Source organism: Salvia miltiorrhiza, chromosome 3 (genome assembly GCF_028751815.1).
Source record: "Salvia miltiorrhiza cultivar Shanhuang (shh) chromosome 3, IMPLAD_Smil_shh, whole genome shotgun sequence".
In the NCBI taxonomy this organism is placed as follows: domain Eukaryota; kingdom Viridiplantae; phylum Streptophyta; class Magnoliopsida; order Lamiales; family Lamiaceae; genus Salvia; species Salvia miltiorrhiza.
The window spans coordinates 7,179,213-7,313,396 of NC_080389.1; the positions used below are offsets into that span (position 1 = coordinate 7,179,213).

The window sequence follows — 134,184 nt, forward strand, 5'->3', positions numbered from 1 at the left end:
GAAGGGCCAACCATTGATTTGGAGTTATCATCATAGCCCCCATTTTTACTCTTATCTGCCACAAAGTCAAGACAAGAGAGGGTGAGAGAAATATTAAGCATATTTAACTCAATCTCAAACCACAGAGATCAACCCAAAAGGAAATCACCATTTCTCAAACCCAAAGGGTTATCATTGAAGACACAACAAAACTCAAACAACAAGAAAGCAACAACACACAAGACACAAACTTCAGAGACACACAATGCAAGAGGCAGACACACAAAAGACCAGAGCAAGACACCACACTCAAACACAACATGCAAGAAAAGAAAAAACAAGAAAGAGACAAGCAGCCACAGAGGCTGAACTTGCCACACAAAGGAGCACACAAGATCATCCAGGACCAATGTTTAAGGTCCCTTTGCAAGATTCCAGCTTTGCAACTGGTAGACACTTAGTGCCCATATCTGCAGGATTGAATTCAGAGGGAATCTTGTTCAGAATCACATCACCCTTTTCCACAACATCTCTGATAAAGTGATACCTAACATCGATGTGTTTTGTTCTATCATGGAAGACAGGATTTTTGCACAACTGTATAGTAGATTGACTATCAGAGAAGAGCACAGGTTTATCATCAACAAACTTAATTTCAGAGAGCACACCACTTAACCATATAGCCTCCTTTACAGCTTCAGTAGCTGCAATGTACTCAGATTCAGTAGTAGATAAGGCCACAATGCCTTGTAACTGAGACTTCCAACTTATGCATGCATCACATAAAGTAAACACATAAGAAGTAGTAGACTTCATATTGTCCCTATCATTAGCATAATTAGAATCCACATAACCAACACATTTAACACCATTTCCTGACTTAGAGAAGAGCAGACCATGATCCATAGTAGATTTCAGATATCTAAAGAGCTATTTCATAGCTTCCCAGTGAGGAAGTCCAGGATTTGACATGTATCTACTCAAACAAGAAACAACATAAGCAATATCAGACCTAGTGCTAATCATCAGGTACATAACAGAGCCTATAGCATTGGCATAAGGAATATTTCTCATTTCTTCAAGATCAGATTCAGAAGTGGGGCATTGTTTCTTACTTAACTCAAAATGGGATCCAAGGGGCACATTGACAGGATTGCAATTAACCATGTTGAATTTAAGAAGAACTTGCTTCACATAATCAGATTGATGCAGTAAAAGAGTACAGTTCTCCCTGTTTCTTTCTATGCTCATGCCTAGGATTTTCTTGGCATCCCCTAAGTCTTTCATATCAAACATATCACATAGACATTTCTGAACATGTTGTATGGTTTTCAAACAAGGACTAAGTATGAGCATATCATCAACATATAAAAGCAGGAACACAGTAGACTCACCACTCAAATGATACAAGCAATGATCAAAGCTGCTCCTAACAAAGTTCAAACTTTTCATGCATTGGTCAAACTTCAAATTCCATTGTCTAGAAGACTGTTTTAAACCATACAAGGACTTTTTAAGGAGACACACTGTTCGCTATTATTTTCGCTACGCCGCAAGTGCACGGTGTAGTTGCAATATAGGGAAGCAAGGTCGTATTCCACAAGGATTGGTGAATTTAAACTTCTAAATATTATTAATAAGTTGTTTTCAATCTATTTAGACAAACCAAAGATGAAGAGATATTGAGAACTAAAACAAAGCTAAATAAAGCAAGTAAAGTAAATAACAATAACATAAACTTAATTAATAAATTGGGGAATGACTTGAAGGAAAGTTATCCTAGGGACTAGATTTCGATGGATAGTAATGAATTTCAATCTAAAGCAATATTAATCTTGATATGGCCTACTTATCTAGGGCGATCTCCCTACTAGTTCTAGCCCCCTCCCGGACGACTAAAACAATAGATTACGGGTCATAATTGCCGTCCCCGGTCAATTTCTAACCTATAACTCCCAATAGCACAAAAGATCAACAAGCCCTCACCCAACTCTCAACCTCCCGGTTTATTGAGATGATATGTTTCAAGCTCCTAATCTATTGTAATTATCCTCTCCCGATTCAAATCACAAATTAGAAATGCACAAAAGGTGGCCAACCAATCATACAAGAGATAAATCTAGGGCTTGAAAAGATAACAATAAGCACAATCAAGATATATATTAAACAAAGAAATCAATCCATTACAAATCCATCTAATCTAATCCCTAAGATAAGGGATTTTAGCCAAGCATATTCATAATAAAAACAAATCCCAAGTCATAAGAAAATATAAATAAAGATATAGAGAGATAGAGATTCATAGACAAATCCTATAATCTTGATTTTCAATCATGTAGTCTTGATGAGCTCATTTCCAAGTCTTCCCCTTCTTTCTTTGATTTTGGTGTTGTTCTTGTGTGTGGAAGAGAGAAAAAATGGTAGAGAATGGAGGCTAGGGTTTGGAATTGGAGTGTTGGGGAAGATGAAATTGGGTGTGAATGGTGAATGATATGAAAAGAGGGGGAAAAATGGGTATTTGGGGGCTGAAATCGCGTCTGGGCCCCACCAAAAACATCAATTCCGTGTTTCACCCGCGGTCACGGCCGTGACCGCGGCGTAGGACCGTGGGGGAGCTTTTGGAGAGGGCCCGCGGTCGGGCCCGCGGCCGCGGCCCGAACCGCGGGTTCCGTCTGGCGTTCTGGACGATTTTGGAGCAGAGGCCCGCGGTCAGGCCCGTGACCGCGGCCCGGACCGCGGGGTACTGGGCTCTGTGCGCAGTCCGCTTGTTTTGCTCCGTTCTCCGTCGTCCGGACTCGGATTTGGTCGCCGTTTACGTTCACGGATTCCTCTCGAGACGTACTTCAATATCATATCTTCAAAATCCTCCAATTAATCCTTGATTTTTCCTGAAAATCACTCCAAAACTACACCAAGGAATCAAATCTTCATAAAACTCAACATTAGGGTACAAACACGCATTGACAAGCAAAATATGAAGGGAAATGACAACAAATCATGTGGAATTGAGGTACGGAAATCATGTTTGTCAACCCCCCAAACTTAAAGCGTTGTTTGTCCCTAAACAACAAAGAGAAGAGAAATAAAAGAAAACAAACATGTGAGAATGAATTGGTGTCATTTCAAGGGCTTCAAATTTTTCAAAAGTGTGTCACAAGTAGAAATGCATTTCAAGAAATCACAAATGTCAATGAGTTCAACATTAGAGACTTCCAAGCTTGAATCCTCACAAAGGTGGATGTTTCAATGATGCACTCAACTCTCAAGTGTTTAGATTGGACGTGTTTGCACTCAAATTGAAATAATGTATGTAATCTACCATAAGCTTGCCATTTATCCTAACTCTCTATACTTCAATGTGTTATAAATAATTATCAACAAGGGCTTTTCTCTAGGTTGCAATGAGGGCTCTTTGGTGAGGTGAGGTGTTTATAGGTAAATGACTCATATCCCACAATCTAACAATCACAATGAACAAGTCAAATTCACCATTTCTCTTTTCTAATCAATCAAAAACCAATATCCCCACATTTCTTCTTTTCACCCTTAGTGATACTTATCATGATATGATTCAAAAGGCAAATCACTCCCCTTTATGCTCTTTTATTCACATTCATTTTCATTTTTTTTTCTTTTTTTTTCTTTTTCTTTTTAAGCTCATAGGGGACTAGTGATTTTCACTCAATCAAAGCTTGATAAGCAATTTCAATCATTTCCCAAACATTTTCATCAAAGTAACCACTAACAATCTAAGTTCTACCCATCATTGGTTAATTCAAAGAAATGCTACAAGGCACAAAGAGGGTAAACTAGGATCATATGAGAATTTGGACACAATTTAAGTCAAGTGGCTAACAAGGATGGCCTTAAATCACTTCAATATTAACAACACATCTACTTTTATTTTCAAGAGAGGACTCATGGCAAGTTCTAGAGATCAACACACATGCTCAAATGATTTACACTCAAGAACAAAATGAGATTGTAAATGTATGACAATCAAAGGCTCAATTCTCACAAGCTCATTTCTTTTTCAAGTTCTTGGAGGTACAACATTTAGCTCATTGTCACAAGTTCAAACTCTACATGCAAAATCAACAAGTGACACACAACAATTTTTTTCAAAAACAACAATCATATCATAAGCCCAACACACATTTCATCCAACTCATGTTTTTCAACAATCAAACTCAAACTCAAGAGACATGAAAAAGCTCAAGAAAAGAGACAAAATCTCATTATTCGAAAACTAAACTAACTAAATAAATAAACAACGGATAAACGAGATAAGTAACCCATCTTCACCCTCCCCCCAAACTTATTTCACACAAAGGAGAAATAAGTTTGGATGAAGGAGAAAATGGTTACTTGTCTCGTACTCACAAACGAGGTGGAGGCTTAGGCGGTGGCCATTTCTCATCAAATTTGCATCTTCCATCCACCGCGACCCAAAAATATGGTGGCTTTGCAATTCTTGAGAGATCCCGGACGTCATGGTAATCTCGTTCACCATCTAGAGTACCACCACACTCAAACAATTCCTTATTAGATAAATCAAAATAAAAATCAAAAGATGAAGATAAATAAAAGTGAAAGAAGCAAGGCTTCATAGAATCGCCCGTGTCGAGGTAAGGATCGACAAAATTTTTGACTTTGCATTCTTTAAAGCTTGTGAAATCTTCATCTTTTTGGAATTGTAGAGGTTGTGTCGGAAAAGTTGGGCTCTCGACTTCAAGGGGTTTGGAGAATTGATCCTCATCTTCTCCATACTCTTCTTCAACTTCTTGAGGCTCTTCACTTAGCATTGGCATTGGTTCCTCATACAAGGTTCCATTCCGTAGGCTAATCACCATGCATAAATCATCAATTCGTTTTTGGTTTTCCATAGTGGTAGCCAAAGACCTCCTTTGCTCATCTAGCATAACCTCCGATTTTGCTAGACTTTTTTCTATCCAAGCTTGCGTAGCTATGAAGCATTGTAGGAGATCGTCTTTCAAATTCGATTTCTCCTCTTGATAGTATCGATTCCCCCCTTGGAAGCCTTCTTGAGTTGAATAAGAATTTTCATAATTCCAACTATTGAGATGGTTCTCATACTCCAATGATGATTGCCACTCCATGGCATTGCACCCCATGTCATAAAAGTCACCATATGAAGGAGTTGGTTGGAACACTCCTTGGAGAGACGGTTGCCCATAATTTCTTTTGGCTTCTAAAACACGCAACTTAAGTTGCATCATCGCCAATTGTAGTTGGAGTTCCTCAACCAACTCATTCCTTCCATCATCCATTTAATTTTTTTGGTGCCGCTTCTTCGGTTATGCGGCAATTTTCTCTAACAAAAGTAAATAAACATATAAATAAACTAATATATAAAAAAATCTAAATTAGACAAAAGCAACTTTTCATAATATCAAAAGTAAAAACTCAACCAATCCCCGGCAACGGCGCCAAAAACTTGTTCGCTAATATTTTCACCACGCCGCAAGTATACGGGTAGTTGTAATATATGGAAGCAAGGTCGTATCCCACAAGGATTAGTAGTTCAATCTAGTGATTATCCTAATTCATTTTACTAGGCTATTTAGACTAAACGATGGAGTGATTGGTTTGATTATCTAACTAAATACTTAACAAGTGCAAAGACAAATGAAAACAAGTAAGCAACGTGGACTAATGTAATGATTAAAACGATTTAGGGACTAGGCATCAATGGTTAAGCAAAGGACTTCAATTATAGCTCAATACTAATCTTGACGATCCTAATTATCTAGAGTGATCTCCCAACTAGTTCTAGCCCCCTCCCGGACGACTAGAACGGTAGATTACGGGTCATAGTTGCCGTCCCCGGTCAACTTCTAACCTATAACTCCTAAAAGCACACAAAGATCGACATACTCTCACCCAACTCTCAACCTCCCGGTTATCGAATCGATATGTTTCAAACACCTTATCTATTGCAAATATCCTCTCCCGATTCAAAGTGCAAATTAGAAATGCATAGAATGTGGCCAACAAACCATACAAGAATAAAGCAAGGGTTTGAAAAGATAAAGTGCAAAGGAACAAACAAGATTTATATTGAGCACAAATAATCAATCCATTACAATAATCATCTAGCCTAATCCCCAAATCAAAGAGAAATTTAGCCTATCATGTTCAACAATAACATACCCAATGAAAAGAGAAACATAAATGAAAGAGAGAGAAAAGAATAATCAAATCCTATTTAGAAGCTTGCTTCAATCCTCTCTCCTCTTCAATGCCTTCTTCAAATGGGTAGGAATGAGTATTAATGGAGCTAGGGTTGTGAATGGAAGATTGGGAGTGAAGGGTTGGTGTGTAATGAATGTTGGAGAAGATGAGTAATGAAGAATGAGAGAAAAAGGGGGAAAAATGGGGTTTTAGAGTCAAATTTCGCGTCTGGGCCCACCAAAGGGCGGATCCCCGCCTTATCCCCGCGGTCGCGGCACGGACCGCGGTTGGGAACGTGGCTGGAAAGGGAGGAGGCCGCGGTCGGGGACCGCGGCCGCGGCTCGGACCGCGGGCGATGTTTAAAAACGTTCTGTACTCGGGACGCAGGAGGCCGCGGTCGGACCCGCGGCCGCGGTAGGGACCGCGGTTCAAGCTTCTTCAGCCACGGCCGGCTGCCGCGGCCGTGGGGTCCTGCGCAGCTGGCTTCCTCGGCTCCGTTCTCCCTCGTCCGAGCTCTGATTCCGGCGCCGTTCGCGCTCACGGATTCCTCTCGAGACGTACTTCACTCTTATGCTCCCACAAGTCTCCAATCAACTCTTGATTTTCCCTGAAAATATTCAAAAACTATACCAAGCAATCAAGATTTCATAAAACTCAAAATTGGGATACAAACACATATTAGCAATCAATTTATGGGGGAAAATGACAACAATTCATGCAATATTGAGGTACGAAATCCATGTTTGTCACACACATGATCAGGAAAGTTTTTATCAACAAAACCCTCAGGCTGTTTCATATAGACATCATTTTCAAGTTCACCATGCAAGAAGGCAGTAGTGACATCCATTTGTTTCAATTCCCAGTTGAAATGAGCACAGAGAGCAAGCATGATGCGCACAGTAGTAAATTTCACAACAGGAGCAAATATTTCATTATAGTCAATGCCCTCTTTTTGTGTAAAGCCTTTGGCAACAAGTCTAGCTTTGTATCTAACATGGTCCACCTCATTTTTAATCTTAAACAACCATTTGCATTCAACAATAGAGCAATCAGCAGGTTTAGGAACCAAAATCCAAGTATTGTTGTCATGCAAAGAGTTCATTTCAGATTCCATAGCAGTTAACCACTTATCAGATTCTTCTGAGTTAATAGCCTCAGAATAAGAACAAGGTTCAGTATGATCCACATTATTAAACACATTAAAAGCATACATAGACAGGTTATAGTCATCAAATCTTGCAGGCTGTCTCACATGTCTCCTTTCCCTATCTCTTGCAAGTAGGTAATTATCCAAATTTTCATTCAGATGCACTTCATTGTGGACAGGTTCAGGCACAACATGTTCATTCACAATAGGTTCAGGCTGAACAACAGGGTCAGGGACAGGAAGGGGTTCAGTGTTTGGTTGGGCTTCCACCTCAAAAGGAACCACATGAGTGAACATAAATTCATATCTAGTATGATCATAAGCATTCAAGTTCTCCACCTCACTTGGAGTTGCAGACTGTGAGGATTCAAGTAGACAAGGAAAGTTTAGTTCATTGAAAGACACATCTCTAATTATACATGTTTTAAAACCAGGGACAGACCTATCCCACAACCTATAGCCCTTGACACCCTCAGGATATCCAAGAAAGATACACTTCTTGGCTCTAGTTTGTAACTTCCCAACATTCTGATGAACATAGGCAGCACACCCAAATACTTTCAAATGATTCAAACACACAGGCTTATCATAGAAAACAGACTCAGGTAGTTTGCCAAGTAAGGGGACAGAGGGAGATCTGTTAATCAAATAAACAGCAGTCATAAGTGCTTCACCCCAAAAAGATTTGGAAAGACCAGATGCAACAAGTAAGCTCCTAACTCTCTCAAGGAGAGTCCTATTCATTCTTTCAACAACTCCATTCTGCTGTGGAGTGTAAGGGACTGACTTATGCCTAATGATGCCTAACTCAGAACACCAATTATCCATAGAATGATTGCAAAATTCAAGGCCATTATCAGTTATGATGCACTTAATCCTTTTTCTGGTTTGATTTTGAATTTCATTAGCCCATTTTGAAAGTTTTTCAAACACATCAGACTTGTTTTTCATGAGAAATACCCAAGTTTTTCTGGAAAAGTCATCAATAACAGATAAGAAATACATATTTCCACCATGGGTGGGCACCTTAGCAGGGCCCCAGACATCAGCATGCAAGTACTCAAGAATTTCAGTGCTAACATGCTTTCTTGGATAAGGAACAGATGCAGGGAATGCAGACTTATGATGTTTTCCCAAAATGCAAGGTTCACAAAAAGATATGTCAGAAATCTTATCATTTCCAAAAGAGCCAGCCCTTTTTAAAATCTCCATGCCTTTATTACTCATATGACCTAGTCTAGCATGCCAAAGTGCAGACTTATCCTCATGAACAACATTAGCAACATGTAAAGGCACAGACTCAGCATGTACAACATACAAGTTACCCTTCCTAAGTGCAGAGAAGTAAGGCACAGAATCCTTTTTGAATTGAAAGCTCAAGTGATCAACAGATCCAGTTATCATGTTATCAGCAACTTGAGATAAAGACAACAAACTGAACTTCAAGTTAGGAACAAATCTGACTTCAGTTAAAGTGAGAAGCTTTCCATTTTCAAACTTCAGACACACATCACCCTTCCCCATGATCTCACAGTTCTGCCCATCAGCTAAGGCCACATGTCCTGATTTAACAGGTTAAAGATTATGAAACATATGCTCAAAAGGAGTGACATGAAAAGTACAGCCAGAATCAATGAGCCATTCACTGGAACTCATGGTTTTTGAAATAGCATTTGAGTAACTGATGAACTGAAAGTCATAATCATGCATCATGTACACACAATCATCCTCATACACATTGTTGGCATTTTGATTAGACTCTTCAGGGACAAATTGCCTTTTCTTCTTAGGAAGTTTGCATCTATTTATAAAATGTCCAGGTTTCCCACAATTCCAGCATACTTTCCTAGGCTTTTGGTCATTGTTTTAGTTATAACTTTGACCCCTATTCTCACTTTTCTGGTTATCAAATCTTATGTCCTTAGGGTTTTCAAAGTTTTGACCCCTATTAAAGCTCTGGGGTTGATTCTTGTTGACATACAAGATCTCACCATGCATAGGTTTTGACTTTGCCAATTTAAGCTCACTTTCCTTAGACTTAAGCCCATTAATGATCATATCACAAGTGACCTTTGCACCACCATATTTCAAAGCAGATTTTACTTCAACAAAAGGCTCAGGTATGGAATTTAAAAGAATTTGGGGAGCATATTTTTCAATGGAGTCATCTCCAGCAAGCTTTAAATCATGGAGCAGTTTATTGAAATTTTCCATGTTGGTGTCAACATCTTTTGAAGAATCCATTTGAAAAGACATGAACTGATTTTGCAAAGACCAAGTTTACACTTCAGAGGATGCAGCATATATAGCATTCAAGTCATCCCACAGATCTTTAGCACAAGCATGGTGTGACACTTTTCTGACCACAGAACTACATAAATTCAGCAAGATGGTGGCTCTAGCATTGTCATTCATTTCATGCATCCTAGCATCAGTAACAGACTCATCAATTTTAGTGGTTATAGCCCTTTTGACATTTTCTTTTACCAAAATGCATTCAATATTGATTTTCCAGTCTTGAAAATCATCCCTGCCATAAATGGCACAACATGCATGTTATTCATGATTGATAAAGATGAGACAAGCAGGCAGACAAGCACAAAGGACAAGACCACAGAGAAGCACAAAGCAGGTCAGTACAGACCTGGGGAAGCCACTTAAGGTTACATAGCAGTGGAGAGCCCAGATCTCAGCACAGATTTTTCTGTGGAGCAAGGGTCACACTGGTCACCCTAGAGGTTCCAGATGACTTTTCTAAGTCAACACAACTCCACAGAAGACAACTTCAACAAGAGTTAACATAGAAAACTGTGACAACCCGCTCTTTTATTGGTATTTAATTCCAGTATTGCGTTTTAGTTATTTATCTGCCAGTAATGAAGCACTTTATGAATTCAGCTATGTTTCTGAATTACGTATTTTGGAGACAGAGCCACTACACTTGTAGTATGCATGTCTAATTACCTTCGCGTGTTTAAGACCGCGACGAGAATCTTTGAGTCAATGAATGATTGTTATGCAAGTTATAACGAACTTAGCAAAGTTGTGTTATTTAGATGGAGTTTAGTTCATGGTGTTACTAAGTCGTGAATTATTTCCGACTTTGAGACTAATTAAATCTACGGATTTAATTTAAGTATTAGAATGACGAACGAATTAAATCTACGAATTTAATTTAGCAAGTATCGATTTTAGCAGAAACGCAAAACATGTATTTCAAATACCGAGAGAGAGCAACATTGAAGGATTTTTAATTAGATAGATCACATCACCGCCCACGCCACCCTATCCGCCATCTGCCAACGCCACAAGTAAGGAAAGGAAAGAAAAAGGGGAAAGAAAGGGTGGATAAGGTGCTGCAGCAACAGCCATTGGCTGGGCAACCGAAAGGCCTCCCACGTCAAGACTGCAGCAACAGCTCTCCTCCCATTGGCTGGGCAGTCGAACGGTCTCACGTCAAGACTGCAGCAGCAGCTCTTCCCATTGGCTGGGCAATCGAAAGGCCTCACGCCATGCAGTACCAACCAATGCCCTCCCTTCGGCACTCAAGTGCACACCAGCCGAGCTCCCAGTATAAATTCACTCTTCAACCCTTGAGCCACCCCTTTCTCCTTCCAACACTTAGAATCTTCAGCAGCAACAGCAAGAAGTTTCTTCTCTCTCGACGCCTTGCTCACGAAGGGGAGTAGAGCGAGATTCTTGCTACCGCCTTGGAAAAGGTAAAAACTCGGCTTAATTTTTCCACCCTTCACCATATTTCTTCCACCTGTTTTCGGCCTAAGAACAGCAGCCAATTCATTTTCAGTTTGCACCTCGACGCTCGAAAAAGCGAGAGAGAAACCATCGTTCTTTACAAAACCAAAGCACGTGAGAAAACAAGGTAACCTTCGACCTTTGTTACTACTCCACTCGGCATGCATCACACTCACAAAAATCATGTTTTATGGGCTGTAAACGAATGAACAAAAAGAATGATAAGTCACGTTTTATGGAACCTACGACTTGAAACCTTGATGAACGACGAGAACCTTAGCTTTAAACGTAGACGAACGTGATTAATCACAGCATGCTCACATAGGTAGAGATTAAGGTCTGTATACGAGTGAGAATCGAGGCGAGATAAGAACAGAGAATTATGGTTTTGGAAACTGGAGTCCCCGTCGCTCTTCCTAGAGCGGAGGAATGGCCAGAGGAATGGCCAGAGCGGAGGAATGGCCAGTCCAGCGGGGACAAGGCCAGCGGGGACGAGTCCAGCAGGGACGAGGCCAGCGGGACCGAGTTGTCTCGCCAGAGGAATCGCCTCGCCAGAGGAATCATCTCGCCAGAGGAATCACCTCGACAGAGGAAATCACCTCGCCAGAGGAACCACCTCGCCAGAGGAACCGTTTCACCAGAGGAACCGTTCCTCGCCAGAGGAATCACTTTGCCAGAGGAACCACTTCGCCACAGAGCTGACTTAGAGGCCAGAGCTGACCTCCAGAGCAGAAAGCGAAGCAGAGAGAGAGAGAGAGAGAGAAGATAACACCCTAATGAGAACGAATCAATGTAGTTAATCACTTGACTTCATGGGATGGAACCTAGTTGGGTTAATTGTTTAATAAAAGGGAATATGAGCCATGCATAAATGCATTACGCATCCTCATTTATTTGAGAATTTCTTCGGACTAAGACCCTACGTCATTTCTTTTCCGAATCAAGGTTGAACGCAAGAGTCTAAGGCTTAGCCGTGAGTCACCACTACCAGGTGGGCTTTCTTACGTATAAACTAAAACCATATTATAGAATTGTTATGACTTTATGCTTATGTTTTTGAATGATATTGTCAATGCCTAAATGTTTTATGTTTTGTTAATTGCCTATCTGATGTTAATCGAATTCGGGTTCTGAGCAGTTGATAGCTATCCTGCCAGGGCTAGTGTACACCCTTGTGATCGTGAGTCATCTAGCGGGTTGGCCGATCATAGTGTCCGTAGAGGGAGGCCTACCTCTCGGCACGAGTTACTGATATGGTGATTAATGATGTTAAAATGCCTGCGCGGGATATTTATGAAAGAAATGATATTTTTGTAGTAAATACGAGTCTTTAAAGGAAAACCTTCGTATCTTACTACCGATGAAAGGCTTGACAATAAAATATTATGCATGTATGTATATTTCGGCAAGTGTCCACTAAGTACTCCCGTACTTAGCCCTGCATGTATTTTTAAATGTGCAGGTTGAGCTGTGATCGGGGATGTGGTGTGCAAGCGGAGCTTTTGTCAATCTAGGACGAGAACTTCAGAGCAGAGTATATGTCTTCATACATATACTCGAGTTGTTGCTTTCCGCTGCGAACACTGATTTTGCTAAGATGTTATGTCATTTGTCAAACAATATGTATTATTTTAACAATGTTCTCAAACTCATTGAGCACCCCTTTTTTTTTTGGATAATATTATGTACGGTCCCCTTGTGGCCTTCGTTAATATTTAGTTATTTCAAGTGTTACCCTCATACAAAGTCGAGTCATCAAGAAGTCAAGTATGCCCCTTTTCTAATCCCGCTCCTAAATTCCCTCCCCTAGTCGCGGGTTCCCCGAGTTTGCTATCCTTAGCAAGCGCGGCCGTGACAAAAACAAACAGAACTTCACAGATCAGCAGAAAGTACACGATTTGAACACACAAATCACACAGCCAATCTTGACAGACCCTTCCCTTAAAGCTATCCAGGATACTCGCACGAGGAGACTCCTTTAAAGGATAATCCAGACGAACTGGACCGTAGCAGTAAGGTCCGGACTTGGTTTGGAATACCAAGGGTCAGCCGGATTAAGCAAAGCGGAAGTACAAAGAGCACAGGAACGCAAGACACCAAAAAAGAAAAGAAAAGCAGCACCTTGAACTAAACCTAGGTCTAGGAGCTAGGGTTTCAGCCGATTTACCAGAGCCAAACTCTTCCAGGGGGAAGAGCTGGACTTACCCTTTTCCTTGCTCATCGGGAGCGAATCGGTGCAGCCAAAGGGCGGCGGGGTGGGTAAGATGTGTTCGGAGGGTGCCCTAGCTAGGTCACCGTGGCTCTGATACCACTGTTGGGTATCTTCGCCTAGCCAGGGTTCACCTCTTGATTCCCGAACCTCCTGTCTTCCCCACTCGTGCTCAAGCACCTTTAATCTTCTTCTTCTTCTTTTTCTTGGTCAGATCTTCACTTCTCTACTCTGCTCCTTTTTTTTTTTTTATTCTTCCACAGCTTCTCCTTCTTCTTACTATTCAGATCTGCACAAGGGAGAAAGAGAGCAAGTAAAAGTGATACGAATACAGGATAGAAGAGGAAAGTAAGAGAGAGTTTAGAGAGAGGGGAAAAGGTGTCCTCGGGACACAGTGGGGCTCAGATTTTCCCCTAGTACTCAGCAACCCCTCCGACAGTAGAATGATCAAGACCAAGAGATGGATAGAGGAGCAGCTTCTCAAATCTCAGCACAACAGAGCCACCAACAGCAGGAGCCAGAAAACAGAACTCCGATGCCTCAGATCTTCTTAGGTAACCACCAAACAGGGCTCCAGTGAACAGGAAAGCCCGGTGATACCACGACCCACACAGGGAATCCCGTACTATCAAAGAAAGGATTTCACACTTGAAAGGAATAGCAGAGCCTTTCTCACTTTGATAATTCGGTTATCCCCATATGAGAGAGCATCAGGGATATAAAGGAGAGCAGCAGAATAACGGGAGGGAGAATCGCCATTGAAGGCGATGGAGAAACCAAGGCAAAAGGGCGGTGGGAAGGTGGAGGAGGTGAGGAGTCGGAGAGAGAGAGAATTAGGGTAAGGGAAGTGGCGCAGAGTGAAGTGAGAGAGAGAGAGGGGCTGGGATGGGGTATATCAGAGAGGGATATGGGCTAGGGTTAGGAGTGGGCTCGGTTCTGGGCCCTAAAGTTGGCCCAGACAAAATAAAAGAAAATGAGTAAATGAGAAATGGGCCAACCTCACAGACATTATTAGAGATCCATATATTATAGCGTTAGAGAACTTGTTCATAACAAGAAACTTAATCTGCCGAAGAACTTGGTTTTGTTGTTTGATAAATTCTTCATGTTATTGTTGTCGCGGCCGCGCCCGCTAGGGATAGCGAGTTCGGGGAAATCACGACGAAGGGAGGGGATTTAGAAGCGGGAGTAGAAATGGGGCATATCTAACCTTGATGTCTCGACTTTGTATAAGTAAAACGTTCCAAAACAACATAAGACAATAATTTAACAACAACAGATATTGAAGGAGTTCAAGGGGACATATATTATTAACCCAAACGGGTACCTAAGGAGTTTGAAGACATAGCCAAACCATACATATTGTTTTGATAAACGACATGGTATCTAACATAAATCAGTGTATGCAGCGGAATAACAATAACTCGGGCATATGTATGAAGACATACACCCTGCTCTGATATACTCGTCCTAGCTCAACAAAAGCTCCGCTTGCACACCACATCCCCGATCACAGCTCAACCTGCACATTTAGAAATACATGCAGGGCTAAGTATGAAAGTACTTAGTGGACACATGCCGAAATATACATACATATATACATTATATTGTCAAGCCTTTTAACAGTAGTAAGATACGAGGGTTTTCCTGTAAAGACTCGTATTTACCAAAATATCATTTCTTTCATAAATAACCCGGGCAGGCATTTTAACATCATTAATCACCATATCAGTAACTCGTGCCGTGAGGTAGGCCTCCCTCTACGGACATTGTGATCGGCCAACCCGCTAGATGACTCACGATCACAAGGGTGTACACTAATTCCGAAGGGATTTGCGGTCCCATCCAGAATCCGAATTCGATTAGCATCAGATAGGTAATTAACAACAAAACATAAAGCATTTAGGCACTGACAATATCATTTCAAAATCTTGAGCATAAAAATTGTAACAATGCAAAAATATGGTTTTAGTTTATACGTAAGAAAGCCTCACCTGGTAATGTGACTCACGTCTAAGCCTTAAACTCTTTGCGTTCAACCTTAATTGAAAAGAATAACGCAAGGTCTTAGACCGTGGAAGAATTTAACATAAAAGGGGATGCATAATGTAATTATGCATGGCTCATATTCCTCTTCATTAGACTTAGGGAAACTAGTTCTTGTTATTAAAACAATTAAGCCAACTAGGTTTTGTTTCATGAATTCAAGTAATTACTAATGATTTACTCTCTTTAGGGGTGTTCTTAATTACTAATTTAATACTAAACTCTCTTCGTAAGTAAAGGAAAAGAAATGAAGCTCAAACACCCTAAGTTCTTCTCTCCATCTCGCGTCTGCTCTGCCTCGTTGTTCTCTTCTCTCTCTCGCGGTCCGTTCCGCTTCTCCGCCCTCGGCTCTGGAGGTCAGCCCTGGCTTCTCGGTCAGCTCTGGCTGAGATAGCTTGGCGGCGAAGTGATCCCTCGGGCGAGACCATTCCTCTGGTCTTGCATTTTTCTCCGCCCTGGTGCCCGTGATTTCTCTGCTCTGGCCGCCAGCGATTTCTCTGCTCTGGCGCCAGCGATTCCTCTGGCGCCTTGACTCCTCTGGCGCCTGGACTCCTCTGGAGCCTCGACTCTTCTGGCAACGCGATTTCTCTGGCGAAGCGAGTCCTTTGGCAACGCGATTTCTCTGGCGAAGCAAGTCCTCTGGCAACGCGATTTCTCTGGCGAAGCGAGTCCTCTGGCAACGCGATTTCTCTGGCGAAGCGAGTCCTCTGGCAACGCGATTTCTCTGGCGAAGCGAGTCCTCTGGCAACGCGATTTCTCTGGCGAAGCGAGTCCTCTGGCAACGCGATTTCTCTGGCGAAGCGAGTCCTCTGGCAACGCGATTTCTCTGGCGAGGCGAGTCCTCTGGCAACGCGATTTCTCTGGCGAAGCGAGTCCTCTGGCAACGCGATTTCTCTGGCGAAGCGAGTCCTCTGGCAACGCGATTTCTCTGGCGAAGCGAGTCCTCTGGCAACGCGATTTCTCTGGACTGGACGACTCGGTTCCGCTGGCCTCGTACCCACTGGACTTGTCCCCGCTGGACTTGTCCTCACTGGACTCATCCCCAGTGGACTTGTCCTTGCTGGACTCGTCCCCTCTGGACTTGTCCTTGCTTTACTCGTCCTCGCTGGACTCGTCCCCTCTGGACTTGTCCTCGCTGGTCTGGGAAAAGCGACGGGGACTCCAGTTTCCAAAACCAGAATTCTCCATCCTTATCTCGCCTCGACTCTCATTCATACACAGACCTTAATCTATTCCTATGTGATCATGCTGTGCTTGTTCAAGTTCATCTACGTTTAAAGCCTAAAGTTCTCGTCGTTTAATCAAAGTTTCAAGTCGTGGTTCTACCGGAAAGTGACCTATCATGCTCCTAGTGTTCGTGTTTTTCATGCTGAAAAGAGTAGTATTAGAGGTCGGGAGTTACCTGTTGTCGCGCGCTTTAGTCGGACAAGCACGATGGATCCTCGCTTCTTCGATCGCCGAGGTTCAGACTTTAAAGGTGCAGCGAAGATCTTGGTCTTCTCTTCTCCGTGGAAGGCGTCGAGAGAGTGATGGAGCTCTTGAAACTTGCTGCTGGATTTTTAAGAGTGCCGAAGGAATGAAAGGGTGGCACGAAGGGTTGAAGGGGAGTTTAAATAGGGGAGCTCGGCTGGTGTACTCGAGTGCCTAAGGGTGGCAGCTCTGGCTGGTATTGCGTGGCATAGGGGAGGCTCTTCAGTTGCTCGCCCAATGGAGGGGCTGCTGCTGCTCTGACGTTGCTGCTGCTGTTGCAGCGTGGATGTGGAGTGCGGCTCTTTGGCTGCTGCCCAATGGGAGGAGCTGCAGCTGGCGTGGAAAGAGAGGGGGGTGCTGCTGCTGTGCAGGGCAGCGCCGGCGTGGACTCGGCTGGTTGGGCAGCGCTGCTGCTGTGCAGGGCGTCGCTGGCGTGGACTTGGCTGGTTGGGCGGCGCTGGCGTGGAGTGAGGGGAGAGCTGCTTGTTGCAGCTTTGCGTGGGGAAAGGAGGGTAGCCTTTCGGCTGCTGCCCAATGGGAGGAGCTGCCATGGCTGCCGTCCTTATCCCTCTTTTCTCTCTCTCCCTTTTTCCTTCTCTTTCTAATCATTGTGTTGGTAGGATTGGGTGAGAGGGAAAAGTCTAATTAAAAACCCTTCAGGGTTGATTTTCTCAGTATTAGAAATACTGTTTTCGAAAGTCGATAATGCTAAATTAAATCCGTAGATTTAATTCGTTCGCTATTCTCAGACATAAATTAAATCCGTAGATTTAATTATCCTCAAAGTCGGAATTAATTCACGACTTGATCAACCATGTGCACTAGACTCCATCATGAAAGATAACACAACTTAGCTAAGTTGGTTAAAACTCAGATTAATAATAATTCATCACTCAAAGATTCTCATCGCGGTTTTAAACACGCGAAGTAAAATAAACAAGCATACTGATAGCTAAGTAACTTTGTCACAGAGATTCATAAATTCAGAAACATAATAGGAAACATAAAACTTTAATCACTAGCAGATAGGTAAATAAACACACAATACTGTAATCAAAATACTGATAAAAGAGTGGGTTACTACAATTGTTGAGCAGACTTTGGAATAAATTTAGTGGGCTATAAATTTCATAATATATATATATATATATATATATATTTATATATATATATATATATATATATATATATATACTTCGTTAATTTAATTTAGTTGTTAGAATTTAGATGAATATATATGGGTGTATATAGTCTATCTTAGCTACACAGATTTTATATACACATACCTCAAGTAATCATGATACACAAAGTAAATATATATATTAATAATTAAATATTGAAGCACAAAAAAAATCACATATAGTTATATATATAATAATTATTAGTATTATTTTACTTGTATGACACAATTTTAAAAAATACACCCAGGTAAAATTGACGGACCTAAACTAAATAATTATGCATTGAGTCGTCATATAATTTTATAGTGTATTTTAATATACTCCCTCCGTCCCAGCTTTTTGTATCCACTTTTAGTTGTAAATACAACTAAAAGTGGATACAAAAAGCTGGGACGAAGGGAGTAGTTCTTAATATACTTGTTCCTCGTCCTCTTCTTTAATCGAACAAGTCTTTGTGAAATAAATGCAATGTAAAGAGAAGAAAGCATTACAAAGTTAAACAATTATAAATTTATAGCGTTATTTGCATATTACTTGAAGATTTCATTATTTTTTTAATTGCAGAAATTATGTTGTCGATCGATTCAACTCAACCACTAAGAACTTGAGATACAAATCAAAGGTTCTCCTCAACACGATTGAAAGTTTTGCGAATTGGACATGAAATAGTTTGTGGAATTAACTTAAGTACAAGGGTGAAGAACTTGATACCGATGGACAACGAGGTGAGTCTTATACCATAATTTAAACTTACAAATATATTTCAAATGAATGTATACATTTATGAACTTTGCAGGGTGTCCAAATTGGAGCAACAATGTTCAATGGACATATAGATAATTTTGTCCTAAAATTTGAGGTGGATAAAACATATTTAATCACTAATGGAGAGGTTAGACAGGTTGATCGGCGATATCCTAGCATACATCCTGAAAAAGAATTGATTCTCAAAAAGTACACGTTTTGACCGAAACATTTGATAGTATTGATATGAAGATATAATACAATTTTGTTGAGTTCAAGGATATAGAATCAAAGTTCAACGCGATTAGCGTGGGCGTTTCTGAAACCCACCTTACCGGACATGGAAGATCTCCATACGACATTTCAAGTTGCGAATCCCCAGTTTAAGGTTATGTCGTATTTTGACTGGAAGAGAATGGCGATTCAATGTGAGGATTGATATTGTTTTTTTTTTTTTTTTTTTTTTTTTGCGGTTGATAGTTGTCGAAATAATATGATATTACACTATTCTCCTTAAATAGATTAAGAAATAGGGACATATTAGGCCGATCAAATTTTGTAGAACAAGACTCTTTTATAATAGGTATAGATATTTTTCTTATATAAATCTTAATTTACAATAATTAGTTTTGTTACATGTCATTTATCCACTAATACAATATAAACAGTACACAAATTAACAATAAAGTATCTAAACTGCATAGTTGGAAAAGGATCAAATATTCTATACATAAACTTTAATTAATTTATTATGTGACAAAATTAAATATATTTGCAAAGTCCAGAATATTAGAAAATTTAATTAAAATTGAACTTATAAATCATGAAAACATCTTACAATTTTTTTTTATCTTTTTGTTTCTAGCAAACATCTAATAAAAAATTAATATTATTTTTTCATTTTTTCTTATTCAATATTTTCCAATGAAAATTTAACCATCAAAATAATGCATAAAGTATACACAAACATTGGATTATAAAATGTTGGTATGAAACACCATCCACTATGAACCGTTCACTTCATTTTCACGTTGATGAATTTTATATTAGATTTAAAATCCAAGAAAATTGACATTTTTAATAAAACAAACACCAAAGACAATTATGAAAAATAAATTATTGTTATTTTTCTTAATGATCCGATCACGAAATAGACAGTTTATATATAAAACGAGTTTGCACAAATAGCGTGACTCGCATGTATAGTTGGCTTCTCATGCAAGTTTCTGTATTTAATTTGTATTCTACCAAAATTCTTTTCTCTCACATCCAAAAACAAAAATTAGAATTTGAAGATGGCAAAAAATATCGAGCTGATTTCTTCATCTATTGTTGGCGCCACTGCAACTGCTGCTTCAATCTCAAGATTAGAGCTTAATCGAAGCGATTTACAGTTACTCCAAAACTCTCCCATTCAAAGAGGCCTCATTTTCCACAGCTCTCACTTTCAATCCCAACAAAACCTAATCCAACACCTGAAAAACTCCCTCTCCCGCGCTCTCGACTTTTTCCCTCCCCTCGCCGGCCGCCTCGCCGCCACCCCGCACGGCGGCGACATGGCCAGCTTCTTCGTGGACTGCAACAACGCCGGAGCCGAGTTCACTCACGCAGTCGCCGCCTCCGTCACCGTCTCTGACCTCCTCGGGCCGAGCTACACGGAAATCGATTCTTCCTTGTTCCCGATCAACATCGGCCTCCATAATTACGAAGGAATTTCAAAGCCTCTGTTGGCGGTGCAAGTCACGGTGCTCGACGACGGCCTCTTCATCGGCTGCGCCGCCAACCACTCCATCGTGGACGGCGCTTCCTTCTGGCATTTCTTCAACTCCTGGTCGGAGATCTCCCGCGGTTCGGAATCGATTACGAAATCCCCAATTTTCGACCGCTGCAATGCCGCCGCCGCCGCCGTTGATAACAGACTCGTCCACATCCCTACATTAGAGAGAAACCTAATCATGGCTCCATCTCAATTGGTGCCGCATATTCCACTTCAGTAAAGAAAAATTAGGTGAATTGAAGGCTGAAGCCAATTCCGAAGTCGGCACTGACAAAATATCTACTCTGCAAGCACTCATGGCGCATCTATGGCGGTGCACGGTGCGCTCTCAAGCAACTAACAACGATCCAATCACTGGCCTTTTGGTAATCGCCATTGGCACAAGAGTGAAGATGTCGTCTTTGCCGGATGGATATTTTGGGAACGCGCTTGGTGCCGCTGCGTTGGCGATCAGCGAGGGCGAGCTATTGCAGAAAGGATTGGGCGCGGCCGCGCTTAGGATCAATGAGGTGATTTCTAAGAAAACTGACGAGGCGCTCGAACGCGACGCGAGGAAGAAGGTGGTATTTGGGGGGGTGGGAGTGAGCGCGGTGAGTGGGCCCCGTCTTATCATCTCAGGTTCTCACCGGTACGATGTCTACGGCTGTGATTTTGGATGGGGGAAACCGATCGCTGTGAGGACTACGAAGGATAGGAGATTTGATGGGTTGGTGGTGGTGTTGCCGGCGGCGGAAGGCGGCGGTATCGACCTTGAAGTTTGCTTGAAGGAGGAGACATTGCACGGAATGGACAAGTTCTTATATGTGCTCCATCAGTAAGGTGGAACAGATCAATTTAGATCTTCTAATGCAACTGTGACATGTAACTATTACTTTTGTTACATGTCATTCATCAAAGAATACAAAAAACACAAAAACTCATGTGCAACTGGTTTCCAGAATGATACTACTACATTTAGGAAATGACACTTGAACATTTTCGAATAACACTACTTCAACATACAAATGATACTTGTGTCATTTGTATGTTAAAGTAGTGTCATTCAGAAACTAGTTGCACGGTGCAATCGCTTGCACGAGAGAGTGCCTCTAGGAAAAATTGAATGTATATACACAAACTTTGCTCAAAATTCTAATTTCGCGTCAAAAATAAATTTAAAGCAAAGTTTATGTATTTACGTACAATTTTCCCATATAAATATTACACAAATTAAAGATGAAGGATCTGGATTGCATCTTTGGAGGATGAGTCAAATTGTTTCAAATTTTGAAAAGTATTAATTTAGAATCGGTCTTTTTTTAACTGTTTTAAATTTAACATATCGAACTGAAATCCAACAACTATGATGTATAAATCCATACACACATACTATTAAGAAAAGTTGGTGTAAAAATATGGACTAACAACCGTTTACGTCATTTTCACGTTGATATGATGAATTTCGATTTTATATTCAACTTCAACAAGTAACCCTGATATTGAAAAATTAAATATAATAAATATTATATTTATAGTATTTTATATTTATAGTCTCCGCGACACGACGTGTACGGGTGCGATTTTGGGTGGGGGAAGCCGATTGGTGTGAGGAGTGGGAAGATGCAAAAAATGGAGGGGTTGGTGATAGTTTTGCCGGCGGCGGAGGCAGGCGGTTTCGATGTAGAAGTTTGCTTGCCGGAGGAGACATTAGATGCAATGGACACTACTACAAAATTGAGTATACATGACACTGCATACATGACGCTTTTTATGAAAAAACGTCATGTATGAGCGCCATTTTCATTTATATGACGTTTTAAAACAAAACCGTCATGTATGCTGTGTCATGTATCGAATACATGACTGTCTGATGACACTTTTAAAAAAAACGTCATATATGAGCGTCGTTTATTCATAGTATACATGACATTTATTATTAAGTGTCATATATGTGCGTTCTTTTAAATGCTATACATGACACATAAGTTAACTGTCATGTATGTTACTATAAAAATCGTCATTAATTATATTATTCTTGACACAAGTTTTAAAACGTCAAGAAATTGCAAAAAATCGTCATAAAAAAAATCCTCAATTTTTTTTGAGTGACACTTAATTAAATTTCTTAAGCACTCCCATCCTAATTCATTCTTCCCTCCCACACTGCTCTCTCCCGTCAGAAATTTTGAACCCCCGCGCTCAACCCTAGCCAGTCCGTTCTCGCCGCCCAGCTGTCGTCTCGCTGCCTATGTGGCTAGATTCTTTCATCTCCTACTGCCCGCCGCTCTGAATAATCGAACCCGCCGCGCTCAAACCCTAGCAATTAGGTGAGAGGTGAGGCGGTACACGCCGCTCGAAGTTTCTCGAAGGAGGATGGGGCGCTCGTTGATGAAGATCGGGAGCGTCTCCGCCGTCGAGGAGAGGAGGAATGTCAGGGTGAAAGCAAAGAGCCCTAATCTCTTCTCCATCCCTGATTTGTCTAATCCAATGTTTATGTAGATTGTGCCCAGAATGATTCCCACTCCTAATGCTTGCAGCGTGTTGGTTACCAGTAATTGCTTCGTTCTATAAATTATTTTCCAGAATTGCAAGTATAAGAGTGTGATCTCATGGATTCGAGAGCTTCTGCATCTAGATCTCATCGTATCGCCGATTCTGATTTCAATCGGCGGCGGCGGAAGAGGTGGAGGTGGAGGTGGAGGTGGAGATTGGAGTTGGTTTAGTATTTCCATGGCGTATTCGAGGGGATTGAGCTGCGGGGGGACTGTGAAGCCGTTGGAGAGGAGGAAGTCTTCTAGGGTGGAGAGGGTGCTGTGGTGGACGACGCTGCAGTCATTGCTCCGCCGTTTGATGCTCTGATGTTTTTTGCTCTGTTCTAGGTATTGATGATTTAAAATCCTAATTTTGTTGCTTCCTGAAAATTTATGTTTGTGATAGTCTAGGGTTTCAATTTTATGCTATGATTTTATATAGCTACTTGTGAATTTCTGTTCTAGGATTTTTCTGCAATTGGATTTTATATTTTCGACTCAAAAAGCCAATCTTAGGACTAGTATTTTGCATTTATGTGTGACTTCAAATTTCCAGTACTGTGGTAGAACACAAATAGAAACTATTTCGTCTTGTCCTTCCACCATTACAACTTTCTAGCTCTGCTCTGCGGAGTTCTGCATTCTGCTTTGTGTTGTATGTTGTTATTCGGTATGACTCCAGTCTAGCCTCTGCTGGCACCACCGCGTTGGATCCATACATCAGAGTAAACGGTGCCTCTCCGGTTGCTGTTTTTGGGCTGGTGCGATAGGCCCAAAGCACGGTATCTAGCTCCTCAACCCATTTCCCTCTGCTATGATTTAGCCGCTTTTTGATTCCTTCACAAATCGTTCTATTTGCCAACCCCACCTGCCCATTTGCTTGTGGATGGGCTACTGAAACGAAGCGTTGTGTTATATCCATGCGCTCACAGAAATCTGCAATCCTCTGCCCTGTGAATTAGGTTTCATTGTCCGATACAATGATTCTGGGGACTCCGTATCGACAACATATGTTACGCCAAATGAACCGCTCCACCGTTACTTCATCGATCTTTGACACGACCTCGGCTTCTACCCATTTGGAGAAGTAATCCACTGCAACAATGAGAAAGCATTTGCCCCCTGGTGTCGTGGGCAATTTCCCAACGATGTCTATACCCCATTTATCAAATGGGCAAGCGGCATACATTATTCCCGTAGTCTCCCCTGGAACATTGATCTTTCTGGCATGCCTCTGACAAGCTTCGCATTTACGAACGAATTCTCTGGCATCCTTAGTGATGGTTGGCCAGTAGAACCCTGCCCAGATGGTTTTTCATATAAGATCCCTGAATCCTGTGTGCCCACCACAGCAACCTGCATGAATTTCGGTCAGAGCAAAGTTAGCCTACTCTGGAGATAAACATTTTAGTAAAGGATGTGTGAAGGAACGCTTGTAGAGTTGATCGTTGATCAAACAATAATTCTTGTATCGAGCCCTCTGATTGGATTCTTTGTTCAGTCATTCTCCTGTCTTAAGAAAATGTATAATTGGAGCCCGCCAATCATCGCAGATTTCTACCACGAACTGGGAAGTCCCCATTTCTTTGGTATCGCAGAGCAGCGTAATCTCATCACTCCACGTCTGTTCAACTGCACTGGCAACTCGTGCCAATAAGTCCGCTTTGGTGTTCTCCTCCCGGGGGATCTGTTCTATTCTAAATTCCATGAATTTTTTCTTCATTTCGTTGATCTTGTTATGATACGCCCGCATCCGATCTTCTTTAATATGATATCCCCCCGAAAATTGGTGAGCCACCAGTTGTGAATCAGTTCTAATGATGACACATTCGGCCTGCAGCTCTGACAAAATATGCGCTGCTCTGACCACAGCCTCGTATTTGGCCTCATTGTTGGACATCTTACAAGTAAACTTTATAGCAAACTGATACACCTCTGAACTTGGAGCGACGATATACACCCCGATCCCACATCCCTCTTTCGTAACTGATCCGTCCACGAAGGCTATCCAAAATTCTTGCACAGGATGACGAGTAGTTTCTTGAATAAAGTCTGCAAGAGCTTGGGCCTTGATGGCTACCCTGGGCTCGTAATCCACGTCATATTCCCCTAGCTCCACGGCCCATTTCACCATGCGCCCTGAGAGATTCGGCCTCCCCAGCACCTGTTTGAATGGTAGTGCGGTTCGAACCACCACGTGATGGGATAAGAAGTAAGGTCTCAATCACTGAGCTGTGACCATGACCGCCAGAGCAGCCCTTTCAATTTCTGAGTAGTTTAGTTCGGGCCCTTGAATCACCCGACTGACGAAGTAGATTGGCTTCTGATGACTCTCCTCCTCTGTAATGAGGACGGAGCTGATTGATTCTTCCCCCACTGCTATGTATAAGTATAACACTTGATTTATGCTTAATTTACACTATTTTTAGGGGTTTGTTTGTGCGTGTTTTAGGATAATCTTCTGGAATTTAGTGCGTTTTATGGTGTATTCTATGCTTTGCAGGAGATTTAGGCTTACCAGATGAAAGAATGCAATTTTGGAGAATTTTGGATTAATTAGGCGTTTTCTAAGTGTTGTGGAATGCCAGAGCAGAGGAATCAAAAGCCAGTCCAGAGAAATCCGCGGAATATCAGAGAAGCGGAGCCGACATCTCCAGAGCAGAAACAAACACCGTTCCTCTGGCATCAGAGAAATCAACTCGCCAGAGGAGTCTCTAGCCAGAGGAGTCGCGAGGCCAGAGATATCAATGCCAGAGGCGAGACCATTTCTCTGGCGAAGTCAGAGAAGTCATATCCAGCGAAGTCACAACCCAGATCAGAGAAATCGTCAAGAACAGAGAAGTGCCAGAAGAACCGAAGATCAGAGAAGTCATTGCAGAGGGATCGAGTCCCCGCTGCCAGAGATATCAATGCCAGATGAGTCGCTTCCCCCGCTGACCAGAGAAACCGAAGTCAGAGGAATCGAACCTTCAGTGCAGCGGAATCGAGAAGCCAGAGCAGAGGAATCACCTATTCCTCTGCAGAGAAGTGCCAGCATCAGAGAAGTAAAGTTCAGCGCTCAGAGGCCAGAGAGATCACCCGTTCCGCTGGCGACCCATTCCGCTGATGAAGTACCAGAGATATCACTCTTTCCTCTGGCGATACCAATCCTCTGGCGATAGCAGAGAATTCGTCATTTCTCGGGCGCGACCCGTTTCTCGAGAGACATCCGTTCCTCTGGCGAGAGTCGCGAATTCGGCAAGAGTAGGAGATTTTACGGAGCGAGCGTCCAGCTGGAGAGTTGCCTTATTTCACACGATTCTATTACCTTTGGAATTCTATTTCCATTAGAATCCTACTTTGCATGGCAACTTTCCATGGTGATCCGAAGGAAGTTTGAAGCTTATAAATAGGTCCTCTTTTGGCCTTTCAAGGACGACATCATCAGACGGCAGATACCCGAAAACCTTAGCATTCATACTTTAGTTTTTAGCTTTAGAATTTTATTGCTTTCTAGTTTTCAAGGCTTGGATCAAGATTGAAGATTCAAGTCGCTACTTCAGTTTTTATTCAGTTTTTATACAATTCAGTTTTTACAATTGCTTTATTTTTAATTGTGTTTATGTTTTATTTTGCTATGTCTAGCTAATTTTCTTTAGCTGATTCTAGGGTTTGTAAATAGTTGATTGAATTTATGTGATTTATTTGTTAATACCTTTGTGCCTTCCAGTTTATGATTCATAATTCCTGGTGCTTAATTTCTTGTGAATTATTTGGCCAATAGTTTGCATGTTTAGCTATTCGGTTTGAGACCTAGCGGAGATAACTGTTTAGTGGATTCATGAATGTATGATATGATTTTAACCTTGAGACCTAGCGGAGATAGGTGGATCATAGGGAGCTATTCTTAGGAGCTATTGGGAGTTAGTATATTTTCTTGAGACCTAACGGAGATAGAGAATTTACTAACCTACGATCGTTGCTGCTCTAGCGAGAGTAATTGATTACTTAAGTGATCTCTCATCATAACTGGATTAAACTGGTACATAGGATTAATAGATTTATTGCGTAGATTTAATTAATGAATTTACTACCCTAGGATCAGTTGTCTTTCATATTTGATTTTTCCTACGATCTTTTAATTATTGCTATTTGCGTTTTAGTTTAAGTTAATTAAACCTTCATTCTTTCGTTTGTCTGAATATTACTAGAGTTTAATTAGGATTACTTAGAGTGATTCGTTATAATAGTCCCTGTGGATACGATACTCGGTTACTGATTATTTGCTACAATTGCATCGTGTTAGTTGCGATATTTGTTGCTAAGAAATTAGTGATCAACTTTTTGGCGCCGTTGCCGGGGACTGTTTAGAATTTACTTTAATATTTCTGATTAGACTTAAGCATTATTTCAGGCGTTATAAGTTTTAATTTTATTTTATTTTTAGTTTTTAAAATTTCTGTTTTTGTTTGTTGTCTCAGGCGTGTATGATCACGAGATCCAAAGGAAAGGAACATCTAGTGCCTTTGAACTTGGAAATCGAAAAGCAATACAAAAGAGACAACCGCGAAAAGAAAAAGCTAGCAATGGAAGAGAATAACATGGACCTTCCAACTCTTGTGCAAGTCGTGACAAACCTTCAGAGGCAACTAGATGAAGAAAGAGAGCGCAACCGGGCTCCTCCACCAGAGCCACCACTGAATCACATGTATCAGCCTCGAGTTGATCAATTTCAAGGAGGCAAATGGGGACCAACTGTGCAAGCCAACACATTCGAGCTGAAGCCGGGATTGATAAACATGGTGCAAGCTGAGCAGTTTAGTGGAGCGGCTTCTGAAAATCCGCATGCTCACATTACCCAGTTCCTAGATATCTGCGACACTATTAAGCAGAATGGAGTGCCACCTGATGCCATCAGAATGAAGATGTTTGGATTCTCCCTCAGGGACAGAGCGAAGGAGTGGTTCAAGAGTCTGGACAGAGGTGCTATTACTGGATGGGAGGATTTGTGTAAAGCTTTCTTAGCAAAATACTTTCCTGCCTCTAAAGCTCAGAAAATCATTGCAGAGATTTCTCATTTTTCCCAGCTAGGAGATGAGACCATTCATGATGCCTGGGAAAGATTTCGCGAGCTGCTCAGGAACTGCCCGCAACATGGTTTCACAGAGGATCAGCAAATCATTCACTTTTATAATGGTTTGACTGGTCTGACAAAAAGTATGGTGGATGCCACTGCAGGTGGATGTCTTCTCCATAGAAATACAAAGGAGGCATATCGTGTGATAGAAGAGATGGCCTCCAACAGTTATCAATGGCCGAATGACAGAAATTCCACGAGAAGAATTGCAGCTGTGAATGAGGAGAGAGATAATTTTAAAGAGAAATATGAAGCTCTTCAAAAGCAGTATGAGTTGGAGAGAAAAGCATTGCTAGCTAAAATTCCTCAGCAGATTTTATCCAGCAGCAGTACCAATTCAATAGACCAAACTATCAGGGACATCAGGGTGGAAATCCACCGTATCATCCCAATAATAGGAATCATCCAAATTTTTCCTATTCAAATCCCAACAATGTTGTGCAGCCTCCACCTGGGTTTTCTGTGTCTAGTGGAGGAGTCATCAATGAGCCGAAGAAGGATTCACTAGAGGAGATGATGAAGTAAGTGTTGGTGAAGGTGACCGGGATGGAGGCAAACTCGGCAAACATGGGGACCAAAATTTCCAACATGGAGCAAAATTTTTCAGCATTGTCTAAGCAGGTGCAGATGTTGGAGACTCAAGTTGGTCAGATGGCCAACCAAGCAGCTGCGCAGAACAAGCCAGGCCAACTTCCTAGCAACACTCAGTTCAATCCGAAGAGCCAACATCAGCAGCCTCAGCAAAATCAACAATGTCATTCCATCCGGGTGGTTGATAATCTAGTTGAGGATCCAGAGCAGAGGAATCAAGAGCAGCGGGATCCAGAGCAGAGGGTTCCAGAGAAGCGGGTTCCAGAACAGCGAAATCACTCAGAGTAGAGGAATCCTCCAGAGCAGCGGAATGGCAAGGAAAAAGGTGTCGAGATTTTTGAGGAGGATGATTTGGAGACGATTGTATGCGATTCGCCACCAATTTCTAAGGTGTCGAGTTCTTCTGCAGTTAAGGAGCCCATCCCTAATCCCACATTTCCCAGACCAGAGTACAAGCCTGTGGCGCCTTTCCCGAATCACCTGGCAAAACCAAGATTAGATGAGCAAAGCTCCAATTTTTTGGAGACATTTAAGAAGTTGGCTGTGAATATTCCTTCCGTGGAGATCTTGAGAAACAAGCCAAATGAGGTGCAAATTGTGAAGGCTGTGATGGAAAAGAAGCGTGCATTCAATGAAATTGAGGAGGTGCTCGCAGTGAAGGAGTATCAGCTGCCTCCAAAGAGAGAAGATCCGGGCAGTTTCAATATTCCTGTGAAGATTGGGAAGTCATTGTTTGAGAAAGTGTTGTGTGACACCGGAGCAAGCATAAATGTCATGCCTCTTAAAGTATATAGGAAGTTGCAGCTGGGGGATTTGAAGCTAACCGACAAGACAATTCAACTGATTGATAAGTCTTGCTCTAAACCTCTAGGAGTTGCGGAAGATGTGCTTGTGAAGGTGAGTGATTTTTTCTTCCCAGTCGACTTTGTAGTGTTGGATATTCCGGAGGATCTAAAGATGCCTTTGCTGTTAGGGAGACCTTTCCTTGCCACATGTGGAGCAAAGCTAGATATGCAAATGGGGACGATGATATTGGGAGCCTATGGGGAAACGGTGATCTTCAAGAAACCTCCACCAAAGGAAGTTCCCCAGAACGAAGTGATTAATTTGGCTGACAGTTTTCTAGCAAATTCGGAGGATGAAGAGGTTGCGAAAAATGAGCTGCCCAAGTATGAAGCCAAGGAAAAAATTCCAAAACCAAAAGAAGTTATGACTTTTGAGATGTGTTTGTTTTTGGAGCATGATGGGGGGTCTTTGAAAACCCATACCCCCAAGAAGAAGAAAGTGAAATTCCGAATTTTTCGGAATAAGAATGAGAAGGGGGCAATGCTGGTGGAGGATGTTCGAGCCAAGAGAAGTGTTTTGGTGGAGAGGGCACCCAAGAGTAGAAAAGCCTTCCGATGGTTAGAATGTTGTTTCCGACCTCCATGAGTTTTTGAGGTATCGTCGAGCTCTAGACGTTAAATTAAGCACTTGTTGGGAGGTAACCCAACTATTTTTCTTTGTTTTGTTTTCCTTCCTTTTAGTTTCGTTGTGTTTTGTTTTGTTTCTTTTTGTTTGGGGCTTTTGTTTCTCTGTCAGGTTTCTGGAGGTTTTCGTGTTTCAGCAAAGCCGCTCACTTCGCTGCTCTATCCAGAGAAGCCACCCTCTCCTCTGTCCTGACCAGCAAAGTCACTCAATTCGCTGCCCCGTTAAGCGCTGCTCTGCCAGCGATATGCTTATCCGCGCTGCGCCGCCAGAGAAGTCACTCTCACCTCTGAAACAGACCGCAAACCCTCTCCTTTCGCCGCCTCCCACGATGCTTCAGCTTTGCAATGCCGATATTCAGGGAAGTTTTCTACACTTTTCATATTTCTTTTATGCCCTGAGGACATGGCATACTTTAAGTGTGGGGGAGTGGTGTTTTGTGCTTATATTTTTCAAAAGTTGGGCAAAATTGATTTTTCTATGCGTAGTTTTTGGTCTCGAATCTGGCTAATTTTTATGAATCTGTGGAAGAGAAGATGGTTTTCGATGTGAATTTCGGGTTTGTGAATGAATGGAGGATGTTCTTGTTTTACCTTTGATATATGTTTCTTGATTGTGCAAAGAATTATGAGTTTTGTTGCAACACTTTTGTAAGTTAGTAAAACGTGATTTGTCCGGTAGATGCTAGAAGGAGTGTTGTCATTGTGATTACCTACGATCGTATCTTATCTGTGAAATGTGAAAAAAATGTTGGACGAATCGCCAACTTCAAAATTGCCAGCTCTGAAACATCTGGCCTGTTCTATAATGTGATAGCTCTGAGTCTCTGCTCCTCTAGTCTAACTATGAGCATGGGAAACCACGTGAAAAGACTTTGGATTACATCCAAATGGTTTTCTTTCATGAATTATGGCTCAACTGTCGAAAATCTCAAGCACACAAAGTGTGAAAAATGGTGATATTGATTATAAAGGCGATCACATTAGGGAATTCACTTCTAACGGAGAATTGGGTCTGATCGAATTACATGCATTACTCTTTTGTTGCTTCTTAAACTTTGAGTTACTTGCATGACCGAGAGATGTATGTTGATTGTAAAGTTTTGAATTGACTTTGTGAATGATTGGATGGAAATAAACGTTGTTGAAATCGATCTCTTCCTAGGATTCATATAGATTTTGCTTGAGGACAAGCAAAAGGCTAAGTGTGAGGGAGTCTTCTCCTGGAATTGGTTTGGTCAGAGTTGGGAGCTCTGCCAAGTATGCCTTAAGATCGTCAAAGGTTGTTCAACATTCCGCGGTCCACTCAAATTTGGTCCCCTTACTCAAAATTTTAAAAAATGGCAAGCCTCGCTCTGTCGATCGTGAGATAAACCTGCTCAAGGCAGTGATACGCCCATTCAAAGTCTGTACCTCCTTGATCCCTCTGGGTAGCGTCATATCCATGATGGCTTTGACCTTGTCAGAATTAACCTCGATTCCCGCAGGGGTGACCTTGTACCCCAAGAATTTTCCTGTAGTAACCCCGAAGGTGCACTTCGCTGGGTTAAGCATGAGTCTATGGTTTCTAATTATTGTGAAGATTTCCTCTAAGTCTGAGACATGATCCTCCGCTCTGACACTTCGCACCAGCATGTCATCTACATACACTGATATATTCTTCGAGAGTTGTTCCCTGAATATTTTTTCCATCATCCTTTGGTATGTAGCCCCTGCGTTTTTGAGACCGAACGACATGCTTTTCCAACCGAATACCCCGCAACAGACGGCGAAAGCCATTTTTGCAATATCATCCTTGTGCATTTTAACTTGGTAGTATCCCTGGTAAGCGTCCATCATAGATAGCAGTGCACAGCCCGAAGTGGAATCCACGAGCTGATCAATCCTCGGCAGAGGATAGTAATCCTTTGGGCAAGCGGCATTCAAATCTCTGTAATCCACATACATGCGCCAGGTGTTTGTTTTCTTAGCCACCATAACAGCATTTGAGATCCATTCCGGGTATTATACTTCGTCAATGTGACCAGCGTCCAGTAATCCCTAGACATGTTCCCTGAGTGCAGCGTCTTTCTCAGCCCCAAAGTGTCTCGTTCTCTGTTTCACCGGTTTTACATTGGGATCTACATTGAGGCGATGTTCCGCCAGTCCTCTGTCAATGCTCTTTAAGTCAGCTGTGCTGAAGACAAACATATTCGCATGCCTCTGAAGAAAACTAATCAGCTCTGCTTTGGTCTGTTCATTTATAGATGACCCGATCTTTGTCTGAAAACCCTCCCTTCCTGGGAATAACTCGATCATGTTACACACATCGCTAGTGGATATCAAGGCTGATTTCTATAAACTTTCCCGAGCATTCGATAGCTCTGCCAATTCCCGTCGTTCTTCTATCAGGGCAGCGACATCACCCGTCTTCCCTTTCTTCCTGGAGTCTGATCCCTCTATCACCCTGTCTCTCTTCTGACCCGAGGAGTGTGTGAGCATACGCACGTGGCATTCCTTCGACATTTTTTTATCACCCCATATCTCCCCCACTCTGCCACCTCCGATGGGGAATTTCATCTTCAGGTGGAACATCGAAATAACTGCTCTGAATGCCGTCAGAGCGGGGCGTCCAAGTATCACATTGTAGGACGGTTTGGGCATATCTACTACCAGGAATCGTATCATCCTGTTCTTGCAAGCATCGGCTCTGCCGAGTGTAACTGGTAGCTCCACAAATCCTAGCGGCATGACAATTTCTCCCCCAAATCCGAACAGAGGGGAGTTCGTGGGCTCGATGTTGGCTTCAATCCCCATATTCTGGAGACACTCCAAGTATAGAATATTCACTGCACTCCCGGAGTCTACAAAAATGCGATGTACAATGCAGGTTGCTATATCCGCCGTGTAGACCAATGCATCGTCGTGAGGATACATCAGCATTCTTAGGTCTTCTGACCCGAAAGTAATGACCGGCTCCTCTGCCACGCCTGTAATCTCCATTACTTGCTTAGGATAGTACCCTGACCTTACTGCGCGCACGACCTATTTCTTGGCCCGGTTGGATGTTGGTATCACATTCTCCCCGAAAATCATGTGCACCTCCCTCCTGGCTGGGTGGGGAGGTGCCCGACCCTGCACGGCCCCTCTATGCTGGTCGCGGTTTTCCTCAGGGCGTCGGTCCCGATCATTCCCCTGAGCTTGCCTCTGGTCATTTCCCTGGGGCTGTTGACCCTAACCCCCATTCCCTCTGGCGATAAACTGGTCCAAGCTGCCCTAGCGTACTAGGAGTTCCAATTGGTGCTTAAGATGTCCACAATATCTAGTGTAATGCCCATAGGCATTATGGTACTCACATAACTTGTTGTTGGGCCCTTGATGTGGCTGCCCGACCCTATAAGTGCCCGGTGCCCGGAAAAACGGCTGGTTCTTAATCAAATGGAAGATTTCTTCTTGTGGTTTATTCAGGGAAGTGTATTCAGTGAAACAATTGACCTCGTTCACAGTGCGTTGTTGGCGGGGTTGTGCCTCTGTCTGAAGAGGAAGTACTCTGGGAGGCAACCCTCTGAAAAGTGCCCGATCCTGGTTCTTGGTGTTCTGTTCTTGCGCGGCTTCGGCCCTTCTGGCCCTATGCTTGTCGTTTTCAGCCTTATGTGCCATCCGGGCGTCTTCCAATTGTAAGTACCCCGGTAACCTTGCCATGATGTCGTCGAAGTCCCTGGCTGGTCTGATCTGTAATTCATCGAAGAAAAGCTCGGGCTTCAACCCTCTGATGTACGCACAACATTTGATTTATGACATCGCCTCTGGAACCTCCAGAGCAGCGAGGTTAAACCGGGCAGTGTATTCCCATAGCGTCTCATTCTGATCCTGCTTTATGTCCATTAGGGAGATGGCTGATCCTCAAAAGAGTGGATAGAGTTCGGGGGCAACGTCTCGAACCATAATTGGGCTGGTCCAGACAGAGTGGTAGAGAATATGCGGCACTTGATGCCCTCGGAGTACATGTGCAGTGTGACCAATCCCTCGAACCGGTTAAGGTGTACCTCGGGGTCAGTGGTACCATCATAATCCAGCGAGATAGGCTTGTAATTCCTCGGCAAAATATCCGCCAAGATGTCCGCGGAGAAAGGGCTCCGGCTGGTAGTGGTGTTGACTTTAGATGTTTTGGCCCGCTTGTCATCCCTATACCTTCCTTGCTCCCTCCTGTCCTTCGGTGAGTCACGAGCGTGGTGGCGTTTGTGGCTTTTGTGCTCATGCTTGCTAGAGGTATACTCCTGTTCTGGCTCCTCTGACCGTTCAGTCCGACGGGACTTCTCTGATCGATACGATTTCTCTGCCCTGCGGGATCTCTCTAACCTTTGCGATCTTTCAGCCCTCAGATACTTCTCCCTCAGAGTATCCTCCAGATCTCTGAGTTGGTTCTTTAGTTGTGATACCTGGTTTTTCAGCCTTGCAGTTTCTCTTGGTTTTTCTCCTTCAAACACAGGGGTAGCGGAGTGACTGTCAGACTCACCCACCCTTTCCCTTCGAATGATACTGCGCAGTACTGTGCGGCTCCCTTCTGGTTTTCTCTCCGGTTCCCTGTCAGCGGGGAACTTCTGTGTTTCCTTGGGCAGTGCAGGCTGTTTCCCAGTGAGTTGTTCATTTGCCTTCAAAGCAGCGTGAGGTAAGAGCCCAGTGCCCTACTGGTTAGGCCTTCCCGTTAGAGGGGCGGCAACGGGGACAGTTGGTGCAAGCGAATTACCCAACGCCTGACGCGCAGCGGTGTAGTTCAGCAGAGCCATCAACTGCTCTGCCAGAGTGAAGTTTAGCGATCCACCACCAGACGTGGGGATCAGGCCCTGTGGTTCAGATCCAGCAGTAACCAGAGCAGGCCTCTGGAGAGTGACATTTTGTCCCGACAGCGGGGTGGTGGAGATGTTGGGGAAGCCCGGTGGTGTGGAAAAGACAGCGCTGACCGGTAGGCTGCTGAGCAGAGATATGGGCACCTCAGTGAGGGCAGCGGAGTTGAGCCCAGTGCTGTCGAAGTCCTTCTCAAGAGTGCGGCGAACATCAGTGGAGTCCATGGTACCTACACATGAAAAATGTGAGAAAGATCCCAAATAAAAACAGATCGAACCATCCTTTATCAGAGGAATCCTCGACGTGAGAAATCCCAGACATTGGCGCGAAGGCCATTATAAAATCCCAACCGAAATACCTCCGTGCGCCGGGAAATAAACCCAGGGCACGGATTCAAACATAGAGAGATAACAGATTGCCAGGGGAATCACCCAGAAAACCCAAAAATAAGTAAAAGCAGAGCAACAACCAGGAGATCGTTAGTAAAACGCGTTAGATACGATAAAAACGAAGATCGCATGAAAAAACATGAGAATTATGTACAATTAATCAGCAGAGCAAACAAACTAAACGGAAACCAGTGCCCGATCCTCAATTTCACTCCTCATCCGAACATGCACACATGAGAGAACCACGAAACCCACGAATCTATGAGTTTTCGGATGGATCGGAGTGAAAAAAGTAGATCTATCGCCTCGAACCCACCTGGGTACTCGAAACATCGGCCCAATCGGGGCCTGCGCACGCAAATCCGCCCGCGATTGCAGATCGGCATGCATACACCCACAGAAGGCGCCAGCTGGTGAATCGTGATTGAACGGGTGGTATTTTAATTGGTGAATTGTGATTATGCTACGAATTTTACCTAGTGTTGGTCGTAAAAGTTGAGAGAAATAGTTGAATTTCCGAGAGAGAATAGATTTGTTGTTGTATTAGTAAAGAGCACGTTGTTTACATAGCAGGAGTGCATGTAGTATTTATAGAGTACATTCGGGGGGTAAAATAGTAATCTCATCTCAGAAGTCATGCTCCCCGCATGGCCAGGGGCATGGTGGTAATTTCGTCCGCCTTTACCCACTTCTCTGCTCTGGGGCAGAGAAGCATATGTATCGCGGAGCTTTGGATCCCCCTGCGAACGAGTGATTCCTCAACTTTGGCGCTCCCCGGGTGAAACGGTCTCTTCTGCCGTTGACTATCTTGTGGGTAAATCATCCCTCTGACTTCCGCGATTCCTTTGACTGAACCCATTCCTCTGGCCCACACGATTCCTCTGGTCTGAGCCCATTCCTCTGCCTGAGTGACTCCTCTGATGCTTCCCGAGTGAAACGCTCATTCCTCTGCTCTGCATACATTACTCCTCATCAGCTGCAACTTGATCTCCATGTGGAGAATTATATACTCATTGATCTATGTTCACATCTTTTGAAATATGAAGTTAAACATTATCCATTGAAGGTTAATCTTTCAATCTTCGAAAAACATTTGCATATGGATTGACTTCCAAAAATTTTATGAGCTTCTTCACTACTATTTCTAAGATATTTTGATTTTGTATTATGTTCGTTCTGTTGTCTACCTCGCTTCCTGTTTCATAAAAATATAATTGAAAAAAGCCAGGAGATGAATCTTGTGGTATCAATCCCGAAAGATCGTGATAAACCCTTCCTTGTGCTCGAAAAGTGTAAATTCTTCGTCTTGCAGATGCAAGCTCTTTATCCAGTTTCACTACAAATGAAGTAAATGAGAATAATACATTTGTATGAGCGGATACTTCTTCAGAAATCCATAGCTTCTTGTGATCAGATGTAAACAATTCATATAATTATTCAAGAATTTTAGAAAATGGAAATATAACCTTTCCATTATCGCAACAAAAAATAGGAGGCTTGTATTGAAATTTTGTAGCTCCGCAATAAATGTAATCAGACACCTTTTTTAAATCATTTAGTATAGAATCTGAATGCATAAACAGTCAATTTAAATTTAATAAAAAAAATTAAGCCAAAACATTGTATTACTTACTATTGATATCGCATGAATTCTCTTGTTTTAAATTTGAACGTTTCCTTTTCATTTGTGAAAGTCTTCTTTGTCGATATACCTCTGTAGCTATAATATCACATATTAAAAAAAATTAAGCTAAAAAAAGCGAACTCATGAAATTAAGATGCAGTTTAAATATGTTTGAGATTGATCATGTTATATTCGCATTATATTGAAGATTTTTTTTTACCTGGAAGTGAGTTTGATGTGGACAAAAAATTCTGAGTACGTACTCATACTTGCACAGAGAAGAAAAATAATAAAAAACATGTAATAACCTTTCCCCTATCGATGGCGTCCCTATCGCGTACAGGATCGTATAGTCAGGGTAAGCGCTATTTACTACCTCAACGTGGCAAAATCGAACCAATAACCCCGCCACTTAACGGACGTTAACACTGTTAGATTATTTTTTAATTAATATAAAAATCGAACGTTTCTATGGGATCAAATACTCCCTTGCGCCGCCGAGCCTCCTCCCTCTTCCCTATTTGATACAGGACGCACGACCAGAACCGTCGCCGCCTCTGTTCCAGCGGAAGTCGCCGGTTCTCGCCACCTTCGGCGCAACGAGGCCGACTTCTCTCATTCCCCCTCACTTATTCTTTTCTTCCCTTTCCCCAAATCAAAATACATCTAGGGTTTCTGATTTTTAAATTTCGATTTTCTCTTCTTCACACCTTGACGGTTAGTGGATATGATAAAATGTCCGATAGAGCACGCACTACACTGCAATGGGTGTAGAAACAGTAGAACAAGTGCTCGACAAACAGAAGAAGAGAGGCTCATTTTTTTGGTGTGTCGTTCTAAAAGTAGAGAGGGAGAGCCGAACAACCCATGGACCTACAAATGTGATCCTCTGTCCCACTATTTTGTGAGTACCACTGTGTACCATTCTTAATTTATCTATTTTATAATTGCTTTTTATAAAAAAATATTATTATATTATGAACTCTAATTAATATTTATAACTAAAAATTGAAATTTTAAAAAATTATATACCCTAACTTTGAATCGATGAACCCAAATAATCATTTATTAGTTCAAATAAATATAAAAAAAATAATTATAACCCTAATTGGGTGAGTGAACCCTTGTTAATTATATTTTTATAATATTAAAGCATAATAAATTAAAATTGAAGAAAATATAATTAAAAATTATAATAAATTAAGAGTGGTACACGGTGGTACACACAAAATAGTGGGACAGAGAATCCCATGTGATGAACCCACGTCCCTAATAATCAGGATACCGCAGAATCAAGGAGAGAATTATTCAATGCAAGAAGTAGTGGCTGACGCAAAAGATATATCTGAAACAAAGGAAAAGGCTCAATTTAGAGGGTGTTTGGCTAAGCTTATTTAGAGTTTAAAATTATTTAAGTCCACTATCTTAGGGCGGTTTGCAAAAATAGGCCAATATATTTCGGACTTGCAAAAATAGGCCAATTATTTTAATTTTTAGTATTTTTGGAACACATTTCGGCCCAATTAGGCATTTATAGGCCACATTTTTTTGTCAAAATGTGGCCCAAAAAATCTGATAGGATTCAAATGTGGCTTAAGAATGCCGAAATTTAAAATTATTGGCCTATTTTTGCAAGTCCGAAAAATATTGGCCTACTTTTGCAAATCGCCCTAAGATAATGGTCTTAAATAATTTTAAACTCGCTTATTTAAAAGAGCCTATAAGATGTATTTTCTTAATAGCTTATAAGTTGTGAAAGTGTTTGAATAATTGAGCTTATAAGTTAGAGAGAGAATTTTTATTAGATGAAATTAGAATTATATATGATGAAATTAAAAATCATAGTTGAGTTATTTTTGTAAAATGAGAGTTCCTTATAAGATAAGAGAGGTGTCATTGCCAACTACTGTCGCCGGGAGCTTTTGGCCTTGCCGGGAGTTCGTATTTGTAATGTCCATCGTGAAAGAAACGCTATAGCACATTGCTTAGCACAAGCTGCGAGAGATATGTCTACGATGCATGTTTGGAATGAACCCCCGTCGGAGTTCATCTTCATGTTCCATGTTCGTGTGGTTAATAAAATCTCTCTTTTTCCGTCAAAAAAAATAAGATAATGAAAAAATAAGTTAGGAATAGAAAAATCTATTTTTTGGGGAGCTTATAAGCTCTTAGAGCCCGAACACTCTCTAAGGCTCGCACTGTAGCTCGCGTGGGGCTTCTCAAAGGGTCTATTTCGGAGCTGACCTATGGCAACTCTTTCAAAAAAATTAGAAATAAAGATATAAAAGGAAAGAAAACAAAGAAGGTAAAACACTAGCCATTTCCAATATACACTACCTGTCAAGAAATTCTTCGACTTTGAGCTGCTCATATCGGTGATTGATCAAAACCTTGACGACACACTTTGATTCCGAAGCAAAAAAAAATCGCGTGGCATCATCGCCACCATGAACTTTCCGAGATCATTATTAAACGCGGACAGCTTTTTCTCCACCATCAACGGCGGCTGTACGGTAATCTCCATGTATATTATAATTAAGGAGGCGTCAAGAAGCATCATTTTGCCGAGCTCGTCCGACTGCTCGCCAGCCGATTCCTCATTGTAGAAGCTTATTAGTATTTCACTTTTGATATCAAGAATCTTCCCGCGGTAGGATTGGCGACTTTTTAGGCCGCCTGCGATGAGCAAGTCGAATGCAGTTTCCTTGAAGCTCTGGAGCAAGGAGAGCTCTGTTTTTCCGTGGAAGTTGGGACCGATGGAACCACCTTAGGGCTATAGTGATCTTGGTGTTTCTCCTCTATTAATGGAGGCGGCAATCTCTGCATTTTCTGATTTTTGTGAACTTTGTGCTCACATGATGATGAAAATTTGGTCTGTCTATTTGAAATATGTAAAGCTCAAAACATCTCAAACATATACATATAGAATAGAGTCGTAGTTAGTCTTGATTTTTTTATTAATTTTCGAGAGGACGTAGTCAGATCTCAATATAAAACATAGAAACTTCTATGATCTATCTAAATCCAGCTACGTTCCGAATAGGATTTTAGGTAGTCAACCAAGCAACGATTGCCATAAATGGCCAATAGGTTAAATACCGAATACAACCTCGAAGTTGACCCGCCTTGTGCAAAAACGACCCCAAGGAAACGTTAGTTGCATGTAACTCCTTATTGTGCTATTTATTAAAATTTTCCGTCCACCCTTCTCACATCCGTTACCTTTCTCTCAACAATTTTCTTTTTTAAGGGGTTACATGCAACGTAACTAACGTAACCGTTTCTGCATAAGGCGGGTCAACCTTGAGATTGTATTAAATATTTAACCCTTTTATTTATAAATTTTAGAGATAATTATATATTAAATCTCAATCTTTGAACATATTTGTAATTGACACCCAACTTTACAATTTGTAACAAATTAGACCTACCGGTACTTAAAAAATAAAAAGAACTTAAGGGCCGGGGTGTATTTAATCATAAAAAGTTACAATTTTCATGAAAGTTTAGGATTGTTTTCAGTATTGTTTAAAGTTTAAGGTTTTTTAGCAAATTGCTCTAAAGTTCGAACCATAAATATAATTAATAGTTTGAAAAAAGAAATCCCCATTAACTATTTGTTGAGCAAATCAGATACAATATCGGCTTCTTAAATTGGTAAAGTCTCCTGCCGGTTTGGTCTTAATTAATAAAATAGCTATATGCTAGACTAAAGTGATACAATTCTGAATAAATTTTAATTATAATCTAATCTTAACTACAATAATTTTATTTGTGAAGACTTATTAATGGGCTAACTGGGATCCGCGTTGTGTTATCAAAATTCAAAGTTAAAAAATTGGGCTGAACTATGCTTTTATATATATATATATATATATATATATATATATATATATATATATATAGGGAGAGGTTCAGGAAAGAACCATAAATAAAAGAAGACCGGAGAACCATTTTCAGCCATTCGATCATCAAGATCTACGGTGGATGCATCATCTTGTTGGATGAATGCAGATCCTGGGTTCGAATTCTGAAGGGAGCATTTTTTTTAATTTTATTAGTGCATTAATTTTAACAGCGAATGCATTAATTTTTAATGTGGATGCATTAGATTTGATGGTTCTCCCGTTCTCACAAATAATGTAGTTCTCTCTAGAACCACACCCTATATATATATATATATATATATATAAGTTCAGTTTACCAAATTCAGTTTACAACTCTCTTGATTGGCTCTCGAAATTTCTTGGAAGGGACAGCTGATTTTGTTGTGTATCTGTTGTTATTTCGGTAGATATGAAGGAGGCTGCGGATACTTCACTCACTTTGCATTTTTATATCATGAACATAAATCACGGTTGTAAGATTATTATTACCCTCAACCAAGTAGGGATTGCATTGATCAAAAGGAATTAAAATCGGGTGAAGCCTGTGATAAAACTACTTGTTATCTTGAATCGTTTGAGCAATAAGATTAACACAAAACCTTGGGTACAACTAAGTATACCGTACAACCGGATTGATCCATACCCAGACCCTAATCCGTATCCTGATCCAAATCGTGTAAATGACATTATTCGCTTATACAAATGAATAATAAAGGAATGTGAGAGAGAGTGATATATAACCAATTGAACTCCATTGGGTCATCAATAAAATCACTAATCTTCTCGTTCTTGATATGTAATTTATGTTCTAGTCCTATAAAAACCAATGTGCTTTACTTGGATGGAGACATGGAATTATTCATGGGAACACAATTTCAACCCAATAAAAGCTTTATTCTAAAGAAGCAAAACACATGCATTTGTGATAAAATCAAACTACATATACATTAATTAATGTCAAGAAATATCATCTTCTAAGATTATACTTCCATCTTTCATACATCTTCCGGCGAGAGTAAACTTTCAACATAGACATATGAACGTAAACCCGAAGAAACCTTGGTAAATCGAAAGACATTATCACGGGCACTGTAAACCAACAAAGTGGATCCACAATCTACCAAAATCTGTCCATTTAGACTTACCAATGGTGGTTGAAGAAGCTCATTAAGATGACAAAGAGTCACCACTTCCTCCCAAGCCTCCTTCATAACACAAACTCTCGAAACTCGAAGGCCTCTTCGATCAGGAAATGAAGGATTATAATATAGCACGCAAAGGCAACCACCAAGCACACCCACGAAGTAGTCCATTTTAAAGCCAATATCTTTGTAGGGAATCTCAATCCTTCCAAACACCTCACTCTTCAAGTCCAAGAAAATAATAATACATCCGTTATACCAGTAAAGCTTCCCACCTGCAAACAACCCCCTTGGCCGACATGCATATAAATAATCGCAGATCTCAATTGTTTTCCATGATTTTGTCTTTGAACTATAAACTTTACCAACCAGTTTCCTATTGGTTTCCACAACAACAAACACCTTATACTCACCACTCGATTCAACCCACCCAAACCCCAATTTCCTAACACGGGAGCCCATTATAGAGATTTCTGGCAGTTTCTTGGAGATCCGAGTGGATGGGTTCCACAAGTGAATTCTGTTACTTGTATCTAGAACACATAGCAGCCCATTAGAGCACCCCAAAATTTGATATCCCTTCGAGAATGTAGTATTCTTTGGATCAACAAAAGGAGATAAAGGGATAGTATTCGTTGGTTCACTCAAAACCGACAGCAGCGAACATTGCCGAGGCCAATGTAACGTATCAATTTCACACATAAAGCATTGCTCAGGACGAGGCCAATTGAACATTTCACTTATATCAAACATACCATCCTCATACTTCCTTATTAAGACCCTTTTTTGGGGGAAAGATGGGGTTTCTATTGAATTTTGAAGGTGCATTTTGATGAAGTGTTCGCAGCCAATTAAAGAGCCCCATGATTTCGAAACGCACCTGAATCTCAAGAGTGATTTCACAGGCAATCTTGTCAGTATTTGTGCAATGATTGCTTCCGGAAGATGGTGAGATTGGTGACTGCTGCTTTCGATCTCCATTGCCAAATCTTCAATATATGTTTCGAGGGTTTTGTATTTGAAGAGGGTTTTAGGTGTTTGTCCGTATTTATTTGTATTTGAAGAGGCGTAGGATGGATCTTTTCCTCTAATTTTTAGGGAAGGAAATATGGTTGCGGACTCTTTTTTTTTTTTTTTTAATTCAAAATATGGTTGCGGACTTAATGGCTAATGACTCGGTCCAGAGTCCAGACTGGTGTTCGTCTATTGCTTTATTCCCCTAGATTTTTGCCCAACTTGTGTCATTATTGTTTTAGAGATTTTCTCCTTTAAAATTACGAATTGATTATATTTAAATAAAATCAAATCGTATATTAAGAAATCAATTAGAATATTCTATTTGTAACTTTTAGAATACATTCAAGGTGCTTATCTTTGATTGTAAATTTATCATAGGAAAGTGAGGGATAACCAGAATTTCACCCTTTAAATTTTTCATTTCTTTTCTCTCATTTTCCTACTTGACCCTTACTTATTCTTAATTCTCACTATAAACGAGGGATAATATTATCACACCATTTTAGAGGAATAATATTATCCCTCCTTTGTAGTGAAAAGGAGTAATGAGTAAGGGTCAAATAGAAATGAGAGAAAAGAAAGGAGAGTGAAATTTTGTTTATCCATGATAAATTTACAATCAAAGAGAACCCACCTAAGAGAAATCTAAACAAATATTCCCAAAATGTGCGAATCAAATACCAATTGCAAATAACATTCAAAAGATATTGGAGTACAAATTTGAATATGTAAATATGTTGCGAATGCGAATCAAATACAATGATATTCACTCCAATTCAATTCGCTTACATCTCTAACTGAGAGGCCGAATCAAACAAACTAAATACTTTATTAAGTTGGATTATTTTATCAATTATGTTTTATATATCACTCTGACCTAACATCTCTGTAGAGTACACAGTTCAAATCCTAGTCCAAAAATTTTTAAAACGTGCAGAAATTAACATAATTATAAATTCAACTGATAACCCACCATAAAAAGAAATAGACTTTGAACCCAAACAACCGATCAATTTTGTCGTGGATTGACGGCGAAGTAGACTTAACAAATGATGATTCTATTGATAGCCCTCATTACTCCCTCTAGTCTAATTAAACAAATAATAATAAAGGGGTTAATAGCATGTAAATTCATGAAGTTTCTTTTTTTTGGATATTGTCTACTACTTTTTCATTTGTATATTAATCCGCCACTTAACAAAGTTTGCTTAATGTTTATGCGGTGACAAAATCCGGTCAATTTTTTTCTTTTTTTCAAGACCCTGCAAGATTTCAAATATCAGTAAAAAAATAATCCCAACCATCAATCAATAGATCAGAGTTTATTAGATTACCTTTTTTTTTGGGGGGGGGGAGATAAATGAGATAAATATGAACTAAAAAGAAATACACTCAAATGAATTCTTTTTCTACAATCTAAAAGTATCAGATGCCAAAGTAAACCGCCCAATGAAATATATATATAAGAAATAAAGACTAATTAAAGATTCTTTAAAATATTTTTAATAACACCCATGTCTCCATCGTTTTTAATGTTCATATGATGTCAATTTTATAGGAAATTGAGTGTTGGATAATTGTTTTATGTTTAAATTGTTTTATCTTGTTAAGTATGATACTTGTTCGTATTTTGGTGATTTTTAAAAAAATATTGATTTTGAATTTAGACAAATGGTCTTAATGAAAGTTGTAGATAATCATGATACAAGTTCTTAGGCACAAACAGATCGCAAATCGGAGTTTAGATGAGAAAGATATGGCTGAAACAAGAAAGTCGCATACAGCAGTGAATATTATCTGACGGGAATTTCTGAATTTTTGGGAATTTTCGGATTTTATCAGTATTTTCAAGCTCTGTGCTGTATTTTCCCCCTATGCCTATATATAGGTCCTTTTTCTATTTTCATATTTTTCAGTTCTAGCTTATAATTTTACAACTTTCGTAGATTAGATTTATTTTCTGCAAGATTCAAGATTCGAGCTGTTCATCCTGAATTCTTTCCGGATTTTATCTATTTTATTTATTTCAATTGCTTTCTTTTATTTATGCTTTTATTTTATTTTTTGATGTCTGACTAGTTCTTTTATCTGAACTAGAGTTTGTACATAATTGATTGAATATGTGTTATTTGATTTATTGATATCAATTTGCCCTCCAGCTTGTGATTCATGATTCCTGGTGCTTGATTTCTTGTGAATTATCTGGCCAATAATTTGCATGTCTAGCTATCCTGTTTGAGTCTTGAATGTGATAATTGTTCAGCTGATTCAGAAATGCATGATATAGTTTTGCCTTGAGTCTTGAATGTGATAAGTGAGCTATAGGAAGCTATTCTTTGTGTGCTATTTAGAGTTAATTTATTCATTTGAGTCTTGAATACGATAAGGGGTTTATTAATCTACTTTCATAGTTGTTCGTTAGAAAAGATTATGAATATTGTTGTGATCTTTCATCAGGGTGGATTAAAATTAGTAATTGAATCAATAGGTTGAATGCATGAGTTTGATTAACGATAGTACATTCCTAAGGTCAAAGTCTTTTATTATTTGAGTTTTTCTCCTGTTTTTATTTGCTTTGTTTTAATTTTAGTTTTTGTTTATCCATCATATTTGAGTTTGCCTGGATATTGTTAGAGTTTTATTAGGATTACTTAGAGTGATTTTGTTTATCAGTCCACGTGGATACAATACTCAGTTACTGTTTATTTGCTACAATTACACTGTATTAGTTGTAATTTTTATTGCTATAAAAATAGTGATCAATTTTCTTCCTACAAAGCCTACTACGTCATACTCCCTCCGTCCCACTTCAATTGACACTTTTTAGTTGGGCACAAAGGTTAAGAGTGTAAAGTAGGAGGGGTCCATTTATTTTATGCGTGTAGAGAAAGTAGGGACCACATACTATTTTAGGAAAGTACCAATTTAAGTGGGACAAATAAAAAAAGCAAGTGTGCCAATTGAAGTGGGACGGAGGGAGTACTATTCTGATAGAATTTTATTTATCTTTTTAGGGTTAATTCGCTCTAAATCCTTAAACTATAGTCATTTTCCGTTTTTTCCCTCAATCTTTGAACTTCCCATATAAAACCCCCAACTTTCAATTTTTCCTAATTTTCCCATAACGGGTTTTCCGACCAAATCCGGTGTCGGAATTTTCCTATGTGGCGTTATTCTTGCCAAATCACCGTATACGTGGCATATCACCCCCACCCCCACCCTCACACGTCACTCTCTCTCTCTCTCTCTCTCTCTCTCTCTCTCTCTCTCTCTCTCTCTCCCCTCTGCCCCCCGTCTGGCTCTCCCCCTCCATCAACTCTCCGGCGGAGCAGCTGAAGACCAACCACTGCCCAGACCTCACAGAACTCCCTCTCCTCCGACTCCGACGAGGAGCCGCCATCGACCACCGCTGTCCCTCCTTGGCAACGGCGAAGAGCACCGCCACCGCCTCCCTCCGTCTCTCAATCAAACTCCCGGAGACAGCAACCATGGCCGCCGCCGTCCCCCAGACCAGCCCTCAACAAAACTCAGCCCATCTCTCTCTCTGAAACTTCCGGTGAGCAACCTTGATAGCCGCCACCAAACTCTCTAGACCTCAAAATTGACTCCCTCCTCTCGAATCAGTCTGGCGAGCAGCCATGGAGCCGCCGCCGCTGACGACACACACCCACTCCTCCCGACGTTTTCTGGGACCTCCATCGGCTCTCCCTCTTCCCCCTTCCCCCATCGCCCACCGCCGGCATTTCCTCCCCCCTCCCTCTCTCTTCCACTCGATTTCTCGCTGACGAAACCCTAGCTGTCTGAAAACATGGGTCAGAGAGAAGGGTTCTCAGGTTGGATCTTGGGAGCGCGGATCCGGGAACTTGGACGGCAACCTGGACGATTGTGGCGGCGGTGGAGGAAGAGAGTTAGAGAGGGAGAGCCAGACGGCGGGTAGAGCAGGAAGGGGGATGGGGGAGAGAGAGAGAGAGAGAGTGACGTGTGAGGGGGAGGGTGGGGGTGGGGGTGGGGGTGATATGCCACATATACAGTGATTTGGCAAGAATAACGCCACATAGGAAAATTCCGACACCGGATTTGGCCGGAAAACCCGTCATGGGAAAATTAGGAAAAATTGAAAGTTGGGGGTTTTATATGGGAAGTTCAAAGATTGAGGGAAAAAACGGAAAATGACTATAGTTTAAGGATTTAGAGCGAATTAACCCATCTTTTTATGACGAGAGTAACTTGCAATCAAATCGCTCGGCAAAGGTTCTTGTCGGGACCGGAGAGACTAAACTTTCGATGTAGAGATGCGTTTGCAAGGAAGCTCTAATTTTCTTCATCCACAAAAGCACATCATCTAGTGCCTGATCATAGAGCTTAAAATTCGACCTTATTCCATACCTTCAAGGCGGTATCCTCTTTGCAGACCTTACGCAACACCCTATCTCCTAAGCATAAGATGATGGTGCTGTAAGCTATCTGATCTATTTCTTCCCGACTTAATTTCTTACTTCCATCAGTCTCGTTCTTCACCTTTGGATATGCTTTTTCCCCTTCAATGCATCGCCTAATCCCTGCTGGATTAGTAATGCACGCATCTTGATTTTCCAAAGGTTGAATCGCCCTTTCCATTGAATTTCTTCGCTTCAAAACATGCCCCTGACATCGTGGTGGATCGTTCCCACAGGCGTCACCAATTCTTAACAATAATCCAAATTGAAACGAGAAATCAAACAAGAATAAAATGAAGACTCGATTTACGTGGTTCGGTCAAGGTGACCTACATCCATGGAGGGTGAACTTTCTCTTTTACCTACAAAGATCACTCAAGAAAACTCGACTTGAGCTACAAAACCACCCTCTCTCTCAACCTTGCTGAAAACGCAGGGGTGTATCCAACTCAGAAGTTAAAAGATTTTGATAGATTTTTTATAATTTATTGATATTGATTCTATCAAATTTCATGGATTGTTTAATTCGATTTAGAGTTTAGGTGATTCTGTTAGATTGATTTATATCTATTTTCACAGACTTTATAAGTCTATAGATTGTTACAGTAATTCATCCTCATAGGATTTGGATGAATTGGAGAAACAGTATAGCCCATATGGGCAGGATCGATTGTGCATCTGGAGAAGATGATAGATAGGTTATCAGTTGTTTGGGAAATAGTGAATCATCTCAACTCTGTCAATGCCCTTAGCTCAGGGCTGCAATTTAACAAGCTCAAGTATGTGATTCTTCATCAGGATATGTGCAAATTCTTGGTTTTTTTTTTTATATATCTTCATCAGAGACTCTCTAGATTGGGAAAATCTTAGTGTTGTTTGCATTTGAAACTCTACATTTTTTATGCACTGAAGTTGAAAGAATGAGGCTTTTTTGTATAGAGTTTCTCTTGAAGATATACCAATAGGGATTTTTTCAATGAAATAGAGAAAATAGGATTTCATTTGGCTTTTTTTCTTATACTCGTCTAGTTCTTGCACTGTGCCTTCAGGAGCTAAAAAAACTTGCTCAAAAGTTTGAGAGAATTCTAGATGCCACAAAAAGTTTCGAGAAAGTTTTTGCAGGGGAGAGATAAAAAATTTGGAAATCACTTGTGGGATTGTGAGATTTGTGTAGAGAGAGAAATAAGTTTTTATTAATAAAGTATAAAATTTGTATAATTGAATTGAGTTATAGGTTGTATATATGGACGAGAGAGAAATAAGTTTGTTATTAAAAATTTGGGTTGGTGAGTCATTGATGAACACAATCTTAGGTGGATGTTTTGTGGATGAAGGCAGTATTAGTTATCATTTATATTTTCTTTTGATTTTTGATGAATTTATATACCTATACTTAATTATTGTCAATTAATAAAATTTAACTGGTATTTCAAGTATTGAAAATACAAAGTTGAAAATTATTTATAGATTCAGGTTCTTCATTGAATAATTGGTGGTTATTATTTTGAATGAAATAATTTATTTTCGAAAAAAATATCAATATTTTGAATATAAATATAAATTTGGAAAGTTCGTATAGGCTCGATTAAGCTCGTGAGCCTCAAAATATTCAACAAACAAAGTTCAGGATTCAATTCTATACTAAACAAACCAAACTTGAGCATACCCATATTCGGTTCGACTCGGCTCGATTACACCCCTACTCAATATATATTCAGCTATTTTTATTAAAACATGTGTCGTTATGTTCTAGAATTATTTTAATATATGAAGAGAGTATTAAATATTGAATATATTAATTGCTAAGTGTACTATGATGACAATTTTTTTTTTGGATAGGGTCAACATGAACTTCCACCACTACCCCACCACTAATAATACTTTATTTATTCTTATTTTTCACTTTTCACCACTCTCAATACTAATTATAACACATTTTCACAACTTCCAATAATAATTACTCCATCCGTCCACCAATTCAAAGCCTACTTGCCTTTTTGGTCCGTCCACAAAAACAAGGCCTACTTATTTTTTGTAAGTTTTTATTCATTATTTAATCAAAAAAGTCAAAGATTCTTTACAAAAAAGTGGGACCCTTTCTCCACTCAACTAATAAAAATACATTTTTTCTTAAAAAGTGGGACCCTTTCTCCACTCAACTAATAAAAATACACTTTTTCTTAAAATCCGTGTTTTTTCATATAGGCCTTTAATTGGTGGACGGAGGGAGTATAACACTTTTTCTTCACTATCAATACACTTTACACAACTTTTTCTTAAAACTTGTGCCTCCCTAAATAGAAATCTATTTCAGGGACGGAGGGAGTAAAAAGTATTGACAAACAAGAATGGGTCCCACATTAAGAGAAAAATTATTAAATATGTGTGTGGTATTGTCTAAAAATAAAAAGGACATATATTTGAAAAATGGGCCAAAAAGTAAAGACGTAAATTTGGGAGACGGAAGGAGTATACGTTAAAATGAATACTAAATCCATTAAAATGAATTGACCTATAATTTTTCTTAATCAATCTAAAAATATCTCCCAAAATAAACACTCCACTGAAAGACATAATAGACTAAATGGATCAGAGACCAAAGGTTCTTGCGAATATTTTCTTCATACATAGCCTACTTTATACTCCCTCCGTCCCTAAAATAACTTTCTCTTTTTCCATTTTGGGACGTCCCCCAAATAATTTTCTCTTTCTTTCTTTCCATTTTTGGACACCTATCCCACCATTAATAATACTTTATTTATTCTTACTTTTCACTTTTCATCACTCCCGATACTAATTATAACACTTTTCACAACTTCCAATAATAATTATATCACTTTTTCTCCACTATCAATACACTTTACAACTTTTCATTAAAACCCGTGCCGTCCCTAAAGAGGAAGCCATTTCAGGGACGGAGGGAGTATTAACTTTGCTAGCAGTTTCTAGTGCTGATTGGGCCAAAGCATACAAACTTTCACTAAATTTTAATTTTACCAATGAACTAAATATTCTTCTTTAAAATAAACAAACTTTCAACTTCTGTTAATTTTTGACGCCTAAAATTTCTTTAGTCAAGATCGATGTACTAAATGATATAGTTTGATATGCCACTAAAATTTGACGATTGTGCCAAAAATAAAATATTGGTGTAAGCGGTATTTTCAATTCATGTGCAAAAATTAAAATTAAGTGAAAATTCGTATATCTAGACACAGTTACCCCTCTTGTTAGGGAGGGGAGAGACTAAACTTTCGATGTAGAGATTCATCGGAATGGAAGGTTTAAGTTTCTTGATCCGCGAAAACACATCGTCATCCTGTGCTGGATCGTCGAGCTCAAAAGTCGAACCACGAACTAGCCGAATCTCCACATCGTCGACTGCGCTAAATGGGGCTACAGAAGGAAGAATTTCACAAGGCTCGTAAACAACAACATCCCTCACTTTCACCCAACAATCCTGCTTCATTACCCACACATCAAAGAGCGTTCTCACGTTATAACAAACAACGCTAAGGCATCCCTCGTTGAGGCTCAACGACAACGTCGACTCACATGGCAGCTCCATCACTCCAAACTCCTCGCTCTTCAAGTCGAATGTAGCAATGTCGGCAGCATACCATCCACCACTCCCGCCCCTCCTCTTCCTCAGCCAGTGAAGCTTCCCGCTCGCAAACTCCGCGTCACCGTATATTAATTCGAAATCACCATACTCAGTTACTGTTTTCCATGAATTCGTGCTTGAGCTATAAAGTTTACCCACCCACCGCTTACGACTAAACAAAACAACAAACACCTTGTGTGCATCGCTCGATTCGTCCCAACCGAACCCGTAACTGACAATGGACCAACGCATATTGTCTATTACCAACTGCGGTAATTCCTTCGAGATTCTGGTAGCTGGATTCCACAATATAAAACGCCCTTTCTCGAGATTAATGCAGCAGCAGACGAGCCCATTACAGCAACCCACGATAAGAACCGGGGACCTCCACAGTGTATTCATCCCGTCATCGAACAAGTTCTGAGATTTGTTAAGAACGAGCCTGTGATGGGCAAAAGATGCGTTTTTGGACGAAGTTTGCAGGTGGGTTTTGATGAATCGGTCGCTTCCAATCAAACAACGCCATGATTTCGAAACGCATCGGAATTTCAAGAGCGATGTCACCGGAAGTCTTGACAGTATTTCTTCGACGATTTCTTTAGGAAAAAGGAGAGATAGCTCGCCGCCGTCGGTATCCATAGCTGACATGAGAGTAACAAACGCTGATCGTGCGAAAGAAAATATGCAAATTTTATTTGTAAGAATAATCAAAATTTATCTCAAAACATCAAACCTTCGTATTTAAATATTGGAACAAACGCTAAATTCTTCTAACACAACTAGGAAACCAAAGCTAAACACAACTAGGAAACCAAAATTAAATAGGAAAATATTAAAAGCAAGAGAAGAGATATGCATCAGATATTTTTAAAAGCAAGAAAAGAGATGTGCATCAGATATTTACTATGCATCAAATACGTTCCGTATTTAAAAAGTCGAAACAGTCCCTAAACTATTCTATATAACAAAAAATAAATAGGATGAAATATTAAAAATAAGAAAAGGAATATGCATTACATACGTATGCATTAGAGGGTTTCGGTTAGATTTGATCTTAGTGTTTGTAGGTTTGTAATTTGAACTACTATTTTTCTTTTTTCTTTTAGATCTTTTTTTACTAATTATTTTTTATAATCGAGGCCCATATCAAAATCGGACTAAACATTTTCCCCTTGGTTAAAATTTGCCTCATCAGATAAATTGTTACATTTTTTTTTTTGACATTTTAGGGAAAATTTAAGATTATATATGTATTAAAATTAATAAGTATGTTTGAGGATGTATGTTACATTTTGTTGCATATATAATTAGTTAAAAGAGTGTGTTTCACATGTTAAAATATGATTCTTTATCAAATGAACTTCATTATGTATATTTTATATTTGATTTATAATGCAGGTTTACAAATGAAATAGAAATTTCGGTACACAGATAAGAATGTAGGAACAGAGTTTGAGAAACAAAATAAAAGAAGAAAGGTAAGTAAAGTGTTGGTGATGTGTGTTTGTTGAAACAGAGATTGAGCTTAGTTTTTATTTTGCATATTTCGCTAATTTATCCTTTTTCTTATATCAAACACTATTGGAGGTGTCGTTTGGTTTGAGTGATAAGACATGATTGATAAAATAATTCATTTTAATTCTTAATCAAGTGTTTATTGGTTTGCATGATTGGGTCCGTGATTGATAACTCAGCCCGCATCTAATCATCCAAATGAGTGATTATTTAATCATCCCTCAAATTCTATCAATCTTATCAATCTCATCCACCTCACTCTTATCAATCTTATTGGGTCCGTGATAGTAATACGCTACGTATTAATGCTCACGTTAGGGAGAACACGAAACTCCGGCAATTCTTACGATCACGCAAGGAAGAGCTCAAGCAAATAATTTCATAGCATAAAAAAGAACAATAATGTTCCCTTCTTCTTATATAGAAGCTAGGGCAACAAAAGTAATAACTTGGAGAACAAGAAATAAACTATAATCTAGCCCTAATCTATGGACGATACTAAACGGCCCATAAAAACAAGAAGTAAAGAAATAACTAATCAAGATAACGGTTGGGCTTTCGGATTGCCCGACGAGGTCTGCTCCGGGCTAAGCTTGGGCTTAGCTCATCATGTATACTTTGTTGGGCTTCTATTGGCGTATCAACTCCCCCATCCTTTGAAACCACCTCGTCCTCGAGGTGAAATTCTGGAAATGACTCCCGAAAGGAAGCAAGAGGTTCCCAAGTCGCCGCTTCTGGAGGAAGGCCGTCCCATTGAACTAATAACTGGGGTAAGGGAGTGCCATCACGATAGGTGGTGCGAGTAGCAATGACGACCAAAGGGACCAAGGTGGGCGAGCCATCAGAGTCCACAGGGAGGTGAGCGATGGGAGTTGAATCGGACCCGACGAATTTCTTGAGGAGAGACACGTGAAAAACCGGATGAATGCGGCTGCCGTCAGGGAAATCGAGACGATAAGCAACAACGCCAATGCGTTCCAAGACACGATATGGGCCAAAAAACCGTTTGGCTAATTTGGGAGCTGAACGACGCGCCACAGAAATCTGGCGATACGGCTGAAGCTTAACCCAAACACGGTCACCAACATCAAAAGAGACGTCACGACGATGTTTATTTGCCTGCTGTTGCATGCGATGCTGAGCAGAGGTCAAAGACTCCTTCAAGACTTGTAGTAAGCGATCGCGCTCTAGAAGCAAAGTGTCAAGGGCATCGACAGAAGTGGAGCTGGGCGTGTAACGAGGGATAACCGGCGGTTGACGCCCGTACACTGCTTGAAATGGGCTCATGGAAATACTAGTGTGGAAACTGGTATTATAGTGGAACTCGGCCCAACCCAGATAATCCGGCCAGCGTGTAGGGTGATCGGAAGTCATGGCACGAAGATATTGCTCTAAGGATCGATTGACGACCTCAGTTTGACCGTCGGTCTGGGGATGATAAGCGGATGTGTGCTTGAGAGAGGTGCCGCTGAGTGCAAACAATTCGGACCAGAATTTACTAATGAAAATTGGATCACGGTCAGAGATGATAGTGGAAGGAAAACCATGTAGTTTGACTACCATATCAGTGAAAAGGCGAGCCACCTTGCTGGCGGTAAAACCAGCAGGTAAGGGACCGAAGTGGGCGGCCTTTGTGAGACGATCAACAACCACGAGAATGACAGAATAGCCATGTGATACCGGCAGATGAGTGATGAAGTCCATAGTAAGCTCATTCCAAACCAATGCGGGAATGGGCAACGGTTGCAGCAAGCCGGCTGGAGCAGTGGTGAGGGACTTGATTTGTTGGCAGGTCACACAAGCTCGCACAAAATCCTCGACGTCGCGGCGCATTTTGGGCCAGTAAAAGAGAGCAGAGAGGCCGACTAGGGTCTTTTTAACTCCACCATGACCGCCAATGGGAGAGCAGTGATACTCCTGTAAGAGTTGTTGCCGAAAGTGAGGAGATGGGGGAATAAAATATCGGTGGCGATAAGTGAGTAGGCCGTCAACCACAGAATAGTCGGGAGGTAGGAGGCCCTGCTGGAGTTGCTGGTGGTAAGAGAGCAGCTCAGAATCCTCGGAGTTGGCGCGACGTAATTGATCAAGGAAGGTGGAAACTGGTACACTCTAAATTGAGAAGCACGAAGGAGAGACTGATGCCGGGATGACGACGGCGAGTGGATACTCCGGATCAGCTGCAGGGGCACGTGACAGGGCGTCGGCTATGACGTTATGGGACCCAGGCTTGTACTCGATTACAAAATCGTAACCCAACAACTTGCGAATGTAACGATGTTGGTCCGGTGTGTGAAGTTGTTGATGGAGGAGTTCCTTCAAGCTGTGGTGATCGGTCCGAATGACAAAACGACGGCCCAAGAGGTACTGACGCCATTTGCCAATGGCTTCGCAAAGTGCATGGAGCTCTTTAATATACGTGGAAGCACTCCGGAGACGAACGCCTAGTTTTCGGCTGTGATACGCAATCGGGCGGTTGTCTTGGAGGAGCACCGCACCCAGCCCCAGGTCCGAAGCGTCTGTATCAATCGTGAAAGACTTCGAGAAGTCGGGGAGCCGTAACACAGGAGCCGAGATCATGGCCTGTTGTAAGGCAGTAAAAGCAGAGGAGGCGTGGGTAGACCATTGGAAACCGTCCTTACGAAGCAAGTCCGTAAGAGGAGCAGCAATAGAGGCATAGTGCCGGATGAATTTGCGATAGTATCCTGTCAGCCCAAGGAAGCCCCGCAATTGTTTCGCCGATTTGGGTTGTGGCCAATCGAGCATAGCTTGGATTTTAGTTGGGTCAACTCTGAGTTCGCCGACACTCACTATATGACCCAAGTAAGCGACGGATGAAGTGCCAAATGAGCACTTGGAGAGCTTGACATAGAGGCGGTTGGTGCGAAGGCAATTAGAGCACTGCAGATAAATGCTCAAGATGTTCGGACGCAGAGCGACTGTAAATAAGTATATCGTCAAAGAAGACGACGACGAAACGACGCAAGAATTTCTTGAGAACGTAGTTCATAGTGGGCTGAAACGTAGATGGAGCATTAGATAAGCCAAAGGGCATTACTAGAAACTCATAATGGCCGTCGTGAGTTTGGAATGCCGTCTTAAAAATATCTTGATTGTGCATACGGATTTGGTGGAACCCGGCGCGCAGATCCAGCTTGGAGAAAACGGCAGAAGTTCCCAGTTCATCAATGAGTTCGTCGACAGTAGGGATTGTAAATTTGTCTTTAACGGTCACCGCGTTCAAGGCGCGATAATCAACGCAAAAGCGGAAGGAGCCATCCTTCTTTCGAACCAATAGTACTGGGGATGAAAAAGGACTGTGGCTGGGGCGTATAATGCCCTGATCGAGCATTTCCTGGACCAAACGTTCCATCTCGCTCTTCTGGAAATGAGGATAGCGATATGGGCGAACGTTGATCGGTTTGGAACCCGGATCCAGATGGATACGATGGTCAAATAGGCGATGTGGAGGAAGTCCAGTTGGTGCAGCAAATACGTCAGAAAATTGAGTCAAGGTCGGGCGAAAATCAGAGGGAACATCGTGGAGCTCGTCAATAGATATAGATGGCCCAGTGGGTGTAGCGGCTGGGAGCATCCATAGTTCAGAGAGTGAATCAACCTCATCAGATTGGAGGAGGGCCTAGAGCGAGGAGAGAGAAATTTCGCGAGAGCAAAGAGATGGGTCTCCCTCGAGAAAGACTTGCTGACCATTCCACGTGAACTCCATTCGGCCGTGACTGTAGTCATGTATCACACGACCCAATTCTTGGAGCCATTGAATACCGAGAATGACGTCGGGGCCTTTGATGGGCAACACAAATAGATCCAGAGTGAAGTCGGTACCCTGGAGGTTAATAGTGGTGTGGTGGCAGACATGTTGACAGATAATAGAGTCCCCGTTGCCGATACGGACTCGAAAGCTGGGAATCGGTGAAAGTGGCAGCTTGAGGCGCTCTGCAAGGGCAGGTGTAATGAAATTGTGAGTACTACCGTTATCAATCATTACCTGAAAACGGTGATTGAGTTTGGTGCCCCATAAGCGGAGAGATCGTGGGTGAGTAGCGCCTGACAAGGAGTGCAGGCTAGAGATGTCGCCCATGATGAGTGTCTCATCCAAAGAGTGATCAGCAGGTTCGGTTGATTCAATATCCTCCGAAGGTTCGAGGTCATCGCCCTCTAAAAGCATGACAGTGCTTTTTGATTTGCATCGATGGGCAGGGTTCCACTTTTGGTCGCAGTGGAAACAGAGGCCACGCTCGCGCTTCTCGCGGGTTTCAGCCGGGGTGAGGCGACGAACTGGAATAGCAGTGGTGGAATCATGGCGGGGGCCGGTGGCTGAGGAAGTGGTGATGAGGTGGCTCGATGGTGGTGGTGGTGTCGTATGCGTCGGTGGTGGCCGTGGCACGGAAGAGGGTGAAAAGGCCGGCCGATTGAGCTGCCGGTTGGGGCCGTTATGGCTGGGCGGGTCCTCTAAATACTTGCTTTCGAATAAGCGAGCAAGAGCAAAAGTCTCATCCAAAGTCGATGGCCGATTCATCTGCAAATCGCGACGAATAGAGGGCTGGAGCCCTGATATATAAAAGGAGATGAGAAGGGGTTCAGAGATACCCTGGACACGGCCCATTAATGATTCAAAGGTGGATTGATAGTCAGCCACGGATCCTTGTTGCGTGAGTTTGGCCAGCATGCCTTCGGGGTCCTCGAACTGAGACGGACCAAAACGCGAACGGACGCGGGCTAAGAAATTCGACCAAGTCGAGAGCATGTTCTGCGATTTCAGCCATTGAAACCATGTTGAAGCCTTGCCGTCGAGATGGAACGCGATGATCTGGAGGCGTTGGTTGTCGGGTGTGTTGTGGTATTGAAAGTATTCTTCGATCTTGAAAATCCAAGAATGAGGGTCGTCACCGTCGAAGCGTGGAACGTCCAAGCGGATCAGCGGACCGCGAGCATGAGAGTTGTCAAGGGTGTGGGAGGATGAAGGGTTGTGGGAAGACTTGAACAGAGCGACAAGTTCGTCGATTTGTTTTTGGATTGCGGCGTTCTGGGCGTCGAGATGTCGTTGCCAAGCAGGGACTTCGGAAGCCATGGAAACGTCAATGAAAGCACCAATTAATACGCTACGTATTAATGCTCACGTTAGGGAGAACGCGAAACTCCGGCAATTCTTACGATCACGCAAGGAAGAGCTCAAGCAAATAATTTCATAGCATAAAAAAGAACAATAACGTTCCCTTCTTCTTATATAGAAGCTAGGGCAACAAAAGTAATAACTTGGAGAACAAGAAATAAACTATAATCTAGCCCTAATCTATGGACGATACTAAACGGCCCATAAAAACAAGAAGTAAAGAAATAACTAATCAAGATAACGGTTGGGCTTTCGGATTGCCCGACGAGGTCTGCTCCGGGCTAAGCTTGGGCTTAGCTCATCATGTATACTTTGTTGGGCTTCTATTGGCGTATCAGATAGATATGAATGAATAGTGTTTGGTGGCATATCTGTGATGTGTGGTTTTGTTTCATGTGAGGGCTGCTTTCCTAAACTTGGTTATCAACTCCAATCCCAGATCAACAATTACTTTCTATTTTAACGTTCTACCTTTTGTCTCTACGTTTAACATCAAGAAATTCCTCTGCATACAAATTTGCAGACTCAAAGTCCATCAAAAAACAAACACTTGAAATGTGGTGATCTATAATTGAAATAACATCACAGCCAAACTGGTAAGCTTTTGATTTCTTAAACCTTTTCATTTTATCATTTAAATTCCTATTAAATTAAACCCCATAATTTATATTCTCATATATAGGAAGCATTAAACCACTTCAAAGTTGTTTAAACACAAACTATATATAAGAAACAAATGAATCAGAAATCAATTAAAACTATGAGAGTTTCCATATATATGAGAAACAGCAAATTAAGCAATCCAAGATCAATAAAAAATAACTATATTTAAAACGCAAACACAAGTTTCTTCAAACCTTCTTATCAAAGATCGGAGATACTAAACTTTCAACGTAGATATTCGCTTTCAATGAACGTTTGATTTTGCCGAGCAGCGAAAGCACATTATCATCTTCTACAAGATTAAGTTTGTGAAGCGATCCACGGATTAGCGAAATCTCTGCGTTTAGGTCTCTCCAAACTCGATGCACGAGAAAAATTGTTTGACAACGCTCATAAACAACGACATCCATCGCTTTCGCCCAAGAATCCTCTTTCATAACCCACACATCAAAATGAAATGTTCTCTTATTATAAGAGACCACGAAAAGGTATCCCTCGAGCACGCCCAAGCTCAGTATTGAATCACATGGCAGCTCCATCACCCCAAACTCTTCGCTCTTCAAATCAAATGTAACAACGTCAAAAACATTCATTCCACCATCGCTTTGCCAATGAATCTTTCCATTCGCAAACTGCACCCCACCATATACGAGACCAAAATCCCGATATTCCACCGTCTTCCATGAATTTGTTTTCGAGCTATAAACTTTGCACATATACTCGCTAAGACCGATAGCAAAAACCGCAATTCATCCCAACCGAACCCATATTTGGTAAAGTAGGAGGTATAACTCCATTCTCGGTCACTATAATTTGCGGTAATTCCTTGGAGATTCTAGTGGCCGGATTCCACACGACAAAACGCCATTGCTTGAGAAAGCAGACCAGCCCATTACAGCAACCCACAGTATGAACAAACTCCGACTGGAAACCCATTGTAGAGCTCAGAGAATCATAAATAAGAACGAGTCTGTGATGGGCAAGAGTTTTGATGAATTTTGGAAGTGGGTTTTGATGAACCGATCGCTGCCGATCAAAGAGCACCATGACTTCGAAACGCACCTGAATCTCAGGAGTGATTTCACCGTAAGTCTTGACAGTATTTCTTCGATGAGTTCTTCGGGAAGAAGAAGGAAAGATAGTTTGCTGCGTTTGCTATCCATTGTGCGCGACGGCTCTGTTTTGCAGAGTTTTGCTTACGATTTGATTCTAGGTGTATTTATAGGTTTGTAATTGAAGTTTTTGTTTTTAAATCAAGATTCAAGCCCCTATTTTTAAATAAATACAAAAATGTGGGACATTCAAAAATAAAAATATAAAATATGGATACTAAAAGCGGAGACAGAGAGAATATTTTCTTTCATTTCTCTCTTCATTGATATAGTATTAGTTTAATTTTTAATTTAATTTGGATATATAATAACTCCATTCGTCCCACAAATCTTGAGTCACTTCTTTTCTTTTCGGCACGAGAATTAAGGAGTTGAAGATTTAGTGTTTTAAGTGTGTAGGTAATAAAATAGAAAAGTGATAATCTAGAAAAGTACACAATTAATTAAGATAAGTTTAATTAGAACTCCTTTTTTTTCTAATTCTTACTATATATAGAAATGAATCAAGATTCGTGGGACGACCGAAAAAAGAAATTGACTCAAGATTGAGGGTACAACCCGGTTGTACCCAAGGTTGAGAAGATAAAAATTCTTCGTACCAAAGAAAATATGAAAGTCTTTCAAAACATCAAACCTCCCACGCTAAACAATTCTAACACAATTAGGAAACCAAAATTAAAAAAAAAAAAAAAAAGATATGCATCAGATACGCTCCGGATTTAAACGTCGAAACAAACCCCAAACTATTGTAAGTTTTGTAACACAATTAACAAACCAAAACTAAATACGAAAAAAAAGAAAAAAAGAAGAAGATATGCATAAGATATTTACTATTCGTCAGATACGCTGGTCTAAGAGCATCTCCAACCGGGGGATCGAAGGGAGCCTCGATCCGGTGCACCAAACTGTTGCCTGCGTTGGAGTGCCGAGCTGATGCGAGGCCGTGTCTTGGCAGAGACCCGGGGCGAAGGAGAGAAATAGCTGGCGCGTCCGGAGGACGCGCCCCAATTAAAAAAAAAAATCGAATTCTATTTTTTTTTGAAATATTGAGCCGTTTGATTTTTTTTTTTAAATTCGACCGTTGGAAGCCAACGGTATTGTGAGCCATTTGGTCTCGTTTTGGTCCGATTGAGCCCTAGGAAATTATTGTAATTTTTATTTTTTTATTGTATTTAAATTATGTCTTTAAATTATTGTAATGTAGAATTTTAATTTTAATAAAATATGAATTTTAAAAATAAAAGTGTAGAAATGTGAATTTTGTGGAAATGAGGATCTAAACACTCATTTAAGACACAATGCATTGGAGAGGGTGTATCTTAGGTGGGGACCACCTTCTAAGACACCCCCTAAGTACCAATGCATTGGAGATGCTCTAAACAAACTCTAAATATTCTAACACAATTAACAAACCAAAACTAAATAGGAAAAAAAGAAAGAAAAAGAGAAGAAGAGAGATATGATCAGATACACATTGTAAGTTCTAACACAACTAGGAAACCAAAACTAAATAGAATAAAATATTAATTAAAAAAATAAGATGATTTCTGTGCAGAAAAAAAAAAAATCAAGGGGAGGGGAAAATGCGGGTGGGATCTAGTATCCCACAAAATTTATGTATCATCATTATGTTAATAATAATTTTTCATAAAAATAAAATGTATTATGATATTATGAATAATACTTTCAAATAATAGAAAAAAAGGTAATTATATACTATCAATCATGATAATGAATTACTACTAACTAATAAAAAGTGAAGGTTTAAAAAAAACTAATAAAAAGTGAAATTAGATGATTAAAAATAATTATATACCATAATTAGATTACAAAATTAAACTGACATACAAATTCTAAATAAAAGATCATCTAAAAAAAAAGAAAAAAGAAATAAAAGAAAATTAAAAATATATATATAAGGGCCTTAAATCTTGATTAAAAACAGCATAGTTCAGTCCGATTTTGATAAGGGCCTTGAATCTTGATTAAAAAACAAAAACTTCATAGTGCAAACTTTTAAATACAGTTAGACACCAAATCGTAGCCGCCGCGCACTATGGATAGCAAAAGCCGCAAACTATCTCTCCCTTTCCTTCCTGAAGAAATCATTGAAGAGATACTGCCAAGACTTGCGGTGAAATCACTCCTGCGATTCAGGTGCGTTTCGAAGTCATGGCATTCTTTGATTGGCAGCGAGCAATTCATCAAAACCCATCTCCAAATTTCATCAAAAAACACAGCTCTTGCCCATCACCGGCTAATTACCTCTCGCTATTCAAAACAGCGTCAGCACCGTATGGGTCAAATCGTCGGCTGCTGTAATGGGCTGGTCTGCGTAATCTGGAAAAACTATTTCGTGTTGTGGAATCCCGCCATTAGAATCTTCAAGGAATCACCGCCCTCGTACCGTGTCGGTCTTGTCAATTGTGGGTTCGGTTGGGATGAATCGAGTGGCGAATACAAGTTGCTTGTGGTTTCTTTCAATGATTCTCCCAATACGCAAGACCACTATATGTGTAAAGTTTATGGCTCAAAGTCAAATTCATGGAAGCCGGTGGAGTCTGGGAATTTTGATTCCGTACATGGTAAGGCGCATTTTGCAAGTGGAAAGCTTCATTGGCTCCGGATGAAGGCGAATGGCGGATTAATGAATATTGTTGCTGATATTGTTACATTTGATTTGAAGAGTGAGGCTTTTGGAAAGATGGAGTTTCCACGTCCATGTGATTCATCGGTGAGGTTGGGCGCTCTCGAGGGTCGCCTTTGTGTGGTCTCTAATTATAAGAGAACACACTTCGATGTGTGGTTTATGAAAGATGATTCTTGGGTGAAGATGATGCAAGTTCTTGTTTATGAGCCTTGTCAAAGATTTTCAGTCGTGAAACGAGTTTCGAGAGGCCTAGACGCAGAGATTTTGCTACTCCGTGCACTGGTTTTCTCGGTTCACCATCGAAATCTTGTAGAAGAGGACGTGTTTTCGCTGTTCAAAAAACTCGAAGGTGCCTTCGAAGAGAATGTCTACATTGAAAGTTTAGTCTCTCCAGTCTAATATTTCTTGCTTCATTTTAAATAGAATTATTTTTGATTGATCTTGGATTGCTTTGCTGTTTCTCAAATATATTGTTGAACTATCATGATTTTATTGGTTTTTGATTCATTTGTCTCTCATAGTTTGTGTAGGTGGTGTTTATTTTATCTGATAATGATAGATGAATAAAAATAATATGGATTAATCTATTGTAAGCTTTCATTGATTAAATAACTATGAATGAAAATAAAAACACTGTGTGTGCATGTGTTGGCCTAACGGTAAGTGGATAATGCCCAAGGCCCGAGGTCCTGGGAGTCCACTATGGTGCCGTCTTCAAATTTCTTTATTTATTTATCTAATATATCAAAAAAAAAAAAAAAAAAACCTGCTGCTGCTTCATAATGTCAAGGAAAGGCGTTTTCTCTTGTGGAATCCTGCCATCAGAATGTAGATGGTAATAGAGAATGAAGAGATGCCCTGCTCCAAATATGTGTTGCATACAAGGTGTTTTTGGTTCTGCAAATTTGTATGCGGGGGAATTTCTTGAAGTTAAACGCAGAGACAAAAAGTAGTAATTTAAAATAAAGTTGAGTAATAACTACGCCACATAGAAATGCCACCAAATACTATTCATTCTACTGTGTTTTTCCAAGGATTAATTTTTCCTAAAGGCACTGTTTCTTACACTAAACACTTCAACATCTGTAAGGGTTTCAATAGTTGTTATATATCTGGCACCAAGAATTTTCTCAAGTCTTATGCTAATCATGGCGATCGCCGGGATTCGGCTTGATGGTATTATGGCTAATGGAATCTTCAACTCCAACTCTGTTAGAATGATCGATTGCTGGAGGACGTCGGGCTGGGACGGCTTTCGGGACTTTTCTACAAACTCCAGGTGCGCTGGGGTTTGGGTGCGTGAACTTTTTGGCGTTGTACCGATTTCTTGCGTTTTATTTCTTTTCTTATCGTTGTAATTGACGACCACTCTTTTTCCGCATACAGAGCTTTTCCCAATAGGTCTTCTTTGATGAGGTTTTAGCGAGGCTCAGCCTTTGTAAGCGTCTCCTTTCTCTTCAAGAGTTCATAGGTCTTTTTTTTTTATTTTTTTATAATAAAATGGTATTTCATCTATAATACTTTTATGGATTTAGATATTTTGGGGCCCCTATATTTTCGGGAATATGTGCGGTCGACCGCCGCTCGCAGGCCAGAACTGCCCCTGCTTACCCTTCAAGTCCAAGAAAATACTCCCTCCGTCCGCCAAAAGTGGACCACTTTGGCTAGGCACGGGATTTAATAAAATTGGTAATGATTTTGATGTAGTGGAGAAAGGGTCCCACCACTTTATGAGATATGTGGTTGAAATTGAATTTGGGGTGGTTTTTTTGTAAATAAAGAGTGTTTGTAAGGATAAAAGATTAAAGTGGATGGTGGGACCATTTCCATAAAAGGAAAGTGGTACACTCTTTGCGGACGCCCAATATAGTAAAAATGGTCCACTTTTGGCGGACGGAGGGAGTAATATATATCTCCCCTACCCAACATGAAAGTAAATAATCGCAGAGCTCAGTTATTTTCCATGATTTTTTCTTTGAATTATAAACTTTACCAACTCATTTCCACTAGAAATAATTAATTATATCAACCAAAAGAACAAACACAACCGATCTCCAAATTTATAATATAGCAGTTTCTCGGAGATTTGAGTGGCAAGTGAATTTTTCTTGGTTCCTCGATGTTGGAGAGAATTTCTATAAAACTTAACAATTGAAGGACTTTTCTGCAAATAAGGATAAGTGAAAGGATGTAAATGCTATTCTTTATTAGTCTATAAAGAGTAGTTAGTATTATCTCAATAGTTAGGGGTTGAATTATAGAATATTGAGAGAGAGAGAGAGAGAGAGCGGCAACACCATTGTTGTGAGCTTGAAGCTCTCATTGCATCTGTATTCTCAATTTCTTGATAGTGAATGATCTATATATCCCCTCCGTGGATGTTGGCACATTGCCGAATGTCATGAACTTAGGAAATTCTGGGATTAATGGAGAGGAAATGCAAGTTGGGGAAGCTGTGATGTCGAAGAGAGAGACGGCGGCGGCGGTGAAGGATGGAAAGTCGGAGCAGAGTGAAAGGAAGAAAGGAGAAGAATCGAGTTTGACTATGCAAGGAAGAGGGACTGGTTCGTGTGAGGAAGATTTGGCTGAAATGGGGAACATCAAAAGTGGCTAAGAGATCAATGGCCCAAATGCAAGATCTGGTGACATGTGGCACACTAGTTACCATTTATCATTATTTGATTTTCAGTACTTATATTCTTGTATTTAGCAACTTTAGCCCAAGGATCCCACCACCTTTATGAAAGATATTATGGACTAGATTAGGATATATTTGATATATTCTAATAACACTTAATTAATTGGGAACTAGTTGGACTATTGGACCTATTAATTGGAGTAGGATTGACTTCCTTAGTAAGACAACCCTTTGGTTTATAAGAGAAGCCAAGTCTTTGGCTTACAAGGTAAGCCAATTCATTTGGCTTATAAGTAGAGGTGTTGGTCTTACAAGGTAAAATGAGAGCTTTTGCTTGCAAACACTAAGAGAGCACTATAGTTTCAATCGGAGATTTCCTAGCTGTCGAAGATTGAATCGTGCACTTGGAATAGTTCTTGCATCGAATCGACATACACGTGGATACCTTAGTAGTGGATTCACGGCAAGAATCGAGACGCACGTTTACCACACAACGAGTAAGTTATTCCTTTCGTTGTGTGCCTATCTCTACACATGATGCATTTGTAAATCTAGATCTAATCCTTGAATGTATATTCCGCTGCGTATCATTAGATGATGTCAAGGATAACCAACAGTGGTATCAGAGCCCGGGGCTCGATTTACAATTGCTATTGTGTTCTAATTGTTTATGGGTTAAGAATATGTGATTTTAGAAATCTAAAACTGATATTTGGGATTTATGAATTTCGAAACCATTTTCTGAAATTGGGTGAAAATTGCTGGGCAATATTTGTATCACACTCGTCGGATCTGAGCCGACCGCTTTCTTGGACGAGAGGGCGACGGTGGCTCGGGGCTCGCCGATGTGCAGCGCCCGACCACCGGCCGCCAGCTGCGTCGTGGCTTCAAGCCGACGCGCCGCTGCACCTCTTTAGCAGTCCCGCCATCTCGGGCTTGGAGTCCGAAAAATGGAGGGCGACTGTTGGTGGAGGTCTTGCGTGCTGGAGGCGGCGGATTCACGGCTGTGAACGGCGACGAGGAGCTTCGTGACGGTGAGGACGCGGACAGGCGTCTGGAGACGTTGCCGCTTACCTCCGACGCGCCTTCGAGCCGCGACCGGCTGGGATCCGTCCAGCGAGAGCGCCGCTTCTTCCTCCGCTGAAAACGTGTCCCCTCCGACGCGGCTTCGAGCCGCGACCGGCGTGGTGACCTCCGGCGTGGACGCGCGACGTCTGATGGCGTCGTTGCTTCGCGCGCGGCAGCGGCGGGTTGACGGGCGAAGAGGCGGCAGCGGGGCTCCGGGCGAGGCGACGGGAACGAGAAAGGAGGCGGCAGCTGCTGCTGCAAATCCTTTTCTCCAACCCTTGCTGCTGAAAATTGGATTTTGGGCTTCAAGTGTTTGGGCCCACTGTGGGCTTGTTTATTTGATTAAATGGGCTGCTGTTGTTGACCTTTTGTGGGCTGCAAATATGATTTATTAAAGGGGTCTGGGCCTGTTTTAATAAATGGCCCAAATTGGGCAGTAACAATTTATAAAAAAAAAAATCTTTTATTAATTTAGAATTAATAATTGAACCCCAATTTCAGAATTAATTTATTAATTGGATTAATAAATTTAAATTATTGTTATTAATTTTGAATTAATAATAATAGAAATAAATTTATATTAATTTAGAATTAATATAAATTGATTAACCCATATTTAATTAGAGAATAAAATATTAATTTGATTAATGATTTTATTCGTAGAGTTTTATGTCTTTATGTGATAAGCATGCTATTTGATTTTATGCTTATTATTTAACTATAGTAGTTAAAGACCGCTTTTATCTTGGGTAGGCGGCGCCCAATATATGTAGTCCGCTTTGCTATGTATGGGTAGGCGGCGCCCAATATGTGTGGTCCGCATTTTATATGCCTGGGTAGGCGGCACCCAGTAATTGTTTTGCTATTTAATATTGGATATTAAATATAAGCAATTAGTATCACATGCTAAATACCCATTAAATATAAGTCTTTGTGTAAGCACAAAACGCGTCGTCCATCATAATTGTCTGAGCAACCCATCCTTTTCGATCAAGAGTATTTACACCCAAGTGTTTGCTCTAGTCTACAAGGCCAAGGCTCATTCATAGGTTGGCACCGTGTGATGGGGTTGACTTGCTTGATCATTTGTGGCGTGAAACTCGACCAAAGTGATTTAAGGACGCAGATTAATTAGATTAATCAACCGAGAGTTGCAAAATTGTTGTTGCAATTGGCTTAGAGGCCTATTAAGTAATATTATTGCAGTCATCAGCCCAAGCAGAGGCTGCATAATATTGACTTAGATCTCGGACCACTAAGATTTATATAACATATAAATCCGTATTTTACGTTGGGGGCGTAAAATATGTCAAAAATTAGTGGGAGCTAATCAATACGATAGCCCATTGTTTGATTGGTGATACAATGTGATCATAGTTTACTCTTTCTAATTTGCTTTTCTTTATTTATTGATCAGATATTATGTCGAATTTGTCGCTAAAGTGTTTGATGGAAACTAACAAGTTGACTGGGTCAAACTTCACGGATTGGCTCCGTTGCTTGCGTCTGGTCTTAAGGCTAGAAAAGATTGAGTACGTCTTGGACGACCCAATCTCTGCAGAGTATGCTAAGTTTGACGAAGCTGCTCATAGGAAACATGTCGAGGATGCGACTTCGGCACAATGTGTTATGTTGACCTCTATGACTACGGAGTTACAGAGGCAACATGAACACATGTTCGCTTTTGATATGTTGAAACACTTGAAAAGTTTGTATGCTTCAGAAGCTCAAACTATAGAGTATAAGATACTCCGAGATCTATTCAAGTGTAAGCTTCACGAAGGGAGCCCGGTTTCTGATCATGTTTTGAAGATGATTGGATTGATTGAGAGGTTAGCACCGATTGGAACGATGCTACCCGCTACTGTCTCTGTCAATCTAATTTTGCAGTCTTTGCCTGCCTTGTTTGAGAATTTCATAGTGAATTTCAATATGAACGGTACTAAGGCGAGTCTGCCCGAGCTTCATAACATGCTGAAGACTTATGAGTCTACCACCACTAAAGGCAAATCTGTGCTCATGGTGAGCTCTTCTGCTACATCTTCCAAGAAGAAGAACAAGCAGAAGAAAAGGCAGAAGAAAGCATTAGATGCTAGTTTAAAGCCTAAGGGTGGAGGAAGTCATAAAAAGTCGAAGTTGCCAAAGGATTAGTGCTTATTCTGTCATGAAAAGGGGCACTGGAAGAGAGACTGCCCGAAATACAAGGCACAAGGTGCATCGGGTTTGAGCTCGGGTATGTTTGTCATTGAGATAAACATGTCTATTGATAATTCACAATCTTGGGTATTAGATACAGCTTGTGGCTCACACATTTGCAATAATGTGCAGGGCCTAAGTGAAACCAAGAAAGTGATGCCCGGGGAAGTCGATCTACGCGTGGGAAATGGAGCAAGAGTTGCTGCTGAACGCGTAGGGACTTATAGATTGGATCTTCCTTCGGGAAATAGACTAGTTTTAAGTAATTGTTACTTTGTTCCTTCTATTTCCAAGAATATTATTTCCATTCCGATGTTGGACATTGAAGGTTTTTCCTTCCATTTTGGAAACAGTCGATGCTCGTTTTCCCTTAATGGATTGTTTTATGGAAGTGCCTCTCTTTTGAATGGTTTATATTATCTTGAATGTGAAAGGAGTATTCTCAATGTACAAAACAAACGACCTAAGCTGAGTAATGCGAATAATACTACCTATCTTTGGCATTGTAGACTTGGTCATATCAATGAGAATAGGATAGCAAGAATGAGAAAGTTAGACTTTCTCACATCATTTGACTTTGAGTCATACGGTGCTTGTGAATCTTGTCTCAAAGGAAAGATGACTAAGAAACCACTTTCTGGGAAGGGGCTACGAGCCAAAGACTTGCTAGAACTGATTCACACAGATGTGTGTGGACCATTCCCTACACAAGCAAGAGGTGGATATTCGTACTTCATAACTTTTACTGATGATTTTTCGAGGTATGGATACGTGTATCTCATGAAACACAAATCTGAGGCCTTCGAGAAATTTAAGGAGTTTAAGTTAGAAGTCGAGAAACAACTTGGGAAAAGTATAAAGGCTCTTCGATCAGATCGAGGAGGAGAATACTTAAGCCATGAGTTTCTTGATTACTTAAAATCACATGGAATTCGGTCAGACTGGACTCCTCCGGGGACACCTCAAATGAATGGGGTATCCGAAAGGAGGAATCGAACTTTATTAGATATGGTTCGATCCATGATGAGTTTTGCAAGTCTCGTTTTATTCCTTTGGGGTCATGCCTTACAGACCGCTGTTTATATTCTGAATAGAGTTCCTTCTAAATCAGTTGAGAAAACACCATATGAGTTATGGTGTGGCAAAAAGGCAAGTCTTAACCATATGCGGACCTGGGGATGTCCAGCTTTTGTTAAGAAAATGATGACTGATAAGTTGGAATCTAAAAGTGAGAAATGTTATTTTGTGGGATATCCTAAGGAAACAATTGGATATTATTTCTACGTTCCCGGTGATCACAAGGTGATTATTTCCCGGAATGTGACGTTTCTAGAAGACACCTTTGTCTCTAAGGAACAAGGTCACAATACGATAGAACTTGAAGAAATTCAAGAACCGCAAAATAACATAGAGGATGAAAACTTGTCTAATGGTGTGGACAAGAATTCAGTGGGAGTATTTGATGATCTATTGGGAAGGGGAATATCTCTTAGAGAGACACCTCAAGACAATGAGATGCATCAAAGACACGATGATACAATAGTTGTGTCACCACCACCTCAAGAAAATCTTGAGGATGTCCCTGAAAATTTCGAAACTGTTGAAACGTTCAACACAGAGGAACCTGCTCACATTCAGAATATACAACCCGAACAAATGCAAGAACAACTCCATAGGCCTCGTAGGAATCGTCGAGCACCTGAAAGACTTAATCTATTGGTTGAGAACCAAGATGATGAAGTTGATCTGGATGATGATGAACCTAAGACCTATACCGAAGCGGTGTCGGGCACCGACTCGGAGAAGTGGCTTGAAGCCTTAATTTCTGAAATGGACTCGATGTACTTCAATCTAGTCTGGGAACTAGTTGATTTGCCAGATGGAAAATATCCCATAGGCTGCAAATGGATCTTCAAAAAGAAGAGAGATGCAGATGGCATAGTACGAACCTACAAGGCTAGGTTGGTGGCAAAGGGTTATAGTCAACGCGAAGGCATTGATTATGACGAATCCTTTTCACCAGTCGCAAAGATTAAGTCCATTAGGATTTTACTTGCTATAGCTGCATACTATAACTTTGACATTTGGCAAATGGATATCAAAACCGCGTTTCTCAATGGAGAACTTGAAGAGGAAGTCTATATGACTCAACCTGAAGGTTTTGTATCCAAAGAAAGGCCGAATGCAGTATGTAGGCTAAAGAAGCCCATTTATGGACTTAAGCAAGCTTCTAGGAGTTGGAATATTTGCTTTGACAAAGCTATCAAATCGTTTGATTTTGTCAGAAGCAAAGAGGATCCATGTGTTTATAGTAAACGCAAAGATGGGAACATTGTCTACCTTATCATATATGTTGATGACATTTTGATTATGGGTAGTGATCGTTCCATGATGCAATTCGTGAAAGAATGGTTGGCTAGCTCCTTCATGATGAAGGACCTGGGTGATGCTTCCTATATCCTTGGGATAAAGATCTATCGGGATAGACCTAATAGATTGTTGGGATTATCACAATCCACCTTACATAGATAAATTGCTAAAGCGCTTCTCAATGGAAAATTCTAAGAAAGGATTTCTTCCTATGGGACATGGTATAATCTTGTCTAAGAAGGGTTGCCCTTCTAGTGACCAAGAGATTGAATACATGAAAAGGATCCCATATGCTTCTGCTATAGGATCGATAATGTATGCCATGACATCTACTAGGCCAGATGTGGCATATGCGCTTAGCATGACAGGCAGATTTCATCTGATCAGAGAAATAATTGAAAGAGGCGATGTGAAATTAGAAAGAGTACTCACTGATGATAACTTAGCCGATCCTTTCACCAAGCCGTTGTGTATAGCAAAACACAACAAACATTTTTAGAGCTTGGGTGTTAGACATGTTGGAAGTTGGCTTTAATTTAGTGGGAGTTTTGGTTTGAATGTCTTAGAAACAATTTGAATTGAGACATCCTTACATGATAACATTTATATATGTTATTTGATTTCATGGGCTAGTGCATTTATTAGAATATTTGGTTTTATTGTTTGAATTTATTCTTTTATTTGTTCCCTTGAATTATCACTTCTATTAATGATGTGAGACATTAATGGTTTGAGTGTAATTCTAAAGATGCCCTAACCAATGGTCATCAAGAATGGGATATTGATGACATGTGATAGGTTAGCATGTGGTCTGCATCATATTCTTAGAGAATGTAGTTGATCTCACAACTACGAGTAATTTGATTCTCGTGATGGACACATGGATATTTTGGAGAATATTGGTATACCCTGCTATTAAATCATTTGTTCTAGTGTCTATGATTTAATAGTGTATGGAGTATGTAATAGTCCTTTGACTTGAGGTCAATACTCATTTTGTTTGTTGAGTGGTGTGCTTTGACCAAGTACAATGCTTGCACTCCATCAAAGGGGTAGATACGGCTTGTGTTGGGTACATCATGAGGCAAATGGAAATGGTAGTTGAGCCAAGAATAGGATTCATTCCTCGATTTGAATTTCGAGAGAACACTTCAAATTCTCTATATTATTTGACCGTTAGTCATTGGCCAATGCAAAGATATATTCAATTGGAATAATTGAATATGATCGGAAGGGTCATTTAATAAAGATGAGATAAAATGATTGATCTATTGAGATAGACACATGGCAGATCCTAGGCTCAATCGAGTGGTTCGTGAATGAAGGGATATCACATAAACTTCATATAAAGGTTTGTTTACAGAATCCACGTAAACGTTCTTCATATATCGAGTTCGCTACACAACGCAGTCTAGGAGTTTTGTGTAGACTTTAATTTGATTATCGTCGATAATGGAGGCCTAAAGGGTCACACTTTATGTATATTGTTGGTTCGCCTAAGGATGCAAGGATAGTGCTTGGTGTTTAATCTAATGCTAGTCCAAGTGGGAGATTGAAAGATATTATGGACTAGATTAGGATATATTTGATATATTCTAATAACACTTAATTAATTGGGAACTAGTTGGACTATTGGACCTATTAATTGGAGTAGGATTGACTTCCTTAGTAAGACAACCCTTTGGCTTATAAGAGAAGTGATAACACTCATGTTTCCATGGTTTTAGTGTTCATATGATGTCAATTTTATAGGAAACTAAGTGTTGGATGATTGTTTTATGCTTAATTTGCTTTATCTTTTGAAACATGTTTCTTACTCGAACTTTGAAGGAAATTTCAGGTTTATTGAGTTCGAATTTGGAAAACTTCCCTGAAATAGAAGTTGTAGATCGTCTCGATACGCGTTCGTGAGCGCAAACGGATCATAAATCGGAGTTCGGACAAGAAAGTTATTACCAAAACAAGAAAGTCGCGCGCAGCAGCGAAACGGCGGCGACCCCGCGGCGACCGGGCGGCGACCGCCGCCCGAATAAGGATTTTTGGGAAGGAGCCGGCGACCGGCCGGCGACCACCGGGAAGCCCGCCGAGTTTTCGGCGCCACCTCCGTATTTTTGCGTTTTTTAGGCGTTTTTCAAGTCCTTTTCGAGCTCAAACTCTGTATTTTACCCTGGTACTATAAATAGGTCTTCTTTTGACCTATTTTGGGTTCCTTTTTCAGTTCCAAACTTTTATTTTTCAATTTCATAGCTTTAGAATTTATTGCTTTCCAGTTTTTACTGCTTGGATTGGATTTCCACAAGATTGAAGATTCAAGGTGCTACATTCGTTCTTATTCAGTTTTTATATAATTCAGTTTTTCCAATTGCTTTCTTTTTAATTATGTTTATGTTTTATTTCAGCATGTCTGGCTAGTTCCCTTTAGCTGATTCTAGGGTTTGTAAATAGTTGATTGAATTTATGTGATTTATTTGTTAATACCTTTGTGCCTTCCAGTTTATGATTCATAATTCCTGGTGCTTAATTTCTTGTGAATTATCTGATCAATAGTTTGCATGTTTAGCTATTCGTTTGAGACCTAGCGGAGATAACTGTTTAGCGGATTCAGGAATGTATTATATGATTTTAACCTTGAGACCTAGCGGAGATAGGTGGATCATAGGGAGCTATTCTTATGAGCTATTGGGAGTTAGTAGATTTTCTTGAGACCTAACGGAGATAGATAATTTACTAATCTACGATCGTTGCTGCTCTAGCGAGAGTGATTGATTAATTAAGTGATCTCTCATCATAACTGGATTAAACTGGTACATAGGATTAATAGATTAATTGCGTAGATTTAGTTAATGAATTTACTACCCTAGGATCAGTTGTCTTTTTATATTTGAATTTTTCCTACGTGCTTTTATTTATCATTATTTGCGTTTTAGTTTAAGTTAATTAAACCTTCCTGCTTTCGTTTACCTGCATACTGTGAGAGTCTGTTTAGGAGATAGATAAAGTAATTTCGTTTTACAGTCTCTGTGGATACGATACTCTGCTTGCTATTTCTGTGCTACGATTACACCGTATTAGTTGCGGTATTTTTGTTGCTAATAAAATAGTGATCAACTTTTTGGCGCCGTTGCCGGGACTGTTAAGAAGTTGCTTTAATATTTTCGATAGGACTTTATAGTACTGTAGGTTTTATTTGTTTTTATTTTTCTTTTCTGACTGTTAAAAGTTGTGTTTCTGTAGGTTGCATATGAACACACGATCTCACGGAAATCCTCTCTTTGAGTTTGACCCTGAAATCAATAAGACCTTGCGCAACCTAAAGAAGCAGAACGATCAAGTTGAGACAGAAACGATGGCTACTCCAGAGCAAATCCAAATTCGAGCTTTGCAAGAGCAGTTGAAGAAGCTGCTTGATGCACAGGAGACAAGAGAGGCTCAGAAACAACCAGTCATCAATGAAGCGTTCATACCACAGTATGTGTACCAGGAGCCCCCACGAGTGAACGTTAACAACTTTGAGCTGAAAACGGGTTTGATCACGATGGTCCAACAGAGCCAATATGGTGGACAAGCGATTGAAGACCCTAATGCGCACCTAGCGCATTTCCTGGAGCTGTGTAGCACGGTGAAGATGAATGGTGTCCCTGATGACATTATCCGTCTTCGTCTTTTTCCATTCTCACTGCGGGATAAGGCGAAGTCGTGGTATCATACGCTGCAGCTGGGAGAGAATATCGTGTGGGAGGATTTGGCTCATGCATTCCTACGCAAGTTTCATCCGCCTGGCCTTACGTTGAAGTTGAAGATGGACATCGTGCAGTTTCAACAGTACGATGGAGAAAAGCTAGCGGAGACTTGGGAGCGGTATCAGGAGAAGCTCAGAAAGTGCCCAAGCCATGGATTTGATGAAGGCACGCTCGTGATCATGTTCTACAATGCCTGCGGGGAGCGTACAAGGATGCACATGGATACAGCTGCAGGTGGCTCTCTATTGCAGAAAAGCAGTACTGAAGCATGGAGCATTATTGATAGCATGGCTTCTACAAGCTACCAATGGCCATCTGAGCGAGTACAATTGAAGAAGGTTGCAGCTGCGTCAAGTTCTGATCCTATGGCAGCAATGGTTACTCAACAGGCAGCGATGGCTACACAGCTGGCAGAGCTGACTACAAAAATTGGTGAGTTGAATGTTAGACGTCATGTGCAAGCTGTGATAGACCCGTCAAGCATGGAAGATGTCAATTTTGTGAATGGCAGAAATTATGGGAATTTCCAGCAAGGACAACCAGGAATATATGGCAGAAATCAACAATTTCAACAGGGTCAGCAGCAGTTCCAGCCAGGAGCACGCCCGCATCCTAACCTTTCTTACGGCAATCCGAACAATGCTTTGCAGCCTCCACCTGGATTTTCTATGTCTAGCGGAGGAGTTATCAATGAGCCAAAGAAAGATTCGATGGAAGACATGATGAAGCAGGTGTTGGGAAAGATAGGTGGTTTGGAAACGAATGTAGGTGCGTGGAAGACCAACATGGAAACCCAAGTGAGTCAAATAGGAAATCATGTTTCATCACTGTCTAAACAAGTGCAGATGTTGGAGACTCAAGTTGGTCAGATGGCCAACCAAGCAGCTGCGCAGCACACACCAGGAAAGTTTCCTAGCAACACTCAGTTCAATCCGAAGAGCCAACATCAACAGCCTCAGCAAAATCAGCAATGTCATTCCATACGGGTGGTTGATAATTCAGTTGAGGATGAAGAGCAGCGGGATCATACAGAGCAGCGGGACGGCAAGAATGGAAAGGAAAAAAATGTAGAGATTATGGAGGAGGATAACCTGGAGACGATTGTGTGTGATTCGCCGCCTACTTCTAAGGTATCGTCGAACACCTCTGCTGTTAAGAAGCCTATTCCTACTCCTACGTTTCCCAAGCCAGAGTACAAGCCTGTAGCACCCTTCCCGAATAGCCTGGCAAAGCCGAAGATGTAATACCCCGCTCATTTCGATTAAGTTTAGAATTTATTTCAAGCTTAGATTAGGATGATTTATGCCGGAGAAATAAAAAACGATTTATTTTAATTCCAACAAAAATAATTTTCAAAAGTTTTGAAAATTTGAGTTATTTAATTTCATTGAGTTATTTAAATTCATATGCATTTCATATAGTTTTATTTACATGAGCCATTTATTTACCGAACCTTGAAAGATTTTTACAGTCCCGATAATTCAACCCTGACAAATTTTAATTGTCCAATCAATGACTCAACTCACTCACACTCAATGTCTTTTCACTAGCCACTTTTGACTACACTCACCTACTCCCTCCCACTACTCCCACTACACCCACCTACACCCACTCTTTCCACCCACTTTACACTCACTCTTTCCACCCACAAAGCCATATCCTATGCTCACTCTTGTCCGCAAAGCCATATCCTATGCTCAAATCAATTTATTCCTACCTTATTTCACAAAATCTTTCACAATCTCTTTCTCGCAAGGAAGAAATTCAATGCACATCTCTATCTCCAGAAGTTCAACAACATCAGATTCACTAACCATTCGTTCCTACATAGAACACTATAAGGTTTATCTCAACTTTATTTTACTTTTCATTCAAGCACATCTCTTCTTGTTTCACAGAGCACTAACCAAACACACTCAATCAAATGAAAGCAACTCATTCACTCATGTGTGTATATATATTCGTGTGCATAGAATGAATAAGAGAATTCATCTAATATGCTATATTTTCAAACAAAGCCATGAATCTAGATAATCAAAAGCAAAGAAAAATCAAATCTTGCTCCCTGTTTTGAATACAACAAATTAGAGAAATCTTGGTTTCATGTTGCGCGTGTCCTGTTTTAGTCCGAGTGGGTTGTCGGGCCAGCAGACGGCGGCGATAGTGGCAGCTGATTGGCTGCTGCTATCGACCGGAGTTGAGCAGAGGGATGAGAGAACGGCGGCAGTGGCCTGGTAGCTATACTGTCGCCGGAAAACTGAGTGGTATAGACAGGAAAGGGTGGCGTCTGATTTTGGGAACCTAGGGCAGTTGCAGGGGGGCAGCAGCGCCTTGACGTTGCGAAGGGTAGAAGGAGATGAGAGAGAGTGGAGGGTACCGGTGATGGTGGCTTAGCTGCTGCCCGTCGATCCAGAGAGAAAAGAGAGAAAGTCGAGGGAGTCGAGGGTGGCGACACCTGGTGGCTGGTCGCGGTGGCCGAAGGAGAAGAGGGGAGGGGTGAATTTTCGATCTGGACTTTGGGGGCTGAGAGAGAGCAGTCGTGGTTTGGGGTCTGGGTTCTGAAACGGCACGGCGGCTTACCGCTGTCAGTTCGCCGGAGGGAGATGGCGGCCGGGGCCTGTGTGCACCGCCGTCTGTGCTTGTGTGTGTTGCGTGTCTGACCACGCGAGAAAAAGGGGGAAGGGGGGGGCGTTACAGGGGCGCCGGGTTTCGGTGAGTGAAGGGAGAGCCGAGGGTGGCGCGGCCTATCGCCGCTGCTCCTCCGGCGAATTCCGTGGCGGCGGAGCTCGTGAGAGAGAGATCAGCGTGGTGTGTGTGGCGGATTTGGTGAGGAACCGTGAGAGAGAGATTTGAGAAGAAGAAGAGAATCAGCGTGGGGTGAGGAAGAAGAAAAGAAGGTGTTGGGCTAGGTTTTGAGTTTTGGGCCGAGTTAGTTGGGCTGTTGGGCTTCTGTGTGGGCCAGTTTTTAATTTATTTATCAGATGGGCCCTATTATTGTTTAATTAACTTGGGCTGTGCAGATTTTTATTTAAAGGGACTCTACCATTTTATTTAATTAGACTATCATATTAATTTGATTATTTATTTAAAGATGATTTGCATAATAATATTGTATTATTATTATTTGTATATTTTAAGTGTAATTATTTATTATATGTTTAAGCATGTCATGAAATTGCATTAGCATTTTACAATAAAAGTATTTACGATTTAATTGGTTTTAATTATAATTCCAATTATTAAAAAAAGATGAGTAAGAATATTGTTGGTGTTCTTAACTCAAGAGAAATGTTTTTAATTATTTATTCATTAAATTTTGAAAACCCGACTAAGTGAATCATAGAATATTAAGCACTACACCATGACTTAAGATTAGCTTCACGAGACCTATTAAGAATAGAATTTCTTGTAGGCTTCGTGACCAGGGGGATTAGCGCTGCTTTCCCAAGACAGGTTTATATGTGATTATGATCTTCAGGCTTTGCCTAACCAGGTGGGCTTACTTTCCAAATGTACAAAGTATGATTGAGTTATTAAGCTCTAAATGTTTTCAATGAAATGCAAATTGTTTATTTAATGTAATGAAAACTGTTTATCCAATAAAATATTTTGTGCACTCTGCTCTGTTTAAGGCTCGCATAAGTTAATCGATCGAGGTTCTCTTATGACCTAACACGTTGTTTGAGAATTGTGTACACCTATTAGCTGACTCGGTGGGTTGATCTCCATTCGGGCACTAATTCATGTAAGAGGCGTTATAAGGGTGCTCGACGGGATGTGTTCCGGAGCATTGGGTCCCAAATGGGAACTTGACTGGGTTACGCCCTCAGTTCAAGTAAAGCGGGAGAAATGGATCTGTCGGTGGCTAAAAGGTCCGGGATCACAGCGAGTAACGAAAAGGGAGTGTGACATGTGCGCACAAATGAAAAATGTTTTAACATGCTTAGAAGTTATTTTATTTTAAAACCTTCTAAGTCATGTCAAGTATAATTGGATAAACTGCTCTTACGAAAATATGAAATGTTTATGAAAATGCATGCCCACTAAGTACATTAGTACTTAGCCCAAAAATACTTTCAAATGTTTTTAGGTTGGCTGGCTGGTGCTGACGGGACGGAGCTGAGGCTAGAGTTAAAATTCATATGTTAGACTTCCGCTGTAGCAATTACTCATATCAGTCTTTTGTTTTCCCAACTTAAGATCTTCATGTTAAATTTCAAATGATATACCTGACCGAGCTTAGACTCTTCACTACTAAATTTATGCCAATGAATGTCGGTTGTCAGAAGCATGAAACAAAACTTGTGATCCAAAGGGGCATAGCCCGACTTTCTATCCTATTTCGGGTTTTTACAAGGTTGTTCCTTGTTTATTTCTATGAATTAGTTGCACCTCGATTATATTTATTCATTCAAGAATTGGGGTGTGACAGAATGGTATCAGAGCATGAGTTTTCTTTCATGACTCTGATAACCATAAGCTTTTGATGTCGAGTCTAGAATAGTATCTCTAGACTTCTAAGAATGTCAGTAGCCCTCAGCTCGCCGTCACACTGCCTCAACTAAGGTACGATAATAGTTTCAAAAATATATATGCATATTCAAAGTTATGAAAATTTTCAAGAAAATGTGCGCCTAATATTTATGATGTTATGTGAATGCAAATTATCCTTCATGTTGTTATTTTGGGTCTCTGACTCATATAACTAAGCTCAATGTCGTGTTTGGGACTACCCGAGCCCTTAACGAATCAATGTATGTATGTATGTATGGTCGAGTTAGATTCCTTGAATCTTTCCGGCATAAGCAAAGTTTTTCATGAAAGGGACATTTAATGTCCATATGACTCAAAATTTCAAAGAAAGCAAATATATGTATGTATGTATGTATGAATGAATGATGAGAAAGTTTTATGTTATCATTTTAGGTTCACTGCCTATATGATTAGAATGATGAGTTCTTTTACAAACCGTAAGAGAACCACCCAAGAATGCCTTACGAATGTTAGTCGTGATAGTACCGCTTGATCGATTTAAGTAAAGACTGGTAAGATAGAAATGTTTAACATAGAGATGTTACAACATAGAGGCAATGCCTTAAGACTAAGGATTCACTAGAGCTATTTCAATAGCGGTGAGATTAAGTTTTTCACATAAGAACTTATGTTTCTTATGATTATGATGATTAGTCGTGACAGCTTTGCTAGAACGGCATAGAATGGACTTTCATGGTACTAGTGACTTATGATGAAGTACTTGTTAGTAAGTGTTTTTAAGTTAGAAGTTTGACCAAAGCCTTACATGAATAAGACGTTGACATGATTGGGGGCGAAGCTCCCATTTGACTGAGTGATTCGTTTTGTTGGGTCTGGCCAGCCCACATGACTATGATCTCGGTGATTGTCAATTTAGATTTTTAATGTTTGTAGAGCGTCATCCCAATGTATAAACTCGTACTATATAGTTGTCCCAATAAGATCTTCTTTGATCACGATAAGCATAGTATGATTAGAATGAGTTCGTTTGTCAACAGTTCTCGAGACATGAGACGTAGCATTCTCACGATTAGAAAATGTGATAAGCATCAAGCTATGTAGGTGCACTGATAGTGAATGTCTAGTACTCCAAACTAGATTTCCCAAGTATGCAATTTCGAGGACGAAATTTTTGTAAGGTGGGAGGGATGTAATACCCCGCTCATTTCGATTAAGTTTAGAATTTATTTCAAGCTTAGATTAGGATGATTTATGCCGGAGAAATAAAAAACGATTTATTTTAATTCCAACAAAAATAATTTTCAAAAGTTTTGAAAATTTGAGTTATTTAATTTCATTGAGTTATTTAAATTCATATGCATTTCATATAGTTTTATTTACATGAGCCATTTATTTACCGAACCTTGAAAGATTTTTACAGTCCCGATAATTCAACCCTGACAAATTTTAATTGTCCAATCAATGATTCAACTCACTCACACTCAATGTCTTTTCACTAGCCACTTTTGACTACACTCACCTACTCCCTCCCACTACTCCCACTACACCCACCTACACCCACTCTTTCCACCCACTTTACACTCACTCTTTCCACCCACAAAGCCATATCCTATGCTCACTCTTGTCCGCAAAGCCATATCCTATGCTCAAATCAATTTATTCCTACATTATTTCACAAAATCTTTCACAATCTCTTTCTCGCAAGGAAGAAATTCAATGCACATCTCTATCTCCAGAAGTTCAACAACATCAGATTCACTAACCATTCGTTCCTACATAGAACACTATAAGGTTTATCTCAACTTTATTTTACTTTTCATTCAAGCACATCTCTTCTTGTTTCACAGAGCACTAACCAAACACACTCAATCAAATGAAAGCAACTCATTCATTCATGTGTGTATATATATTCGTGTGCATAGAATGAATAAGAGAATTCATCTAATATGCTATATTTTCAAACAAAGCCATGAATCTAGATAATCAAAAGCAAAGAAAAATCAAATCTTGCTCCCTGTTTTGAATACAACAAATTGGAGAAATCTTGGTTTCATGTTGCGCGTGTCCTGTTTTAGTCCGAGTGGGTTGTCGGGCCAGCAGACGGCGGCGATAGTGGCAGCTGATTGGCTGCTGCTATCGACCGGAGTTGAGCAGAGGAATGAGAGAACGGCGGCAGTGGCCTGGTAGCTATACTGTCGCCGGAAAACTGAGTGGTATAGACAGGAAAGGGTGGCGTCTGATTTTGGGAACCTAGGGCAGTTGCAGGGGGGCAACAGCGCCTTGACGTTGCGAAGGGTAGAAGGAGATGAGAGAGAGTGGAGGGTACCGGTGATGGTGGCTTAGCTGCTGCCCGTCGATCCAGAGAGAAAAGAGAGAAAGTCGAGGGAGTCGAGGGTGGCGACACCTGGTGGCTGGTCGCGGTGGCCGAAGGAGAAGAGGGGAGGGGTGAATTTTCGATCTGGACTTTGGGGGCTGAGAGAGAGCGGTCGTGGTTTGGGGTCTGGGTTCTGAAACGGCACGGCGGCTTACCGCTGTCAGTTCGCCGGAGGGAGATGGCGGCCGGGGCCTGTGTGCACCGCCGTCTGTGCTTGTGTGTGTTGCGTGTCTGACCACGCGAGAAAAAGGGGGAAGGGGGGGCGTTACAGGGGCGCCGGGTTTCGGTGAGTGAAGGGAGAGCCGAGGGTGGCGCGGCCTATCGCCGCTGCTCCTCCGGCGAATTCCGTGGCGGCGGAGCTCGTGAGAGAGAGATCAGCGTGGTGTGTGTGGCGGATTTGGTGAGGAACCGTGAGAGAGAGATTTGAGAAGAAGAAGAGAATCAGCGTGGGGTGAGGAAGAAGAAAAGAAGGTGTTGGGCTAGGTTTTGAGTTTTGGGCCGAGTTAGTTGGGCTGTTGGGCTTCTGTGTGGGCCAATTTTTAATTTATTTATCAGATGGGCCCTATTATTGTTTAATTAACTTGGGCTGTGCAGATTTTTATTTAAAGGGACTCTACCATTTTATTTAATTAGACTATCATATTAATTTGATTATTTATTTAAAGATGATTTGCATAATAATATTGTATTATTATTATTTGTATATTTTAAGTGTAATTATTTATTATATGTTTAAGCATGTCATGAAATTGCATTAGCATTTTACAATAAAAGTATTTACGATTTAATTGGTTTTAATAATTCCAATTATTAAAAAAAGATGAGTAAGAATATTGTTGGTGTTCTTAACTCAAGAGAAATGTTTTTAATTATTTATTCATTAAATTTTGAAAACCCGACTAAGTGAATCATAGAATATTAAGCACTACACCATGACTTAAGATTAGCTTCACGAGACCTATTAAGAATAGAATTTCTTGTAGGTTTCGTGACCAGGGGGATTAGCGCTGCTTTCCCAAGACAGGTTTATATGTGATTATGATCTTCAGGCTTTGCCTAACCAGGTGGGCTTACTTTCCAAATGTACAAAGTATGATTGAGTTATTAAGCTCTAAATGTTTTCAATGAAATGCAAATTGTTTATTTAATGTAATGAAAACTGTTTATCCAATAAAATATTTTGTGCACTCTGCTCAGTTTAAGGCTCGCATAAGTTAATCGATCGAGGTTCTCTTATGACCTAACACGTTGTTTGAGAATTGTGTACACCTATTAGCTGACTCGGTGGGTTGATCTCCATTCGGGCACTAATTCATGTAAGAGGCGTTATAAGGGTGCTCGACGGGATGTGTTCCGGAGCATTGGGTCCCAAATGGGAACTTGACTGGGTTACGCCCTCAGTTCAAGTAAAGCGGGAGAAATGGATCCGTCGGTGGCTAAAAGGTCCGGGATCACAGCGAGTAACGGAAAGGGAGTGTGACATGTGCGCACAAATGAAAAATGTTTTAACATGCTTAGAAGTTATTTCATTTTAAAACCTTCTAAGTCATGTCAAGTATAATTGGATAAACTGCTCTTACGAAAATATGAAATGTTTATGAAAATGCATGCCCACTAAGTACATTAGTACTTAGCCTAAAAATACTTTCAATTGTTTTCAGGTTGGCTGGCTGGTGCTGACGGGACGGAGCTGAGGCTAGAGTTAAAATTCATATGTTAGACTTCCGCTGTAGCAATTACTCATATCAGTCTTTTGTTTTCCCAACTTAAGATCTTCATGTTAAATTTCAAATGATATACCTGACCGAGCTTAGACTCTTCACTACTAAATTTATGCCAATGAATGTCGGTTGTCAGAAGCATGAAACAAAACTTGTGATCCAAAGGGGCATAGCCCGACTTTCTATCCTATTTCGGGTTTTTACAAGGTTGTTCCTTGTTTATTTCTATGAATTAGTTGCACCTCGATTATATTTATTCATTCAAGAATTGGGGTGTGACAGAAGATGGATGAAAAGTTTTTGGAGACATTTAAGAAGTTGGCTGTGAATATTCCTTCCGTGGAGATCTTGAGAAACAAGCCAAATGAGGTGCAAATTGTGAAGGCTGTGATGGAAAAGAAGAGAGCATTCAATGAATTTGAGGAGGTGCTCGCAGTGAAGGAGTATCAGTTGGCTCCAAAGAGAGAAGATCCGGGCAGCTTCAATATTCCTGTGAAGATTGGAAAGTCATTGTTTGAGAAAGTGATGTGTGACACCGGAGCAAGCATAAATGTCATGCCTCTCAAAGTTTATAGGAAGTTGAAGCTGGGGGATTTGAAGCCAACCAACAAGACAATTCAGCTTATTGATAAGTCTTGCTCTAAACCTCTAGGAGTTGCGGAAGATGTGCTTGTGAAGGTGAGTGATTTTTTCTTCCCAGTCGACTTTGTAGTGTTGGATATTCCGGAGGATCCAAAGATGCCTTTGCTATTAGGGAGACCTTTCCTTGCCACATGTGGAGCAAAGCTAGATATGCAAAGGGGGACGATGACATTGGGAGCCTATGGGGAAACTGTGATTTTCAAGAAACCTCCACCAAAGGAAGTTCCCCAGAATGAAGTGATAAATTTGGCTGACAGTTTTCTAGCAAATTCGGAGAATGAAGAGGTTGAGAAGAATGAGCTGCCCAAGTATGAAGCCAAGAAAAAAACTCCAAAACCAAAAGAAGTTCTGACTTTTGAGATGTGTTTGTTTTTGGAGCATGATGGGGGGTCTTTGAAAACCCATACCCCCAAGAAGAAGAAAGTGAAATTCCGGATTTTTCAGAACAAGAATGAGAAGGGGGCAATGCTTGTGGAGGATGTCCGAGCCAAGAGAAGTGTTTTGGTGGAGAGGACACCCAAGAGTAGAAAAGCTTTCCAATGGTTAGAGTGTTGTTTCCGACCTCCATGAGTTTTTGAGGTATCGTCGAGCTCTAGACGTTAAATTAAGCACTTGTTGGGAGGTAACCCAACCGTTTTTGTTTTGTTTCTCTTTCTTTTAGTTTCGTTTTGTTTCTTTTTGTTTTGTTGTTTTGTTTGGAGTTTTTAATGCAGTGTTGAGCTTGGAAGATGAGGGAACTTGCGCTTTGTTCATACCACCACCATGGAGCATGTTTTTCTGTGAGTAGTGACACACATATCATCATCCCTCCAAACTTATTTTCGAACTTATGTTCTGTAATAAGTTTGGGGGAGGGGGTGAGAGTAGATATGTGTATCACTTTTATCTTTTTGTTAGCTTTCTTGTTTTATCCTGCTTGGTTGGTGGTGTGTGATTGTTTTTGAGATGATTATTGTTCCATTAGATTTCTGGTGAGATGCCAATGATGATTTCTATGAAAAAAAATTGGAATTTGATTTGCTTTGATCATTTAAGTATAATTGGAACTAATTTGCATAATTCTAGAGTGATTTTGACCTTGACTTTTGGACGTTGAATAAACCTGTGAGGATTTGAGCTATAACTGTTTATCATGCACAGTTTATTCTTTGTTGTGAGTTTTGTCATTGCATGTGGTGATCTTCTAGAACTTGCCATGGTTTCTGTGTCGAGGTTGCTGTTGTGCCCAGGATTATGAGATGATTTTAGGCCATCTTTTGTTAGCCACAATTTTTCCCAAACACTATCCTTGAAAAAAAAATTCCTTTGTTATCCACTTTGAGCCTATTTAGCTTTTATTCTTTAGCCGGATGATAGGGGGTGATGTAGTATATGGGAATCTTTGTGTGGTGAACATCATAGTGGTTCATGAAAAAGAAAGGATGATATTATGATACTATTTACTCTTATAAGCTCTAGAAAAGTTGTGGAAAGAAAAAAAATAAAGAAAAAAAAAAGAAAAGAAAAAGAAAAAGAAAAAAAATGTGAAGTCGAGTGTATATTGAGAGTGTTGTTAGATAATCGACTTTGTGTGTTGGAAATAAATGGAGAGCATAAAAGAGTATTTAGTTCTGTTTTGTGATGATTAAATCCCTTGAGTTGTGTTGATTATGGTGATATAGTTGAGTGGAAGATGGAATTTATTCCATGCTTGATTAGTGAAGCTATAAGGTTGGTGTTCTTGATCTATTTGAGTCACTTAGCCTATATTTCCCTACCTTAACCAATGTCCCTACATTATAACCCGAATAAAAAGACCTTTTTGATCTTAGTCCTGGCACACTATTAGCGATGGAGATTGTAGACGATTGGCAAGCCTATGGTAAGAGATCTGCATTGTATTGAATTTCGATGATAGTATACACGTCCTATTCCATCAAATTGAGAGTTGAGTGATACACATACCTTGTGAGATTCAATTGTTTGGAATGTCAAGGTTGATTTTGCCATAGGTTGTGTTTATTGGTGAATTTTGTGCTTAATTATTGAGGATTTGAGAATTCTATTATTCTTTATTATTCGGAGGCATCGATGAACTAGATTTCTTACCCATTCGTGTTATTGATTTTATTCTTCCCATTATTCGAGGACGAACAATGGCTTAAGTTTGGGGGAGTTGATAACACTCATGTTTCCATGGTTTTAGTGTTCATATGATGTCAATTTTATAGGAAACTAAGTGTTGGATGATTGTTTTATGCTTAATTTGCTTTATCTTTTGAAACATGTTTCTTACTCGAACTTTGAAGGAACTTTCAGGTTTATTGAGTTCGAATTTGGAAAACTTCCCTGAAATAGAAGTTGTAGATCATCTCGATACGAGTTCGTGAGCGCAAACGGATCATAAATCGGAGTTCGGACGAGAAAGTTATGACCAAAACAAGAAAGTCGCGCGCAGCAGCGAAACGGCGGCGACCCCGCGGCGACCGGGCGGCGACCGCCGCCCGAAGAAGGATTTTTGGGAAGGAGCCGGCGACTGCCGGGAAGCCCGCCGAGTTTTCGGCGCCACCTCCGTATTTTTGCGTTTTTTAGGTGTTTTTCAAGTCCTTTTCGAGCTCAAACTCTGTATTTTACCCTGGTACTATAAATAGGTCTTCTTTTGACCTATTTTGGGTTCCTTTTTCAGTTCCAAACTTTTATTTTTCAATTTCATAGCTTTAGAATTTATTGCTTTCCAGTTTTTACTGCTTGGATTGGATTTCCACAAGATTGAAGATTCAAGCCGCTACATTCGTTCTTATTCAGTTTTTATATAATTCAGTTTTTCCAATTGCTTTCTTTTTAATTATGTTTATGTTTTATTTCAGCATGTCTGGCTAGTTCCCTTTAGCTGATTCTAGGGTTTGTAAATAGTTGATTGAATTTATGTGATTTATTTGTTAATACCTTTGTGCCTTCCAGTTTATGATTCATAATTCCTGGTGCTTAATTTCTTGTGAATTATCTGATCAATAGTTTGCATGTTTAGCTATTCGTTTGAGACCTAGCGGAGATAACTGTTTAGCGGATTCAGGAATGTATTATATGATTTTAACCTTGAGACCTAGCGGAGATAGGTGGATCATAGGGAGCTATTCTTATGAGCTATTGGGAGTTAGTAGATTTTCTTGAGACCTAACGGAGATAGATAATTTACTAATCTACGATCGTTGCTGCTCTAGCGAGAGTGATTGATTAATTAAGTGATCTCTCATCATAACTGGATTAAACTGGTACATAGGATTAATAGATTAATTGCGTAGATTTAGTTAATGAATTTACTACCCTAGGATCAGTTGTCTTTTTATATTTGAATTTTTCCTACGTGCTTTTATTTATCATTATTTGCGTTTTAGTTTAAGTTAATTAAACCTTCCTGCTTTCGTTTACCTGCATACTGTGAGAGTCTGTTTAGGAGATAGATAAAGTAATTTCGTTTTACAGTCTCTGTGGATACGATACCCTGCTTGCTATTTCTGTGCTACGATTACACCGTGTTAGTTGCGGTATTTTTGTTGCTAATAAATAGTGATCAAGAAGCCAAGTCTTTGGCTTACAAGGTAAGCCAATTCATTTGGCTTATAAGTAGAGGTGTTGGTCTTACAAGGTAAAATGAGAGCTTTTGCTTGCAAACACTAAGAGAGCACTATAGTTTCAATCGGAGATTTCCTAGCTGTCGAAGATTGAATCGTGCACTTGGAATAGTTCCTGCATCGAATCGACATACACGTGGATACCTTAGTAGTGGATTCACGGCAAGAATCGAGACGCACGTTTACCACACAACGAGTAAGTTATTCCTTTCGTTGTGTGCCTATCTCTACACATGATGCATTTGTAAATCTAGATCTAATCCTTGAATGTATATTCCGCTGCGTATCATTAGATGATGTCAAGGATAACCAACACTTTAAACCTTAGCATATAAGGTGTACGTGCATGAAATGGAAAACCTAAGCAATGAAATTATCTTTTCTCTCTCTTCCACCTTCTCCCTAATTCTATCTCCTTCTCTGCTTTCTCGATCTTTATCCAAAATTCCTTCAAGTCACATTATAATTTCAGAAAATTACAAGTAATAGCCTAGATCTATTACACCGAACCACGTAAAAATTATTTTCTTTTGTGCCAGTCTCTTCGATCTATTGTGAGCGCTGATCACTTGCTCAACAAGTGGCGCTGTCTGTGGGAAGACGAAGATCGGCACAGTAGATTCAAGGATGTCCACGACAAAGATTGCGGCTGATTGAATCGCGGCGAAGAAGATCAATCAAAGAGACCGATTGGGGAAATATGATCGGAGAGGCAGCAATTTCTGATCGAAAAGATTTCTCTAACGTAGAGAAAAGGAAATTGCCACGGTGAATGGTGAGAATCGCAGGGAAGGCGGAAGAAGGTCGATCTGACAGATCGATTACGGGAATCTCACGAGGAGCGAATGCAGATCGCTCTTCTCGGTTTTGCTCGATGTTGAGGTCGTCAGAGTGGGGTGGTGGCTCTGAGGTGATTGCCGGTGCTCTAGGAATGCTAGGTGCCTTCCTGTTTCACCGCCACTCCACGGAGGCTAGACGTCGGCGTATAGGTACGAGTGCTTTAAGGGGTTCGCCGGTTATGGATTTCTAGACGGAGTTGGCTGCCAGAAAGGTACAAGTCTGACGTGGCTATCAATTAGAGTCTGACTTGCGCCGTAGGTGAGGATCGACCGAATAGCTTTTGGCTAGTGCGACTGATCGGATGGTTAGCAGCAACAATATTCAAGTAAGAGCTTTTAACCGCAAGAACCTTATGGGAATCAAGATGTGGATTCGGTAAGGAATCTGGAAAAGGGAGAGAGTACGAATGAGAGTAGTACGTGCTGGTTACGAGCAAGAGAGGGATTGAGATCTCGGGTCTTTTTTTCGAAACTCGATCAATTCTTTTGTGGAAGTAAAAGAGCAGCGGAGATGGCGTTGGATGGCCAAGCAGTTGTTGTTTTGGTCCGAGTGTCCTGACGGTGCGGTGAAGGGTGTTCTCAGCCCGTCGGCGCGGTGAAGTGATTCCACGGCCGTTTGTCGTTGTAGTCCCTTGTTACTCATCTCTGAAGTTTTGGAGAAGCTTGTTCTGTCATCGGATGAGCAATGGGCAGAGCTAAGGCTGGTTTTTTCTTGGATCATTGAGAGTGTCCTGTTACACAGATTAAAGACAATTGATCACGAGTGTTTCTCGGTGAAAGAGATAGTTCTTGAAGAGTTGATGGAGTTGATTAACTGGAGAATCAAGAGGTCAAGAATGCAGTGGAAGATGCACGGAAAGGAGATGGAAAGAAGCATAAGTCTGGTGGAGAGACTTGGAGCTACGGTTCTCTTGTGTTGTTGTATATTCTTGGTGAGTTTCTCTATAAATCAAATCAACTTGTAGTTCCAAGAATGCAGAGCAGCCTAGTATAGCACCCCAAAAGATTTTAAATCGCATCCTTGAGAATGTAGTATTTGTTGGATCAGCTAGAGGAGACAAAGGAATAGTATTCAAACAAATTCATCTATAAAATGACCCTTTGTTGTGGAAAAGATGGGCTTTCATCAATTGAATTTTGACGTAGCGTTTGATGATATACGGAAAGAAGCAACGTTTGGATGCGTCAATAGTGAATACATCATGAGCAGCCTTCCAAGTCCATGTAGCTTCAATAGAGTTAAAAGGCGTTGTATTCATTTAAGGCCATATTTTCTGTGTACAGTACAAAATGAAAAAGGCATCCACGCTTCAAAACTCATTAATGATGCAGCGGAAGCTTGAACGAGAAGGCCAGGATTATTTGGAGGATCTTCTGTAAGAGTCGATTAATGAGCAGTTTCATGTGTTGGTGCATGTTTAACGTGACAGTATACTTGTTATTGTTGATTATATTGTATATCCAGTGTTCAAAATAGAGAGCAAGTTCTATTCTTATTTTAAACGCATTTTGACGAATAAAATCACGAACTATTTCGAATTTACAATTTTAACGTAATTTTTGAAGTGTGACAAACTAAATTAATCACCACCTTTTTCATTTTTACAATTTCATCCCCTCAATTTTTTTTTATTTTTTTTTGTCTTTTTGTCGTCAAATTATTGAATTGGAGTTTACATCGATTAATTCGTCACGTAATATTCATATTACGGCATTATTTTCTATAAAATTGCTGAATATTAAAAACTATGGTGCAAATACAGGAATCCCTTTATAATTTGGAAAAAATTTAGTTGAAACTGTATGAAACGGCGTCGTTTAAGCCTAAAAAAACGACGATGTACTAATTCATATAAGCACCAATTCAACACTCTGGCAACCGAAAAAAAAATGAGGAGACAGAATTGCAAAAATTAAAAAAATGATGATCTAATTCGCATACTTCAAAAGTCACATTAAAATGACCACTATGTTAAATAGTAACAATTCTTCAAAACAATGACATACAATTGCAAACAAAACATTAAAAGACATACAATTGCAAACCAAACATTAAAATTGGACTGAACTATGCTATTTTTGTTTTTTTTTTGGTTGCTTGTTTTGCGTCATTTCTACGCGATTTAGTGTGTATATATCTTTACATAACTATAAAAGTATTTCAAATTCCAATATTTTGTGTTCAGTCTGTTACTTGATGATCAATGGAAGTGCTCATTCGTCAATCACAAAATATTACCACTACACAAATTCAGTTGTAAAAAAACATATAGATAAGTATTTAGATGTCAGCTTTCGAAAGTCATGTCAAAATTACAAAAATGGTATAGAATTCATGATTTAATACACAGTTTTCTCGATGAATAAATAGAGAAAACGCAAATATACAAGAAATGCACCGAAAACGCCCATCAACAATAGTGAAAAATAAGATAATTAAATTTCGAATTGCAAAAGAGTTGCATCTTATAGTATTTAGAATCTTGGAACTACACTATGTTGCTAGTGGAAAAAATAAATAATACATAAAATACAAATAGCTAAACAATACATATATACAATATGCATAGCCCGAACATCAAGACGGGAAATGTGATTCTAATTAAGAGCTATGAATTTTGAGAATCCCACTGCACTTTGCCCTTCAATGCGAAATTAAGAATTAATCCTTTAGCAAGAACACTAATTTCTAAAAATATTTTCTCCGGTTTCTTGAAAGCAGCTAGACGAGAATTTTCACTACAAATTACATGATTCGATTGCACAGAAAATAAAAAATTATCGTGCAATCGACCAACAACAACTACAACAACAACAGACTTGCCTTGAAATCATTATGTACAGAGCAAGACCCCATCGCCTCCGGCCACGGCACCGGGGATTTTATACGACTATCACATATATAGCATATATTATCCCCGGTAAGTATCCCAAGATCGTTAGCAAAAGATCGATCCAAAATTCTATCTGAAAAGAAACAAAGAACACAAAGATAATTCAAGAAAATCAAGAATCCAATAAGAAAAACACGAATGATAACAAATCCCACTGTATAATCAAGCACATTTGTGGACAGACATGGCATGAGGAGAGGGGGCGTAAGCCCCCCAAAAAGTCAATTTTGTTTTATTTATTGTTCTTTTTTAGGATCTTCAAGTTTATTTGAATGTTGCTTAAAATTGTTGTACAAATGTCCCCATTATAAACCGAATCTCCAGAAATTAAAATATATTTTCAAGAGAATTTAGAAAACCATAAAAGATTATTTTTTTTGCTTTAGAGGATGCTATTCATTAATTTTTTTTTTCCTACAACAAGAGGAAAAGAGAAATTTTCATGTCATATCCACAAAATTGTGAATTAATTTTTCTTTCTGCAAAACCAAGATGAGAGAGAGAGAGATCATTACTCCGAGGCCGTATCTGAGGAAGACCCCAACAGGCGGCACAAGTATTGCCAGAATCACTTCGAGAAATGTCTCTGAACCCATCAAATTATCTTCTTTTTTTCCTTTCAGAAAATCAAATGAACAATTTCGTTTTTTCTTACGAGGAGAAGAGGTTGAGCCTCGTGAATTTGGATGGGAAGAAAGAAAAACAAGAAACAATAATAACTAGCGAGGAAAAGAAATAACAAATGAAGAGCATAAAAGAGAGGTGTCAACATGTTGAGAGCTAATGCGTTGAAATTGGAACACGTGGGAATCCAGGTGGCCATACTTGTCAATTCTAATTGTGATACATGCAAGTTGTGTTTGATTAATTACCACTTTTGGTGGGTCAGGTACAAATTTATTATTTTGTGCAATTCGCTGAGTGGAAAATGAACTTCACGAACTAAAAAAACGTGACAATAGTTGATAAAATTATTTTTAAAAATAGTTAGTTTATTAATGACAATATGTATAAATATATGAGAATCGTAAAAATCGGTGCTAATATTTAGTGAAGTTATTTTTGAAAATAAACTAAAAAGATGTTTTACGGACGGATGAAAATAAAAAATTAAAAAGATGTTTCGTGAAAGCAGGAAGCATAACTTTTAGCTATTTCCTCATTTCCAGAATATAAAATGTTTTAAGCTTTTGTACTAAAAGAAAAAAGAAAATTTAACACCAAATTTTAAGAACTCGTTACCTAAACTTAATCCATTTGTAAGTATCATTTTCTTTTATTAATAGTTTCATTTGTAATAAACTATCATGTACTTTTATAAAAAATATCATTTGATTTTATAAAAAAATATCATTTTGGAAATATCATTTACATACATTAAAAGTATTATTTTATGTTATTAAAAGTGTCATTTGTAATATATCATTTGTGAATTATTGTTTCATTCGAAAGTATCATTTACATGCATTAAAAGTATCATCTGCGTGCATTAAAAGTGTCATTTTTAAAAAACTATCATTTATTTTTATACAAAATATAATTTGATTTTATAAAAAATATCATTTACGACGTATCATTTGCATACATTAAAATGATCATTTTCTATTAAGCGTCATTTATAATGTATCATTATCATTTCATTTGAAAGTACCATTTGCACTCATTATAAGTGTCAATATTGGAAGTGTCAATATACATCAAGTTTGAATTTTGTCAATATATATATATCACTACAAAAAATAGGTAAATTACGGGCCAAAATTACCGAGGGCAGCGTAGCCCACGGTAATTACCGACTAACTACCGACGGGAGAAAAGACGGGTCGACTTTTAACACTTACCTTCCGAATACCGACGGCGAACGAGCCCACGGTAATCACCGAGGGCTAGGGTCGCCAGTAACATTGAGAATCCTATAGTGATGGCAACGGCCACCGGTAATTAGCGACGGCGAGCAACGCCGCTGGTAATTATTTCGGGTCGCCCACTAGCGACGGCGGGTTCCCTCGGTAATCCCTAATACTAATTAGGGCAGAGGCCACCGCCGTCGATGATTACCGGCGCCGCTGGTGACGTCCGACGATAGGGCCACCGCCGTCCTGTCAACATTACCGGCGGTGATGTTGTCGGTAATCACCGGCCGGTAAAGTTCTGGCAAAGACCGCCGCTCGCCGAAGACATATTCCGGCGGCGCGCCGTCGGAAAGTACCAGCGACTGTCTTTTGCCCTCGGTGATGATGTCACCGAGCGATATACCGGCGGCAAGCCGCTGCCGGTATCGCCGTCGGTGCCTCATTTTCCGGCGGCATATGGACTATTACTGAGGGCATTTGCCCTCGGTAATTCCCGTGTTTTTTGTAGTGTGTTAATTCCCACGGAGACTTTAGATTCCATCCCGATAGCTTTCACGGGGGCATGATCGATCCATCATCCCTGAGTAGACAGCACAAGCAGACAACAAGCAACTAAACGATGCTCCATCAACTCTAGATTAAGCTCGACTTTGTTCTTCTTTGAGAAGGGTCATGAACAAACACAACAGCTAAATAAATCGAGTTCCCATCAAAAAATAAGAAAAAATTACTTACGATCAAGAAGCTTGAATTTCAAGATATCAAAAAAAGCACATACCCGAATCGAAAAAGAAACACGAGCTAAGAGCAAAGTGAAAATCAGCAGAAAATTTTAGTGTTGACCGCATTCGCATACAATGAGGAAATTCGCCCAAAAATGGTGAATTAATTACTCCCTCCGTCCGCCAAAAGTAGACCACTTTTACTATATTGGGCGTCCGCAAATAGTAGACCACTTTCCTTTTATGGAAATGGTCCCACTACTCACTTTAATCTTTTATCCTTACAAACACTCTTTATTTACAAAAAAATCCACCCCAAATTCAATCTCAACCACACATCTAATAAAGTGGTGGGACCCTTTCTCCACTACATCAAAATCATCACCAATTTTATTAAATACTGTGCCCAACCAAAGTGGTCTACTTTTGGCGGACGGAGGGAGTATAAGATATCCACACAACCACGAAACAGTCATAGACATAGCAAAGATAAACATAACTGCTGATAAAAATTGAATTACAAGAAAAAACGATAAATTAAAAAATGAAAGTGAACTTTACCTCTGTGAATAAATGTCGACTGCATATTCCCATGGCTCAACCTCCGCGACTCGTGCCCGGTTTGCCGCCACGAGCTGCCTGTTGATGAGCCGGACAGAATTTCCAATCAGTCGGGGGTGGGTGGTGGTTTATATAAGACGGGTCAATGGACCCAGATTCGGATCAAATAGATCCGAGAGCATGGTAGGGTAGAGCTCATAGGAGAATTTGCATGTCCTAGCTTTTTCGTGACAATTAAGAAAATGCAATTATTTTGTAAGATCTAATTTATTTTTTATATTTTAATTTATGCAAGTATATACCATTTTCTGTATTTATATTATTAATTGTTTCATACTGCTAGATAGTTCATTATATTATTAAATTGAGGTTTATTATAAAAGAAAAAGAAAAAAACCCTTGAAAGCACAAAGACGCAGACTAAGGGCACAAAGCTCTAAAAGAGAATGAAAAACTAAGGAGCAAAACAAAACAAAAGGAACCGAAACAACTTAATACATGAAATCAGGAAAATCATCCATTTCATCCGACCAACGTCCCTGAACGACTTTATTCATATTGGGCCTATTGGTAAGGTCGACCACAAACTCCCTTGGCTTGTATCCCATTTCCTCCGCATTTCTAAGTCTACTTTTAATGCAGCCTTCCGGAATTGCATGTACAGACTCTCTTCCCTTTCCTGATCCCTTTGGACGGCCACGTCCGCGCTTCTACTCTGAGAGTAACTGCATTCCTTGATTAACCTGCTCCTCTAACCGATTTACACGATTCGCAATATCCTCGGGAGTAGGATTGGACTGCTTATCACCATTAACCTCCTTAATTGGAGAATTAACATGCTGGCCCTTGAGACCTTCTGCCCCAACTACCAATTGCTGCTCTGTTACAGATTCTCCAATCTCGCCCGAAACTGAGGACATGTTAGCGTCACCCACATCCACATCACCCATAACATCTGCAATAATCGTCCCCTCCTCTTCAGAGCTACACTCTTGGAGAGGCTTGTCATAAACCGAATTCTGGACCGGTTTTGTGAAAGCCTCCAATAAATCTGGTCGTGTCATCGTAGCCGCATCCGTCCCATGACTTGAATCCTCAATAGCAAGAACGTCAAATCTATTGCCTTTAGCAGGAGAAATTTCCCTTAAAGCCGGAGAACCCACAACCGAAGTTTTCACCACTGATCCCCTCGGAGTGAACTGTTGCTGCTCCGTCAATGGAGCAGCCTGCTGCTGCTCAGTCTCTGGCTGAGATTGTTAGCCGTCTGCAGCCTCCTCAATCGCATCAACCGCCTGCCATTGTCGTCCATTTACAACAGGAAGCTGTTGCTTAACTCCACCCGTGTCTAAAGCGGGCTTCCTTCCAACCAAAGCTGAGTTATCTCCTTCAAATTGCCCATTCTGTTGAAGCTTACGACACATAGTTGGCGCATGTCCCGTGATTCGGCAACGAGAACAATAGAGAGGTAAGTTTTCAAAAACAAATTTCACGTGAAAAGAAACTGTCTCTCCGTCAATGAGAAGGGTTTTCGGAAGAGGTTGCGACATGTCGATTTCAATCAATATCCTCACGTATTGTCCGAAGTCCCGAGCAGCCGAAGCACCATCAATCGCTAACGGATGCCCTAAAAATCTGCTGATACCAGAAATTATTTCCGGATTCCAGAAGTCAATCGGGAGATAATGGATGCGAACCCAAACGTTAACTAATGGAGAATTTACTTTGAACGGATCAAAGCATTTCGCCCATTCGCGAATACGTAGTTGACCTTTAGCCAATTCCCATAGGAGTTGTCCTTTGGCTAAAGCTTTGTCCTCCGCATTAGAAAAGCGCAAAGTAAAGTACCCCTTCCCAAGCGGTATTAATTGCCATTCGTTAGAGATGTTCCACATATGTTGTACTTCAGTTTTCAACTCCAACGTAGACCTAGGCTTATCTCCTTTGTGCAACAGAAGACGACCGATAAGAGCGAATTTGAATTTCTCAACCTCTTTCATATACATCTCCTGAGGGATTTTCAAGGAAAACTGATTACCTTCCTTCGTGGGGCGTAGGGCATTAAATTTGTGAGCCGGAAGATGTGGTCGTTTGACCGTTCTGTTGAGGGCAGCATCTGCATAGGACTTCTCTGCTGCGGAGAAAGAGTTCCCTGCTGGGATCACAGTAGTTCCCCTAAGACCTTGTGGCGGTTGCTCAAGGTTCACCGCCGTGCTACTGTGGTTTGCTGGAAGATTCGCTGCAGGGGGACGTGGGGCGGAGAGCGGGCGGCCCCCTATGGCCAGAATTCGGACTGCTGCTGTCCTCCAAGATCGGACGTCCAGCAGCATCACTTGAAGGCGAGTTAGGGTTACGAGATGGAGTAGTAGAACGTGGTGAAGGATGGAAGTTTGCGGAGATAGAGGGAAGATTCAGTCCCCCCTTTCCCCGAGGATCGGACGGCGAGAGAGCGGCCATCGTCCGGCGGCAAGAATCAGAAGATGGCGGCTAGGGTTGAGTCGCTAGGTTTTTCGTCTGTCATCGTCATCGCACCCGAATTTCTAGATAGTTAATTATAAATATTTAGTAGTTTAGAATTAATTATATACTAATTAAATTGGCCAAATGTGATTGTGGTTGAGTTTGATTAATGGAAAATTAACACATTTGGGTCAAAGAAAAAATAGCCTTAATTCTATATCCCTGCATCAGAATTTGTTTGATTTTAAATTTAATTTTTCTAGAAGATAAGTGGTCATAACTGATTTGTTTGCATTGATTTAGAATCATATTATGCATCGAGGATAAAAATATCAAGCTTGAAGTTAGGGTGGAATCGAATAAAAAACTGAAATTCTTTAATAATACTTTTGTTTAATAAATTAATTCGAAACAATTGCACTTCTTTTAAATTTTTATTATTTATACTTTTAGATTTTTTGTTATTTATATTTATTTTAACTGTTGACCAATGGAGTCATTAACTTTTACCGCCTCAAGGAATCACTACCCAAAAAAAAAAACAATTTTTTAGTGGCGATAATATGAGTGACAATTGTATTTATGTCATTACCAATAACTTTTCAGTGACAAAAAAAGTTATTGTCATAAAATAATGTACAAATGACAATTTTTATTATTGTCACAACAAAATTCCCCTAATAGGACTCTCATAAATGTCCTATTATGTTATATATATAATAGGACTTTCACCTGTGTAGGACCTTTTTAAAGAGAGTCGTATTTGTGCTAGTCACAATATGCATAATAGGACATTCACCATAATAGGATGCTCACGAAAGTCCTATTAGAGGATGCTTGAAAATTGTGATACTTAGGAGTGTCCTAATAACTTAGTGTCATCTACTGCCTATATATTCTGTATTGTTTTACAAATTCTAATTTAAATTAGATTAATGTTACATTCTACAATTACAAATGCTATCTAATCATGACGAAGATTAATTGTAATTGTATAAATATTGCTAAATTCGTGTATATTTTTCATCCGACTTAGTTGTCGTCCCCGGTTAACTTCTAATATATAACTCCCAAAAGCACAAATTAAGGATCGATAAACTATCACTCAACTCTAAACCTCCCGGTTTATTGAGTCGATATGTTTCAAGCTCCTAATCTATTATGATTAAATAAATTGTTTAATGAACGAATCCATTTTTAATTATGGTATAGTTTTATATTATTGTAAATTTGTTTAATTATTATATTTTTTTTAACTATTATAATCTTAAATTTTAAATATAATATAAATTTTGATTGCAAATTCAAAAATCTAATTTAATTTTTAGTGAAATTTATGTTGTTAAATTTAATGTTCACTTTAATTTAGAAATACATTTAAAATAAAGTTAAAATGAAAAATAAATTAGAGAGCCCCACTATGGGGAAAGTGACTTTTAAGTGGTGGGGACCATCTAAGAACCCACTTTAAGGGGATTACTGTTGTGGATAGGGATGTCAATCAGACAAATCCATTTGGTTTCGGGCTAGCCCTATCGGATTACGGGTTATTAAGGTGCAGGCTAATTGGGTTGAAAAAAATTTCGTGTTAGAAACTTTCAACCCTAACCCTAAATGTTTGAGTTTCGGGCTAGCCCATCACGTTAATCGAGCTCAAATTTTGTTTTTTTAAAAAAATTAACTAATATATTTCTCTTGACAATATTATATTTGTAATAAATAAATACACACATAAATAAGTCAAATTTCAACATCGACTTACATAATAAAGATATAAAGATGCAGCATTTTAGGCAGCGTCATGTATGCGATACTAGTTGATTTGATTTATTTTGTGGTTGGGAGTCTACCTAACCTCACACCCTTGCGTGTTTTGTTATATATATGTGTATATATATATAGGGGAGGGATCCATAGAGAATTCCACATTAGTAGAGAATAGAGAATTACTCTCTAGCGTTAGATCTAGTAAATCTGACGGCTACAAGATTCTCGAATAATTAAAAAAAGAACAACAAAAATGCGTGAAAAAATAAATGCTCTCAAATTTTACGGTCTAGAGGGTGTAATTAGGAATTTTACACAATTCCATATCTTCCACTATCCGAGTTTCACGCTTCCACCTCCATTCCCAGATCTTCAATTTAATTAGAAAGCCACGACCAGTCGCTTCCTCCATCTCACATCTTCGATTTCATAGCAACAATTTCATTTTTGGTTCCACCATCTCTTCCTCTCTCGCCGCACCGCCACGACCAGTCGTTTCCCAACGTCACCTCGCCGGCGACCACCACCACCCCCTCATCTCTACACTCACGCCATCTGAAGCAGCCGCCTCTCCTACCTTCGTCCTTCCTTGGGCCAGACGGTGGCTGACCATAAAGCACCGCCGCCGCCCTTTCGCCTCAGCGCCGCCCGTCGCACAATTATTCGTCCGGGCCGCCGCTGGTACTCCCTCAGCCGAGGATTGAGAGCTGACGCTGCCTGCCATGGCAAGCCGCTTCGTCGCCGGTTGATTTTGTGCAAACTGACTTCAGTTTAGTATGAGGCCTTCCAACTTTTCGGATCTTCTTAGTTAGACGGTTGCAACTTGCATTAGAATTGTTATATCTTCTCTAGTTTCACCACCGCAGATTTATGCATTTCCTTGTAGTTCACCGCAAATTGTTATGCAAATTTATTGGTTTTGTAGTTCATGTAGTTTGAGTCCATATGCTTTCCTTGTATTTTGTTCATTTAAACTTTCGAACATCCAAATAAAATATTAGAATGAATAATATAACTGATATTTGATTGAGAATCATAAAAATATTTAACATCAAAAATTTTCGAATAAGCTTAATAAACTTTCGAACATCCAAATAAAATATTAGAATGAATAATATAATTGATATTTGATTGAGAATCATAAAAATATTTAACATCAAATTTTTTTGAATAAGCTTAATAAACTTTCAAACATCCAAATAAAATATTAGAATGAATAATATAATTGATATTTGATTGAGAATCATAAAAATATTTAACATCAAAATTTTTCGAATAAGCTTAATAAACTTACGAACATTCAAATAAAATATTAGAATTTTTTTACTGCTATAAACTAAAATAATTAACACGAAACATTTTGAATAAAGGTACAAAAAATAAGTTATGTTAATTCTGTTAAATTTATTACGTAAGAAAAAATCAAACAACACTTCAATTCGACAAATAAAACTAATATGATTAAATTCCATAAATATATCATAAAATGAAAAAAAATAAATTACACAACATTAACCAACTATTTAATTAACTAAATGATAAAAAACGCATAATTGTCACTCAATTTGAAAGTTATTTTTTAATATATAGATTTACAAATTAATTCAGTGAAATCTTTACAGATTCATTTAATATTTTTTAAATATTGATATGAAACATATCTTTCAAATATATAATCTTCAAAATTAAAAAAGAAAAAAAGAAAAAAACCACCGAAATAGAGATATGAATTTAATCTACCAAAATTAACAAGATTTGGTCAAGTATTAATAAGGTAAGGACGGTTACAATTAAAAAGAAATTACCAACTTAACCTTTACTATTATTTCTAAATTAATTAACGCAAATTACCTAAACCATCCGATCTACTATATCTAAGGGTGGTTATTAATTCTCTATTCTCAAATTACTTAGCTTTCTCTATGGATCTATGCAGAAAAATATGTGTGTTAATATTTCTAAATAACCAGTTTACTTAAGGAAAGGCTAATTACAACCACAGAAATACAAATATTTTAATTCAGACCATTTTTTATATAAATAGACCCTTTTATCCTTGTAAAAATTATCATTAAAAAAACAATAAAAAATGAATTACTCCCCCCGTCTCAATAAAAGTGGCCACTTTTATTTGGGCACGGAGATTAAGAAACTTAGTGTTATGAGTTAATTGAGTGTGGTCCACCAAGTTTAATGAGATAATTACTTTCACCATCTGACTTCTTCTCCTTCTCACTGCACCTGGACGGCGGCGCCGGCGACGGCGGTCGCCCCTCACCGTCCTATCATCGCGAACCAGACACCCACATCTGACTTCACCTACGTCGAGCTCTCTCTCTCCTGTCGAACCAGCCCCCAAATCGCGCCACCATATCTGGTTTACCGGCGATGGCAGAGCCCCCAAATCAAAAACCAAAAAAAGGAAAGAGACAAATCGATTTCCAGCTGCTCGCCCCAAATCGGAGCCCTAGGCCCCCAAATCGATTTCCAGCTGCTCGCCCCAAATCGGAGCCCTAGGCCCCCAAATCGATACTCCGCAGCTCTCCCAAATCGGAGCCCTAGGCCTCCAAATCGCGGCCCCAGACTTCCATCCCAACCTGGTTTTCTTTTTCCGGTGAAGAGAGAGAGACGAGATATATGGGAAGGTAGGCCGGCGACGAGAGAGGGAGAGAGCAGATGCGACCGTGAATCGACGCCGCCGTGTGAAGAGAGAGCAGAGATGAGTGAGAGGGAGGTCGGGGACGGGGCGGCGGCCGGCGCTGCTGTCATTCGCCGGAGAATAAATGAGACAGAGATGAAGAAAGCGGGAGGAGGGGGGAGGGACCGAGTGTGCGTGTGTTTGTGTGTGTATTTGAGTTGTGTTTAGGTTTAGTTAGAAGCTTTAATTAACTTAATTAATATGACTTAATTAAAGTAAATATTTCCATTTTAGGAAAGTGGCCACTTTTAGTGGGACAAACCAAAATGAAAAGATGGCCACTTTTATTGGGACGGAGGGAGTAAAATTTAACCCACCCTCCTAGCCCATAGGCCTCCCGTCCCCTTCCCTTCCCTTTTGACCTTTTCCTGTTCTCGCTCATTACCATCCCACCCCCCAAACCACCACCCCCTTTCTTCGGCTTCCCCCACCAACCTTCCCCTTTTCTTTTCTCATCAATTCAGCCCCCCCCCCCCCCCCCCCCCCCCCACACACACACACACATTTTTCCCTTTTCATTTTCTGACCAATTAACCAGGCACCATCGGCCCTTCCCACCACCACCTCCCCTTGATTCTCTTCTTCTTGTTTGCTAATACTTTCGGGCCGTCGCCGTCCTCCTCTTTTGTTTCGTCTCTGCAACGACAATCACACCTCGTCGTCCCCACTTCCTTTTCCTTCTCCTCTACAATCTCTTTCGATTCTTTCTCTATGATATTGTTTTTATTTTTTATATAAAAATTGATAATAGAAGGTAGGGCAAGCGACGACAGTACAAGTCTGCACCTTGACGGAAAAGAGAGACGATGGGAATGGGTTGGGGTTTCTTTTCAGATTTTAAGTATTGCTATTTAAATTTATTATTCAAATTTTTGATAAAGTTTAAAATTTAAGGATATTTTGGTAAAATTGTTTAGAATTAATATATTTTTATTTTTATGATTATTATTAACCTTTGCTTAAGCAAAATGGTTATTTTAATATTTGCCTCAAAATATATTTATCTTCTTAATTTTCAATAAAAAAAATTAATTGGGTTGGAGAGACATGTTCTTTTATATAAATAATTAACACAAGTATATGATATATACTTTTGAGAAATGTAAATTCATGATCGAACCTCACTTTTGATATTATTTATTTTTAATTCTGAAGCTGTTCAAACATTAATCAATATGTACAAAGAAATCCTTCTATGTTTCTTATTCTTTATTGAGACATATAACCAATTATTATAACCACTTAGTATTTAAACAAATTTAGGTATTTAACAAGTATTACTATATATGAATTTGAGACCAGAACATGAAGCTAAAATCACTTTTTAAACGAGTTTGTAAAGTATATGGGTATATAAATTAACTTTTTAAACATTTAAATTAAAATAAAATCAAACAAATATTATTCTCTTTTAACTTATTTTATTATTGAAAATTTATTTATCTTTTAATACTTCTTTCAATGAATTAATTTTATCGCATTGAAATAAAATATTAATTTATATTTATAATTTATATATAAAGTGTTTTTTCGTCAAAATTCGACCGATTACTCACTAGTTTATGGAATATTATAAAAATCCGTGATCATAAACCTTATAAAACGTGTCAAGAATGTATTGGCCTCCGCTGGTTAGATTATCTAGCTAGATGAATTATTCCAACTCCAAATAGAAATATAAAGTAGTAACTTTTTTTTTCTTCCTAGGGTGTGTTCTTTTCGATTGATAAATTTTAAATGAGGGATAATAAAAATTTAAACTTCCTTCGTCCCACGAATCTTGATGCATATTCTTTTTTGGGCCGTCCCACGAATCTTGATGCATTTCTAAATATAGTAATAATTAGCTAAAAAAATAAGGGTTCTTAATTATACTTAATCATCACTTTTCTACTTTATTACCTACACACTTCTACTTTATCATTTTTCTACTTTTATTATCTACACACTTTAAACACTAATCTACAATTCCTTAATTTTCGTGCTAAAAACAAATGCATCAAGATTCATAGGACGGGGGGGAGTACTTTTAAATACCTCATTTATTTTCCCTCATTTTCTACAAAAGAAAATTTCACCATATTTTGTTCATTCTTTTCACTTCAAGGAGGTATAATATCCCTCCATTTTTTGTGTGATAATATTATCTCTCCTTAAAGTGAAAAGAAAGAATGAAAAATAGTGAATTTCTCTTTTGTAAAAAATGAGGAGAAAAAAAAAGAGAAATTTATAAGCATACATTTTTGTTATGCTTTATTTTCTCATAATAAATTTATTAATTAAAGAAAACGCACCTATGTATAGAGTAATAGGTCCAAATTTTCAACATTATACCAATACATGTGCGTAAATAATCCACCATTAATACCTAATCATAAATAAGTAATATTATTCAAATGGAATCCTCGTTCCCATTGTGTCTAGTCACGTCCCACTATGAAATATTTCACTATTAGTCATAAAAATAGAAAAAAAAAACTTATAATATTAATAAACCCGAAGTAAAAATACTGAAATTAAATTTATATATATACCTTAACTTTGAATATATTAATAGTAATAATTAATTATTAATTAAAAATTTAGATAATAAATTAGATTAGTAAATCATACTTAAAAGCATCTGCAATGGGCTTACTTGATAGTCTACTTGATAGTGGGAGACCACATTGAGTAAGTAGTGCTACATTGGGGTTACTTGATAGCCTACTTGATTTTTTTAGTTTTGATTTTTATGCTTTTCATTTAAATTTAATTGCTCAAATTTAATAACTTCAAATTCAAATTGCATTAATTATAAAATCCTAAATATTAAATAAAATTTTAATAAAATAAAAACATTTTCTAAAAATTAACTACTCTGGCCCTAGAGGTCCGAAACGTGCCCAAAGGTGCTCCACCAAATCATTTCGGAGCTGAGCATGTAGATGTCTATCTCGAAGAATTGAATCTCTTCGCACGTAGTCCTCGAAGGACACCGGTGTTTGTCGAACACTCTCCGTCGAAGTGCTACTAGACGCCTCGTTGTCATCTCTCCAATTGAGAGCCGCTTCACATTCGTGCTCCACAATCATGTTGTGGAGAATGATGCAACACAACATGATGTCATTGAGGTGCTGTACGTACCAGTTGCGCGCCGGACTACGAATGATTCCCCACTGGGCCTGAAGGACTCCGAAGGCGCGTTCGACATCCTTCCATGCCGATTCTTGCATCTTCTTGAACCTCGCCTCCTCCGGACTGGCCGCCATTGGTGGACTCTTGACAAAGCAACGCCACTCCGGATATATGTCGTCACACAAGTAGTAGCCCATCTGGTATTCGCGCTGGTTGGCATGGAAGACCACCGGCGGCGCCGTTCCTCCTGACACGTCGGAGAAGAGAGACGGTTGATTCAGCACATTGATGTCGTTGTTTGAACCAGCGACGCCGAAGAAGGTGTGCCAAATCCACAAATCGTGGGATGCAACGGCCTCCAATATCAAGGTGGGCTCTCCCTAATCACCGCGTGTGTAGGCACCGTGCCACGCCTTTGGGCAGTTCTTCCACGCCCAATGCATACAGTCTAAGCTCCCGAGCATCCTGAAAAATCGTGTCGCGCCTCGTGCATATGAAGGAGGCGTTGGACGTCCGTGGGCGTTGGCCGGCGCAGGTAATAAGCTCTGAAAGCCCGGATGACTGCCCTGCAGAACTTCTTGAGGCATACACGCCTAGTGGAGTCGGTGACTTTGAGATACTCGTCAAATACATCTGCACTAACCCCGGAGGCTAATTGCCCGCGCGCGGGCGCGCGACCCGGTCGCGCGAGACGCCGTTTTTCCGCCCAAAATTCGGTTTTTTAGTGATTTTGGGTATTTTTGAGAGCTACAAGACCTAGGGCATATAAATACTCCCCAAGAACTTATTCTCTGCACCTTTTATCATCTTTGATCATATTCTGACTTTTCCTGAGAGTTGTGAGACACGGAGCAAGAGCAAGAGCAAGACTGAAGAATCTCGACTTCTCTACGGTTTTTCATTGTTTAATGTTCATTAGTTTTATTGAGATTGTGATTGTTAGTCATATGTCTATGTGTGGCTAAATCCCTTTTTCCCAGGGTTTAGGGAGTAAACATGATTCAAATTTCTGACTGTTGATTTAATTTATTGAGATTTATTTTTCTTTCTTTGTTCTTGTTATAACTGCTTGCTTTATTGCTTGATCACCAATTTAGCATTATCATAGGTTTTAATTTGAGATCGGGAGATGATAATTAATACCTGAACTAAGAACATAGAACATATTTATTTTAATTCTAAAGAGAATTAATAATTGTGAAGGCTTTAATCCTAGGAACTTTTGGGAGTTACATGTTAGAAGTGTGATCCAGGGATGGTAACCTTGCATGTAATCAACGATTTGTATGCCACGGGAGTGGGTATGAATTAACTTTGAGATTGCCTTAGGAATTATCTCATTAATTGAATCAATCATGTTAGTTAGGAGAATCTGTTGAAACCTTTGCCTTGGGAAATTCTCTTTCTTCTGTTACTTCGCATTTTCACAGCTTGATTTCTTTTCAGTGTTTCTTTATTTTAATTTTGAAATTGTTTTCCAAAAATCAAACCTTTACAATTCGGTTTTCCAGATAGAGTAAAGTAATTAAGAATAGGCATTGATAACAATTAGTTCATGTGGATTCGACCTTGTCACTGCTATACACAATTGCACCCGTACACTTGCGGCGTGTAAATAAAATAGCGAACAAGTTTTTGAAAGATACTCCTCAATGTAGCTCAATGTAGCTTGATAAACATGCATTTTTACCTCTTGGTGTGTCATTTTTTATGCTTAGTTGTGAGGATTTTGTGTGTTTGATGGTCTATTTGAGCTTATATTCGTTTATGGTCAAAAACTTGTTACTTGCTTGTGTTTGAACGAATTTTCAGAAATAATGAAGCCGAATTTGGAAGAATTGGCTGAAATACAAGTTGTAGTTCGTCTCGAGAGGAGTTCGTGAGCGCAAACGGATCATAAATCGGAGTTCGGACGAGAGAGAACGAGCCAAAACAAAATCGCTGCGCAAAGCTGTCAGGAGTTCTGTTTCGTCACGCCGGCCAGCCATGCGGCCGCGCGACGTGGCCGCGCGAGTCGCCGTATTTCCGCCCAAAATTCATTTTTTTAGCGATTTTGGGTATTTTTGAGAGCTACAAGACCTAGGGCATATAAATACTCCCCAAGAACTTATTCTCTGCAATTTTTTATCACTTTGTATCATATTTTACTTTTCCTGAGAGCTGAGAGAGACGGAGGACGGAGCCAGAGCAAGAACTGAAGATTCTCGATTCTACTACGGTTTCATTGTTGAATGTTTTACAGTTTTATTGACATATTGATTTTTAGTCATATGTCTATGTGTGGCTGAAATCCTTTTTTCCCAGGGTTTAGGGAGTAAACATGGTTTGAATTTCTGACTGTTTGATTCAATAAATTGGATTGTTATTCCTTTCTATGTTCTTGTTTTAATTGTTTGCTTTATTGATTGGCCACCAATTTTGCATAATCATAGGTTTTAATTTGAGATCGGGAGATGATAATTATTACCTGAACTAAGAACATAGAACACATATATTTAATTCTAAATGGAATTGATATTTGTGAGGGCGTTAATCCTATGAGCTTTTAGGAGTTGCATGTTAGAAGTGCGATCCGGGGACGGTAGCCTTGCATGTAATCAACGGTTTGTATGCCACGGGAGTGGGTATAGACTAGTTTTGAGATTGCCTTAGGAGATCATCTTATTAATTGAATTGAACATGTTAGTGAGGAGAATCTGTTGAAACCTTTGCCTTGGGAAATCTTCTCTTATCTGTTACTCCGCATTTTCGCAGCTTGATTTATTTTCTTTCCTGTTATTTATTTATTTAGTTTTCAAAACAAAACTCTCAATTTCGATTTTCCAGATAGAGGAATAATAATTTAGGATAGGAATTGGTAAATTCAGTCTCTGTGGAATACGACCTTGCTTGCTACTGTACACAATTGCACCCGTACACTTGCGGCGTGTTAATAAAATAGCGAACAAGTTTTTTGGCGCCGTTGTCGGGGACTGATTTTTATCAGTACTATCTGTTGATTATTTGATACTAGTCTGGATTTTTTTTTTGTTATTTTTATTTATTTTCTCTATTTTTCTTTTGGTTCTTATTTTTTGGTTCTAGAGTTTTTCCAGGTAGTGCATGAGCAGCGATGGAGATTTTTGATAGCGTGGGCACTACATGCTATCAATGGCCAGCCGAGAGGGTATATTTGGAGAATGTTGCTGCCACCACAAATTCTGATTCAGTTACTTTGTTAGCCACTCAAATCGCTGCATTGTCTTCCAAGATAAATGAGCCACTCAAATCTCTGCATTGTCTTCCAAGATAAATGCTTTGAGTATTGCTAAGATGGAGTCAGCTGTGAAAAATCCGATGATGATGGAAGAGGCAAATTTTGTCAGCAATTGGAATTTCAGGAATTTTCAGCAGGGTGGATTTCAAAGAGTACATCAGGGAAACAATCAGAGTTGGCAACAGGTCTATCATGGAGGGTGCCCGAATAACTCGTTTTTGGCTTCACCAGGCTTCTCTGTCACCAATGGAGTCATCAATGAGGAGAAGAAGCCTAATTTGGAAGAGCTATTGATAAAATTTATCTCCAAGTCGAATGAGAGGATGGAGAAGCTTGAGTCTACTACTGCTGCTTTAGGGACTCAGATGAAGGTGTTTGAGACTCAGATGGCTCAAATAGTCACTGCTATTAGCAATCTAGATCAGTCGCACCAATTCCCAAGCAATACCGTGGTGAATCCAAAAGAGCAGTGTATGACCAATGAGCTTGAATGTGATACATCATATGAAGAGCCTCAAGCGATAGAAGAAGAGCAAGAAGTTCGAAAAGTTGAGATGAGCTTGGAGGATGAAAATTTTAAAAGTGTTGAAGAGTGCAATGTCCTAAATGTAGTCGACACTTGCATCGACCAGGGGAAATCATTGAAGGCTTGTCTCTTTAGCTTTTATCTAACTCCATCTTTTGATTTTAATTTTGATTCATCTGATGAACACTTTTTGGAGTGTAGTAGTACTTTTGATTGTTCACAGGATGGCCATAGTTTTCAAGAAAATTTGAAGGTTGGAAAACCACCTTATCATTGGTTCGCAACAGATGATGTACTCAAATTTGATGAAAAGTGGCCACCACCTACACCTGCTAGATCGTCGAGCTAACGACGTTAAAAATAGCGCTTATTGGGAGGCAACCCAATGTTGGTTAGTTCGTTTCTTTTTGTTTTGTTTGTTTGTTTTTGTGCCCCACAATTTCTTTTCAAACTTATTCTCCTTGGCGGTGAATAAGTTTGGGGGGATGTGTCTTTGTGGGTGCATTGTTTCTTTTTAGTTGTTTTTGTTTGTTTTGTTGTTGAGTTCGTTAGTCTTGCTTTGGTGGTTTCTGTGTGATGATACCTTGGTGGAGATATGAGTTGTGTAGGGATTTGGATGGATAACTGGCTTATGATGATTTCTGTTTAAAACTTGTGAAAGTGGCATGCGTTTGTGTCGATATTGTTGTGATTGAGCATGATTGATGAATGATAAGCATGGTCTCTTGCTGTTGCAATCAATGAAATAAGCTGTGAGATTTGAGCCTTGACTGTCACTATTTTTACAGTCTTATTTCTGTTTCTTGAGTGATTGTTCGAGCATGCTTGTGTCTCACTAGAACTTATCTTGGTTTCTCCCTCGAGGTCACATAGTGTGCTTAATAACTTTGAGATGATAGAAGGCCGTCTTTGCTAGCCTATATATCCCATATTTGTCCTATTACTATATATGATTCTAGTTCGCCCCCTTTGAGCCTTTTATTTTCCATTTTATTTGGTTTAGCCGTGGGTGGGAGCTTGGAAATTATTGTTATGGGGTAGTTGGTTTGTGGAGATGTGTGTTTATGGATTATGTACTTTGATCTTGATTGAAAATAATCCTAGTACCCTACAAGTCGTTGAAAAAAAAAGAAAAAAAGAAAGAAAAGAAAATAAAAAGAAAAGTGAGAAAAGTGGAAAAAAATGGGTACATAGGATACATTAGAAAGACATAATATCATGAGAAATAATTGTTGTGTTGTGGTGGAGTATATTTTGAAAAATTTGGTTTTGTGGAAGGTGGAGGATAGAATTGAGTAAGAATGTTATAAGGTTGGTGATAATGTTACTTTGATTCGCATCTTTTAGTCACTTAGCCAAATATATCTTACCTTACCAAAGAGCCTACATTACAACCCTCAATAAAGACCTTTTTGATCTTGGTTATAGGATCACATATTTAGTGGTGGAGAGGTGAGACGATTGACAAGCTTATGGATGAGTACTTGTTTAGTTTGAACTGAGCGTATACACGTCCTTTTTGAATTGATACACTTGAGAGTTGAGAGTTCATATATTCTTTATCTTTTTGGTGAGGATTGCAATTCATTGAGATCATAATTTGAAGTTTGTCATGAGTGTGATATCTTGATAATAGGAGATACAAATGCATGTTGATAATTTTGTTGACAAATCTGAAGCCACAATGTTATCTACTTTTCTCTACGCTCTTGTTGATTCATTCTTGGTTCATCTTTGTTTTGTCCGAGGACGGACAATAGTTCAAGTTTGGGGGGTTGATAAACATGCATTTTTACCTCTTGGTGTGTCATTTTTTATGCTTAGTTGTGAGGATTTTGTGTGTTTGATGGTCTATTTGAGCTTATATTCGTTTATGGTCAAGAACTTGTTACTTGCTTGTGTTTGAACGAATTTTAAGAAATAATGAAGCATAATTTGGAAGCATTGGCTGAAATACAAGTTGTAGTTCGTCTCGAGAGGAGTTCGTGACCGCAAACGGATCATAAATCAGAGTTCGGACGAGAGAGAACGAGCCAAAACAAAATCTCTGCGCAAAGCTGTCAGGAGTTCTGTTTCGTCACGCCGGCCAGCCATGCGGCCGCGCGACGTGGCCGCGCGAGTCGCCGTATTTCCGCCCAAAATTCATTTTTTTAGCGATTTTGGGTATTTTTGAGAGCTACAAGACCTAGGGCATATAAATACTCCCCAAGAACTTATTCTCTGCAATTTTTTATCACTTTGTATCATATTTTACTTTTCCTGAGAGCTGAGAGAGACGGAGGACGGAGCCAGAGCAAGAACTGAAGATTCTCGATTCTACTACGGTTTCATTGTTGAATGTTTTATAGTTTTATTGACATATTGATTTTTAGTCATATGTCTATGTGTGGCTGAAATCCTTTTTTCCCAGGGTTTAGGGAGTAAACATGGTTTGAATTTCTGACTGTTTGATTCAATAAATTGGATTGTTATTCCTTTCTATGTTCTTGTTTTAATTGTTTGCTTTATTGATTGGCCACCAATTTTGCATAATCATAGGTTTTAATTTGAGATCGGGAGATGATAATTATTACCTGAACTAAGAACATAGAACACATATATTTAATTCTAAAGGGAATTGATATTTGTGAGGGCGTTAATCCTATGAGCTTTTAGGAGTTGCATGTTAGAAGTGTGATCCGGGGACGGTAGCCTTGCATGTAATCAACGGTTTGTATGCCACGGGAGTGGGTATAGACTAGTTTTGAGATTGCCTTAGGAGATCATCTTATTAATTGAATTGAACATGTTAGTGAGGAGAATCTGTTGAAACCTTTGCCTTGGGAAATCTTCTCTTATCTGTTACTCCGCATTTTCGCAGCTTGATTTATTTTCTTTCCTGTTATTTATTTATTTAGTTTTAAAAACAAAACTCTCAATTTCGATTTTCCAGATAGAGGAATAATAATTTAGGATAGGAATTGGTAAATTCAGTCTCTGTGGAATACGACCTTGCTTGCTACTGTACACAATTGCACCCGTACACTTGCGGCGTGTTAATAAAATAGCGAACAAGTTTTTTGAAAGATACTCCTCAATTCCCTTTTAAAAATGTAGTTGACACTTGCATCGACCAAGAGAAATCATTGAAGGCTTGTCTCTTTAGCTTTTATCTAACTCCATCTTTTGATTTTAATTTTGATTCATCTGATGAACACTTTTTGGGGTGTGGTAGTACTTTTGATTGTTCACAGGATGACCATAGTTTTCAAGAAATTTCGAAGGTTGGAAAACCACCTTATCATTGGTTCGCAACAGATGATGTACTCAAATTTGATGAAAAATGTCACACCCCAATTCTTGAAGGAATAAATATAATCGAGGTGCAACTAATTCATAGAAATAAACAAGGAACAACCTTGTTAAAACCCGAATAATAAGATAACGAGTCGGGCTAGGCCCCTTTGGATCACAAGTTTTGTTTCATGTTTCTGACAACCGACGTTCATTAACTCGAAACTAGAAATTTTAAATTGAAGCTCGACATGAAGTCATCTTAAGTTGAGAAAACAAAAGATGTATAAGAGTTATTACTACAGCGGAAGTCTACATAGAAATTGAACCCTAGCCTCAGCTCAGTCCCGTCAGCACCGGCCAGCCAACCTGAAAACATTTGAAAGTATTTTTGGGCTAAGTACTAATGTACTCAGTGGGCATGCATTTTCATAAACATTTTATTGGATAAACAGTTTGCATTTCATTAAATAAACAGTTTGCAATTCATTGAAACATTTAGAGCTTAATAACTCAATCATACTTTATACATTTGGAAAGTAAGCCCACCTGGATAGGCAAAGCCTGAAGATCATAATCACATAAACTCGTCTTGGGAAAGCAGCGCTAATCCCCTTGGTTCATAAAGCCTACAAGAAATTCTATTCTTAATAGGTCTCCTTGAATCTAATCTTAAGTCATGGTGTAGTGCTTAATATTCTATGATTCACTTAGCCGGGTTTTCAAAATTTAATGAATAAATAATTGAAAACATTTCTCTTGAGTTAAGAACACCAACAATATTCTTACTCGTCTTTCTTTAATAATTGGATTTAATGAAAACCAATTTAAATCATGATGCAAATGCATAGCTCATTCCATACTTTAATCATATATATGAAATTACTTAAAATATACAAATAATAATAATATATGTGACGCCCGGGGACGAAGTACGGAGTGATCGCCGGTGCAAAGAGGCACGGACAAAGAGCGGCTCCGGTTAAGACTTCCAAGCGGAGGAGCGCAGGGATGAACCGGAACACACCCGAACGAGAGGGATTCCGATAATATGCAGGTATGGGACTGCATATTTGAGGAGAGCTTAAAGGATTTGATTGGGCTACTCATATCAACAAGATGCATCTTCTTTTCTGGTGCCTATACGAAAGAAACTCCAAGGTTAAGCGTGCTTGGCTTGGAGCAATTTCGGGATGGGTGACCCCCTGGGAAGTTTCTCAGGGAGCGTGCGAGTGAGGACAAAACACGCTAGAAAAGACTCGTGTTGGTCTGTGGGGATAGCCGTCAACTCTGGAGCCGGGCTGTTACAGGTGGTATCATAGCCGAACCTCTTCCAGTACGGTGTGGTTCGGGGACGAACCAAGCGGAAGCTGGTGGGCCTATGACGCCCGGGGACGAAGTACGGAGTGATCGCCGGTGCAAAGAGGCACGGACAAAGAGCGGCTCCGGTTAAGACTTCCAAGCGGAGGGGCGCAGGGATGAACCGGAACACACCCGAACGAGAGGGATTTCGAGAATATGCAGGTATGGGACTGCATATTTGAGGAGAGCTTAAAGGATTTGATTGGGCTACTCATATCAACAAGATGCATCTTCTTTTCTGGTGCCTATACGAAAGAAACTCCAAGGTTAAGCGTGCTTGGCTTGGAGCAATTTCGGGATGGGTGACCCCCTGGGAAGTTTCTCAGGGAGCGTGCGAGTGAGGACAAAACACGCTAGAAAAGACTCGTGTTGGTCTGTGGGGATAGCCGTCAACTCTGGAGCCGGGCTGTTACAAAAAGTGGCCGCCACCTATTCCTGCTGGATCGTCGAGCTAACGACGTTAAAAATAGCGCTTGTTGGGAGGCAACACAATCTTGGTTAGTTCGTTTCTTTTTGTTTGCTTGTTTGTTTTCGTGCCCCACAAATCCTTTTCAAACTTATTCTCCTTGGTGGTGAATAAGTTTGGGGGGATGTGTCTTTGTGGGTGCACTGTTTGTTTTAGTTGTTTGTTCTGTCGTTGAGACTTCTTAGTCTTGCTTTGGTAGTTTCTCTGTGATGATACTTTGATGATGATGTGAGTTGTGTAGAGATTGGTTGGATAATTGGCTTATGATTATTTCTGCTTTAAAATTGTGATATTGCATGCATTTGTGTCGATATTGATGAGATTGAGCATGATTGATGAATGATAAGCATGGTCTCTATGTGTTTGCAATCAATGAAATAAGCTGTGAGTTTTGAGCCTTGACTGTCACCATTTTTACAGTCTTATTTCTTATTCTTGAGTGATTGTTCGAGCATGCATGTTTCTCACTAGAACTTGTCTTGGTTTCTCCCTCGAGGTCACATAGTGTGCTTAATAACTTTGAGATGATAGAAGGTCATCTTTGCTAGCCTATTTATCCCTTATTTGTCCTATATCTTTATATGGTCCTAGTTCACCCCATTTGAGCCTTATTTTTCCATATTCTTTGATTTAGCTATGGGTGGGAGCTTGGAGATTATTTGATAGGAGATAATTGGGTTGTGGAGATGAATGATCATGAGTTATGTTTTGTGGTTTTAAATTGAAAATCCTAGTACCCTACAAGTTGTTGAAAGAAAAAAAAGAAAAAAGAAAAAAAAAGAATGGTGGAGAAAAGGAAAAAAAAAGAAAAAAAAAGAGAAAAGAATTGGAAAAAAGTGGGTACATAGGATGCACTAGAGAGACATAATGTTATGAGAAATAATTGTTGAGTTGTGATGATTTCGTATTGAAAAATTTGGTTTTGCAGAAGGTGGAGGATAGAATTGAGTAAGAAATTTATAAGGTTGGTGATTATGCTACATTAAGAGTATCTATTAGTCACTTAGCCAAATATATCCTACCCTACCAAAGAGCCTACATTACAACCCTCAATAAAGACCTTTTTATCTTAGTTATAGGAGCACACATTAAGTGGTGGAGAGGTGAGACGATTGACAAGCTTATGGTTGAGTACTTGTTTTGCTTGAACTGAGCGTATACACGTCCATGTTGATTGACACTTGAGAGTTGAGAGATCTTAAATTCTTTATCTTTTTGGTGAGGATTGCAATTCATTGATACCATAATTTGAGTTTGTCATGAGTGTGATATCTTGATGATAAGAGATACAAATGCATGTCGTTATTTTTGTTGACAAATCTGAAGCCACAATGTTATCCACTTTTCTCTGCGCTCTTGTTGATTCATTCTTAGTTCATCTTTGTTTTGTCCGAGGACGGACAATAGTTCAAGTTTGGGGGATTGATAAACATGCATTTTTACCTCTTGGTGTGTCATTTTTGATGCTTAGTTGTGAGGATTTTGTGTGTTTGATGGTCTATTTGAGCTTATATTCGTTTATGGTAAAGAACTTGTTACTTGCTTGTGTTTGAACGAATTTTCAGAAATAATAAAGCCGAATTTGGAAGAATTGGCTGAAATACAAGTTGTAGTTCGTCTCAATTGGAGTTCGTGAGCGCAAACGGATCATGAATCGGAGTTCGGACGAGAGAGAACGAGCCAAAACAAAATCGCTGTGCAAAGCTGTTAGGAGTTCTGTTTCGTCACGCGGGCCAGCCATGCGGCCGCGCGACGTGGCCGCGCGAGTTGCCGTATTTCCGCCCAAAATTCGTTTTTTTAGCGATTTTGGGTATTTTTGAGAGCTACAAGACCTAGGGCATATAAATACTCCCCAAGAACTTATTTCTAAAAAGCTTTTATCATCTTTTATCATATTTTACTTTTCCTGAGAGCTGAGAGAGACGGAGAACAGAGCAAGAGCAAGACTGAAGATTCTCGATTTTACTACGGTTTTTCTTGTTGAATGTTTGTTTATTTGATTGAGAATTGTATTCTAGTTCATATGTCTATGTGTGGCTAGAATCTCTTTTTCCCAGGGTTTAGGGAGTAAACATGATTCGAATTTCTGACTGTTGATTTAATTAATTGAGATTTATATTCCTTTTTATGTTCTTGTTATAATTGCATGCTTTATTGCTTGATCACCAATTTAGCATTATCATAGGTTTTAATTTGAGATCGGGAGATGATAATTAATACCTGAACTAAGAACATAGAACACTTTTATTCTAATTCTAAAGGGAATTAATAATTGTGAGGGCGTTAATCCTAGGAACTTTTAGGAGTTACATGTTAGAAGTGTGATCCAGGGATGGTAGCCTTGCATGTAATCAACGATTTATATGCCACGGGTGTGGGTATGAATTAACTTTGAGATTGCCTTAGGAATTATCTTATTAATTGAATCAAACGTGTTAGTTAGGAGAATCTGTTGAAACCTTTGCATTGGGAAACTCTCTTTCTTCTGTTACTTTGCATTTTCACAGCTTGATTTCTTTTAGTGTTTCTTAATTTTAATTCAAGTTTGTTTTCCAAAATCAAAACTTTAATAATCGTTCATCCAGATAGAGTAAAATAATTAATAGTAGGCATTGATAACCATTAGTCCCTGTGGATTCGACCTTGTTTGCCACTATACACAATTGCACCCGTACACTTGCGGCGTGTTAACTAAAATAGCGAACAATAGCCGATGTGCATTTCTGCAAAGGAGAGAGAGAGTCTCGACTGAGTGCATCAGTGCTCATATGGAAGAAAGTATCTTCACCTTGAACAACATCGACGATGCGTAAGAACAACTCCTTCTGCATTCGAAAACGATGCCGAAAAAATGTAGGACCGTACGTCGGATTGTCTTTGAAGTAGTCTTGCAGAAGACGTACATGGGCTTCCTCACGATCACGATGTACGTATGATCGGGGACGTTTGACATGCGCCGGCTCTGGCGCCGGTTGGGAGGAGTATGGAGCAAGCACTTGTTTTTGCAACTCTATCCACTCCATGAACCTTTCAGCTACATCGTCGGAATCAGGCGAAGAATCATGTTGGGGTTCCGCCATTTTTGGAAGAACAAAGATGGGATTTTTTAACAAAAATTGAAGGAGGAAGAAGGAGGTAGAAGGAGTGGATTGTGATGTGTGATGAATGAGGGAAGGAGGTAGTATTTATAGAGAGAAAAGAGAGAGAGAGAAAAAAAAGGAAAATAACTGTTGCACTACTTCAAATTCAAAGTTTATATTTATTTATTTATTTTTAATTAAGGCGCGTGCAATACACGCGCCATATCTCTCTCTCACTCGTGCAAACTCGAAGGCTCGAGCACGCCTTGAGTAAGGCTCCCCCGCAACGCCTTACTCGAGTGCAACGCTCTACTCTAGTAAGGCGATCGAGTAGAGTGTTGCGGGTGCTCTAATTATTTTAAAATTATACCAAAACACAATAAATTATAATTGAAGAAAAATAATTAAAAAAATAGAAAATGGGACGCCAAAAATAAAACAGGGATCCCGTATAATTTCTTGTGCACTTATAAATGAGGGTAGGAACCTTTGACCAGGACTTATTGTGCCCCATTGCATTTAACTCTTAATTTCGCTATTTTAGAGCATCAGCAGTAGGGACCCCATATGGGGGACTCGAGTCACCCCCGAGATCGGGTCGCCCACTGTAGGTGAGGGTGACACGAGGGTGGCCTGATGGAACGGGGCAGCCCCGATGAAGAAAATGGTTGGCGCGTGTTTTACATGCGCCTTTATTAAAAAGAATAATAATAATAATAATAATAATAATAATAATAATAATAATAATAATAATAATAATAATAATAATAATAATAATAATAATAATAATAATAATATTTGAATTTTGAAGTTGTTGGGAACTTAATGAAATATCATAATCCTAGTTTTGATGATACCAAAATCAATAGGTCTCAATTGTAATAGACTAGAACTGTTTTGAACTCAAGTGTTAGAGTTCTTTTTCTAGTTTAGTTGTTGTTCTGAAGACTGAAGACTGAAGAACGAAGGACTGAAGACTGAAGACTGAAGATGCCGACTGAAGGACTGAAGACTGAAGTAACGAATAAGGCAAAGTCTCATTCGAAGGATCAGTTTCAACTGATTACTTAATGCGTGCCACGTGGATTCAGCGAACTGATACTAAAGTCAAGTATCAGTTAAACATTCTTCATCGGACTGAACCTTCAACGTTCAAAGGAAGCCACGCACTCCAGAAGTACAGCCGCATTAAATGCAGAGATCTCAGGATCGTCCTTTCTCTGCAGAGGCCATTCCTTTTGGTGATTACCTTTTCAGAGATGTCGCATCTCATGCTCTTCAAAGTAGCCGTTCTCACCAAACAAGGAACCTTGAAGATTGAAGCCTCAGCCCAAGTTCAAATTACTCTCTAACGGAAGAAATCTTGAAGACCATCTCCACCAACTGATCTATTCAAGACGTTTCCAATAAATAGCGCTTGTGGATCACTTCAATCTTCACCGATTCAACAACATAAGTTGAAACGCTGCCAAATTTGTTACTCAGCTAAACCAAACCTCTCCAAAGTTTGAATCGAAGAAGAGAATCACAAAGCCAAAAATCATGTTGATTACATATATTCTCTTAGACCTTAGGCAAATATTGTATATCCAAAGCCTAGGTTAAACTGACTGCAAAGAACTCGTTCTTTCTGGTTTAGTTGGCAAGTTTTCAAACCTCTATTCAACCTACCGAATTGAGTGTTTGTGTCGAAAAGGAGTTCAGACAGGTGTTCTGTCTCCGTGAGCTCCTAGTGCCCAGTGTGTGCTAGGAGTGAGAAATCCAATAAGGTGTGTTGGTACTGAAGATTGAATCTTCAGTCGTCTCGGTTGTGTGCACCCGCAAGCACATGTTCAGGTTTGCTATGCACCCGTAAGCACGAGCATCGATTTGCAGTGCACCAGTAAGCACTTGCCCAGTGAAGTTGTTGGTCTGATCAACCGACCGTGGACGTAGGAAGTGTTTTCCGAACCACGTAAAAATCTCTGTGTTATTTACAGCTTTCAGTTCTTACATTCTTACTTGTGTTCTTACCTTCTTAAAACTGAAAACTTATTAATAGCAAAGAGAAACCTAAAGACTGACAACTTGCTTAACTCACAGGCTATTACAAAACAAAAGTTTTCCGCTGCGTGTGTTATCAGTCTAACTGAACTATCCTCTAATAGTCAGTAAAGATTCATAACATATCTCTGTTTATCAAACTCGACTGAAGTTTTACGTGTATCAGTTAAAGTCCTTGACTTAACTGATAACTCCTTACTGAAGAGTATTCAGTATCAGTCGTCAACCCTGTTTTGGTTAAAACTCTTTTCTGCAAACAGGTTGAGTCAATTTATGTTTGAAGTTTCGTTTTGGTTCTTCAAACAAAAATAGCCTATAGGTGTATTCCCTCCCCCCATACACCTATTCGAGACCCTTCGGACCTAACAGAAGTGGAACAACTCTTTTGTTTCTCTCTCTCTTTCCAACAGCTAAAATAGTCGTTTTCTTCCTTTTTTTTCTTTTTTTTTTAATTTTTCCATTCTATAAATACACCTCTATTTCTTCTTCAAACACACACATAAAAATTCTCTCTTCCACTCTTAATCTATTCCTCATTCATTCACACACTAAAAAATAAAGCTATTCGATGATACTTCGTCGTCTTCATCCGACGGGATCATGGAAAATATTATCGATGAGCTCTAGGAGCAGAAATAGTTGCTTGCTTTGATGTACTCCCAACCGGCGCCGGAACGTGTTATTCATCACCATCAATACGTCCACCGTGATCGTGAGGGTGCCCATTTACGTCTTATGCAAGACTACTTCGACGATAATCCAACGTACGAGCCTACATTTTTTCGACGTCATTTTCGGATGTAGAAGGAGTTGTTCTTGCGCATCGTCGAGGATTTCCAGATGAGCCATGATGCCCGAGGTCGGGACTCTCTCACACCTTTGCAGAAATGCACGGCGGCTATCCGCTAATTAGCCACCGGCGTCAGTGCGGATACTTTCGACGAGTATCTCAAGGTCGCCGATGAAGGGTTGTATACTGAAAGCAAGTCTTTATGCTTGTATATATTGGTTCCTTTGTTCACTGTGTTTCTTCTATCTGAAATATTATTATTGCATAATCCTATTATAGTCCAATTTATCTCATACTATAGATTATATGGTGTGTGTAGATCACAGAAGATCATATAATTGAAAAAAGTTGAGATATAAATTGAGTTCACAATCGAGGCAACTATGGACGAGTTGCTGGTTTAGATTGTAGCATAAATGGATAAATAGTTTGTCTTGGCTATTTATTTATGCTAGTACCTTCGTGTATTGAACAGGATCACAGTGAGATGAATTCTTATATTCTGACTAATTAAGAATCAAGATCTCGGCGACTTAAATAGTCTTAACCTTAGTTGGATTAATCGGTGTAAATAATATATTGACTATTAATGCTTCGATTTATCATGGGTGAGAGTTCTCTTGAAACTCAATATACTCGATACTTTGGGTGATAGCAATTATTATTTGACATGTGATTATATCGCAATAAGGATCCGTGTCCTGCTAATAACATGATAATAATATCCTCTTGAGGAACTAATAAGTTTATCGTATTAAATCCTGCAGGTGGAATTAGTTCCGATACGATAATAAGTTTATGTGGTAGCACTCAAGATGTTGTTTATTGTTCGCTAATATTTTCACCACGCCGCAAGTATACGGGTAGTTGCAATATATGGAAGCAAGGTCGTATCCCACAAGGATTAGTAGTTCAATCTAGTGATTATCCTAATTCATTATGCTAGAGCTATTTAGACTAAACAATGAGGTGAAAGGTTCAATTATCTAAACAATTATCTAGCAACTTCAAAGACAAATAAGATCAAACAAACAAAGAGAATTAAACAAGTGATGAAGATGGTTTAGGGATTAGGCATCAATGGATTAGCAATGAACTTCAATTTAGCTCAACATTAGTCTTGATATTCCTATTTATCTAGAGTGATCTCCCAACTAGTTATAGCCCCCTCCCGGACGACTAAAACGGTAGATTACGGGTCATAGTTGCCGTCCCCGGTCAACTTCTAACCTATAACTCCCAAAAGCATAATAAGATCGAAAAACTCTCACCCAACTCTCAACCTCCCGGTCTATTGAGTCAATATGTCTCAAGCTCCTAATCTATTATGATTATCCTCTCCCGATTCAAATCACAAATGAGAAATGCATAGAAAGTGGCCAACAATCCATAAAAGAAAGAAATATAGGGCTTGAAAAGATAAAGACAAGGAAATAATCAAGACATATATTAAGCATAATAATCAATCCATTACATAATCTACTAGCCTAACCCCCAAACCAATGGGGGATTTAATTAGCCTATCATGCTTACAATCAAAATACTTAATTCAAGGAAATTCATAAATGAAAGAGAGAGAGAGTAAGAGGTGACAAATCCTATTTAATTAGCTTCCTTCAATCTTCTCTCTTCTTCAATGTCCTTCCAATCTTGGTGGTTGAGTGTAGTTATGGAGGCTAGGGCTTGGGTATGGAGGTAGGAGAGTGTGTTGAATGTTGGGGAAGATGAAAGATATGAGAAAAAAAGGGGAAAAAGGGGTTTTGGGGCAAAAATCACGTCTGGGCCCACCAAAGAGGGCAATCCCGCCTTTTTCCCGCGACCACGGCATGAACCGCGGTCAAGAACGCGGCCAAAATGAGAGGAGACCGCGGTCGAGGCCCGCGGCCGCGGCTCAGACCTGCGGGTGATTGCCAAAAACGTTCTGGACTACTCTGGAGCAGAGGCCCGCGGTCGGTCCCGCGGCCGCGGCCCGAACCGCGGCTTACTGGGCAATTTTGGAGCAGATGCCCGCGGTCGGGCCCGTGGCCGCGGCCCGGACCGCGGGGTCCTGGGCTTTATGCGCAGTCCGCTTGTTCGGCTCCGTTCTTCCTTGTCCGGACTCGGATTTGGTCTCCGTTTGCGCTCACGGATTTCTCTCGAGACGTACTTCAATCTCATGTCTTCAAAATCTTCCAATTAATCTTTGATTTTTCCTGAAATCACTCCAAAAGATACACCAAGCATCAAAACTCAACAAAACTCAAAATTGGGATACAAACACATATTAGCAATCAAAATATGAAGGGAAATGACAACAAATCATGTGGAATTGAGATACGAAAACCATGTTTGTCAACCCCCCAAACTTAAGGCGTTGTTTGTCCCCAAACGACAAAAGACTAGAAATAAAAGTAAACAAACATGTGAGCATGAATTGATGTCATTTCAAGGCTTCAACAATTTCAAAAATCTTTCAAAAGTGTATCACAAGTAAAATGCATTCTAAGAAGTCACAAGTGATAGTGAGTTCAACATTATAGCATCCAAGTTTCAATCCTCACAAGGTGAATGTTTCAATGGTGCACTCAACTCTCAAGTGTTTAGATTGGACGTGTTTGCACTCAAATTGAAACAATGTATGCAATCTACCATAAGCTTGCCATTTATCCTAACTCTCTATACTTCAATATGTTATAAATGATGATCAACAAGGGCTTTCATAAGGTTGTAATGAGGGCTCTTTGGTGAGGTGAGGTGTTTTTAGGCAAATGACTCATATCCCACAATCTAACAATAACATGAACAAGTCAAATTCACCATTTCTCTTTTTTAATCAATCGAAAACCAAAATCCCCACATTTCTTATTTTCATCCTTAGTGATACTTATCATGATATGATTCAAAAGACAAATCACTCCCCTTTATGCTCTTTTATTCACATTCATTTCCATTTCTTTTTCTTTCTTTTTCTTTTTAAGCTTATAGGGGACTAGTGATTTTCACTCAATCAAAGCTTGATAGGCAATTTCAATCATTTCCCAAACCTTTTCATCAAAGCAACCACTAACACTCTAAGTTCTACCCCTTTATCATTGGTTCATTCAAAGAATGGCTACGAGGCACAAATGGGGTAAACTAGGATCATATGAAAATTTGGACACAATTTGAGTTAAGTGGCTAACAAAGATGGCCTTAAATCACTTCAATATTAACAACACATCTACTTTTATTTTTCAAGAGAGGACTCATGGCAAGTTCTAGAGATCAACACACATGCTCAAATGATTTACACTCAAGAACAAAATGAGATTGTAAATGTATGACAATCAAAGGCTCAATTCTCACAAGCTCATTTCTTTTTCAAGTTCTTGGAGGTACAACATTTAGCTCACTGTCACAAGTTCAAACTCTACATGCAAAATCAACATGTGATACACAACAACCTTTTTTTTTTTTCAAAAACAACAATCATAAGCCCAAAAACCAATCAATTCATCATCACAAAATTTGCTACAATTATCCCAAGCAAAACAAAAATAAAAATATCAACCCAACTAACTCTCAAGCTTTCATTTATTCAACAATAACAAAAATAAGACAATAAAACTAAACCAAACAAAAACAAGTAAAGCAAAAGATAGATGAGACAACTAATCCATCTTTCCCCTCCCCCCAAACTTATTTCACACAAAGTGGAAATGAGTTTGGAGGAAAAGAGAATGAGAAGTTGTATCGGACTCACAAAAAAAACTAACATAAAAAACCACACACATATATAAATATATACATAGATTAATATATAAATACCTATGTATGTGTGTGATTATTGAACTTGCAAAAATGAAAAGATACCTTGTTGGGGTGCCTCCCAACTAGCGCTTAGTTTAACGTCGTGAGCTCGACGTCTTCATGATCGTGTCATGTCTCGGGGATGGTGTCAACGAACACTTCAACTTTTGGCTTCAAGGACAAATACGCCTTTATTCTTTCATTCTCAACCACAAAGGTTCTTCCATCCTTCTTTTTCAATTCAATTTCTCCTTTGTCGAAAACCTTGTTGATTTTGAAAGGACCCGACCATTTTGATCTTGGCTTTTCGAAGGTAGCGAGTGACGAAAGGTGAGGAGAAGGACTTCATCATCGGGTGCAAACTCCCGTTTTTGCATCATCTCGTCATTAGCACTTGTTGTCCTCTCCTTGTAGAGGCTTGACTTCTCACATGCGTGATACTCATCTAACTCATTGAGTTGGAGTACACGGTCTTGCCTCGTTGGATGTATCTCATTCTCACCAAAGAATGCATATTTCAAGTGTGTGGGGAGAAGCTTCAACTCCAAGCCTTGGGCTTCCTCCTCTTTCTTTTCTTCCTTCAATTTTTCTTTCATGTTGATGCAAGGTTCAATCACTTGCATCAATTTGCATTCCTCCACTCTCATGCCTTCATCTTCATTTTTGTGCTTGGGAGCTTTGTGGATTGAGAAAGTGACGCTTTCATCATTGACTCTTAATGTAAGCTCACCCTTTGCAACATCAATTAGGGACCTCCCCGTCGCCAAGAATGGACGTCCAAGGATCAAAGGTACATCCTTGTCTTCAACCATATCTAAGACCACAAAATCCACCGGAAAAATGAATTTGTCAACCCTCACCCAAACATCCTCCACTATCCCTTTTGGATATGAAACGGAACGGTCCGCCATTTGCAAAGCAATCGTGGTTGGCTTAATGGTTCATATTTCAAGCTTGTTGAAGATTGAGAGAGGCATCAAATTTATGCTTGCTCCCAAATCACACAAGGCCTTTCCAAAACGACCATTACCAATATCACATGGAATAGTAAAGCTCCCGGGATCCTTGATCTTGAGGGGTAGCTTCTTTTGAAGAACGGCACAACATTCTTCGGTGAGGTTGATCGTCTCAAATTCTTCCCATTTCTTCTTCTTGGATATGACCTCCTTGAGAAATTTTGCATACTTGGGCATTTGTTGCAATGCTTCAACAAGTGGAATATTGATGTGTACCTTCCGAAAGATCTCAAGGAATTTAGAGAACTCACTCTCCACATTTTTCTTTTGAAGTCTTTGAGGAAATGGAATTGGTGGGCAATAAGGTGGTGGTGCCTTGTACACATCTTTCTTCTCCTCCTTATCGCCTTGCATTTTTGAGGAAATGTTCTCATCATTGTTCTTGACTTCCGGAGGTATCTTGGACTCTTCAAGTATCTTCCCACTTCTTATAGTGATAGCCTTGCAATGTTCTTTTGGATTCACAACGGTGTTACTCGGAAATTGCCCCTTTTGATGTTGGTTGCTTAAGGATTCGGCAATTTGTCCCACTTTCATCTCAAGCATTTTCAATTGGGTTGCTTGAGCCTCTAACCTTTCATCGGTTCTCGTCATGTGGGCTTGAGTGGCCGTCATGAATTTCATTAAGATCTCTTCAAGGTTGAGCTTCTTCTCTTCCTTGATCATGCCATCACTCAACGCAAATCCGGGCGGTGGTTGCAAGAAGTTATTGGGATTACCATAGGAAAGATTCGGGTGACGATTTGCTTGAAACCCTTGATTGTATTGCCCTTGTCCTTGATAGCCACCTTGTTGTTGGGGCCGGAAGTTCCCATAGCCTCGGTTGTTGTTGTTGTTGATGTAGTTCACATCCTCAAAGCTAGTTTGTTCTTCAACCACGGGCTCTACCCTTGATATTGACATAGCATCAATCTTGCTATTTATGGCGGTCATTTGAGCCGTCAAAAGGGCTATGGGATCCGAGCTTGTTGTAGCCGCCACTTTCTTCAAGATGGTCCTCTCCATCGGGAATTGATGGCAATTAGCGGCCAAGTTCTCTATGATGTGGGCGGCCTCCTCGTGGCTTTTCTCCAACAATGCTCCATTGGCCGAAGCATTCATGTCTCTTTGCATCTCACCACTACACCCGGTGTAGAATACACAAATGATTGTGTTTTGATCTAAGCCATGGTTAGGGCACTTCCGTAGCATGTCTTTGAATCTTTCCCAAGCTTCATAGAATGATTCTCCATCAAATTGGTGAAATTGGACTATGTCCTTCTTCATCTTCATGGTTTTACCCGGAGGATAGAACTTGTTGAGAAACTTTTGAACCATCTTCTCCCATGTAGTGATAGAACCACCCTCTAAAGATTGATACCATGTCTTGGCTACGCCCCTTAGTGAGAAGGGGAAGAGTCGAAGTCGAACGGCATCCTCCGAGACTCCATTTATCTTGATGGTGCCGCATATCTCCAAGAAGTTTCCAAGATGTCCATTCGGGTCATCTTGAGAAAGATCGGCGAATTGGTTTTGTTGCACCATATTTATGAGGGCGGGCTTGAGCTCAAAATTATTGGCATTGATCCTTGGAGCATGCACTCCTCCTTGTTGGAACACGGGTTGGAACATGTTACTAATGGGTGGTGGTGGAGGCGCATTCCTTTGAGCTTCTTGCTCATTGATTCGCCCTTGCATAGCCTCTAGTTGCCTTTGGAGTTGGAGGATCAATTCTTGATTTTCCGCCATGTTTCCCTCCATTTCTTTTTCTCTTCTTGCTCTTGCTTTGTTGTGTCGGCAAAACGCTTCAACTTCAATGTCAATGGGTATAAGAGGAGCACCCTTAGACCTTGTGTTCATGCACTACCTACCAACCAACAAGAAACAACGAGTCAAGACACAATCTTAAAATAGAAAATAAAAATAAAGCAAGTAAAATGTCTAAAGTAGTTAAGCACAATGATTCAAAATATCACAAACAATCAAACTAAACTAATCCCCGGCAACAGCGCCAAAAACTTGTTCGCTAATATTTTCACCACGCCGCAAGTATACGGGTAGTTGCAATATATGGAAGCAAGGTCGTATCCCACAAGGATTAGTAGTTCAATCTAGTGATTATCCTAATTCATTATGCTAGAGCTATTTAGACTAAACAATGAGGTGAAAGGTTAAATTATCTAGCAACTTCAAAGACAAATAAGATCAAACAAACAAAGAGAATTAAACAAGTGATGAAGATGGTTTAGGGATTAGGCATCAATGGATTAGCAATGAACTTCAATTTAGCTCAACATTAGTCTTGATATTCCTATTTATCTAGAGTGATCTCCCAACTAGTTCTAGCCCCCTCCCGGACGACTAAAACGGTAGATTACGGGTCATAGTTGCCGTCCCCGGTCAACTTCTAACCTATAACTCCCAAAAGCATAATAAGATCGAAAAACTCTCACCCAACTCTCAACCTCCCAGTCTATTGAGTCAATATGTCTCAAGCTCCTAATCTATTATGATTATCCTCTCCCGATTCAAATCACAAATGAGAAATGCATAGAAAGTGGCCAACAATCCATACAAGAAAGAAATATAGGGCTTGAAAAGATAAAGACAAGGAAATAATCAAGACATATATTAAGCATAATAATCAATCCATTACATAATCTAGTAGCCTAACCCCCAAACCAATGGGGGATTTAGCCTATCATGCTTACAATCAAAATACTTAATTGAAGGAAATTCATAAATGAAAGAGAAAGAGAGTAAGAGGTGACAAATCCTATTTAATTAGCTTCCTTCAATCTTCTCTCTTCTTCAATGTCCTTCCAATCTTGGTGGTTGAGTGTAGTTATGGAGGCTAGGGCTTGGGTATGGAGGTAGGAGAGTGTGTTGAATGTTGGGGAAGATGAAAGATATGAGAAAAAAAGGGGAAAAAGGGGTTTTGGGGCAAAAATCACGTCTGGGCCCACCAAAGAGGGCAATCCCGCCTTTTTCCCGCGACCACGGCATGAACCGCGGTCAAGAACGCGGCCAAAATGAGAGGAGACCGCGGTCGAGGCCCGCGGCCGCGGCTCGGACCACGGGTGATTGCCAAAAACGTTCTGGACTGCTCTGGAGCAGAGGCCCGCGGTCGGGCCCGCGGCCGCGGCCCGAACCACGGCTTACTGGGCAATTTTTATGCGCAGTCCGCTTGTTCGGCTCCGTTCTCCCTTGTCCGGACTCGGATTTGGTCGCCGTTTGCGCTCACGGATTCCTCTTGAGACGTACTTCAATATCATGTCTTCAAAATCTTCCAATTAATCTTTGATTTTTCCTGAAATCACTCCAAAAGATACACCAAGCATCAAAACTCAACAAAACTCAAAATTGGGATATAAACACATATTAGCAATCAAAATATGAAGGGAAATGACAACAAATCATGTGGAATTGAGGTACGAAAACCATGTTTGTCATTTATAATTAAACGACTAATTAATTAATTAATTGATCGTCAGAGGAATTAATTAATTAATGGATATTGGATATCTTAAACACGGGGATTAATTAAGTCTAATGCTAGCCCTGACTCACCTAAAAAGTAAAGAGGTAAATCAATATTAATTTTCTAGTGAAATAAATTAATACTTGTGTCTCAATTTTATTCTGGGCTGAATAAGAAAATCGAGCACTGGGAGGCCAAACTTTATTAAAGCTAGTAGATTCCCGCTTGGCCCAATAAAGGTTTAACTCTTTAAGTAGGCGTCCCATCTCCTCTCTTAAGCTTTTGGGCTTGGTCTGTTTTAATTATGTTTTGGGTTTATTATTTAGGTATGTCTAATACCTAGTATAAGTAATAAGAGACAACCCAAAAACCTAATTAATTAATCACACACGTGAGATCAAAATTGAGAGAGAGCAGACGCCAACTTTGCTGGAGGAGACTTCGAGATCGTTGCCACTTAACGTGAAGTTTCACCGTGGGAACAAGTTGGAAGATCAACACTGGAGTCTCTCATCGCCGGATTTGCAAGTAAGTTTCGATCTCTTGTAATAGGCACTTGTGATTTTTGTATGTACTCGTTTGGCATTCGGAATGGGTCACGGGCACATGGATCATATGTCAAAATGTGGTTCCTACAATTGGTATCAGAGCCGTGGTTCCAGAATTTCAGCTCTGCCGGATAAACGAGTAGTAAAATCACTAGGGTTTTTCGTTTCTGTTAACCTGTTCTATCGTCTTGTCGTGGCTGCTCTTCCGTTTTCTGTTCTGCCATTTTTGGCTGTTTTTGTACCACGAGAAAATTCGTGGTTAGTGTAGTTTTTCCGCTGTATTCGTACTTTGCTATTTTCTGTTTGTACGGGTCGTGGTTTGGCGGAGAAATAATTGGCGGATGTACGGGTCGTGGTTTGGCGGAGAAGGAATGGCGTTGATGTGTAGATAGCTGTAGTTAAGTTGCGTCTTCTCCATCTGCTAAGGTTTGATCATGGTGAGGATATGGGATGAACGGAATCCGATTTACTGGAGTTCTGACTCCAGCGTCTATGGTGTTCAGACCTAACTCCTCATTGGTCGGATCAGTAGGTGGATGAGGCGCGGTGACTATGTTGGCAAAGGCAGCGTCCGCTTCGGCGTTGATGCTGTTGTGCAGTCTTGTTTCAACGGAACTCTAGGGTGCTCTAGGTTTCAGGAATGTTGAAAGGGTGCTCTGAGGTTGGGGGCACTGCCTGAGGTGGTTGCTGAAACCCTAATCCAGGCAGAAACCCTAGTGCAGATGGGCTGCTCTGCTCTGCGCTGGGCTCTACTCTGGCTTGGGCAGCTCCGCTCTGGCCTTGAGCTCTGCCTTGGCTTGGGCAGCTCTGCTCTGGCTTGGGCTGCTTTGCTCTGGCCTTGGGCTGCTGATTGGGCGTATTTATACGCATTTATTTGGTGGATTTTAGTATGATTTCTATGCTTAATTCGTGTTAAATATCATCTTTTGGATATGAATTATGGCCTTATATGAATTTTGATGGTATTTAATAGGTTTTGAAGAAAAGACATGATTTTGAGAAGAATTTTGAAGCTCGGAGCTGTGAAGAATACAAGCTGAAATTCAAACTAAATGGAATTGTTGGTGTGGCGAAAATAGAGAACTTGGACTGCATTTTGATTTTCTTGTGGGCTGAATTCGATCCCTTTTTGCCCAAGGACTAGCGCCATTTATTTCTTTTAATCATTGTAGATTAGACCCTTGTTTATTCTTTTAAGTGGGCCTGCGTCACTTTCCTTGTTTTAAGTTAATTAGTTTAGTTATATTGATTAGGTTTCCTTTTCTTGGTTAGGCCCATGCGCCACTTTTTAAATAGTAGAATTAGGTTTATTTCCTTATCATATATATATGATAAGTTAGCTGCAACTTTGGCACAATCACAATTCAGACGTCAACTTTTGAGAGCAGCAATTGGACGCGATTTTGGAGTTCTTCCAATCAAGTTTTATTTCTTTCATCCCTTGCAATTTATTTATTTGTTTTGTTTAATTATTATGTTTTCTAGCTAAATTCGTTTATTCCGGCATTGATTAGGGAAGCACTAGCGAAATTATTCTGTGAGATCTAATTGTTCTTATACGTTATTTTATGTTTGCATCTGCGATTCTCCATGTTTAATGATATTAATTGTTTTAATCCATTAGATAGTTGCAAATATTTATTGGGTTAGAATTAATTATATAGCCAATTGAACCGGCCATCCGTAATTGTGGTTTAGGTTTGATTAGTGGTAAATTGACACATCAGGGTCAAGAGAAAAGCAATCTTAATTCAATAATCCTGCGTCAGAGTTTATTGGTTTTGAATCGGGTTTCTCTAAATATTAATGCTTGTCGGCTCATTAGCGTCTCTTACGGTTGTCAGTCGATTAGGGTAGTAATTAGTGAAGCGTCTTCCTGATTATCGAATAATTAAGGAGAAATAAGATCACGTCAGAAGCGTCTTCGGTGGTTATAACTGGTTTGTTTGCATAATTTAAAGTTATTTTTGCATCGATGATCGGAATAATTGAGCTAGGGTGGACTTAATTGATTGCTGGAATTCTTTTATTAATTGTTGGAATTTTTATTCATCTTTTAGTTAATTGGAAAAATTGGTTTATTCGGATTTTATTTATTTAATTTTAAGTTTAGTATTTTCTATATTTTCTTCTCAAAATTTCGTGGTTACTTTGCAGACTTTAATTAGAGAAATTCTCGCCAGTCCCTTGGGAGACGATTTTGCTTACTGCTGTCTGCGCAGTGTGGGCATACCGGCTGACTGCCGGATATTTTTTGTGTAAAACGACGCACCAAATTTTGGCGCCGTTGCCGGGGATTGGTTTTAAGCAGGATTTTACTGATTTCAGTCTGTCTTTTATTTTTAGTTATTTTATTTTTAGTTTATGCCCCGTTCTTCTCGTACAGGCGTATTAGTTTTTGATCCAGAAATCGAGAAGACCGCACGAAAGTTGAAGAAGAAATCTAAGGAGTGGAAAAAGAGATCCAATTCTGCTCCACCGAGTATTGAGGATCAAGAAGAAATTGAAGATCCAATGGGTGACCGTAATAATAGGGATGAGGAGAACGATAGAGAGATCGTTGATCCTCGACAGGAACCACCTCAACTGATCAGAGAGTTAGGCCGTCATAGAAGCAATCGCCCTTTGTGCATTGTCCTTCCTGCCATTAATGGCAACGCTGAAATACGGCCTGGTTTCATTCAAGTGCTACCCAAATTTGGTGATTTACCTAGAGAGAGTGCACACAAGCATCTGGCTGAATTTGATCTAGTTTGCTCAACTCTACGCCCTCATGGTTTTACTGAAAATAATTTGAGGCTATTGACTTTTTCTCATACTTTGCAGGGTAGAGCGAGAGATTGGCTTTTTGATCTTCCTCCTGGTTCGATTAGAACTTGGGGAGATTTAGAAGAACAATTCTTGCGAAAATTCTTTCCTGAGTCCAGAGCTGCAAATTTGAGAATGGCCATTAGCAGCATTAAACAGAAGAAGGCGGAGAGTTTAGCCGATTATTGGGAGAGATTCCAACAGCTGTGTCGCAAGTGTCCTGATCATGGATTTTCTGACTACCAATTGCTTACTAACTATTTTTATCGTGGTATGTCTTCTTTTGATAGGAAAATTGTTGACGCTGCTTGTGGTGGAAGCTTGACCAATAAAACTTTGGACGAAGCAAAGCAACTCATCGTTGACATGGTTTCAAATGGCCAACAATATGAGGATGAGGATGATGATCGTTATAGGCCAGTGCAGACAGTAGAAGATTCCAACATGAACGAGAGAATTGATGCTCTCACCTCTTTAGTTAGAGGACTTGCTGTCTCTAAAACTCAACACGTTCAATGTGGAATTTGCTTTGAAAATAATCATCCTACTGATGCATGTCCATCTCTGCAGGATAATAATACTGAGCAAGCGTGCATGGGATCCGCTGATGAGCAAGAGATGAACGCACAAAGGCAAAGGCGAAACGACCCTTTTTCCAACACCTACAATCCAGGGTGGAGAAATCACCCAAATTTTAGGTGGAGACAGCAGGAACCAGGGATGTACGCGCCGAATCCGCCACAGGCTGGACAGTATGCCCATACCGCACGTCCTGCACCGAGTTCTGCACCCAATATGAACGATATCATGAAGAGCCTCACCCAGAGCAGTGAAATTGTGAAGAATTTGGTGCAAAGTCAGCAGGCATTCCAGCATGAAACTCAGGCAGCGTTGAGTAATATGGGCACACAAATCACGCAGTTAGCCACTCAGGTGAACAAGCTGCAGGCGAATCAAGGCCGACTTCCTTCTGTCACGGAGATGAATCCCAAGGAAAATGCAAGTGCTGTAACTACAAGAAGTGGGAGAATTCTAGCTGAGCCACAGCCTAAGCAGCAGGACAAAGAAAAGCCCGATGAAGCCAAGGACGATGCAATTAGTGAGAAGTCACCAGAATCCACCGAGCCTATCTCTTCTAAGGTAAGTGGAAAACCTAAGGTTTCAATTCCTCAATCACTGACTGCACCACCTTTTCCTTCTAGGTTGGCTCAGAACAAGAGAATTGAAGAAGAGAAGGATATTCTGGAAATCTTCAAGAAGGTAGAAATAAACTTGCCCTTGCTTGATGCAATTAAGCAAGTTCCCAGGTACGCAAAGTTTTTAAAAGAGTTATGCTCTAAGAAAATGAAGTTTGGGAATGATGCGAGAATTCGAGTGAGTGAGAATGTTTCTGCTGTTCTGCAAAGAAAATTGCCCCAAAAGTGTCGAGATCCTGGTATGTTCACTATTCCATGCATTATAGGTAATAAGACTGTTGAGAGAGCCATGCTAGATTTAGGAGCATCCATAAATGTCATGCCTTATTCTGTGTATAAGGATTTGCAATTAGGACCTTTGAAAGACACTCGTGTTATCATTCAGTTAGCTGATAGGTCTACTGCATATCCCGAAGGTGTTGTTGAGGATGTCCTTGTCAAGGTCAATGATTTGATTTTTCCTGTGGATTTTTATATTGTTGATATGGATGATTCTGCTAAGCAATCCTTGATTCTTTTAGGGAGACCATTCATGAAAACTGCTAAAGCAAAAATTGATGTGGATAGTGGAATGCTTAGCCTTGAATTTGATGGAGATGTTGTCACATTTAATATTTTTGAGGCTATGAAGCATGTTGAGGATCCTGAATCTGTGTTCATGATTGATGTTATTGACCATTTGGTTGAGGAATTTGTTGAGAATTTCAGGGAGGATGAGCTTGAGCATGTTATTTTCAGTTCCCTAACTGAAGAGAACTCCAAAACTGAGGAGAATGAAGCCATTAGAGAGATTATCATGCAGTTGTACTCAACGGAGGAAATTCCAGTTCGGCACCTGTCGAGCAGGATGCCCATACCGACCAGCACAGAACCGATTTTGCCCTCTGTTGTGAAGCCACCGAAGCTAGACTTGAAGGTACTGCCCCAGCATCTGAAATATGTATTTTTAGGAGAGGATGACACGCTGCCAGTGATCATCAGCAATGAACTCAGTACAGAACAAGAGGTAAGGTTGGTAAGTCTTCTTAAGATGCATAAATCTGCCATTGGATGGACTATAGCCGATATCAAAGGTATTAGTCCCTCTACTTGCATGCATAGAATCTTACTTGAGCCTAATAGTAAGCCGTCTAGGGATCCTCAAAGAAAATTGAACCCTGTCATGAAAGAAGTTGTGCTTAAAGAAATTCTTAAATTGCTTGATTTAGGGATTATTTATCCGATTTCTGATAGTACATGGGTCAGTCCTATTCATGTGGTTCCTAAGAAGTCTGGTTTTCAATTGGTCAAGAATGAGAATAATGAGTTGATTCCCATGAGGTTGCAAACTGGTTGGCGTATGTGCATTGATTTTAGAAAGTTGAATAATGCTACTAGGAAAGATCATTTTCCATTACCTTTCATTGATGAGATGCTTGAGCGATTGGCTGGTAAGGAATTCTTTTGTTTTCTTGATGGCTACTCTGGATATTTTCAAATTTTTGTAGCTCAGGAAGATCAAGAGAAAACCACTTTTACTTGTCCTTTTGGCACTTTTGCATGGCGTCGTATGCCGTTTGGATTATGTAATGCTCCTGGTACTTTTCAGCGTTGTATGATGAGTCTATTTTCTGACATGATTGAGAGTTGCATAGAAATTTTCATGGATGATTTTACTGTGCATGGAGACTCTTTTGACCATTGTTTGACTAATCTTGAACAAGTTTTGCAGAGATGTGTCGACACTAATTTGGTGTTGAACTTTGAGAAATGTCATTTCATGGTGAGAGAGGGGATTGTTCTTGGGCATGTGATTTCTGCAAGAGGAGTAGAAGTTGATAAGGCGAAAATTGATTTGATTGTTAAGTTACCTTATCCTTCTAATGTGAAAGAGATTCGTGCTTTCTTAGGCCATGCAGGTTTTTATAGGCGTTTCATAAAAGACTTTGCAAAGACTGCTCAACCTCTCACTAGGTTGCTTCATCAAGATGTGTCTTTTGTGTTCGATGACAAGTGCAAGGAGGCCTTTGATTTGTTGAAGAGTAGACTCACTTCTGCCCCCATCATTCAACCACCAATTTGGGGAGAGCCTTTTGAAATCATGTGCGATGCAAGTGACTTCGCCGTTGGAGCAGTGCTAGGGCAGAAAGTTGGGAAAGAGAGCCATGTGATTTACTATGCTTCCAAAACTCTCAACCCGGCTCAATGCAATTACACAACCACGGAGAAGGAGCTTTTAGCCATCGTTTTTGCTTGTGAAAAATTTAGATCTTATTTGATTGGCTCTAAAGTTGTTGTTTATTCTGACCATGCAGCTCTTAAGTATTTGCTCTCTAAAAAAGAATCTAAGCCTCGCTTGATCCGTTGGATTCTGCTTTTGCAGGAATTTGACTTGGAGAATAAAGATAAAAAGGGAGCCGAGAACTTGGTAGCTGACCATTTAAGCAGACTGCAGACTGTGTCGGATGGTATGCCCATACCAGACGACTTTCTAGACGAACAGCTGCTGCACATCGATGGTAACACTCCTTGGTATGCTGATTTGGTTAATTTTCTTACTGCTGGAGTTTTTCCTAAGGGAATGGAGACAGCCCGTAAGAATAAGTTGAGGAGCCAAGCAAAATACTTCATATGGGATGATCCTTATTTGTGGAAGACCTGTGCAGATCAAGT

At 39.9% G+C, this 134,184-nt stretch overlaps 6 protein-coding genes, 3 long non-coding RNA genes, 1 other non-coding gene and 1 pseudogene across 10 annotated transcripts; 5 read left to right on the top strand and 6 right to left on the bottom strand.

Moving 5' to 3' along the window:
- Nucleotides 1-19,944: 19,944 nt before the first annotated feature.
- On the top strand, nucleotides 19,945-21,424 carry LOC131017281 (uncharacterized acetyltransferase At3g50280-like; annotated as a pseudogene).
- Nucleotides 21,425-28,047: 6,623 nt separating this feature from the next.
- Nucleotides 28,048-28,154, bottom strand: LOC131019261 (small nucleolar RNA R71). Its single transcript, XR_009100181.1, has one exon. It is a non-coding gene; the product is annotated as a small nucleolar RNA R71 (small nucleolar RNA).
- Nucleotides 28,155-41,906: 13,752 nt separating this feature from the next.
- LOC131018233 (uncharacterized) lies at nucleotides 41,907-42,515 on the bottom strand. The gene has a single exon (XM_057946957.1). It carries the CDS (start codon nucleotides 42,513-42,515, stop codon nucleotides 41,907-41,909), a length of 609 nt encoding a protein of 202 aa, XP_057802940.1.
- Nucleotides 42,516-50,689: 8,174 nt separating this feature from the next.
- Nucleotides 50,690-51,749, bottom strand: LOC131018234 (F-box/kelch-repeat protein At3g23880-like). The gene has a single exon (XM_057946958.1). It carries the CDS (start codon nucleotides 51,747-51,749, stop codon nucleotides 50,715-50,717), a length of 1,035 nt encoding a protein of 344 aa, XP_057802941.1. The 3' UTR covers nucleotides 50,690-50,714.
- Nucleotides 51,750-58,604: 6,855 nt separating this feature from the next.
- LOC131018235 (F-box/kelch-repeat protein At3g23880-like) lies at nucleotides 58,605-59,132 on the bottom strand. Its single transcript, XM_057946959.1, has one exon. The coding sequence runs from the start codon at nucleotides 59,130-59,132 to the stop codon at nucleotides 58,605-58,607; it is 528 nt and encodes a 175-aa protein (XP_057802942.1).
- A 2,452-nt stretch (nucleotides 59,133-61,584) lies between these two features.
- LOC131018236 (F-box/kelch-repeat protein At3g23880-like) lies at nucleotides 61,585-64,792 on the top strand. The gene is made up of 2 exons (XM_057946960.1): nucleotides 61,585-62,527; nucleotides 64,530-64,792. The coding sequence occupies exons 1-2, from the start codon at nucleotides 61,585-61,587 to the stop codon at nucleotides 64,790-64,792; spliced, it is 1,206 nt and encodes a 401-aa protein (XP_057802943.1).
- Nucleotides 64,793-67,306: 2,514 nt separating this feature from the next.
- On the top strand, nucleotides 67,307-68,035 carry LOC131018237 (uncharacterized). Its single transcript, XM_057946961.1, has one exon. The coding sequence runs from the start codon at nucleotides 67,307-67,309 to the stop codon at nucleotides 68,033-68,035; it is 729 nt and encodes a 242-aa protein (XP_057802944.1).
- A 7,669-nt stretch (nucleotides 68,036-75,704) lies between these two features.
- LOC131017293 (uncharacterized) lies at nucleotides 75,705-78,530 on the top strand. Its single transcript, XR_009099531.1, has 3 exons — nucleotides 75,705-76,032; nucleotides 77,603-77,683; nucleotides 78,281-78,530. It is a non-coding gene; the product is annotated as an uncharacterized LOC131017293 (long non-coding RNA).
- A 3,490-nt stretch (nucleotides 78,531-82,020) lies between these two features.
- LOC131017303 (uncharacterized) lies at nucleotides 82,021-83,035 on the top strand. Its single transcript, XR_009099541.1, has 2 exons — nucleotides 82,021-82,122; nucleotides 82,720-83,035. It is a non-coding gene; the product is annotated as an uncharacterized LOC131017303 (long non-coding RNA).
- A 7,272-nt stretch (nucleotides 83,036-90,307) lies between these two features.
- Nucleotides 90,308-91,486, bottom strand: LOC131017287 (salt stress-induced hydrophobic peptide ESI3-like). The gene is made up of 2 exons (XM_057946013.1): nucleotides 91,281-91,486; nucleotides 90,308-90,838 (listed from the first exon to the last, which is right to left on the bottom strand). The coding sequence occupies exons 1-2, from the start codon at nucleotides 91,359-91,361 to the stop codon at nucleotides 90,755-90,757; spliced, it is 165 nt and encodes a 54-aa protein (XP_057801996.1). The 5' UTR covers nucleotides 91,362-91,486; the 3' UTR covers nucleotides 90,308-90,754.
- A 19,584-nt stretch (nucleotides 91,487-111,070) lies between these two features.
- On the bottom strand, nucleotides 111,071-111,771 carry LOC131017295 (uncharacterized). The gene is made up of 2 exons (XR_009099533.1): nucleotides 111,545-111,771; nucleotides 111,071-111,364 (listed from the first exon to the last, which is right to left on the bottom strand). It is a non-coding gene; the product is annotated as an uncharacterized LOC131017295 (long non-coding RNA).
- Nucleotides 111,772-134,184: the final 22,413 nt, after the last annotated feature.

Excerpts from the sequence above, each read along its gene's own strand:
- LOC131018233 (XM_057946957.1), bottom strand. The coding sequence starts at position 42,515 with ATGGGCTCCCGTGTTAGGAAATTGGGGTTTGGGTGGGTTGAATCGAGT.
- LOC131018235 (XM_057946959.1), bottom strand. The coding sequence starts at position 59,132 with ATGTGCAAAGTTTATAGCTCGAAAACAAATTCATGGAAGACGGTGGAA.
- LOC131018237 (XM_057946961.1), top strand. The coding sequence starts at position 67,307 with ATGTCGAATTTGTCGCTAAAGTGTTTGATGGAAACTAACAAGTTGACT.
- LOC131018236 (XM_057946960.1), top strand. The coding sequence starts at position 61,585 with ATGGATAGCAAAAGCCGCAAACTATCTCTCCCTTTCCTTCCTGAAGAA. Across the intron at positions 62,528-64,529 it reads GCTGTTCAAAAAACTCGAAG|TGAATGATCTATATATCCCC; the intron begins GTGCCTTCGAAG and ends ATTTCTTGATAG.
- LOC131018234 (XM_057946958.1), bottom strand. The coding sequence starts at position 51,749 with ATGGATACCGACGGCGGCGAGCTATCTCTCCTTTTTCCTAAAGAAATC.
- LOC131017287 (XM_057946013.1), bottom strand. The coding sequence starts at position 91,361 with ATGGGTTCAGAGACATTTCTCGAAGTGATTCTGGCAATACTTGTGCCG. Across the intron at positions 90,839-91,280 it reads TCCTCAGATACGGCCTCGGA|ATAGAATTTTGGATCGATCT; the intron begins GTAATGATCTCT and ends GTTTCTTTTCAG.